This window comes from Microcaecilia unicolor, chromosome 11 (genome assembly GCF_901765095.1).
Source record: "Microcaecilia unicolor chromosome 11, aMicUni1.1, whole genome shotgun sequence".
Lineage (NCBI taxonomy): Eukaryota > Metazoa > Chordata > Amphibia > Gymnophiona > Siphonopidae > Microcaecilia > Microcaecilia unicolor.
Window position 1 is genome coordinate 124,169,105 of NC_044041.1, and position 144,179 is coordinate 124,313,283.

Consider the following 144,179-nt stretch of genomic DNA (forward strand, 5'->3'; position numbering starts at 1 on the left):
CTCTGTGTCAGCTCTATGGGAAGACAAAATCAACAGCAAGCGCAGTTGCAGGGGGTTCCCCACAGGATAGCACAGCGCATTCCTCTGACGTGCAAGAGCCAGCTTTAGCTGGAACCTCGGCGGTGATCCTGATTTTGGCAGGAACTGCCACCATCTTGGATCTGGGCTGAAGGGCCTCTGCAGCTGACGCTGGAGGGCTCCAGTTTTGCTATGGGGAAAGGAGGAACCCAGAGACCTTTGGTTTTCCTTCAGAGTTTGTGTGGACCCTCTACTGGGCCTGGCAGTCAGATGAGTCTCCAGGGAGGAGGGCTCCGGGGGAGGTGGCACCTTGGGTTCCTGCAAAGTGGTTCCAGTTGGCCTGGGAGGAAGACGCACTGGATATAGATTAGGATTTTATGGAGGAAGACTTTCTGGACATTGAAGAGGACGGTTTTCTTGTGGGGGAGTTTGAGGAGGATGGGGAACTCCCATCCGGAGAAGATCCCACGGTAGTCCATATCTTCCATAGGGAGGAATCGGCTGAGCTTATAGCTCAGGTGTCCACAGTCCTCCATTTTGAAGTGGAGGTAGCCGGTAAAAGTGCAGGCAAATTGATGGATGCTCTGGTGAAGGGCATTCAGAGACCTTCTTGGACATTCCCTAAGAACCAGGATCTCAGGGACATGATTCTGGACCTGACTTGCCTTGATAGGTTACTCGGTCCATAGGGAAGTTGTATCTCATTCCGTAAGGGGACAGGGATTCCCTTCGGTCACCTACAATGGATGCTTTGGTGACGCCACTCTTAAAGATCTGCAGGACAGAAGAATGGAGACCCTGTCGTGGCACAGTTTTGATCTTTCAGCACTAGCACTTCAGGCTTCTGTATGTGGCAGATTGGTTGCAAGAGTTTGTTTTCGCTCTTGGATTCTCTACCGGGGGATCAGAGGACCCTGGTTCAGGAAGTGGCTGAGCTGGAGATGGGCACTTCATTTTTGGCGGATGACTTGTATGATCTTTTGTGGGCATTGGTGAAGAATATGGCATTCTTGGTGGCTGCTCAATGGGCGTTGTGGCTTCATGGTTGGGCTGCCAATGTGACCTCCAAGGCTAAACACTGCAGATTCCCCCTTAAAGGATCCATGCTGTTTGGGAAGAAGCTGGACAAGCCAGTGCAGGGGCTTGGAAAGGACAAGGTTCTGTGTTTGCCAGAGGATAAGCCCAGGGGCATGGGTAGGGGTACCTCTACCTGTGGGAGGTTCCAGGAAGCATTCAAATATTGGCCTGGTAGATTCAGTACCCCTCAGTGGAGTCATTTCTTTCAGAGGTCTCGGTCCTATCGGGGTGGACATTGGGGTAGAGAGCCAGGGGTGGGGGCTCCTGGATCAGGTCATCCCTCCCAATTAACATGTTCAGACATAGCTTCTGGTGCCAATAGGTATGCAGTTATACAGTTTTTACCAAAGGTGGGTCTATATTATGTTGGGTACTCACTGGAGTTCGATCACTTTTTGCCTGATCTGTTTCTGCAGACTCCCTGCCGTTCTTGCTGGAAGGCAGGAGTGGTCAGGGACACCTTGCGCTGGTTGGTTGACTTACGCATATAAGTCCCCCTGCCAAATGGGGCAGGGGCTGTTACTGTTGGAATGTAATTGTATTTTACATGCATTGCCTGTCACCTATTATTTCTCTGTGATTACTCTGTGACCTCTGATGTGAATTACTTAGAGAGGTCACATAGCTATGCAACTTCCTGTGGGGGTAGACACAGTAGATGCAGCACATGCAGCACATGGAGCACATGGAGCTCATGATCTCTCCTAACCTGAGAGGATCTATGGTGGTGTGAGCATCCATTACCATCTAAGCACATGGAAGGAGCTGATAAGACAAATGTATAGTAATATGTATATATAAGCCTGTCTGATTATAATCTAACTACAAACTGTGAGTAAACAGATGTTTTGTTACTTCAACTTTAAAGTGACTCAGCAGTGAATTATTCAGGGGTGAATGAGAGAGAGATGAAGAAAGAAATTAACATTTCTAAAGCTGAAGCTGTGTGTACTAAAATCTGCTAATTATTTACTACAAATAATCCAACAAAAGGGTTATGGGCCCAGGGTCCAGGAATTGAAAAAGAAGAGAAATATTACCAGGCAGAAAAAAAGGCCACATTTTTCTCTTAAGTTTTAAAGGAAAGATTCAGTCTGTCTCTCTCTCCCCCCACACAGCAGACAGAAGGCTAAGAAAATGGCTGAGGGAAGAAATTCACCATTTTTCTATTCTCTCAAGGTGCCTAAATTAACTGAGTTTAATTATCGGCAGTGGGAACTAAGATTCATATGTCTCCTTCGAGCAAAAAGATTAAATATATGCTTAGACCAAGACAGAACAGCTGAAAATATGGCTGAATGGGACAATGCAAACTATTATGTGAAGTGCATGCTTTTGGAAGCTCTCTCAGAGAAACAAGCCATATTAGTGGAGGGAAAAGATACACCAAAGGACATTTTATATAAACTGAGAACTATGTATGCAACTACATATGCAAAGCAGCAACCAATTTGGCTGGCAGAGTTGAATGAAACCAAATTAAGGGATAAAAGTAAATGTAATGATCACATTATGCATCTTATGTCTTCATTTCAAAAGCTAGAACTTTCTGGAATTCCCATGTGTGATGCATTGAAAAGAGCATTTCTTTTTACCTCACTATCAAAGAAGTTTGATGTTTTTAGGTCTGTAAATGAGGCCATTGAAGGGCAATCTTTTGAACAGGCAACATCAAAACTAAGGCAGGAATGCATAATAAATGATTCTGAGGAGATGTGTTCTCAAAGCAAGTCAGAGAGAAATGAAACAAATTTCTTGGCAAAGAACAGAGGAAGGCGGAGCTATGGGAAAACTCCACCCAAGGGCAAGCTGATTTGCTACTCATGTGGAAAGGAGGGACATGTATCTAAATGGTGTAAGGAAACACAAAACACTCCCTCTAGCTCACCTAAGCCAATGGAACTAAAGAATTTTCAAACCAGGAAATGTATGAAGGACAAAGATAAACACAAGGGCTTTCTAATGGCAGAAAAATCTTTGACTATGGTAAATAATAATTCAAATGAAAGTACTTGGATTTTGGATTCAGGGAGCACATGCCATTTAACCAATTGTAAGGATTTCTTTCAGGAAATGTGTCCAGAGGAAGGTATTCTTAAAACTGCAAACGCAGGGACTGCTAAGATCCAAGCAAAAGGTATTGGATTCTTAAAATGCAAAGTGTCTAATGAAGTTAAAGAAATTCCTGTAAGTGATGTCTTGTATATTCCCCAAGCAGTTTGCAATATGCTTAGTGTATCTACATTAGATAAGAAGGGATTTGTGATTCATTTGAAAACAGTAAGTGCACAATCTCTAAAAATGATGAAGTGTATGCTGAAGCTTTTATGCATAATGATGTTTATAAACTGAGCATTTCAGGTGAAGCCTCACATATGGCGCAAGTAAGGAAGAATGATGGTAAATGTAGTCTGGAAATCTGGCATCGCCGCCTGGGACATTGTGATTCTAAGGTGATCCAGGATCTTTACAGTAAGCAACTGGCCACCGGCATTCAGATAAGTGCAGATGCTGGTAAAATGGAGAAATGCATAGACTGTGTTACTCAAAAAGGTGTGAGACCCTCATTTCCTGCATACACAGGAAATAGGAGTAATAAAGTGCTGGACTTAATACACAGTGACTTATGTGGACCGTTTAATATCCCATCATTGGGAAATAACAGATTTGTGCTAATATTCTTGGATGATTTCTCTAGATATTGTGTGGCCTATTTGCTGAAAGAGAAAAGTCAAGTCACAGACATGCTGAAGAAATACGTAGCCATGGTGAGCAATAAATTTGAAAGAAAACCAAAGGTTCTTCAGACCGACAATGGTGGTGAGTTCACTTCACAAAGCATGCGCACATTTCTAGAACAAGAAGGCATTCAACATATCACAACAGTAGCTTATACACCAGAGCAAAATTCTGTTGCAGAGAGAAAATTTAGGTCACTTGTGGAAATGACCAGATGTATGCTGTCAGATAGCAATCTCCCTAAAAGACTATGGGGGGAAGCCATTCTCACAGCAGTGTACCTACAAAACAGAATGCCAACTAAAGGCGCTGAGCGCACACCACATGAGACATGGCATGGTAGGAAGCCAAACCTGTCACACATAAGAACATTTGGAAGTACAGCATATGCTCACGTACCAAAGCAAAGAAGGCATAAGCTGGATTCCACAACAGAAAGGGGCATTTTAGTTGGCTATGCTCCAGGACACAAAGGATATAGAATTTTGAATCTGAAAACTGGCATTGTTGGCATAAGACATGTTACATATTTTGATGAAAACAAAAGGGTTGATAAAGGCTGGATTATCCCAGATGAGCCTTATCATCCAGAATATGAAACTAGAACCATAATAGACATGCCAGTGTATATAAATGCCATACCAAGGCAGATGTCTGAAAGCAACTCACCTGTATCTAACGAGGAACAGGCAGAGGAAGCAGACACAGAAAGGATCATTGAAGAAGACAGTACAGTTGGAGAAGGGGAATCAATTGGAGAAGAACTCTCAGATATAGAGGATGCGGAAAGGTCGGACCAACCTGTTGTCAGACGCTCATCCAGGGAAAACAAAGGTGTTCCACCCCCAAGACTGTCTTACTTAACAAAGTCAGCAGAAGCTCAAGAGCCCTTAACATGGGATGAGATTGAGAAAATGCCAGCAGAAGAAGCTGCTGAATGGCATAAAGCTGCACAAGAAGAAATTGATGCATTGGATAAAAATAATACTTGGATTCTTGCAAAATTACCTCCTGGCAAGAAAGCTATAGGATGCAAATGGGTATTCAAGTTAAAAAGGAATGCACAAGGAAAAGTGGAAAGGTATAAAGCCAGATTAGTGGCAAAGGGATATCTTCAAAAATATGGAGAAGATTTTGATGAAGTGTTTGCACCTGTAGTGAAACACACGACAATCAGAACACTTCTGAGCATTGCAGTCTCAAAAGGCATGCAAGTCAACCACATTGATGTGAAAACAGCGTTTCTTCATGGAGATATAACTGAAGACTTGTACATGGAACAACCAACAGGTTTCATAAATACAAAACAAAGACAGCTAGTGTGTAAATTGAACAAAGGTCTTTATGGATTAAAGCAAAGTGCAAAATGTTGGAATGATAAATTGCATGAAATATTGACAAATTTAGGATTTAAGCAAGGTGAAGCAGATAAATGCTTGTACACTAGGTGCACAAATGGACAATATGCATACATTTTAGCTTTTGTTGATGATCTGCTCATTGCAAGCAAAAGTGAGCAAGAGTACAAGGACATTGTAAAGTGTTTAAACCACAATGTTGAGATAAAAGAACTTGGAAATGTGTCATACTATCTTGGTATAGAAATTGAGAAACAAAATGATGGTTCTTATCTTCTAAGCCAGAAGCAGAAAATAAATGAGCTTATTGAAAGTTTAGGTATGCAAGATGCCCAAGTTGTAAGCACTCCCATGATCACTGATTTTCTGAAAGATGAAACAGTAAGAGAACCTTTACCAGATAACATCCAATATAGATCAGCCATAGGTAAGCTTTTATATCTAGCTACCACATACAGGGCTGATATAGCAAATGCAGTAGGAATTTTGAGCAGAAGGGTCAGCTCACCTACCAAATCAGATTGGACTGCAGTTAAAAGGATGGTAAGGTATTTAAAGGGTACCATTGATTGTAAATTAAAGATTTCAGCCAATAGTAATCCAAAACTAATATGTTACTGTGATTCAGATTGGGCAGGGGATCATTCTGATTATAAATCCACAAGTGGATATGTGTTTATGTATGGAAATGTACACATTTCATGGGCCAGTCATAAACAAAGTATTGTGAGTTTGTCTTCTACAGAAGCTGAATATGTGGCTGTATCGGAAGCGTGCAGAGAACTGATGTGGATTGAAAAACTTTTGCTGGATTTCGGAATAGCTGAAAAGAGACCAATCCAGATAATGGAAGATAATCAGAGCTGCATCCGACTGTCACAGAATGACAAGGTTCAGTCACGCACCAAGCACATCGCAACGAAATACCACAACGTGCGAGAGTTGGCGAAAGAAGGGGTCATCAGTCTACACTATTGTCACACAAGTGAGATGACAGCTGACATCATGACCAAACCGTTACCCAGAGAACATTTTGTGAATCTGCGTATAAAGCTTGGACTTTGTATGAATAAATAATTGCATGACAGTTATGCATGAGAAGGGGTTTGTTGGAATGTAATTGTATTTTACATGCATTGCCTGTCACCTATTATTTCTCTGTGATTACTCTGTGACCTCTGATGTGAATTACTTAGAGAGGTCACATAGCTATGCAACTTCCTGTGGGGGTAGACACAGTAGATGCAGCACATGCAGCACATGGAGCACATGGAGCTCATGATCTCTCCTAACCTGAGAGGATCTATGGTGGTGTGAGCATCCATTACCATCTAAGCACATGGAAGGAGCTGATAAGACAAATGTATAGTAATATGTATATATAAGCCTGTCTGATTATAATCTAACTACAAACTGTGAGTAAACAGATGTTTTGTTACTTCAACTTTAAAGTGACTCAGCAGTGAATTATTCAGGGGTGAATGAGAGAGAGATGAAGAAAGAAATTAACATTTCTAAAGCTGAAGCTGTGTGTACTAAAATCTGCTAATTATTTACTACAAATAATCCAACAGTTACTCCATCTATTTTGTGATCCCCCAAGAAGGAGGGTACTTTTTGTTTCATTTTGGATCTCAAGAGTGCCCAGGTTTCATAGGGAAACCCTGCAGTCGGTTATTGTAACTGTACGAAGTGGAGAGTTTCTTACCACGTTGGACTTTACAGTGGCATACCTACATATTCCTATCCAGCCAGCTCACTCAACATTGTCTGCGTTTTGCAATCCTGGGGCACCATTTTCAGTTCTGTGCTCTGCCTTTCGGTCTGGCGATGGTTCCTCAGACATTTTCCAAGGTCATAGTGGCTTCGGCCTTGTGCAAGGAGGGCATTCTGGTTCATCCCTACTTGAATGACTAGCTGATCTTGACAAAGTCCTTCAGCGAGAGCGAGAAGCACATCTTCCGGGTGGTGCAGCTTCTCGAGCACTTGAGCTGGATTGTCAATTGTGCCAAGAGTCACATGGTTCCTTCCCAAACACTTGAATATCTGAGGGCTCATTTCAACATTCTGCAGGGGCGAGTGTTTCTGCCACAGGAGAGGATTCACAAGTTACAGGTGCAAATTCGGAGGCTGATGTCCGAGGACTTTCCTCGGGATTTTCTGCACTTGTTGGGGTCCATGGCAGCAACACTGGAGGTGATTCTGTGAGCCCATGCACATATACGGCCGCTACAGTGAGCGCTTCTTGCCTGTTAGTCTCCGCAGTTCACAGTGGAGAAGCGAGTTCATCTGCAGGAGGAGGCTTATGCCAGTCTCCAGTGGTGGTTGAGGGCCACTCATTTGATGGTAGGTTTGCCTTTGGAAACCCTGGCTTGGACCCTCATGACAACAGATGCCAGAGTAGGTGGCTGGGGCATTGTCTGGGTCAAGTCACTGAGGGGTGGTAGTCATCTCAGGAGACACTGTGGTCTATCAATCTTCTGGAGACCAGAGCAGTTCATCTGGTTCTGGAGGCCTTTCAGCCTCTGCTCATGTTCAGAGCAGTGCGGGTGCTGTTTGATAATGCCATGGCCACCCTGCTTGTTCATTGGGCAGTGAATCATCTCTCAGCACTGTCCGCAGCCCAAGTGGCTCGGACAGTGTTGATACTCTGATACTTCCATAGCCATCTGGTTGCCTGCTGTATATGTTTCCTCCTTGCCCACTGATCAGTCGCACGGGTGATTCGATTGGCGCCAAATTGGCCTCGAAGGCTGTGGTTCGGGGACCTCATATGTCTGGCAATGGATGATCCCCTGCCTCTACGGGTATTCCCAGTCTTCTGTGTTAGGGTCCTGTGTTGATGCTGGATCCATCTCCATTCTCACAGCATGGTTCTTGAAAGGGCATGTTTGAGCAAAAGAGGTTACTCCCCTTAGGTGATATTTATGATGTTAGGTTCACACGAGCAGTCTATGTCCTTGGCATATATATGGGTTTGGCATGTGTTTGAGGCTTGGTGTGAGAAACGTGGTGTGTCGCCTTTCCAGGCTTCCATTCCAGACATCTTTGATTTTCTCCAGTCAGGCATTGAGAGGGTCCTGTCTCTGGCATCCTTGAAATTGCAGTTGGTGACATTGGTTGGCAAGTTTCCGCAGCTGAGTGCAGGGTAAGTCTATTGCCGCTCTTCCGGATGTAGCCTGTTTTTTTCTGGGGGGGGGGGGGGTAAAGCTGCTATAACCTCCTTGTCATCCAATAATGCCTCAGTGGGATTTGAATTTAGTCTTGGAGGTAGGTGTTGGTGTCCATGCCTTTTTAGCCTTTTGCCTCGGCTACCCTGAAGTATATGATATTAAAAAAGGTTTTTTTGGTCGCTGTCACCTCTGTGTAGAGGATTTTGGAGTTGTGGGCCTTGTCGTGCAGATTGCCTTTTTGAGAGTTTTCAGCTGAAAAGGTGACTTTGTGGGCGGTTCTGTCCTTTGTGCCTAAGGTAGTGTCTGTGTTTCATGGGAATCAGGTGATTTCCCTATCCGTTTTGGGTGATATTTCTGGGGACAGAGAACAGAGGTGTTTGGTTCATTTGAATGTTAAGCAGGTGCTGAAGCTCTACTTGGGCAGAATGGATGAGTTTCGTTGGTCAGATCATCTGTTGATGTTTGGTGGTCCTAAGAAAGGGGCAGCAGCTTTGAAGGCATCCATTGCAAGGTGGATAAAGGAAGCTTTTGCCTCTGCCTACATTCTGAGAGGGTAGAGTGTGCCACCAGTGCTGAAGGCTCATGCTACCAGAAACATGGCTGGGTGGAGTGTAGTTTGATTTTCCCTCAGGACTTTTGTCAGGCCATTGTGTGGTCATCGCTGCATTCCTTTGTGAAGCATTACAGGTTGGCTGTGGAGGCCTTGCAGGATACGGGGTTTGGAGCTCAGGGGTTGACGTCAGGGCTTCAGGGGTCCCACCCTTAGACCTGCTTTGGTACTTCCCCAATCATCTTGACCAGTCTGGATTGCTGCTATGGAACTAGAAATTAGGCCTTACCTGCTAATTTTCTTTTCTTTAGGCATCCAGATGAGTCAAGAGCCCACTTGCTGTCTGGTGCATCAGTGCATTTGTGGTTCAGATTTTCATCTTGTTCCTCTGTTGCTGTGGTTGTGGTTTATTTGGAAAAAAAAAGAGCTGTTCAAGTAGCAGTGCGGAATGGAGTGCTGTGTGAGCTGAGGCAAAGGGGATTTTCCGTTTTATGCTTTGTTAGTATAAATACTGGCTGGCTAGGAACTGCACAAGGGTTTATACAATTCTCACAGTCAGTGTTCTCAGTCTCCATCTACTGTAGGAGTGCATAGTCCAAGCGTCTTGGCCAGTCTGGATGCCTAATTGAAATAAAATTAGCAGGTAAGGCCTAATTTCTCCTTAAACTCAATTCTGGTGTCTTTGAGAGATTGAGTACAGTTGCTTTTGTGAGCATTCTTACAGGGGCACAGAGAACATTTTCTGGATAAGAGCTTTCAGGTATAAGTCCTTTCCATTCCTTTTCTCTGAGTTTTTTTCACTTCCTACAATACAGGTTTATGCTGTGGTCTAAAATACAATTTTGATGTACCTTGTCTCCTCCTGGTAGTCAGTTGGTATGCAGCTCATTGCACTGGCCATTAGGAGGAGGAGTAGCCTGATGATTAGTGCATTGAGCAGAGATACTGGGGAATTGGATTCAATTCCCATTGCATCTCCTTGTAACTCTGTGAAATTAAATCTCCATTGCCCCAGGTCTAAAAAAAACACACACACACCTTAGGTTGTGAGCCCACTAGGGACAGGAATATTACCTGCATATAATGTGGGCAGCACTGCATATGTCTAGTAGTACTATAGAAATGATTAGTAGTAATATTCCTACATTCACATAGTTCAGTTGCCACTTATTCTCCTGAGCTGCTCACATTCTCCTGTTCCACTGTTATTTACTTTTCATTTCTCATGGCTTTCATGGGCTCAAGAGAGTTTAGTCTCATATCTTCAGCTAGTTTTTCCAACTTCTCTGGCTCAGCTCATTTGGGCCGAATGTCTTCTCAGGATAATTTCAGATTTAATTTATCCAAGTTTAACAACTCAAATTCAGCAGAGCTTATAACCTTGAAAATTCATGACCTTCAAGCCCTGATTTTGGAGTCTGACTTGGACATAGTTGCAGTCACAGAGACATGGCTCAATGGTTCCCATGAATGGGATGTAAACATACCAGGCTATAATCTTTTTAGGAAGGATAGAGAGGGACGTATAGGTGGAGGAGTAGCTCTGTATGTGAGAAATGATATCCCAGCGACTGAAATGACAGGGAACTGGGGAAAGGAAGAAGCGATATGGATCACCTTAAAAAGAGAGGTTAGAACCTTGGTCCACGTGGGTGTTGTCTATAGACCCCCGACACAATTGGAAGAACTAGATAAAGATCTGATCGCTGATATTCAAAAGTTGGGGAAGAAAAGAGAGGTGCTGTTATTGGGAGATTTTAATCTGCCGGATGTAGATTGGAAGGTTCCGTCTGCAAAATCGGAAAGAAGTAGAGAGATTGTGGATGCTTTCCAAAGTGCTCTGCTCAGACAAATGGTGAACGAACCCACGAGGGAGGGAGCCACATTGGATCTGGTGCTCACGAATGGGGATAGTGTGTCAAATGTCCGAGTGGCTGCGCACCTGGGAAACAGTGACCATCAAACGGTTTGTTTTGATGTAACGGCTCATGTGGACGGCGGCCACTCTAAACTCAAAGTCCTGGATTTCAAGCGGGCTAACTTTAACAAAATAGGAGAATACCTGAGGAAGGAGCTGATGGGCTGGGAGGACATAAGAGAAGTGGAAGGACAGTGGTCCAGGCTAAAAGAAGTAATAAACAGGGCCACAGACCTTTATGTAAGGAGAGTAAATAAAAGCAAGAGAAAAAGGAAACCGATATGGTTCTCAAAGCAAGTGGCTGAGAAAATAAAGATTAAAGAGTTAGCGTTCCAGAAATATAGAAAATCTCAAGAGGAGGAACACAGGGAGGAATAACGGATGAAACTGAAAGAAGCCAAGAGAGAGGTACATCTGGCGAAGGCGCAAGCGGAAGAACAAATGGCTAGAAATGTAAGGAGGGGAGACAAAAACTTCTTCAGGTATATTAGTGAAAGGAGAAAGACTATAAAGGGAATTGTGAGACTAAAAGATACAACAAAATGCTATGTAGAAAATGATGAAGAAAAAGCCAATTTGCTAAATAGATACTTTTGTTCTGTTTTCACTGAAGAAAACCCTGGGGAAGGACCGAGAGGGACTGGCAAAAGTACACCTGAAAATGAGGTGGATAGAGCGCCGTTCACGGAAGAGAGTGTGTATCAACAACTTGGAAAGCTAAAGGTGGACAAAGCCATGGGGCTGGACGGGATCCACCCCAGAATACTGAGGGAGCTCAGAGAGGTTCTGGCGGGTCCTCTTAAAGACTTGTTTAATAAATCCTTGGAGATGGGAGAGGTTCCGAGGGATTGGAGAACGGCGGAGGTGGTCCCTCTTCACAAAAGTGGGGATAGGGAAGAAGCTGGAAACTACAGGCCGGTAAGCCTCACTTCGGTTATTGGAAAAGTAATGGAAGCCATGCTGAAGGAAAGGATAGTGAATTTCCTGGAAGCCAATAAGTTGCAAGATCCGAGACAACATGGTTTCACCAAAGGGAAATCGTGCCAAACGAATCTCATTGAATTCTTTGACTGGGTGACGGGAGAATTAAATCAAGGACGTGCTATGGACGTCATCTACTTAGATTTCAGCAAGGCTTTCGACACGGTTCCCCACAGGAGGCTCTTAAATAAACTAGACGGCCTGAAGATAGGACCCGAAGTGGTGAATTGGATTAGGAACTGGTTGATGGACAAACGCCAGAGGGTGGTGGTGAATGGAGTTCGCTCGGAGGAAGGAAAGGTGAGTAGTGGAGTGCCTCAGGGATCGGTGCTGGGGCCGATTCTGTTCAATATATTTGTGAGTGACATTGCCGAAGGGTTACAAGGTAAAGTTTGCCTTTTTGCGGATGACACCAAGATTTCCAACAGAGTGGACACCCCGGAGGGTGTGGAAAACATGAAAAAAGATCTGAAGAAGCTAGAAGAATGGTCTAACGTTTGGCAATTAAAATTCAATGCGAAGAAATGCAAAGTGATGCACTTAGGGAGTAGAAATCCAAGGGAGACGTATGTGTTAGGCGGGGAGAGTCTGATAGGCACGGACGGGGAGAGGGATCTTGGGGTGATAGTATCTGAGGACCTGAAGGCGACGAAACAGTGCGACAAGGCGGTGGCAGTAGCTAGAAGATTGCTAGGCTGTATAGAGAGAGGAATGACCAGCAGAAGAAAGGAGGTTTTAATGCCCCTGTATAAGACGTTGGTGAGGCCCCACCTGGAGTATTGTGTTCAGTTTTGGAGGCCATATCTTGCGAAGGATGTTAAAAAAATGGAAGCGGTGCAAAGAAAAGCTACGAGGATGGTATGGGATTTACGTTCCAAGACGTATGAAGAGAGGCTTGCTGACCTGAACATGTACACCCTGGAGGAAAGGAGGAACAGGGGTGATATGATACAGACGTTCAAATATTTGAAAGGTATTAATCCGCAAACGAATCTTTTCCGGAGATGGGAAGGCGGTAGAACGAGAGGACATGAAATGAGATTGAAGGGGGGCAGACTCAGGAAAGATGTCAGGAAGTATTTCTTCACGGAGAGGGTGGTGGACGCTTGGAATGCCCTCCCGCGGGAGGTGGTGGAGATGAAAACGGTAACGGAGTTCAAACATGCGTGGGATATGCATAGAGGAATCCTGTGCAGAAGGAATGGATCCTCAGAAGCTTAGCTGAAATTGGGTGGCGGAGCAGTTGGGGGGAAGAGGGGGTGGTGGTTGGGAGGCGAGGATAGGGGAGGGCAGACTTATACGGTCTGTATCAGAGCTGGTGATGGGAGGCGGGACTGGTGGTTGGGAGGCGGGAAATACTGCTGGGCAGACTTATATGGTCTGTGCCTTGAAAAGGACAGGTACAAATTCAAGGTAAGGTATACACATATGAGTTTGTCTTGGGCAGACTGGATGGACCATGCAGGACTTTTTCTGCCATCATCTACTATGTTACTATGTTACTAACCTTAGCCTCATACACTTGATCCACTTTAGCCTCACATGCTAGGTCCACCTTATTGAAACCACTGAAACTCTCCTAAATATTAGAATCTTTGGTAAATTCAACTAGATACTACACCAATCCAAAGAAAAAAGAACTAATCATGTGTGCAGCGTGCACCTGTGGGACTCGTTGTGTTTTTTCAAAAAATTGTTCTTTTAATAATAACAACGTAGATCCCAACTTCTAAAGATATATTCAATTGCATGAATGTGTTAACTGCAGATTCATAAATACATGCCACACTTAGTATGGGAACCCTCAGAAGACACCACTTACGGCACACTCATAAATGTTTTGTTGCCTGGTGGCATAGCGTCTCCTCATCGGGCAATCCCTTAATAAGCTATTTAATAGTGCTATTGCAAACACACATGCTTCTAAACGTGCTCCAAGCTACAAGTGCTAACCGCTACAAGTGCTATAAATGAAAAATTATTATTGGAAGGACTTATCTTAAGTTCCTCTCCATCATGTCTTATGCTGTTGGAGTCCACTTAGGCTTTCCCTAGATCACGCCCGACACCGCGGGTTTCATCGCTTTCGTCAGGGACTTGGGTTAAAACTTGCCCATCTGCTATTCACAACAGTCTGTACTTCCGGACATCAGTAATTCACCCGGGTGAATTACTGATGTCCGGAAGTACAGACTGTTGTGAATAGCAGATGGGCAAGTTTTAACCCAAGTCCCTGACGAAAGCGATGAAACCCGCGGTGTCGGGCGTGATCTAGGGAAAGCCTAAGTGGACTCCAACAGCATAAGACATGATGGAGAGGAACTTAAGATAAGTCCTTCCAATAATAATTTTTCATTTATAGCACTTGTAGCGGTTAGCACTTGTAGCTTGGAGCACGTTTAGAAGCATGTGTGTTTGCAATAGCACTATTAAATAGCTTATTAAGGGATTGCCCGATGAGGAGACGCTATGCCACCAGGCAACAAAACATTTATGAGTGTGCCGTAAGTGGTGTCTTCTGAGGGTTCCCATACTAAGTGTGGCATATATTTATGAATCTGCAGGTCCACCTTATTGGCATATACTAAGCAGGACTTATGTTTGTGGGCTGCATGGAACTTAGTCTCACAATTTTAGTGGAGCTTAACTTCTTCACTTCTCTGTGTGTTGCAGCTGGCGGAGTGCTAGGGTAATACACTACCCTGGGAACAGAAGATCCATCTGGAGGATCAAATTGAGTCCTTTCTGTACTTGACAGGCTTACTGTCACCCTTGTTTAGGGGTAGGGACAAGTCTGATTTGGGCAAATGGTAGCTTGGAGTCCCTCCATAGTCAAATAAAATGCCTTTTCTGATTTTTTTCTTTAAGAGAAGAAAATGTGAAACCAGCTGATCACTGTGGAGTAAGAAGCATCCATAGCTAGAGCCAGAAGAAGTAACGGTAGCAGTGGTAATAAGAACAGCAACTGTGTAGTCTTTGGCTCTGTAGCTCAGTGGTAAGAGCACTGGTTTCGTAAACCAGGGGTCATGAGTTTGACTCTCATCATGCCCTTTATACACTTTTCTACACATGGATGGTGGGGCTTCAGCATCAATGTATGAGCCAGTCTGTCAACAAATCTTTCACAATGAAAAAACTGATCAAAAGCATAAGATCATTGCTATGTGAAATGAACCTGTGTAATGCCTGCTGGAAACATGATGATTACATGCTCCCCTAATGAGGTGTCTTTCAAGTAGAAGTGATCCTTTCCTTTGTCTTGAGGTTATGTGTCAATAACCTATAGCAGAAACCATTGAGAGCTACATAGCAAAGCCACTCTAGAGAAATGCAATTCTTTCATGGATTGTTTTGCTGGACCTAGGTATCTGTAAACTTCTATTCTAAAATCTCTATAATCTAACTTTAATCTTTGACTTTTCTGCTTTATTTTTTCTGCTCCTCTTTTATATGTCTTTACCCTTGGCTCAAAGGAGGAAGTCTTCTCTCAAGAGAACTCTGATCGAATCTTGAACCTGCTCTTTTGTTTTATGTTTTCTGTTCCTCTTTTATCTGTCTTTACCCTAACTCTTGTGTTTTTGTAAGCAGACATTCAGTTGATAGTAGAAAATACTTTCTTTGTTAATGCTTGATTGAAATTAAATTCATTTTCTGCAGGGGCAATCTATTTATTTATTTACAGATTATTGAAGATGCAATTCTTTGAAGGAGTAAACAAACATGTGGACAAAGGGGAGCCGGTTGATATTGTGTATTTGGATTTTCAAAAGGCATTTGACAAGGTACCTCATGAAAGGCTACAGAGGAAATTGGAGGGTCATGGGATAGGAGGAAATGTCCTATTGTGGATTAAAAACTGGTTGAAGGATAGGAAACAGAGTGGGGTTAAATGGGCAGTATTCACAATGGAGAAGGGTAGTTAGCGGGGTTCCTCAGGGGTCTGTGCTAGGACCGCTACTTTTTAATATATTTATAAATGATTTAGAGATGGAAGTAACTAGCGAGGTAATTAAATTTGCTGATGACACAAAGTTATTCAAAGTCATTAACTCGCAACAGGATTGTGAAAAATTACAGGAGGACCTTTTGAGACTGGGTGACAGGGCGGCTAAATGGCAGATGACGTTTAATGTGAGCAAGTGCAAGGTGATGCATGTGGGAAAAAAGAACCCAAATTATAGCTACATCATGTAAGGTTCCACGTTAGGAGTTACGGACCAAGAAAGGGATCTGGGTGTCGTCGTCGATAATACACTGAAACCTTCTGCTCAGTGTGCTGTTGTGGCTAGGAAAGCGAATAGAATGTTGGGTATTATTAGGAAAGGTATGGAAAACAGGTGTGAGGATGTTATAATACCGTTGTATTGCTCCATGGTGTGACCGCACCTTGAGTATTGTGTTCAATTCTGGTCGCCGCATCTCAAGAAAGATATAGTAGAATTGGACAAGGTGCAGCGAAGGGCGACTAAAATGATAGCAGGGATGGGACGACTTCCCTATGAAGAAAGACTAAGGAGGCTAGGGCTTTTCAGTTTGGAGAAGAGACGGCTGAGGAGAGACATGATAAAGGCATATAAAATAATGAGTGGAGTGGAACAGGTGGATGGGAAGCATCTGTTCACGCTTTCCAAAAATACTAGGACTAGGGGGCATGCAATGAAACTACAGTGTAGTAAATTTAAAACAAATAGGAGAACATATTTCTTCACCCAACGCATAATTAAACTCTGGAATTCGCTACCGGAGAATGTGGTGAAGGTGGTTAGCTTGGCAGAGTTTAAAAAGGGGTTAGACGGTTTCCTAAAGGACAAGTCCATAAACCACTACTAAATGGACTTGGGAAAAATCTACAATTCCAGGAATAATATGGATAGAATGTTTGTACGTTTGCGAAGCTTGCCAGGTGTCCTTGGCCTGGATTGATCACTGAATGCTAGGGGTGGGATCGTGCAGCAAGGTATTGAGAATTGTTCGTTTCCTAGTTTAGGTGTTGTTTTTCATTTTTCGTTCTTTATGTTGGTTCTGTGAGGTATGCCTTTCTGAAAAGGTGGGTCTTTAGTTTTTTTTGGAAGTTTAGGAGATTGTTCATGGATTTCAGGTCTTTTAGTAAAGCGTTCCGGAGCTGTGTGCATATGTAGGAGAAACTAGACGCGTATGTTAATTTATATTTCAGTCCCTTGCATCTTGGGAAGTGAAGGAATCTTACTGATTCGGATGTGTTTCTAATTGGTAAGTCGAGCAGATCAGTCATGTAATCCAGGGCTAGGCCATGGATTATTTTATGTACCACAGTACAAATCTTGAAGGATATACGTTCTTTGATAGGTAGCCAGTGTAGTTTTCCACGAAGGGGTTTTGCGCTTTCAAATCATGTTTTACCATAAATGAGCCTGGCTGCTGTGTTCTGAGCAGTCTGAAGTTTCCTTAAATTTGTTCTTTACATCCTGCATATATTTCGTTGCAGTAATTGACGCAGGTAAGTACCATTGTTTGAATCATAGTACAAAATGTTTCCCTCAGGAAGAACTGTTTTGCTCGTTTGAGTTTCCACGTTGTGTGGAACATTTTCTTTGTAGTGGCTGTGGCTTGGTGCTCTAGAGTTAAGTTGCTATCTATGGTAATGCTGAGGATTTTCAGATTGTCTGAGATCAGGAGAGTGTAATCCAGAGTGTTTATGGTTGTGGGGTGGTTTGAGTTATGTTGGGATGAGAGGATGAGACACTGCGCTTTTTCTTTGTTGAGTTTAGTTTGAATGCCATTGTCCAGGAATCCATGATGCTCATGCTGTTCGTAATTACGTTGGCCATTTCTGATGGGTTTGATTTGAAAGGTTTAGGCCTTGATTGGATAGGTACTTGGCTAATGAGGTCATCATTAAGTTGAACAGAATGGGTGAGAGAGTTGATCCTTATGGAACTCCGCAGTCAGCTTTCCAAGGTGGTGAGATGTTAGAGTTTGACTTTACTTGATATGATCTTGTGGTTAGGAATCCCTTGATCCATTTGAGTATATTTCCTCTGATTCCTATCTTGTCGAGTATTCTTAGAAGTATGTTGTGGTGTACTATATCAAATGTGCTCGACATATCGAATTGGAGCAGGAGAATGTTTTTACCTTTTGCAATTTCCTGCTTGAATTTGGCCAGGATTGTAACCAGTACAGTTTCTGTACTATGGAGGGGCCTGAAGCCAGATTCTGATTCATGCAGAATTGAGAATTTATTCTGTGAGTTGTTTGGCTACCATGCCTTCCATCAATTTGGCTACTGGACGATAGTTGGTGATTTCATCTGTTTTTTTCTTGGTGTCTTTTGGTAATGGTGTAAGATGTTGCTTTTATCCTTGGGGAATAGGCCTTGCTGGAGCATGTAATTTAGGTGGGATGTAAAATCTGCAATGAATGGGTCGGGTGGCATTTTCATTAAGTAATTGGGGCATGTGTCCAGTAGACAGTAAGAAGTGGATAGCTTTCTGGTCACCTATGCAACTGTTTCAGCTGTAATCTGGGTGAAGTTTGACCAAATTCGGTGTGTAGGTATTCTCATGAATGAGGGTAAAGTTCATCGATGAAGGTTTCAAGGTTAGTGCTATTCTAGGGAATGGATTTGCGTAGGCTGATGATTTTTTCATTGACGTATTTTGCAAGTTCGTCTGCTGGTGGAATACCCATATTAGATGAGGTAACTGATCTGGTGTCTAGTAGCTTGTCCAGTAGGTTGTATAATTTCTTCATGTCTTTGAGATCTTTATCTACCTGTGCCCTATAATAATTCCGTTTATATTGTTTTATCTCATATTTGTATTTTTTTGTGATTTTTTTCATATTTTTAGAGTTTGTGCATTTTAGTTTTTTTCTCCACGCTCGTTTGAGTCTTCTGGCTATTGTTTTAGTTTTTTCAGTTCAGCGTTGTTTGTGTGAGGTTTTTATTTGAATAGAGGCTATTTTGTTTAGTACAGAGATGCATCTCTCTTCCCATTTCGTGAGGTAGTTTGTAGAATCGGTTGGTGCTGACCAATTGTTGTCGTATATTGATTGCCAGAATGTTTTCGTGTCCACTTGGCCTCTTGTACTGTGTGATGTGCATTCATTTACTTGGTGATGTCCCTTCTTCAGCCATTGTAGAGTCAGGTTTAGTTTAAAGTGATCAGAGGTGTTTCCAACCAATTATGTTCTGTTATTTTGAAGTTTTGGTCTGTTACGAATTTGTGTGCGAGTAAATCAGGTGTGTGACCATTCTTGTGTGTCGCCTTCAATAGTGACCATTTGAAACCTCATAGTTGGAGGAAATCTTTGCATTCTCATGCACCATTTGAGTTTGGGTCTTCTAAGTGAATGTTAATATCTCCTATGACCAATACATTTGAGTTAGTTGCACATGTGGCTGATATAAAGTCCATGAAGTTTGTTTGGGCTTCGTTCCAGTTGCCTGGTGGTCTGTAGAATATGACACAGTTCAGATGGTCAAGTAGGGTTTTGTGCTGTTTCCTGATTGAGGCAATTTCGAGTTGGAGTGTTATTGACTGAGCGATGGTTTCGGTGGTGAAGTGGGATCTGTGAATTAGAGTGATGCCTCCACCTCTCTTTCCACTTCTGGTCCAGTGTGTGATTTTGTATCCTGGAGGGCATAGGTCCAGGATTGTGGGATCCTTTTCATTGTGGAACTATGTCTCGTTGATGAAGAGTAAATTGAAGGCTTCTGTTGTGATCCAGTCTGTTAGTGTTTCTGTTTTGTTTACTGCAGATCTGTCATTAATGTAACCCACTCTTCAGATTGGTTGCTTTTTCTTAGCTCAAAGGAGGAATTTTTCCATTCCCATTGTGATCTTTCTCAAGAGAATCCTGCCCCAGTCTTGAACCTGCTCTCATGCTTACATAACTAGTTTCTCTTTCCACTGAACAACATCCTATTGAACTCATGATTCTACCAAGTTGTGCCTCTGGTCTCCATGCATTGCTTTCTCTGTTCTTTTTATCCTGTACGTTACTTAAGCCTTCACTTCATTGCACAGATCGATCAACTTGGCACAAAAGCATGAATCTAATGCTTACATGTCTTTCATTTCATGGCCTGCTTTACTAGCACTGTGGTATCTATACAATCCTTTCTAGAATTCATAGAATTGTAGAATTTAGATCCTGTGAAATCCATGCTTCTTTTACAGATGACACTGGTTGCATGTCTGGTCCCCTAATTTACTGCTGTCTAGAGAACATGCAGCTGCCAATTGTATAATGTCCTTCTTCTGTGATACTGAGTAGGAAGGACCTCTAGTCTTCATTTCAAGGAAGATTATTTCCCAAAGAGGCTGCAACTAGCATTTCACAAATTAATCTGGAAAAAAAATGAATTTCAGCCAAGGAAGTTTCACCTGTGACACCATTTCACTCATATTTCAAGTTGGTTTGGGGGAATGCCATCTTGTCTTGGCATCATACCAATATTAATATGACCTTGTTTTTCTGTTCTCTTATAATTTATCAAACCCTTTTATGCCTATTGCTTGGCCTCATTACTCTTCTTAATCGCTCTTCCTGGAGGGACTGTCCAATCTAAATGTTGTAGCAGAAAAGCCCTTCCAGAATCCTGCTTTATTTATCTCCCAAACTGAAATCACTTCCCCTCATTTACTTTTGCCAAGCTACTTCTGTCCCTTCTGCTTCATTGCTTTTAAGGTTCTCATTTTTCAGCTACATGTTTCTTATCCTAAAAATAATGAATGGACTGGCAGTATCTCCTTGGTCCTTTCCTTGTTTCCTCTTTCTCTATGGATATCTTAGAAAAATGTTGTGAAATCTTTTGAGCAACCTCTCTGCTCTTCCAAATACTTTTGGATGATTTCCAACATACAGGTTTATTTCACCTAACAAGCATGTATATGCTGAGATTTGTTCTAGTTTCTCTCTCTCTCTCTCTTTTTCTCCTCATTGTCCTTCTTTCTTGTTTTGCAAACTTCTCCAGCAAATTCAGTGAACATTCATTTTTTTTTCCAGTTCACTTCTGTTTTGTAGGGAAAAAGATCCCAAACTATCTCCCATTCTGGCTGACCTTTTTCCTAGGCAATGATTAAGATATATTGCAAGTTTGTAAGTTTTTCTAATTCATTTTTCCCTGTTCCAGCCATAAATAGTTGATTCTAGTCACCCTTTTTGAATATCTTGCCACTGTGTACTTACACTTTCTGTGTATGGTCCAATCACCAATCTTTGCTTGCTATCTTAATTGGTAATAAAGTGCAGAAAACACTAGTGTGTTTCCCTCCTGGTTCTTCCTGCCAGCTCCCACTCTGTCTCCAGGATTTCTTGACAAGGAATTCTTGCTGTAGCTCCTTGCCAATTCTCTGTACTGTCTGTACAATTAGGTAGGATAAAGGAGAACTTGGCTTAGGATGTTCTTCAAGGACCTGCATCTGCTTTTCCATGAAAATAGTAGCTCCACATTTCTCACTAGAGTAATGATGAAAAGAGAAAAGTGAAAGCCATATTTCGGCAAATGGTAGCATGGAGTCCCTCCACAGTCAAATAAAATGCCTTTTCTGATTTTTTCTTTAAGAGAAGAAAATGTGAAACCAGCTGATCACTGTGGAGTAAGAAGCATCCATAGCTAGAGCCAGAAGAAGTAACGGTAGCAGTGGTAATAAGAACAGCAACTATGTAGTCTTTGGCTCTGTAGCTCAGTGGTAAGAGCACTGGTTTCGTAAACCAGGGGTCATGAGTTCGACTCTCATCAGGGCCTTTATACACTTTTCTCCACATGGATGGTGGGGCTTCAGCATCAATGTATGAGCCAGTCTGTCAACAAATCTTTCACAATGAAAAAACTGATCAAAAGCATAAGATCATTGCTATGTGAAATGAACCTGTGTAATGCCTGCTGGAAACATGATGATTACATGCTCCCCTAATGAGGTGTCTTTCAAGTAGAAGTGATCCTTTCCTTTGTCTTGAGGTTATGTGTCAATAACCTATAGCAGAAACCATTGAGAGCTACATAGCAAAGCCACTCTAGAGAAATGCAATTCTTTCATGGATTGTTTTGCTGGACCTAGGTATCTGTAAACTTCTATTCTAAAATCTCTATAATCTAACTTTAATCTTTGACTTTTCTGCTTTATTTTTTCTGCTCCTCTTTTATATGTCTTTACCCTTGGCTCAAAGGAGGAAGTCTTCTCTCAAGAGAACTCTGATCGAATCTTGAACCTGCTCTTTTGTTTTATGTTTTCTGTTCCTCTTTTATCTGTCTTTACCCTAACTCTTGTGTTTTTGTAAGCAGACATTCAGTTGACAGTAGAAAATACTTTCTTTGTTAATGCTTGATTGAAATTAAATTCATTTTCTGCAGGGGCAATCTATTTATTTATTTACAGATTATTGAAGATGCAATTCTTTGAAGGAGTAAACAAACATGTGGACAAAGGGGAGCCGGTTGATATTGTGTATCTGGATTTCCAAAAGGCGTTTGACAAGGTACCTCATGAAAGGCTACAGAGGAAATTAGAGGGTCATGGGATAGGAGGAAATGTCCTATTGTGGATTAAAAACTGGTTGAAGGATAGGAAACAGAGAGTGGGGTTAAATGGGCAGTATTCACAATGGAGAAGGGTAGTTAGCGGGGTTCCTCAGGGGTCTATGCTAGGACCACTGCTTTTTAATATATTTATAAATGATTTAGAGATGGGAGTAACTAGCAAGGTAATTAAATTTGCTGATGACACAAAGTTATTCAAAGTCGTTAACTCACAACAGGATTGTGAAAAATTACAGGAGGACCTTACGAGACTGGGAGACTGGGCGGCTAAATGGCAGATGACATTTAATGTGAGCAAGTGCAAGGTGATGCATGTGGGAAAAAAGAACCCAAATTATAGCTACGTCATGCAAGGTTCCACGTTAGGAGTTACGGACCAGGAAAGGGATCTGGGTGTCGTCGTCGATAATACACTGAAACCTTCTGCTCAGTGTGCTGCTGCGGCTAGGAAAGCGAATAGAATGTTGGGTATTATTAGGAAAGGTATGGAAAACAGGTGTGCGGATGTTATAATGCCGTTGTATTGCTCCATGGTGTGACCGCACCTTGAGTATTGTGTTCAATTCTGGTCGCCGCATCTCAAGAAAGATATAGTAGAATTGGAAAAGGTGCAGCGAAGGGCGACTAAAATGATAACGGGGATGGGACGACTAAAATGATAGCGGGGATGGGACGACTTCCCTATGAAGAAAGACTAAGGAGGCTAGGGCTTTTAAGTTTGGAGAAGAGACGGCTGAGGGGAAACATGATAGAGGCATATAAAATAATGAGTGGAATATCTTGCCTCTGTGTACTTACACTTTCTGTGTATGGTCCAATCACCGAGTTTTGCTTCGCTATCTTAATTGGTAATAAAGTGCAGAAAACACTAGTGTGTTTCCCTCCTGGTTCTTCCTGCCAGCTCCCACTCTGTCTCCAGGGTTTCTTGACCAGGAGTTCTTGCTGTAGCTCCTTACCAATTCTCTGTACTATCTGTACAATTAGGTAGGATAAAGGAGAACTTGGCTTAGGAGGTTCTTCAAGGACCTGCATCTGCTTTTCCATGAAAATAGTAGCTCCACATTTCTCACTAGAGTAATGATGAAAAGAGAAAAGTGAAAGTCATATTTGGGCAAGTGGTAGCATGGATTCCCTCCATAGTCAAATAAAATACCTTTTCTGATTTGTTTTTTTTTTTTTTTTTTGAAGAGAAGAAAATCTGAAACCAGCTGATCATTGTGGAGTAAGAAACATCCATAGCCAGAGGATGAAGAAGTAATGGTAGCTGAGGTAACAAGGAAAGCAAGTGTGCAGTCTTTGGCTCTGTAGCTCAGTGGTAAGAGCTCTGGTTTCCTAAACCAGGGGTCATGAGTTCAACTCTCATTAGGGCCTTTATAGGCTTTTCTACACAGTAGGGGCATAGCCAGACACCCAAATTTGGGCAGGGCTGGGTCCAAGATGGGTGGGCAGAAGAACTCCACCTTGTCCCACAAGTGATTTGGTCTCTCCCTCTCTCACCTACATGACATATTGTCTCTCAAAAATCCCCCCTCCCCTGCATACCTTTTAAATATCAGATTTTCACCGGCAGCGAGCAGCAACTAATATACACTGCTCATGTTGGCCCCACAGCCTTCCCTCTGATGCAACTTCCTGTTTCCGCATAGGCGGGAATACATCAGAGGAAAGGCTGTGGGGCCGGTGCGAGCAGTATGTATCAGTCGCTGCTCACTGCAGGTGAAGATCTGCTATTTACAAGGTATGCAGGAGGGACAGTTGTTGGGAGTTTCCATCTGGTGGGGCTTGGAGATCCCTGCCAACTACATCATAGGTGTGCTGCTACTGGGTGGGCCTGGGCCCACCCTTGGCTACACCACTGCTACACAGGGATGGTGGGGCTTCAGCATCAAAGTATGGGCCAGTCTGTGAACAAATCTTTCACAAGGAAATAACTGATCAAAAGCATAAGATCATGCTATGTTTTAAAGTGTTCATTTTGACTTCTTTTGTGTTGTGGCGCGTGACTGTGGTTGTATTATTTCTTGTAGTGTCTTCAGTTATGGCCTAGAGGCAGATATTGCAGTGAGGTTAAGCAAAGATGTGGAATGCTGTCCAGCGCTGTAAACTGCTTCTGGAGGCAGCACTATTGGTATTGTTTGTAGTGTTGATTCTCCCAATCAGATGTGCTTTTTTTTTTTTTAGTATGGTTTATTGATGACAAATTGTACAATAAACAATAGTGCTAATACGACAATTCAATTTCTACCATGAACTTAATATTTTTAACAGAGTGTCAAAGCTCCAAAGATGCAGTTTTCCATCTTACTTTTTACTTTTCCCCCCCAACTCTCCCCCTTCCTTTTCAGTTCCCTCCCCCCTCCACCCCTCCACCCCCCCCCCCCCCCCCCGTTCAATTAATGATAACATCTCTAATGCCTAGTCAACTGTTAAGTACCCTGCTGCCAGCAAATAGAGTCAAGGTGTCACAAAAAGGAGACCAACACTGCAGAAATCTATCTCCCTTACGTTAGGCAAGGTCTGGGACCATCCTGCGCTCCATAGTGCTTAATGTAATCATATATGACCTCCAAAGTTGGATAGAGGGGCTGTCTGATTGCAACCATGTTTTGAGTATCGTTTTTTTCCCCATCATCACCGCATGCCTTAGAAAGTCTTTCAGGCCTGCTCTGGGTGGTCCCGGCATATTAAATACCGGTTAGCTTGGCAGAGTTTAAAAAGGGGTTGGACGGTTGGACAGTTTCCTAAAGGACAAGTCCATAGACCGCTACTAAATGGACTTGGGAAAAATCCACAATTTCAGGAATAACTTGTATAAAATGTTTGTAGGTTTGGGTAGCTTGCCAGGTGCTCTTGACCTGGATTGGCCGCTGTCGGGGACAGGATGCTGGGCTCGATGGACCTTTGGTCTTTTCCCAGTTTGGCATTACTTATGTAAACAACAGTGTGGGGGCACTCCTCCAAGGGACATTCCACATCCGAGAGACATGGGATCATACCAGGGACCAGAAAGTTAACACCGAGGGGCAGTGCCAAAATATATGCCCCAAATGAGGTCCCACCCTAGAGCACTTCGGACAATCGTCACTGGGCTGAATTGTAGCTTTAAATGCTCTATGTGGGGATATGTAAAGGTGCATAACAAATTTGTATTGCAATTCCTACACATCCACACTCCCGAAAATTGTATAGCTTCGCAGTAGACAAGTTTGCAAATGTGTATCTCGGACGTGGCACCCCAATTCTAAGGACCATCCCTGCGCCAGGGACCCATACGCCACTGCCAGCACATCTTCTCTTAGTTTAGTGTGGTAATATTTGAGGGGCACTGCCAACTGGGCCTCCAGATCATAAATCTCTACAAGCTTTTCCCATACACCTGATGTGAGAGAATTCCTTGGCAGAGACACCATGTGGAGGGGCATAATCGAAAGGGACGCCCAAGTTTTCCTGGGGACGTCCTCGCAGGACGGCTCCAGCAAGGGGCAGGGAAACCTGTATTATCGAAACAAGATGGGCGTCCACCTTTCGTTTTGATAATACGGTCGGGGACGCCCAAATCAGCAAATTTAGGTCGACCTTAGAGATGGTCGTCCGCAGGACTTGGTCGTTTCTGATTTTCAGTGATAATGGAAAACGAGGACGCCCATCTCAGAAACGACCATATCCAAGCCATTTGGTCATGGGAGGATCCAGCATTCGTAGTGCACTGGTCCCCCTGACATGCCAGAGCACCAACCGGGCACCCTAGGGGGCACTGCAGTGGACTTCACAAATTGCTCCCAGGTACATAGCTCCCTTACCTTCAGCTAGATGCACTAACTGAACTGAAAAAGCCCTTCCCTTACTGATCTCTTAGTGATTCGGAAAGGAACGGGCATGCATGAAGGAAATTGCATGCAAATGAGCTGCTCGCTGTTAGCTCATTTGTACACGATTTCCTTCCTAAGGAGGGAAAGCCAGTGCAGAGCAGCCAAGCATTATGGATGGCTACTCTGCGCATGCCAAAGACGGCTTCATACATGCAGATAAGCTGCGTGTATAATAGCCATCTACAACCTTAGAAAAACACAAGTCCAGAAAGGGGATGCTGGACTATGGAAGAATTAGGGAAGGGAAGAGGTGATACTGAACTACAGGGGGATTAGGACCATGAGCTGGCCCAGAGGAGGGCATAAAATATTCTTGGGCCAGTTCTCATCATAAGGCATTGAAGGACTGGCAGACAGTCAATTGCTAGTGTCTTCCTCTAACAGTACAAGCTCAGAACACCAGAAATGTCCCTGCACCAGCTTCTCTGTTAAAGAAGATCACATATCCAGAGCAAATGGACAGAGCCAGAATAGTCTCATTACATGTATATTTGTAAGAAATGTATATATATTATATACATGTGTGCATATGTCATGTGTACATTTTTCTACTATATATAATATTTTCAGCCTGCTCCTCCTAATCCACCACCCAAACATGTGCAGAGAGAAAACCACCAAGGACCCAGGAACTTGGTTAGGTTCAATTTGTTTTATATCAGTCACATGAAATATTTTGGTAGCCAAACAAAAATGTCCCACTGCTTAAATCACAAAAAAGAAAAGTGAGCATGGACATTAGTAAAGGTTTAGGGGTTGATATTCAAAGCGATTTAACCGGGTAGGAAAGGTTCCTGCCTGGTTAAATCATTTGTGTGGGGCTGTCCGCTGAGCAGCACTTAACCAGTTAGTGATGTTGCCTATCAATACTAACCGCTAAAGCCACAGCTGGTGATTTTGAGAGCAGTTTGGGGCAGGGGCTTAGCTACGTTGGGCCACGGGGGTATGGCCCCCCCAGATTTGGCCCTGGCCCCCCTGCCACCGATCCTTTCGACCCCTCTTCCCCCCGCCACCGCCACCACCGCCGCCGCCATCAGGTACCTGTGCTGCAGCTGATCTGGATGGATGGAAGGATTCTGTTTCTGTGTGAGTCCTGATGTCCTGCATGTTCCAGGATGGCTGGGGAGGGTTGACAGCGGCGGGAAGGGGGGATCAAAAGGGGAGGGGTGCCGGGGAAGGGTCAAAAGTGGCACGGGGGTTGGCGGCACCTGGGGGGGGAGCTAAAATGTGCCCCCTCACCTCGGGCTCTGGACCCCCATCCTGCCGAAGTCTGGCTACACCCCTGGTTTGGGGGACAGAGTTGGCACTTAGGTAGTTAAGTGCCAATAGCTTTGGTTTAACTTAGGAAGTTAATAACACACCACCAGATAAACAATAGCCGACCGCATATAACTGGATATTCAATGTCGGTGCTCAGACATGGCCCAGCATTGAATTTTCGGGCATAATGCTGATAGCTGACCCCCCCCACCCGCTGAATATTAACCCCTTAGGTCTTTTTTCACATTATAAGATGAAAATAGAGGAATTCTAACATAAAATATTTGACCCAATTTTTTTAAGTTGGTCAAAAAGTCATATCACTTTGTAACTGGCATCTGCTAGGATTTTTTAAAATAAAATTACTGCCGAGTGAAAACAGATGAGAATGTTCAGCCTGTCTCATCTTTGTTTATCACATGTTCTGATCTGTCTCCTGGTAGGCTCTCTCTATTCAGGAGATTAGCATGCAGTTAACCAGAGTATAGAACATAACTGTGAAGACTCAGGACCCTTGAACCAAATCTTCTTTAATGCAAATTCAAACAAAGGAAAATAATTTACAGTTTTGGAATGTTGAACAAGAGTCTCTGCCTTGCAGAACTGGGAGTCTGTTCCCACCAGCTCACCATGTCTCTCACTGCAGAGATAAGCTGCTGTGGCTTTCAATACTGATTGAAGAGTGGATGCTCGTAAATACTTTTAAACTGGTAAAAACCTGATCATTTACAGTAACTTGAAAGGGAAGTATGCAACAGGTATAGCAAAGTCAGCTTACAGTTCTCAGAAAACCATGCTGCAGACACACTCAACCCCAAAATGGAAAAAAGGGGGCGAACTACAGCTCACATACACAGGGACAAGAGGCCAGCCAATAGGAAAAGTCCCAGAAGGCCTAGGGAAGAGGGGCAAGTGGTCAGGAAGAGCCTATCACTACAGTTACATCACTTTGCAGTCCTATCCTACTTAAAGAGCACAAAACACATATAAACAACAAGCACCCTGCCTCCGTGATTATAGGGGCAGAACAACATCATTGATCTGGATGCCATAAGCAAAACTAGGGAAAAGGCCAAAGGACCCTTGGCCCACTGGGCTTTCTCTCACAGAATTCTGTGCTCTAGATGACGATCTCCAATGTGGCTGCAGCATTTCCAATGGCCTGGACAGCAATGGTCAAGTGTTTGCTCACATTGTCCCAGCCCAGTGAGCTATTGCTGATGGCCTTTGCATAGGCATCAGCAAGACCAGGGAAAGTGGCAATGCCAGAGCTCTTCGATGCCCAGATGACATGGCTGAGGGAGCAATGAGAGACAGTGTGAGAAAAAAACAGAAATTCTAAAAAGTGTGTGTGACAAAAGGGAATAGAAAACATAAGAAAGAAAGCGAAAATGTGTGATAACAGAGTGAGTGAGTGAGTGTGTGTAGTGGTGAGAATGAGTATGGCAGAAAGACGGAGCACATGTGTGTGACAGAAGGAGGCTGGGAGTCAGACATACAAACATAAAGACAGAAAAAGATTAAGAACTTTCTTGGACACAGACTTCCTGAGAAGTGGAAGGTATGGGGAGAGAAATCAGCACTAGGGGGCAATAGGGATGTGAGTACCTGTAGTAATACTTGTCTGGAAAGGCCCGTGGATCCAGGAAGGCTCTTTCTAACAGCATCAGCTGATCATTCAGCATCCGTACATGTAGAGGGCTATGAGGAGGCAGAGGGGACAGAGAGGGTAAATGAGTTCAGGAACGAGAGAGACACGGGGTCAGTGAAAATGAGTAAAATCAACAGATGGGGTATCCCGGTCCAGTGAAGACTTCTCCAAGAAGGCCAGGATGATGCTTGACATTCTCATAGGACACTCACCTTGGGTTGACCTCTTTCTTCAGTTGATCTATTTGCTGGTTCAGAGCCTTGGCAGCAGAATTAAATCGATCAATTGCAGTTTTCAGAGGCCCTGAGGGAAAAGATGTGCAGCATTATGGGGGTTCTACAGCGTCTCAGATCTGGTGGTAGGTGCTTGTGGGCCCATAACAGTAAGGAGCCCACTCTCCCCTAACTTCTATCTAGTTTAATCACTTTTGATAGGTACTCGGGGGGCCCAGATCACTGTCAGTCTGTCCCTGGTTTCTGGTGTTGAGCCCTGGTGGCAGACATCAGCGCACAGCCCTGCATTGCTGCGGGGTGGCTAATAGGCTCTTTAGCATGTATTTTAATGTGCTTTGCACTGATGTCTCCTGCAGGAGTAAACCTCAGCATAGAAACCCTTTTAACATGCAGCAGCTATTAACAAGCAGGTAAACTGCTCATTAACTTCATGCTGCAGCCCACAGTAGCTTTCTGCATTGACCCTTCAGTTACTTATCTGAATTTCTTCTTCCCAGGACTTTCTTGACATTGGGCGTTGGTTGGAGTTCTCTCAAGGGCATTTTTTAGGTAAGTAGGTGCTCTCTCTCTCTCTCTCTTTTCTTCTTTTACTCTATTCACTGCTTTTACCAAAAGAAATGAAGGAAAATCCTATCTCCCTACTATGTGCACCTTTTCAGTCTGTCCTTTTTCTTTTCACAATTCTATTTGTATTTTTAGCTACCCTTAAATCAAAGAATTATTGTTTTAGAACCTAGCTACCCCAACCCAGCTTATTCTCCCTTCTGGCGACAGGCATTTCAACCCATTCATATACACAAAGCACTTTCTCTTTTACCATTCAAATCAGGACTTTGAAGGGTTTTTTATAAAAATTATTAAGGAGCTTCTCACATAACATTATGGAGAATTAATTTATAGCTGATCCTTTTTTAATAGCATTTCAGAAGTTCTGAGCAGCTTCCACATTCAATACTTTAATTCTTACCTCACTAATACATAAACAGCATTGAATGGAACTGAAAGCATTCTTTCTTGAATTTCCAAGGTCACTATTAAACTTTAACTTCTATTCTTTATTCACTCAGAAATTCATCATGTACTTAAATCTCAATCTCTTTCACGTGTACTTCAAGCAGATGTCAGTCACTGCATCTTGTCAGTGTTCAGCTCAGGCTGACAGCTTAACAGTGTTAGAAGCTGTACATCATGGTCTGACAAGACATTAAATTCAATTTTTTTAATATATATAGGCTATTTTCTTTTATAGCAGGCATCCCAATGCTCAGTTCTTACAAGAGCTTTAAATTTCTGCATGGAATGTTGCTACTATTTAGGTTTCTGCCAGGATTGGCCACTGTTGGAAACAGAATACTGAGCTAGATGGACCACTGATCTGACCCAGTAAGGCTATATCTATGTGTCAGGTCTTCTCCGTACTTTATCTCTCCTATATGCAATCACCCATCTTTTTTTTAGCTCTGGTCCTGTCATTTTTTAACATTATGCTTCTTTTAAATTTCCTTATCACCGGTTCACCTCATATATTTAACTTCCTTTCTCTCAACTCCTGTTTCTAAGAGTTAATAAAACTATAAAAGTTTTCAGAAAAACTCATATTCAGAGTCTCACTTCCATCCCACACCTCTCACAACACAATTTATATAACTATTTACTCAATTTCTCTCAAAATCTACATTCAACTCACAGCACACTCATACACATCCATTCCCTGATAAATACCAACTCTAACTAATGATTTCTAACAGAAAAGAATCTTCAGGTACTTCCTGCAGCTAGGAACCATCATGAGCACATCTCATGCTAATTCATGTTGCACGCACTTGTCAATGTCTCCCAAATTCTTGGCTAGAGGTTCTTTCATGGAGCTGCGCTTACCTGATGCTCACGATAGCATTTCAGAACCCCAGCCCTTTTCAATACTTGCGAGGGTAGTGATCACATTCTTTTTTTTTTCTTTCCCAAGCAGGAGCACAGCTGCTGCTCCCTGCATAGCAGAGAATTTACTTCTAGGTTAAGCCCCATAGACACTTGAACCTTATCAGAGCACCTGATCACTTCAATAAGCTGTCCACTCCTGCTACAGGTACTCCAGAGCCTCTCTTTACCTTTTTGAGGGCCTCTGGTAGCATAGACTGCACTTCTATGTTGGTCACTGAGTAAATGCACATGCATGATTAAGCATGCATGCACTGCTGGCTCCTTAACCTGCAGCACTGATGAATGCCCTACCTTAACAACTCAGGGCCGCTTCTTCCAAAACAGCCAGGCATGACTGAGCCCTTCCTGTACCAGGAGTGCCACATCTCTTGCAACTGTGACCACTTCTAGGCATAGGAGCCAACTTTTCAAAATTATTGGGGGTGCTAAGCCCAATGGAAATGACCCCTCCCTTGACACATACAAGGAATTTTCTCAATGTTGGGGGTGCTCAAGCATCCACAGCACCCACAGAGTCGGCTCCAATGCTTCTAGGGCATTTCTCCTGCCTTTAGGTTCCTCTAGACCACCAGGGCCATCAAAGGTACGCCCGGGGAAGCCTACAGGTGTGGAAGGGGGTGAGGGCTTGGTCAGGGGCTCTTCTTGTCTCGAGGGAGAGTGGTTATTCGGAGGGGTCGAAGGCACATACCCATCCCTTATGTGGGTCCTCGCCAATATTCAGCCAGGGTCTGTTTTATGCAAGTCCCAACTGAATATTGGCTGGGATCTGGATAAGATTCAGCGGCCAGCACATGCCAGTGGATCTTGATGATGTATAGTCCCGCATCACACAGGAAGCTGAATGGCCACCAATAAGAAGAGGAGGAACCCAGGTCTGCCACCGCCTCCACCTCCTTTCCTTGCAGCCGGGCCCGCAAGGTGGGTGCTGTCTGCATAAAGAGGATTTACTTGCTGAAAAACTGTTCTTAAGCACATCATCTTCAACTCATTTTATGTGTTTTAATAATTCATTTCTCTTTACATTGAACAACAATTGGGTTATAGTCATTGAACCTTTTGAAGTATCAATCACAGCTGACCCCTGAAGTAGGAATTGCCAAAACATGGCCTGTTCGGAATCCTAATAAAGACTGCTCTTCACACTAATTTCTGAGGCCCATGTGCTTTTTGTTTTCTCTTTGTGTCTGAATATTCAATGCCAGTGCTCGGACATGGCCTGGCTTTGAATATCAGGGCCTAATTCTGCCCACTGAGGTCAGTGTTTAAAATAACGCTGACCGCCCCAGCAGAATATTGGCTGGTTAGATTGTAAGACCTCCAGTAACAGGAAAATACCTGCTCTACTGAAAAAGTCCAATTAACTTCCAATTTATTACGAATAAAGAACTGACTTCCCATGGCTATAGGGAATGGAAGCTGAATGATGCTTTTCTGGTCTCTTACCAAGAGAGATATTTTGCTGTGCCAGAATAGGTCCAAGCTCAGTCTCTGCTGAGTTGTAGAAGTGTTCAAGTGTCTCCCCATAGTCTACCAGATCCAGTGGGATTATCAGGCTGTCTGCCAATCGTAACAAGATATTTCCAGCTGTGCGAGCAACCGTCTGGTGGCTGGTGAACCCTGCAAGAGAAACCAGGGAACTGAGGATTATAAGGCCTTGACTGGCCTATAACCCTGACTTCCAGTAGCCATGTCAGCGCTAGCGAAAAGCAAACTATCTAAAAGCAGTGTCAAGGCCTCTTAAAGGGTCATTTTCTTAAGGCTTTATTATCCAAGAAGTGTAACCTCGGCACTTCAGCACACCCAGAAGTCTTTTTTCTTTTTCTGAAATGTACTTTATAGAATAAATGTAGATAGTTTACTCACAGTCAGTAGATGTTTAGAAGTTCATGCCCCAAGACAAGAGGCTTCATAGTTTTGAGAACTGCAAGGGTGGATGGAGGTAGAAATCTGAAGAAAGGAAGCTTGTTATAGAGATGGGAGGGTGATTAAATAGATGGAAGCAGTTCAGAGATGTGCTGGATTTGTGCAATATCTTATGAGAAAGAATGAACGAGGTGAAAAGATGAGTTTTCTTCAGGGGAACAGAAAGACGAGTGCTGTGGTAGCAAGATGAAGAATGTGCCTCGTGGAGATAGGGAGATCAGAAAAAGCCCCACACAAGCCTAGAGAGGGGGAGGTAAATGGACCATTAGAGACAGAACCTGCTATCAGGTAACAGAGGTGATCCCAGAGGGCAGTCCTTGATTGAAGAGAAAGGTCATACCCTAGTTGACCCAAAAGGACAGCGATAGTAAGAATAATCAGGAAATGATAGCAGGTACACAAAGGAGGCAAGCTTGGGTGAGAAAAGGAGGAGGTCTTTGCAGGAGAATAGACTACTAGTAACAAACTTTATACAAACAAGCAGGGGTGGCTGCTGTACATGTGAGACTACATTTCACACGATGCATTGTTCATATATCTTTGCAGTGAGGACTGCAGCAATAAAAATCCTTAGAAGTGAGAATAACAGTAAAGGCATTAAACACATTTAAGGGCCACACTATAAACTAGTGTAAGGCTGTTGGGGGATAGAACACTCCCTGCCTGGTATCGGTAGATACCACTGTGCTGGGCACACTTATACGGTCTGTGGCAGAGCCGGTGGTTGGGAAGCAGGGCTGGTGGTTGGGAGGCAGGGATAGTGCTGGGCAGACTTATACAGTCTGTGCCCTGAAGAGCACAGGTACAAATCAAAGTAGGGTATACGCAAAAAGTAGCACATATGAGTTATCTTGTTGGGCAGACTAGATAGACCGTGCAGGTCTTTTTCTGCCGTCATCTACTATGTTACTATGTTACTATGTTACTATGTTATTATTATTACAATTTATCTCATTAATAGCATGCAGAGTCCATTATGTGCATTTAGGCTGTCTATTGGCTATGGAGTCATCTTCTTCATCACGCAGAAGCTGAAATGAGAGACAGAACAACAATACTAGACAACACAAAAAGAGAGAGAGTCTCTGTGTCTCTGAACTTCACGGGTGATTTGCGGTTCGCAGTGCTTATGCTTCTTCATGTGGCACAAGGTGCACGATCTCAGTGATGGGTCTGAGGAAGTTTTTTGCTGTTCCTTGTTTCACAGTTCTGACTTTAACCTTTCGGACATTTCCTTCTTCACTGGGAATGGATTTGGTGACCAATGCCAGAGGTCAATCATTGCGTTGAGTCTGGTTATCCTTGAGTAAGACAAGGTCGCCTTCATGGATGTTAGCTTTACTGGTCTGCCACTTGTTGTGGGTCTGAAGGCTCAGAGTCTGGAGGTACTTTCGCTTCCAGTGGCTCCAGAAGGTGTTAGCAAGGATTTGGAGTCATCTCCATTGCTGTCTGCAGAGATCTTTCTTGTTAAAGTCTCCAGGTGGACTTGGAGGCCACACCTGTCTTTTATGTTAGGAGTGTGGCTGGAGTCAGGATCAAAGGTGACTCTGGGTCAGAGGACACTGGGATCAGAGGTCTCACATTGATGATGGCAGATGTTTCTGCCAGGAGTATGGTCTGAACCTCATAGGTGAGGTGGTTAGCCCCTGTTTATGATAGCATAGCATCAAGGATGCAGCGAGTGATTCCAATCATGCACTCTCAAACTCCTCTCATATGTGAAGCATGGGGCGGGTTAAATACCCAGGTGCAGTGCTGGTCGCTCAGGTGCTTTCAATGGTAGGACCACTGATCTTCTCAGGTTAATTTTCAGCTCCTTGCAGGTGCTCACAAAACTGGATCCAAAATCAGAGTGGATCTGCTTGGTTTGACCCTGTGTTTTCTCGTGTGCCAGGGCCCTTTTTACCGCAGCTGGTAAATTGTCCCCCCCCCCCAAAATTGCCACGTGGTAAGTTAACTCTTACCGTGTAGCCATCCAGCAGGGAGCTCTCACCACCACTCATTGAGGTGGTGGTAAAAACTCCCACAGTAACCCAGCGGTAACCAGACAGCACATGGTGATTCCCCATTACCGCTGGGTTAGCACCATGCTAGGGAAAAACATTTTCCCAGAGCTCCAAAAATGGTGTTGGGCCAGCGGTAGTTCCATTTTAGTGTGCAGTAAGCCCACGCTGGGCTTACTGCCGCTTTGTAAAATACCCCCTAATGCTGAATATTGGCACTTAACTGCGTAAGTGCCAACTCTGCTCCTGGACCGCCCACAAAATAACCACCTTTCAGTGTAGCAGTCTCTGGTGATATTCAGCAGCACTAAGTGCTAGATTCTATGTGGCGCCACAATAATTGGCACTGAAAAAAAGCACTATTCTATAAGCGATGCTTAAAGTTAGGCATGGTTTACAGAATACGCTTATGCTTGGGAATCATGCTTAACTTTAGGCACGACCATTTGCACCAATGGAAACATGGTGCAAATGTACAAGCCTACATTAGGTGTGTATCCCCGTTATTCGATAACAATGTGCATAAATGCTAGGAATGCCCCCATTCCACCCATGACCTTCTCATTTCCACGCCCCTTTTTTTGGTTCACACATAAAATTTAGGCGAGGATTCTGCACCTAAATTTACACATGTAAATTCTAATTAAATCTAATTAATGCCAATAATTGCTTGTTAAAAAGCCAATTATTGGTGCTAATTAGCTTGTAATTCAATTAAATTGTGCGCACAATTTTTGACAACTTTTATAGAATTAGGGGGTACATGTTTAAGTTCCGTTGAATATCAGCAGATAACCTTGCACAAGCAATTTAACCAGCCTGGATCCATTTCTGGACGGTTAAATTGCTTTGAATATTGATCCTGAAGTTTAATATTTAAAGTATTATTATTATTATGACATTTGTATCCCACATTATCCCGAACAAGCTCAGGTTCAATTACATTCAAGAGAAACATCAATAACATAATACAGTCTGATAATTAATTATATAACATTTTAACACATTAGGAATAATTTGTCATGAAGCTAGGCTAGAGTATTGGTTATGTTGAAACAAATAAGAGAGGCGGCAACATTAGTTTATTGTCTTTTGATAAGATATGTACTTAAAAGAAAAGCCTTTAGTATTTTACAGAATCTCAGATAATCTTTTAAGAACCTTAATTGTTTGGGTATGGAATTCTAAAGTTTGGTACGCTGACACGTGGAGCCTGCAACAAGGATTGATTTGTAAGAAAGAGATTTGCAGTTGCAGTGGAGGAGTGGTCTAGTGGTTAGGGTGGTGGACTTTGGTTCTGAGGAACTGAGTTCAATTCCCACTTCCGCCACAGGCAATTGCTTGTGACTCTGGGGAAGTCACTTAACCCTCCATTGCCCCATGTAAGCCACATTGAGCCTGCCATGAGTGGGAAAAGTGTGGGGTACAAATGTAATAAATAATGGAGAGTGAGGTATTCTCTAGATGTTTTCACTATATTATGTGAAAGTAAATCAATTGTTGCATGTATGAGGGTGATAAATCATATATGACTTTGGTAAACAGTCACGTATATTTTAAAGGTGATCCTGGCATTTATGGGAAGCCAGTGAAGTTTTAACAAGCGAGGGGAAGCCTTCTCAAAGCGAGGAGCACTGCATACAAGGTGGGCAGCGGTATTTTGTACTGTTTGTAATTTTTAAGGAGGGAGATTTTAATACCCACATATATGGCATTACAATAATTAAATTTAGATAGTACAAGAGATTGGGTGATAGTACGAAGGACGCAACCTTCTTAGCTTCCATAGTGTATGGAAGTTGCTCAAGACCACCTTTGAGACCGGAGCTTCGAATGATAAATGCTGGTCAATAGTGATGCCCAGGATTTTCATTGATTGATCTAAGGCATATGTTGTGTTGTCAATAATGATGTTTTTTTTATGAAATGGGTTGATAGGGGTTGGTAAGTATGAAGAATTTAGTCTTTTCCCGAATTTAATCTTTTCCTGATTTAATTTGAGTTTGAAACTGGATGCCCAAGATTCCATCAGATCTAACCTGGTTTTCATCTCATGTATAATTTCTAGTAATTCCCTTTTGGAGGGGGTATAAATGGTGACATCATCAGCATAGATGAAGGAATTAAATCTGTGAGCCTCCAGTAAGTAACCCAGTTGTGCCATCATGAAATGTATGATAAGTATGATGTCTATTGTGGGATAATCACAACTGTTCAGTTTATTAAAGAGTGCAATAAGTAAACATTTTTCTAAACAATTTGTCAGCATAAATCCAATCCAACAACCAGTCATATCGTATAATACAATTTTTATTTTAAGAGACTCCTTCCTCTCCCCTTCCCTACAATCAATTCCCTTTGCACCTTTTCCTCTCTCCCCTTCGAGAATTAGTCTCCCACTGAGGGTACTGGTTTTTATAGCCTCTCCCGCAAATAATGTGTTCAGGAATCTACATATGTTATTTTCTCCTTTATAAAGGTAACCCCCCTTCCCCTGCCCCCCTATAGAACTGCAAATGCTTTCACTGTCCCATAGAAGTGGTCACCAAAGTGTTGCCACTGAATGCACAGCTGACTTGGATCAAGCTTTTTCAGCTGGCAGGGCTTGGGGATCCCTGCCAGCTAAGGCATTTCTTAATTTTAATTTTGGTGGGAGGAGGGAGGGAAAAGACAAGGAAAAGCAGGGAGAGGCAGAGAAATGGGATGCCTAGTGTCCACCCATGTTAATCACCCCCCCCCCCAAAAAAAAAATTCATTTCTGGCTACACCACTGTTCTAATGCTGAGAGGGAGCTTCTGCTGTCACACTGAGCGCCCTACGTGGTGCCCTTGGTTACCTGGATCGATGAACCGGGCAGCATAATCAAAAGTGTCATAGGCTGTGTGATATGCAGGGTAGATCCGGGCCGAGGTCTTGCTCTGAGGGGGGACAAGCAGTACATTAAGAAGGGGTTAGAATACAGATAACATGGGGGAAATGGGTTTGCATCTGGTCACCTGACTGTAGGCTCATTCGAGGGCCGCTGTGCACAAAGTTAGAACCTAGTAGCCATGTGCTTTGTATGGGAGGAAGTGGTCAGAAATTTAAAAAATGCAATCTCTGTTCTTTAAGTGTACTTTGCTTCCCCCTAACCTGTCCACACTACATTATTTATTTATTTCATTTGTATCCCACATTTTGCAGGCTCAATGTGGCTTAGATAGTACCGTGAATGGCGTGTGATAAAGAGGGGCATTTTTGATATTACTTCTAAATCCAACTTTGGACAATTTGCTAAAAATGTCCAACATTCAAATGGAAAATATAGCGATTTTCTAAACAGAAAAACGTCAATCTTTTTGTTTCAAAAATGGCCATTTCCTAGACGTCATTGTGCTCAGTGCGTCTATCTTTTTGGACCATTTTCTAAAAAAAAAAAAAGTCCAAGTGAAAAATGCACAAAATCAAGCAATTGGGATGTAGGAGGAGCCAGCATTCTTAATATACTGACAGCAGAGACATCCCAGCAGAGCAGTGGGGCACCCTAAGGGGCACTGCAGAGAACTTCATTTAAAAGGTCCAAGGTACTCATCTCACTGTTATCCCCTCATATTGTATAGTGAGCCCTCCAAAATCCACCAAAAACCTACTGTACCCAAATACAATAGCCCTTAAGGCTGCAGATGTCACCTATATGTGGGTAAAGTAGGTTTTTGATGGTTCACATTTTACACTACAAGTGGAACAGTTAGAGTGCGATATGGGCCTGGTTTCCCTTCTCTACAATACACTGCACCGACCACTAGGCTATGCCAGGGACCTGCTTGCTGTTCAAATAGGACTGGCTATAACATCTGAGGCTGTCATAGAGGCTGGTATGTACTGTTTCTTTTACATCTTTGGGGGGGTGGGAGGGGGTCATGCCTTAATCCCTTCAGAGGTCATCTGGAGGGGCATAATCGAATGGTGTCGGCCATCTATATGGCCGGCCATCTTCGGGGCCGACTCCGCAAAGGGGCGGCGCCAACCCGCCAACCGTATTATCGAAAGAGATGGCCAGCCATCTTTTCTTTCGATAATAAAGCGCTGCGTACGACTGGTAGCGCTATAGAAGTGATTTATAGTAGTAGTAGGCAGTGGCGTAGCTACATGGGGCCTGAGGGGGCCTGGGCCCCCATGGATTCCAGCCTGGACCCCCCTTCTGGCAAACCCGCCCCCGCCGCTGCCTACCTTCACTTTTGCTGGCGGGGGACCCCACTCCCCGCCAGCCGACATCCTCTCCATCCTGCTCCTGCTGTTGCATGCATTGCTGACGTCCTGCACGTTGTACATGCGACGTCAGACTCAGAGAACAGAACTCTGTTCTCTGAGTCTGACATCCTGCAGGTACAACGTGCAGGACATCAGCAATGCATGCAACAAGAGCAGGAGCAGGACGGAGAGGACGTCGGCTGGCGGGGAGTGGGGTCCCCCGCCAGCAAAAGTGAAGGTAGGCGGCGGCAGGGGAGGATTCATGGCGGGAGGGGGGTCGGAAAAGATGTGGGGGGGCGGCAATGGCGGCGGGGGGGGGGCGATGCCGGGGGAGGGCTAAAATGTGCCCCCTCCCCTCGGGCTTTGGACCCCCCTCCCACAGAAGTCTGGCTATGCCCCTGGTAGTAGGGGCTAAATCTCAACATTTAGGTCAAATTTGTTTATTTTTTTTATTTGTTGCATTTGTATCCCATCTTACCCCACCTCTTTGCAGGCTCAAAGTGGCTTACAATACATCATGAGTAGTGGAAAAGTGTTAGTATCATAAACATTTTGTATTGCATGATAAAATGTTGAGATCGCCGAGTTTACAGATGGTCAGCTTCAAAAAAAGTGGAAAAAAATTGAAGTGTTTGTCAGGGATGCGCTGTGATTGGCTGAGAGAGACCCCTGTCTGTGATTGGCTGAGAGAGACCTGAAGGGGCATAATCAAAAGGGAGGGACACCCATGTAAGTGGAGCTGTGGCCAAGTGGTTAGAGCACCGGTCTTATAATCCAAAAGTGGCCAGTTCAAACTCCACTGGTACTACTGAAAAAGCCAAGCAAAAATACTTTTGATTTAGGGCGTCCCTGACAAGCACTTGGATTTTTTTTTTTGGGTGGGAGGGGATTGGTGACCACTAGGGGAGTAAGGGGAGGTCATCCCCGATTCCCTCCGGTGCTCATTTGGTCAGTTGGGGCTCCTTTTTGAAGTTTGGTCGTGAAAAAAAAGGGACCATGTAAAGCCGGTGAAATGCTCGTCGTCTGGCTTTTTTTTTTCCATTATCGGGCGAAGCCGGCCATCTCGTGAGCACGCCCCCATCCCGCCCCATCCCGCCTTCACTACCCTACCGACATGCCCCCTTGAAATTTCGCCAGCTCTGTGATGGAAAGCAGTTGAAGCCGGCCAAAATCGGCTTTCAATCATACCAATTTGGCCGGTTTCAGGAGATCGCCGGCGATGTCACGATTTGTGTCGGAAAATTGCCGGCGATCTCTTTGAAAATAAGCCTGCTGGTCATTTAGGGCACCCTTTTTTGACTTAGTCGTTATTGAAACAGGTCCAGACCAAAATGTCCAACTTTTAGCCCTGGATGTTTTTTGCTTTGTTCCATTATGACAGAAAAACGTCCAAATTGTGGGAACTCCCAAATCCTGCCTCTAAAATGTCTCTGGCATGCTCCCTTGTGTTTTGGACGTACTGCAGAAGAATTGCATAGAAAAACATCTTAAAAATGTGTTTAAAAAATAGCAATTTGGACATTTTTGCAAGAAAAATATCCATCTGCCAGCTTGTGCCGCTTTTTGGATGTTTTTCTGTTTTGAAAATAAGCCCAAAAGTGTACACACTGTATTTTTACCTGCAATGACAGAAAGCAATAATCAGAATGTAGTTTTATATGGATAAATATGCATTTATATCCAAAAACTACTTTGTTCAATGCTTCAATAGTGATTGGGGTAGAGTTTTAACCCCCACTGAATGAATGCCCCAATCCGACGTTAAGGGGCAGAGTGCTACTGAGGGTGTGATCTTTTGAATTCCACAAAGGTCCCTTCCCCCCCCCCCCCCCCCCCCATTTTATTTAATTTGTTTCTTATTCCTTTAGCCACTCTACATAAGTACATAAGTAGTGCCATACTGGGAAAGACCAAAGGTCCATCTAGCCCAGCATCCTGTCACCGACAGTGGCCAATCCAGGTCAAGGGCACCTGGCACGCTCCCCAAAAGTAAAAACATTCCAGACAAGTTATACCTAAAAATGCGGAATTTTTCCAAGTCCATTTAATAGCGGTCTATGGACTTGTCCTTTAGGAATCTATCTAACCCCTTTTTAAACTCCGTCAAGCTAACCGCCCGTACCATGTTCTCCGGCAACGAATTCCAGAGTCTAATTACACGTTGGGTGAAGAAAAATTTTCTCCGATTCGTTTTAAATTTACCACACTGTAGCTTCAACTCATGCCCTCTAGTCCTAGTATTTTTGGATAGCGTGAACAGTCGCTTCACATCCACCCGATCCATTCCACTCATTATTTTATACACTTCTATCATATCTCCCCTCAGCCGTCTCTTCTCCAAGCTGAAAAGCCCTAGCCTTCTCAGCCTCTCTTCATAGGAAAGTCGTCCCATCCCCACTATCATTTTCGTCGCCCTTCGCTGTACCTTTTCCAATTCTACTATATACTCTCAGTCAGTAATTTACTATCAAGGCTCATATTTATGCAGATGATATTTTTTTGGTATCAGAACAAGATCTGTACAATCTGGATATCACCAATCTTGGATTTGGTAGCTGATTGGCTAGCAACCAATTGTCTTGTTCAAAACCAAGAAAAAACTGTAGCTTTTGGATTACAGGCCATTCCTGCTCTCTGGTTAATGTTACTATTAGAGAATGATATGGGAACAAAATTTGTCCCCACCCTCATCCTGTCCCCACAACAGTACAAAATCTCATTCATAGAAAAAGCAAGCAATTCTATTTTATCGCAAGTGATGGAACTAGCACGGTGGAGTTTGAGTGTGCAGGGACAGTGTGGGGATGGGGACAAACTTTGTTCCCATGTCATTCTCTAGTTCTTATCCTCCATGTTTCACCCCTGACATAAGTCAATTCCCTGAAATATCTTGGCGTAACTCTTGACTCTTCCTTAATATTTGAAAGTCATATTTCTAAAGTCACCCAGTCTTGCTTTCACTCAGTTATTCATTCATTCCACCTTATTTAGAAGATAGCTCATGTGTCACCCTTTTATATTCTCTAGTAGTTTCAAAACTGGATTGTTGCAATATTGTCTATGCAGGTTTGCCACAAGTTTCTCTTTAAAAAATTCCAAATGGTCCAAAATACAGCAATTTGTGTCCTTTCCTATCTCTGAAAATTTGATCACATTACTCCGCTATTCAAGCAGTTACCCATCTTTCACCGCATTCAACATAAGATATTTATATAGGCAAACAAGGTTTTGTACACAGGTATTCCATTCTCTCTCTCCTCCCTTATTTTCCCCCATATTCCTTCCCACTCAATGCTCTCCCTATCTGCACATCGTCTAACCCCCCCCCCCCCCCCCCAGCTGTTCACTGATCATGAGTGGAATCAACCCGCCATTCAGCATTTTGCTCTATTGCCCCATCTCTCTGGAATTCCCTTCCCTCAGAGATTCATTCGAAACAATCTTAGCCCAGATTTAGATCTTTAGTAAAGAACCACCTCTTTACTCGAGCATTTCCTGGGAGGGCCGGGGCTTGACTTGACAGACCAGATGAGATTTGTGGGCGTTTTCTTCCTATTTCTGGAAATGTGTTTTTATTTTCCCTATCCCTTTCCTGTTAATTATTTTAGTTCTTTTCTTATTATCTTTTTTAAAAATAGTTTTTAATTGTGAACTGCTTTGATTTTTATTTGAAAGGTGATATTTTAAGTTTTATTAAACCATAAACATAAACTAAGGGCCTGGCTGCTTGTTGGACATTAAAGTCCCTAGGCACTTTTTCAGGCCTAAGAATATTCATCCCAATATCATTTAAGAATTTCAATCCAAACCTAATCAGGATTGGCCCAGGCACTCAATGACAGGGCCTGGGTTCTATTCTTGGGTCAAGCCTTATGCTCCTCAGGTTCACTATAGCTGAGGAGGCTGTGTATGCAGCAGATACAGGATGTGCCACTCAGTCTGCACAGATAGGGCCCATGATTCCAGAAGCCTTGGTGTATGGCCTCCAGTTAATGACCGGAAGAAGGGTGAGTAACTGTGAATGACAGCAAATGGTACCCCACAGCCAGAAAGTTTTTCCGCCTATTGACAATGAATATGAATGAGTCCAGTGCATGCAAATTAATCTCATACATATTCATTGTGAGGTACCCAGGACTCTCTCATTACCTCTCGCCTTGACTACTGCAACCTACTCCTCACTGGCCTCCCACTTAGCCATCTATCCCCCCTTCAGTCCATTCAGAACTCTGCTGCATGTCTTATCTTCTGCCTGGTCCGATATACTCATATCACCCCTCTCCTCAAGTCACTGCACTGGCTTCCAATTAGGTACCGCATACAGTTCAAGCTTCTCCTACTAACCTACAAATGCACTCGATCTGCAGCCCCTCCCTACCTCTCTACCCTCATCTCCCCCTACGTTCCTACCCGTAACCTCCGCTCTCAAGACGAATCCCTCCTTTCAGTACCCTTCTCCACCACCGCCAACTCCAGACTCCGCCCTTTCTGCCTCGCCTCACCCCATGCTTGGAATAAACTCCCTGAGCCCATTCACCAGGCCCCCTCCCTGCCCATCTTCAAATCCTTGCTCAAAGCCCACCTCTTCAATGTCGCTTTCAGCACCTAACCACCATACCTCTATTCAGGAAATCTAGACTGCCCCAACTTGACATTTTGTCCTTTAGATTGTAAGCTCCTTCGAGCAGGGACTGTCCTTCTTTGTTAAACTATACAGTGCTGCATAACCCTAGCAGCGCTCTAGAAATGTTAAGTAGTAGTAGTAGTAAGTAGTTTGGGAAGTTTTGCAGTAGCCCAGCAGAGGTTATTTGTCAAACAGTTTGAAACTGACTAACAGAGAGCAGTAGTGCTATGTCTCACCCGGTCATATGTGTAGGCGAGGTCCATGGAGGTGATGCCCAGGTAATGGATGAAAGCGGCATAGTCGCTGCCAGCCCCCAAGGTCCCTAAGCTGTCAAGGAGAGAAACAAGAACAAAGGACAGAGCAATAGATTGAATTTGTCACAGGTCAATCAGATACAGACTGCTGATATCATCCAATGTCATCTAATGACATCAGATACTGTGGAGTGTAGTGGGGAAAAACAACAAAAAAGACATCCAGAGCTTTGTGATCTGTTTGTGCTCTGCAGTAGACAAATAGGCAAGAAAAATAGATTAAGTTGAGCAGATATAGGCTGGGAATCACAGTGCAGACACACACAAGAAATCCAGAATGCCCCCATTATGTCTTATTGTCAAAGATGATGAAGTTGCTTTATAAGACTAGTCAGACTTCTAGAGCAGATCAGTACCAGTACCAGTATCATTGTAATGGTCACCATATTTTTTAAAGGGTTGCTGTGGCATCTTAAAAAAATCTATGTGTATTCAGCACCACAACACAGATAGGCAGTGGCTCCGAATACACATGGAGAATTGCTACCTGGATGTCTCACCGCCACCTGAAGCTCAATATGTCCAAAACTGAGCTCATTATCTTCCCACCTAAACCAACCTCTCCTCTTCCCCCATTCTCTATTTCTGTCGACAACACGCTCATTCTTCCTGTCTCATCTGCTCGTAACCTTAGGGTCATCTTCGACTCCTCCCTCTCCTTCTCTACACATATTCAACAGATTGCTAAAACCTGTCATTTCTTCCTTTATAATATCGCCAAAATTCGCCCTCTCCTTTCTGAACACTCTATCAGAACCCTCATCCACACTCTCATCACCTCTCGCTTAGATTACTGCAACTTGCTTCTCACAGGTCTTCCATTCAGCCACCTCTCTCCTCTTCAATCTGTTCAAAATTCTGCTGCATGACTAATATTTCACCAAAGTCATTATGCCCATATCAGCCCTCTCCTGAAGTCACTTCACTGGCTCTCTATCCTTTTCCGTATAAAATTCAAGCTCCTCTTAGTGACGTATAAGTGCATTCACTCTGCAGCCCTTCACTACCTCTCCACCTTCATCTCTCCCTACACTCCTTCCCAGGAACTCCGTTCACTAGGCAAATCTCTCCTAATTGCACCCTTCTCCTCCATCGCTAACTCCAGACTCCGATCCTTTTATCTCGCCGCACTTTATGCCTAAAATAGGCTTCCTGAGCCGTTACGTCTAGCTCCATTCCTGGCCGCCTTCAAATCCGGGCTAAAGGCCTACCTGTTTGATGCTGCTTTTAACTCCTAACTTGTCACTTGCTCGTAACCTTTATCTTGTCTTCCTCTCTTCAACAGTCCCTTTCCCTATGTGTCCTTCTGTCTGTCCTACCCTTATCCTTATTGGTCCTGTCTGTCTGTCCTGATTTAGATTGTAAGCTCTTTTGAGCAGGGACTGTCTTTTCTTCATGTTCAATTGTGAAGCGCTGCGCACGACTGGTAGCGCTATAGAAATGATTTATAGTAGTAGTAGTAGTAGAATGGTGGCCATCGGTAGCTATATGGAGACTTAAGTGTGGGCGTGAAATTCGCAAGCCTTTTTTTGGGTTGTGGATTTTAGCAGGTCTACAGTAAGCCACATAGTTACATATAGAAGAGCTAGATATTGTTGTTATGTGAATAGTTCAGCATTACTGCTCACATTCTGCCCCAACATCTTGGCCCAGGAACTATACAGATACAGATATGGCATTATCCATATACTTCCTGTTATTTAACTGCAGCAGCCAACACTTTTTAAACACTGGCTGCTGCAGTTAAAATGAAATTGGATATTCAGGGCCGGAACCCGCATATCAACCAGTGCTGAATATCTGGTTTCAGTACTGACCAGCAGCACTAGCAGATTGATGATGATATTCAAGCCACTAATCGGATAAAGTTAGGACAATCTTTTACCTGGATAGTTATCCATTTAGTGGGCTGAATATCCTTGCTAACCAGATAACTTTGGCTACACCCAGGACCATCAAGGCACTATCCGGATAGTACAAGAAAATACAAGCTCTAGCTCTAATACTTTCACAGTAGCTCATATATAATTATATTTTTTATTAAAGAGAAAAGCCCTCAGAAACCCATGACACTCAGTCTTAGGTTTAAAACAGTGTTTAGTTTCTATCATAGGGCAAAAACTCTTACTTGTGCTTTTGAAGCACTGGATTGGCAATGGCAAAGTACTGCTAGACTAAATGTGCTCGAATGAAACTTCATTTAAAGAAGCGCTTAACTTTTATGGTCAAGCAATCAGGACCCAGTCACCCAGCATGTAGTCTTTGAAGTTCGATGGGGGGCCTCCGTTTCACTCTCAAACGGCTTGATCAGGAACTGTGCGTTATGCTGGTTTTAATCTTGAAATCTCCGTTTTCAAAATGTCGAAGCGGCCGTGCCACTGAAAGCCCTGCCTGTCTGTAGCCTTCCCTTCGAGTTCGTTCCCTCAGAGTCCCGCCCTCGCGGAAAGAGGAAATGATGTCAGAAGGCGGGACTCTGAGGGAATGAACTCGAAGGCTGGAGATGGGCAGGGCTTTCAATGACGCAGCCGCTTCGACAGAGGTAATCAAGAGAGCGAGATGAATCACTGGGTGGCTGGAGGGGGGGCAGGGGAGCGTGGAGAATCGCTGGGTGGCTGGAGGGGGGCAGGGGACAGAGGAGAATCGCTGGGTGGCTGGAGGGGGGGCAGGGGATCAGGGCTGTTCGGGATGGAGTAATGTTTGTTTGCGGGTTGCTATGCAGCCTTCCCTTCCCTCCGAGGGCGGGGCAGTGAGAGCGAGTGCGATTGCCTGCGGTTGGTCCCTTCTCCTTCTGACGTCGCGAGGGCGGGGCGATTACGAACCCCAGGAACACTACACAGCTTCACTGCCACGCTGCCACGGAGTCAGCTTCAGAACGTTGGAGGTGCGAATTATTATATTAGATGTCTTAACCATTGTATATATCCTAATCATTGTAGAATTTAGCTCCTCTAATAAAGGTCTCATTTACTTGGATATAAATCCAAAAGAATCCACAGTAATTATTGGGTAGTCTGTGTCAGTGAGGCAGGCTGTAAATCCATAGCAGTTCAAGGGGAAACTATTCTAGCAGTTGGTAATGGAACCCATGCGGAATGGGGCATACTGGACTTAGTGCTTACTAATAGGGAAAGTGTTTCTGATGTTATAGTAGGTGATCGTCTAGCATCCAGTGTGGTTTAATATTAAGGTAGGTGTGGAGAGGGTTCATTCAAAAGTGATGGTTCTAGGCTTCAAACAAACTAACTTTATTCAGATGAGGAATTGCTATCTGGATGGGAACATCTGGAAGAAGTTGGAAAGCAGTGGGCAAAACTGAAAGGAGCTGTTGTAAGGGCCACAAAACCTTTTTTGTAAGGAGCGTAAATAAAAGTAAGAGGAAAAGGAGGCTGCTTTGGTTCTCATAAGTAGTAGCTGAAAAAGTATGGAAAAAGAGGTTAGCCTTTATAAACTACAAGAGATCGCAAAAAAGAGGAAGACAGGCAACAATATCTAGAGAAGCTGGTAGAGTAGTCAGGGAATCAAAGATGCATATGAAAGAAAAATAGGCAATATAGTAAAATGGGAGTGGGGGGGAAACATATTTTAGACATGTTAGTGATAGGAAGAAGTGCACAAGTGGCATTGTGAGACTCAAAGATGAAGGGAAAGACTATGTAGAAGTTGATATAGATAAGGCAGAATTGTTCAACAAATATTTCTGTTCTGTGTTTACAGCTGAAGGGCCACAAGCAGGAACTCAGAAGACAAACACAAATAGGAATGGAGGGGTGTTAGTCCCTGAATGATTTTCAGAAGACTATGTTCGTGAGGAGCTGGCTAAACTAAAGGTGGACAAAGCGATAGGACCAGATGGGTACTGAAGGAACTTAGGGAAGTTCTAGCAGCTCTGCTGGCTGACTTTTTCAATGTGTCTGTAGTTGGGAGTGGTCCTGGAGGACTGTAGAAGAGCAGATGTGTTCCCTCTCTATAAAAGCGGAAGTAAAGAAGAGGTTGGGAACTATTTTATTTATTTGTTACATTTGTATCCCACATTTCCCACCTATTTGCAGGCTCAATGTGGCTTACATAGTGCAGTAGAGGCGATCACCAATACTGGTAGGGACAATACAAAGTGAGGTTATGGTAGAGTAGTGAACAGTGTGATAGACACATTAGGGGTCATAAGAAGGAAGAGTTGGGTTATGTCCAGTACGAACTTTTATATTGTTGTGTTGCGGGGTTAAGGTATTTAGGTTGGATCGTTAGGGTATGCCTTTTCGAACAGGTTAGTCTTTAAGAGTTTCCGGAAGTTTAGGTGGTCATATGTTGTTTTCACGGCTATTGGTAGCGCGTTCCATAGTTGCGTGCTTATATAAGAGAAGCAGGATGCATAGGTTGATTTGTATCTGAGTCCTTTGCAGCTTAGGTGGTGGACATTTAGGTATGTTCGGGTTGATCTTGTTGTGTTTCTGGTTGGTAGGTCTATAGACCAGTAAATCTGGCTTCTGTGGTTACATTAAGGGAAGCGCTTTTAAAACAGAGAATAGTAAGGTTTTTGAAGACAACATGGTTTCACAAGAGGTAGGTCTTGTCAGGCAAATCTAATTAATTTCTTTGACTGGGTGACCAGATAGCGCTAGATGTGGTATATTTAGATTATAGCAAAGCCTTTGATTCTGTTCCGCATAGATGACAAATAAACTGAGTGCCCTCGGTATGGGCCCTAAAGTGACCAACTGGGTTAGGAACTAGTTGAGTAGACAGTGACAGGGTAGTGGTAAATGGAGTTCATTCTGAGGAAAAGGATGTTATCAGTGGTGTGCCAGCTCTTTTTAACATTTTTGTGAGCTGAAGGGCTGTCTGGTAAGGTTTGCCTTTTTGCAGATGATACCAAAACCTGCAATCCCCTTATGATGTGGATAACATGAAGAAGGACTTAGTGAAGCTAGAGGAATGGTCTGGAATTTGGCAGCTTAGATTTAATGCTAAAAATGCAGGTTCATGCATTTGGGCTGCAAAAACAGAGGGAGCGGTACAGTTTAGGGGGTGAAGAACTTTTGTGCACGAAAGAGGAGCAAAACGTGAGTGTGATCATATGTGATGATCTTAAAATGGCCAAACAGGTAGAAGAGTTGAAGGCGAAAGCTAGAAAGATGTTTATGTGCCTAGGGAGAGGAATGGCCAGTAGGAAAAAGTTGGTGATGATGCCCCTGTATAAGACTCTGGTGAAACCTCATTCAGAATAGTGTGTACAACTGTGAAATCTGGAGTTGATCCAGAGGGTGGCTATTAAACTAGTCAGTGGTCTTTGTCATAAAATGTATAGGGACTGACTTAAAGATCTCAAATGTATACTTTGGAAGAAAGGTGGGAGAGGGGAGATATGATAGAGACATGTAATACCCCATGATATGGGTATTACTAAAACTGCAGTGACAGATTTTTCCAGAGGCCCTGGGGGGAGGGAAGTCCCTGCCAGTGGTGCGTGAGTTTGGGAGGCTTGCCAAAGTTGGCAGAGAAGCTGCAGAGACAAAATGGTTCCCCTGTAGTGAGTGACAGCAGGGGTGGAGTTTGAAAAATAATAAAAAGGATTGAGGTGAGGTACATGAGGTCTTTGGTTGCATGTACCCCTGCCAGGGCCCTTGGGAGTATTGGGGGATCCTGGAGTGAAAGAAATAAATTTAGGCTGAGCAAAAGAGTAGCTGCGGCCACTTAAAAGTGGCAACTGAGAGAAAGACACAGCTTCAGGTGGAGAAGGGGAATCTAGCCTGTAAGCCGGATCCAGAGCAGGGGAAGCCTGTTCAAGGCCAGAGTGCAGCCCTGCAAGGTGCACTACTGGAAGAAGGACAGCCTAAAGATTCTGTGCCTGAAGGAGTTGGATTGATATCAGGAGTAAGAGGAGCAGCCTTGGGGTTATTACGGACACAACAGGATAGGTAAAGGACAGGAGATGGTGTAAATACGTGCAGCTGGGAACTACCCTAAGAGTGAAGAAGAGTAGCTAAGATCACCACAAATGGTCTTGAATGGAATTGTGCATATAAAGAGTTCTGAAGTGTTTACCCGCCAGCTGCAGTAGTTTTCAGTAAAGTTATTTTGCATTCTATAAAACTCCTGGAGTGCAGCGTGATTCTTGGTAATAAAGTAAAAACATTTGCTCCCAAACTGAGAAAAGAGGACCATTCATAAAACTCTGCTAAACTCTCAATGCCCTGGATCTCTATTCTGGACCATTGACCCACTCCCAAGCTTGACTGCTGGCGAACTGGAACTGTGAGTGCGGTGTGTGTGTGTGGTCCCCTGTGACACAGTGAAGAAATTTGGCCTGGGTTTGTCTCTGAGTTGGAAAGGGAGCCCAGCTAGCAGAGTATGAGAATCAAGTTACAGACATTTAAATATCTATGCAGCATAAATGCACAGGAGGCGAGTCTTTATCAATTGAAAGGAAACTCTGGAGTGAGGGGGCATAGGATGAAGATGAAAGGGGATAGACTTTAAACCCTGGCACTTCCTGCAGCTAGGGTGTTGTATTTGTGGCAGGATATCCAAGGAAGGACTCACCCTCACTACCTCTCCACCCTCATCTCTCCCTACACTCCTTCCCTAAAACTCCGTTCACTGGGCAAATCTTTCCTAATTACACCCTTCTCCTCCATCGCTAACTCTAGACTCCGCTCCTTCTATCGTGCCGCACCTTATTTCTGGAATACGCTTCCTGAGCGTCTAGCACCATCCGTTGCAGCCTTCAAATCCGGGCTAAAGGCTTACCTGTTTGATGCTGCTTTCGACTCCTGACTTATAACTTTTATCTTATCCTTATGTGTCCTTCTGTCTGTCCTTCCCTTATCCTTTTTTGTCCTGTCTGTTTGTCCTGATTTAGATTGTAAGCTCTTTTGAGCAGGGACTGTCTTTCTTCTTCATGTTCAATTGTAAAGCGCTGCTTACGACTGGTAGTGCTATAAAAGTGATTTATAGTAGTAGTAGTAGTAGTAGTACCTTGGTACCAGTCCATGGAGTGAGCTGGTCCTGTTGAAATAACGTATCCAGTTGTCATACACTGTAGTGGACAAGTCCGTAGGAACCTTGACCTGAAAGAAAGAATGTTTCTCTAGTTTATTGCCAGTTCTTGTCATATTACATGTACTGTGCCAGTGAGAGCTTCCTTCTGGAGTTCATGGAGTGAAAGTTATTTATTTATTTATTGAGATTAATATGTACAAACAACATATGCAATGACCTATTGGTGCTGTACCAGATGGCTGTTTAATGATCTCTGAGTATAAGGCAAGTATTTACCGATCTCTGCAGTATAAAATGGATAATTACTGATCTCTGGGAGCAATTTCTCCAAATGGGTTAGTTTTGCGCATACCATGACAGGAATGAACCTCACTCCTAAGCGAGGGTGTGTGGAGTATGATTTCAGTCTCTCAAATTTACTGCTAACGCTCGTCGTAGTACTTATATAGTACCAAAAAGAGCTTCTTTCTGGTGTTCATAAAATGTAACATGTATAGGCAGCTTATGCAGCTGTGCTTGGAGGGTTTTTTTGATCAAGCTTGTGGCACCCAAAATGATGGGAAATATGTCTGTATCTTTATGCCATATCTCAGTTGTACAAGGCAAGTGTTTACCAATCTCTGCTGCATGGGGCAGGTGTTCACTGATCTCTGCTAAGAGACGGGGATCTACACTGTATGAGGTGGATGATCTCTACAGTATGAGGTGGGTGTTTACAGATCTTTGCCATATGAGCTGGGTATTTATTGATCTCTACTGTCTCTAATTATGTCTGCTGTACAAGACGGGTATTTACTGGTCTCTGTTCTATGAGTTGGGTTTTTACCTGTTTGGCTGCAGTGAATATTACGTTCTGTACAGAGGGTGTCCCCTGAGCTCTCAGAGTCGCATTGGCTGAAAGCAGAAAAGGAATGTATCTGTTAGAAGTGGCAGCTGGCAGAGAGGTCCCTCTCAGTGACAGCACAGAACAATATGGCTTGGATGCCACAGTCACCCTCACTCTCTCTCCCCTACTTATGGATTCACTCCCATTCTGCTTCTCTTTTCCCTCTCTTGTTTTCTTTCTGCAGTCTCACCATTCTTCCCCTTCTACTCCCCCTAACCCAAGTCTTCTGAGAGAGCGCATGAGAGAGATATGGTGTGGGAAAGAGGAGAGAGAGGAGGACAGAGAAAAGAGAGAAGAAGGAAATACATCACACTCACCAAAGACAGAGATGTCCACGTTGATGTAGGCAACTGTTCTATCTCGAAGTTTACTGTAATATTCCTGGAAGGGGTGGAAGAGGTTTGTTTAGCAGACTGTCTGGGAATGGCTTAATGGTTTTCTCAGAGAGGTGCCTGTTTTTCGTTCTTTTTGGGGGGAAAGGAAAGAGGACCAATAGTCATGTAGCTGCAAGGAACACTTTCCCCTCAACTCTGAGCTCTGCAGTCTGATGCAAGTGGACTGAACAACTTATGGGGGAGCTGAGGCAGAGGCTTGTAGCACTGGCTTGCACCCCATGAGCTGTGGTACACCCCTGATTGCAAGTGTATGAAACCTTCAGTGCAAAGCAAGTACCTGAAAGTCAAGATGGGACTTAATTTGCTGGACTTGCATCAGCTGGAAAACTTCTATGAAGGCCAAAGAAATGCTAAGCATGCCACGGTCTGTTTCCTAACTGTGTAAAGGTACAGAGCAATCGTGATGGCAGGTCATCCATGCAGAGGCATAGCCAGACTTGATATTCTGGATGGACCCAGACATACATTGAATGGGCCCTCCCTGCCACGTGCACGTGCACGTGCTGCCCCCCCACACACACACACATACACACACCGCACCATACCGCACCACACCACACCACACCACACCATAAATATCTTCCGGGAGCTATTTTTTAAGAACACAGATTATTTTTTTCACCTAGCCCTCATCTTCTCCCTCTCCTCCGCAGCATCCCAGCATCTGCAATCCTGTCTCTGAACCCTGTCCCTCCTCGGTGTCAGTACAGGCATTCTCGGCGCCCGCAGCGATTCATTCCCGCTGCTTGTGCCGTCCCTGCAGGCTTCCATCTGCCATGTCCCACCCTTGCTGAGGTCATTGCCTGTTTCCTGTCTGGTAGAAAAAGAAGTTGCTTACCTGTAACGGTAGTTCTCCTTGGACAGTTGATCATCTAGCCACACAGCTGGAGTGACTCCCTGGTGACATCACTGACTCGGCATTCCAACAGCACAAAAAAAAAGTAAAGAGCTCTCTGCGCATGCCCTAACCTTCCCATCACTAGTTTACAGTATAAATACCGTACACACCTCCTGTCAACTCAGTTAATACTCAAGCTGGCAACAACTCAGAGTGGGAGGGTGAGTCTGTGTGGCTAGATAATCAACTATCCAAGGAGAACTACTGTTATAGGTAAGCAACTTATAGCTCCCAAGCTAAAGAAATAAACATAGTAACAGTTAAGTACAAACACATATGTAAGGTATTTAACTATTACCTGAGTTAGTGGAGGTGGTGAGTTGGTGCCTCACAAAGATGAAAATAGGACCAATTATCCAAACAACGAGTCAGCTGCTGTGCATCATCTATGCAATAATGCTTCATAAAAGTGTGCATCGATGACCACATAGCAGCTCGACAGATATCCAAAGGGTTGCACATTGAAGAAGTGCTGTAGAAGTGGCCGTGACATGTGGAATGGTATCAGTTTGTGATCTAAACGTCTGCTGGTAGCAATAAGTAATGCAGTTTGCTATCCATTGAGATAATGTGGTTTTTGATTATTGATTTTGGCTGATGAACTGATTGTAACAAGAGGAAAATCTGTGAAGGACTATCAGGAAATTTTGTCTTTTGCAAATATTTCTCAGAGCTCTAGCACAGTCAAGTGTGTGAAATCTCTTGTCTTGGTCAGAGCAGTGAGGGGGAGGATACAATACGGGTAGCACAATAGTTTGATTGAGATGGAAAGGTGACACCACCTTCAGCAGAAACTTAGGGTGTGTTCGGAGCTGTACTTTATCATGAAGGATCTGTAAGAATGGAGAGTTATGCACCAGGGCTTGTATCTCCCCTATTCTACGTGCAGAAGTAATTGTGATTAAAAACAAAGTCTTCCATGAAAGATGCTTAAAAGTAGCTGACTCCAGAGGTTCAAATGGAGGATTCATAAGAACTTCTAAAACAAGGTTGAGATCCCAAGCTGTTATCGGAGGTTGTATTGGTGGTCTACATTGTTGCAAACCTTTTATAACTCTCTTTGATATGGGTTATCTAATAAGTGTAAAATCCTCCACTGAATCAAGTAGTACATTCAATGCTGCCAAATGAGCTTTGATGGAAGAATATGATAAGCTTGTATCTGAAAGATGTAGGAGATAGTCAAGAATTCAAGATATGGAACATGTATTTGGTTGATAAAACTTCTTTGTACACCATAAAACAAAAACAGTGCCATTTAGAAGCATATGACTGTCATGTGGAGTCCTTACAAGCTGCCATAAGTACTTGAAGAAAATAGATTAGAGCTGTCTACTTTTTCCAGATAAGCCATGCAGATTGGGATGACAAAGGCTGCTGTTGTTTTGAGTAATGAGATGTGGTACTAATGGTAAACAGATTGGGGGACTTTGGACGAGAGACAGAAGTATCAGGAACCATGGTTGTCTCGGCCAGTGATGAGCAATAAGAATCATCCGAGCTGAGTTGGCATCACTTTTTGTAAAGTTCTTGCAATGAGAGGAATTGAAGGATAAGAGTAAAGGAGTTCCTGATCCCATCTGATGAGGAACGCATCTGACGCTAGTCTGTTACGACTGGGCCACTTCAATATCTTTGACACTTCTTGCTCTGAGGGGACACTAAGAGGTCTATTGCAGGAAAATCCCATTTACTGAAAAGGTCTCGCGTAATTGTGATCTTCAGCGACCATTCATGTGGCTGTAACATGCGGCTGAGTGAATCTGCCAGCAAATTTAGATGACCTGGCAGATAAGTCAGATGCCAGAGCTAGATCACTTCTTGGCACAAGAGATGAGATCCCACTCCTCCTTGCTTGTTGACATAGTACATAGCTACTTGGTTGTCTGTTTGGACATGAATGATCTGATTGGTGAGAAGATGCTGGAAAGCTATTTTTGCCAGATGGATGGCTCTGAGTTCTAGGAGATTGATGCTGTGATTCTTCTCTGCCAGAGACCACACTCCTTGAGTCAATTGGTTCTGTCAGTGTGCACCCCATCCCATCTTGGAAGCATCCATTGTCAAAACTACTGTTGGTTTTGGAAACTGAAAAGGAGCTCCTTCGGTAAGGTGATGTTGACAAGTCCACCATATCAGATATGGTTTGATGTAAGCAGTCACTGCTATTTTTGTGGAGAGTGATTGGTGATATTATCACCAATGAGCTCTCAAATACCACTGGAAGGGACGCATTCTTAACCTTGCTTGGGGAAGGGCATGCACCATTGCAGCCATGTGACCCAATAAAACCAGCATTGTTCTAGCTGTTGTTGATTGAACTCTCATCAATCCTGAGCCACCTGTATGAGAGTATGCACTCTGGGTAGGGGTAAGCATGCCAGAGCTATTGGTATGATCAGTAACACCCTTATAAACTCCAATTGTTGTGTGGGTTGCAAAAGTGACTTTCCTGTGTTGATGAGGAAACCCAGTGAATTGAGAAGGTTGATTGTCATCTGCAGTGCTTGGAGGACAATTTGTGGAGTGCAACCGATGATAAGCCAGTAGTCTGGATAAAGAAAAATTATGTTACCTTGCTGATGACGGTGGGCTATCACTGCAATTACACATTTGGTGAAGACTCTGGGTGCGACAGTGAGACTGAATGGGAGAACTTTGTACAGATAATGAACATTTTGCACTGTGAAACAAAGGTACTGGTGTGAATCTGGATGTATTGGGATATGCAGATAAGCATCTTTGAAGTCTAAAGACACTATCCAAGCTCCTTGGCAGAATGTTCATGAGAGTACACATGCAGAATTTCTCTTTCATGATGAATCTGTTGATTAGCCTGAGGTCTAGGATGGTTTGAAATCCCTCCAACTTTTTTTGGTATGAGGAAGTGCCTGGAATAGAATCCGCTTCCTTTCTGGTCTGGGGGTACCAATTTGATTGCTTGAGCTTGCAACAACCTGTTCACTTTCAGTTGCAGAAGAAGTGAATGAGCATCTAGCTTTCCTCATTTTGCTGGACCATTGGTTGGTGGGCAATGATGAAAATACTACTACTACTACTACTTAACATTTCTAGAGCGCTACTAGGGTTACGCAGTGCTGTACAAATTAACGAATAAGGACGGTCTCTGCTCAGAAGAGCTTACAATCTAAAGGACAAAATGTCAAGTTGGGGTAGTTGAGATTTCCTGAGAAGAGGTGTAGTGATTAGGTGCCGAAGGTGACATTGAAGAGGTGGGCTTTGAGCAATGATTTGAAGATGGGTAGGGAGGGGGCCCGGCGTATGGGCTCAGGGAGTTTGTTCCAAGCATGGGGTGAGGCGAGGCAGAAAGGGCGAAGCCTAGAGTTGGCGGTGGTGGAGAAGGGTACTGAAAGGAGGGATTTGTCTTGAGAGTGGAGGTTACGGGTAGGGACGTAGGGGAGATGAGGGTAGAGAGGTAAGGAGGGGCTGCAGATCGAGTGCATTTGTAGGTGAGTAGGAGAAGCTTGAACTGTAAGCTGTATCTGATCGGAAGCCAGTGAAGTGACTTGAGGAGAGGGGTGATATGAGTGTATCGATTAAGGCGGAAGATAAGACGTGCGGCAGAGTTCTGAATGGACTGAAGGAGGGATAGATGGCTAAGTGGGAGGCCGGTGAGGAGTAGGTTGCAGTAGTCAAGGCGAGAGGTAATGAGAGAGTAGATGAGAGTTTGGGTGGTGTGCTCGGAAAGGAAGGGGCGAATTTTGCTAATGTTATAGAGGAAGAAGCGACAGGTCTTGGCTATCTGCTGGATATGCGTAGAGAAGGAGAGGGAGGAGTCGAAGATGACCGAGGTTGCGGGCAGATGAGACGGGGACGATGAGGGTGTTATCAACTGAGATAGAGAGTGAAGGGAGAGGAGAAGTTGGTTTGGGTGGGAAAACAATAAGTTCAGTCTTGGCCATGTTCAGTTTCAGGTGGCGGTTGGACATCCAGGCAACAATGTCGGATAAGCAGGCCGATACCTTGGCCTGGGTTTCCACAGTGATTTCTGGTGTGGAGAGATAAAGCTGGGTGTCGTCAGCATAAAGATGATAGTGGAAACCATGAGAAGAGATCAGGGAGCCTAAGGAAGAGGTGTAGATTGAAAAAAGAAGGGGCCCAAGGACAGATCCCTGAGGAACTCCAACAGAAAGCGGGATAGGGGAGGAGGACGAACCATGAGAGTATACTCTGAAGGTACGATGGGAGAGATAAGAGGAGAAGCAGGAGAGGACAGAGCCCTGGAACCCAAAGGAGGACAATGTGTCAAGAAGTAGGTTGTGATTGACAGTGTCAAAAGCGGCGGATAGGTCGAGGAGGATGAGGATGGAGTAGTGACCTTTGGATTTGGCGAGGAACAGGTCATTGCAGACCTTAGATAGTGCCGTTTCTGTCGAGTGTAGGGGGCAAAAGCCGGATTGAAGCGGATCGAGGATGTCATGAGTGGAGAGAAAATTGATGCAGCGGCTGTGAATGGCGCGTTCAAGTATCTTGGAGAGGAAGGGTAGGAGGGAAATTGGGCGGTAGTTGGAGGGACAGGTAGGGTCAAGTGATGGTTTTTTGAGGAGTGGTGTGACCACAGCATGCTTGAAGGTGTCCGGGACAGTTGCAGTGGAGAGAGAGAGGTTGAGGATATGACAGATGGTGGGGGTGATAGTAGGAGTGATGGTGTTAAGTAAGTTGGTGGGGATGGGGTCTGAGGAACAGGTGATGGATTTCAAGGAGGAGAGGAGATGGGCGGTTTCCTCTTTGGTGATAGCAGGAAAAGAGGAGAAGGAGGCCTGGGTAGGTTGGTTGAGAGAGTGGGTTATAGGATGAAGAGGAGGAGAAGGTTTGGTGATGAATTCGAGGTTGATCTTCTGGACCTTGTCACGGAAGTAGTTGGCCAGAGATTGAGGAGAGAGTGAGGGGGGGGGGGGGTTGGAGCGGAGGGCACTTTCAGGAGGGAGTTGAGGGTGGCGAAGAGACGACATGGGTTAGAGCTGAGGGAATTAGTCAGTTGGGTGTAATAGTCCTGTTTAGTGAGGAATAGGGAGGATTGGAAGGAGGATAGCATGAATTTGAAGTGAATGAAGTCAGTATGGGCGCGAGATTTCCTCCAGAGACGTTCAACCGAATGGGTGCAGGAGCGAAGGTATCGGGTGCAAGGGGTCAGCCAGGGCTGGGGATTGGTACGCCTTGTGGGACGTGAGATGGATGGTGCAAGGGTGTCTAGAGCAGAGGAGAGAGTGGCATTGTAAGTGGAGACAGCTTTGTCAACAGATTTGGAGGACATGATGGAAGGGAGGAGGTCAGAGATACGAGAGGATAAGGTGGGGGGGGTCAACAGCCTGGAGATTTCTGGACGTAGTAGTTAGTGTTGGGCGAGATTGAGGGGGAGGGTGCTGAAGTGTGAATGTGATTAGGTGATGGTCAGAGATAGGAAGAGCTGAAACGCAGAAATTGGAGGGTGAGCAAGTAGAGGAGAGGACGAGATCAAGACAGTGGCCAGATTTGTGAGTAGGGGTGGTGGGGCTCAGTTGGAGGTTGAAGGAGGAAAAGTGAGGAAATGAGAAACATATGAGTCGGATGGGTTATCAGTGTGAATGTTGAAGTCACCAAGAATGAGGGATGGGGATGAGGGCTCAAGAAAAACGGAGAGCCAGGCATCGAAGTCGGTAAGGAAGGAAGGGAGAGATTTATCAGGGGGGCGGTAAATGACTGCAACTCTGAGTGGCAGTGGGTGGAATAGACGGATGGAGTGAACTTCAAAGGATGAGAAGCAGTGAGACTGAGGTAGGTGGAGAGGTTGAAAACTGCAGGAGGGCGAAAGTAGTAGCCCGACAACGCCACCGCAGCCAACTGGGCGGGGCGAATGGGAATGTAACCAATAACCATGTTCTATCACTTGTAGCACTCATGGGTCAGTTGTTATAATCCTCCAAGCATTGCAGAAAAGTGACAAACGACCTCCGACTGGAAGATCATTGTTGAAAGGGATGTCAAAAACTAGGATTTGACTTTTGTTCGTGAAGATTAACAACTTTAAGTTGTTTTCTATCCCAAAATTTAGTCGAGAGATAATGCTTATGTCTAGACTGCTTATTGTGGTAGTTAGGTTTCTGATATGGATAAGAGCATTTATTAGAAAACCTTGATTTAGACTGATAATAAGGTAGACGTTTATAAGCAGTTTTAGAACTTTTGGACTGATCTTCCTCCAAGGTGTCTAGTGTTGTGCATTCTTCTTTAACATTGTCAATCATCTCTGCTACCTTGGGACCAAAAAGAAAGTCTTCTAAACAGGGAAGATCCACCACTTTATCAAACGGGTCTTCAGCAAAAACAGAAGAACATAGCCAAGCCATGCAGCATGTAGCTATGGAAATAGCCGCACGCCCGCACCACACACTGCCATTTCATAACTATCAAATGCCCATATCATAAACTGAGAACACAGCTCTAGACCCTGCAGGATGGTAGGCAGCAAGGTGATAGCTGTTGGGCTTGAAGTATCTTACATAAGTACATAAGTACATAAGTAATGCCATACTGGGAAAAGACCAAAGGCCCATCAGGCCCAGCATCCTGTCCCCGACAGTGGCCAATCCAGGTCAAGGGCACCTGGCAGCTTCCCAAACGTACAAACATTCTATACATGTTATTCCCGAAATTGTGGATTTTTCCCAAGTTCATTTAGTAGTGGTCTAACTTCCATGCAGCTTGCTGACATAGTGCTCCTTAGTCAAAATGGCAGGCTGCATGGAAGTTAATGTCAGGGGACCTCCTTGAGGAAGCTAACGCGAAACACGTGCCGTGTCGGAGCACGTTTCCCCTATGGCCGACTAATATAAGATGAGTATTTGTTAAACAGCATTTAGCATTTGGAAAAAATAAAATTACTTAAGTAATGTACAAATCACTAAATAAGAAGTTAGTAGGGTGGAGGTGGCCAACCGATGACGAGATTGGTGTGTAGGTCTCAGCGCAAAAACATAGTTGCTGAGCGGCATCACTAAGGTTATCGCCTTACACATAAATACTATGTTGACAGCTGGATGCATTGGTATTCAGGAGAATGGTGAATACCAAATTTGTAGGGTTTGAAAAATTGAGCCATTAATTGGAAACAATTGGCAGACACAGCTTCAATGGTTGGATCTGATGGCAAAAGAACTTGCTAAACTGGAGGAGGCAGTTTCTGCAAAGTAGCAGCAGAAGAACTATTAATAATATAGCTGAGTGGGTAGATTTTCTCGATTAGGAATGTCTACTATGAGAAGAACAGCATCTACGTCATCCACCACACATGGAGCGGTGTGTATGCCTATGTCTTCTGTGTGAGCAGAGACGTTTGCATTTCCTATAAGAAGAGGGAGATCGGCTCTAAGAAGTGGATGAGGAGGTCAACTACATCGACGAACTGCCAGTGCTTTGGTCGATGCGGCGGAGTGGGTGTTAAGCTGTCCCAACACTACCACTGATCTGAGCGTGACTGTGCCCGAATCAGCTGCCAGCTCATCTCTTGTCTGATGAGCAGCCTGCATGGTCCTGGCAGTACCAATGACGCCATGAGATTCGTCCAATGTCGAGGGATACCCTGATCCTGTTCCCTGGGCATAGAAGCGGGAGGGGGGAAACAGAATAAGCAGTATAAAATGTTTTGTACTTTTTTGAGATCTTGCCAGGTATTTGTGACCTGGATTGGCCACTGTTGGAAACAGGATGCTGGGCTTGATGGACCTTTGGTCTTTCCCAGTATGGCAATACTTATGTACTTATGAATCTGCAGGTGCAGCATATTGTGGAATAGATGATATTTTCATTTGTTTAACTATATGTCTAGTTTTTGCCTTTTTCTTTACCGATGTGGCGGTTCCTTAAAAAGGCTGAGATTCACAATCCTTGAACCCCGGTTTTTGAGAAATAACTCAAAATAAAAAAAAAATCTTTTTTTTTTAAATAATACAAACTAAAAGAAGACGAAAAAATAAAATTAACTAAGATCTATTCAATTATTTGTGAGAAGAGCTAGAAGCGCAGCTGGTCATAATGAAACTGCAGACAAAATAAAACTGAGTTGACAGGGGGTGTGTACGGTGTTTATACTGTATATCAGTGGCGGGAAGGTTAGGGCATGCGCAGAGACCTCTTTAGAGTTTTCTGTGCTATTGGAAGGCCAGGTCAGTGACATCATCAGGGAGCCACTTCAGCTGTGTAGCTAGATGATCACGCAGCAGATGGAAGCCTGTGGGGTTGGTGAAAGTGCAAATGAATCGAAGCAGGTGCCGAGCATGCCTGTACTGACACTGGGGAGGGAAGGAGTTCAGAAACAGGAGCGCAGATGCTGGGGCGCTGCGGAGGAGAGGGGGAAGAGAGCAGTGTGGCGTTGCAGCTGGGTGGGCCTGAGCCAAGAATGGGTGGGCCTGTGCTCACCCGTAGCTAGGCCACCGCATCCATGTTTGCCTCATACGGTGCCTTGTACTCTGCAGATACTGCCCTGTGTTGCACATACTAACATTAGATTTCCAGAACTCACCTCGGTGAACTCCGTGGAGCCAATCAGACCAAACTCCTCCGCCCCCCAGCTGCCAAATATGATTGATCGCCTGGGTCTCCATCTGTCTGGGGGAGAATCAGTGTTCCATTAATTACAGCAATTAGCAACATTTATTATTTGGAAATACATATAAGAAATGTTGTTGGGGGAGCAGTTCATTTCAAGACCCTTTCTACTTAACAAAGGGATACCTTCCAAACCACCTCTGTGACATTTCACAGTTTCATACTGCAGGAATGTGTATACAGTACTGAACAGGAGCTTCCCAACAGGGAAAGGAGAGAATAAATGTTATAGTTATTGTTCTATGTTTACAGTTCAGTAAACTGAGACATAGAGAGAAAAGGTGATTCATCCTACAGTAGCTCACTGAGAGTCAGTGACAGAGCCAGGGATTAGACCTGTGGCACAAGGAGATAAAGTGGTACATAAAGAGTCAACGACAGAGCCTGGGATTAGAACTGAGGCACAAGGAGATAAAGTAACCCCTCTAAAGTTATCCACAGAAAGTGACAGAAACGGAGATTAGACATGGAGCACAGGGAGATAGAGTAACTCACCCAGAATCACCTATACAGAGTCAGTGACAGAGTCAGAGATTAGAACTAAGGGACAGGGAGATAAAACCTTTGTCACAGAACCAGTGACAAAGCAGGGATTAAACCTCAGGCACAAGGAGATAAAGTGATACACAGATTCAATGACAGAGCCAGGAATTAGGCCTGAGGCACAGGGAGATAAAGTGGCACACAGAATCAATGACAAAGCAGGGATTAATCTGAGGATCATAGAGATAAAGTGATACACAGAGAGTCAGTGACAGGGATTAGACCTATGGCACAAGGAGATAAAGTGGTACACAGAATGAATGACAGAGCCGGGGATTAGACCAGTGGCACAGGGAGATATAGTGGTACACAGATAGAGAGAGTCAATGACAAAACAGGGTTTAGACATGAGGATCATAGATAAAATGATATACAGAGAGTCAATGACAGAGCCAGGTGATTAGACCTGAGGATCATAGAGATAGTGAAACACAGTCAGTGACAGAGTTGGGGACTAGACCTGTATCAGAGAGATAAAGTGGTAAACAGAATCAATGACAGAGCTGGGGATTAGACCTGAGGCATAGGGAGATAAAGTGGTACACAGAGAGTCAATGACAGAGCCGGGGATTAGACCTGAGGATCAGAGAGATAAAGTGATACACAGACAGTCAATGATAACGGTCCATCCAGTCTTTATCTGCCGTCATTTACTATGTTACTATGACAAAGCGGGGATTAGACCTGAGGATCAGAGAGATAAAGTGATACACAGTCCATGACAGAGCAGGGGACTAGAGCTGAGGATCAGAGAGATAAAGTGGTAAACAGAATGAATGACAGAGCTGGGGATTAGACCTGAGGCACAGGGAGATAACATTATACACAGAATCAATGACAAAGCCGGGGCTTAGACTTGAAGCCCAGAGAGAGAAAAAAGTTAAATGTCCCACAGTATTTTATATTTTATACTTTTCATTTGATATTTTATATTTCATTCGTTTTATGTTTTTTGCATTTATGTTGTTATGTTTTTATGATTTTTAGACCCCTGAAGAAGGCTTGCATGCCGAAACATGGACTGTGTTGGGTCTCAATAAACTTATTTTGATGCTCTTACTCTTTGGCTGGCTGGTTTCTTGGAATCTGTTTGCTTCCACCCTTGTGTGTTGACTTTTGATTTTTGTGGAAGGTGTGGACCCCCTTGACTTGCCAATATGTAAAAACCACCAGGACAAAGCAGTTGCAACAGGGAGCCCTAAGAGACTTCATGTGTTCTGGGAAGCTTGGAGTCCTTTAGAAAATCATTTCTTTAAAGGCACTTAGTATGTTACTTTTGCTTTTCGTTAAGGGGGTCAATTCTGAAGAAATGCTCAGGGTCCCATTTAGGATCCTATGTTTCAGCCACCTACATTTAGGGAAATTTGCAGTTGAATGTAAGAGCCTAAAGCTTCAGCTGAAAATTGCTTTGCATTTATGAACCTAAAATTAGAATCCTAATTGTAGGACTGCAAGTCATTTTTCTCAATTTAGGGAGTTACGTTGGAACAACCCCGGATCTAATAATTGAGTTGAGTAAGTCTTTACATACCCAGATAGATTCGTTTCAAGACCAACCTCAAAGTTATTCAGCCCTAACGTTAAGCACAGAGAGACAGTAGCAGAGCTGGAAATTAGGAATTAAGCATAGGATAATAAAGGGAACAATTTCCAAATCCATTTAAATGAGTAGATAGTGATTTACCCTCCTTCAGTATAGCTAAAAGAATGTGTATTATTCCATAGAAGGTCACGAGCATCCTGCAGCAGAGTGGAATTTGAACTTACATCCTGCTGTAACCCCAACTTATCCCCTAGAACAGAAACCACTTACTTTCCTTCAACATCTTTCCTAGGATTCTTGTGATTTCCAGCATCACAGCAGTCCCGCTACTGGGGTCTATAGCACCATGGACCCAGCTGTCCCTGTGGTTGCCATATATAACATACCTGTCTGAAAAAAGGCACTCCATGATGTTAAGCTGTAATTAGCTTTTTCACTTTTGGACTTGGTCTTATTTAATCAGTTCTCGCTGGGCTAGTCCCAGTTTTCTTTGAGAAGCAGAACTACAAGTCTCAACATGCATTAGGATGAAAGATTAAAAACAATGTATGGTCAGTAAGGTTACCAACTTTCTCCAGATTTGCCCAACAGGGTTGATCCAGCCTGGGTTTACACCATTGAATGCAAGGAATTGTAGTTTTACTTTTCTAAGGGAATCCAGTTTAGAAATCAGAATTACAAGTCCCTTCATGCAATGGGGTAAAACCTGGACTGAATCAACCCTGGCCAGGGAATATCAGTCCAGTTAGCAACACTAATGATCAGGGATGTCCCTAATGAGCAGCAAAATTTTGGTATCCTAGTATTCAAGATTCTTACTGATATAGACCCGAATGGGAGCATTTGATACCCATTGAAGTCCACTGTACTTCAAGAAAATGCATTTTTTACTAAGTACGATGCGAAAAAGGTCTTTGTGGCTAGCTCTGATGAATCAAAATTTCTTCAAATGAAGAAAGGCAATTGATGTAGTTTAGTAGAACTTACCAGGCTCAGTGCTACCTCGTATCATGCCCATGACATTGGCAGAAGAATTTATAATTCTTTGGTTGTGTACGTTCACCTGAACATCGCTGAAAAAGAAGAGACAGTAGGTTCCTCCCCATATAATACGTCAACAAAATATTGATTCTGTTCTATAACACCCATTGATTAATCTGATCATCTACAAACTCATTGCTCCGTTATTCACAAATCTATCCATTCAATGCTACATTTAGGCATTTGTAATGTCATCTATCTTCCAATTTATCCACGGAATCAGCAGGACTCAAACAATCAGGGAGCCTGATGGAGAGTTGCAAAGTGTCGACATCAAGAAACTTTTACAGAGCTAGAGATGTCATGCAAAATAAATACATATTTAAATTCTGGTGTCACCTCAGTAACAACACCACAAAATTCCTCTACTGCCAGATACTGTAAAGTAACAAATCTCTGAAAATATGCTATCCAGAACCTATGAACAGCAAATCTACAATATTTCTAGTTAAGGCTGGTGACAGCAGTTATCATTGAACGTAGAAGTAGAAAAAGGGATCACTTAATGGGGGTTTCGAGCACCTGATTCTCCAAGTCTCTGCTCTCCCTAGCTTGCAGGCACAGGTAGTTGTTATGTAAAGCACAGGCTTGCATTCTAATTAGTCATATTTTTGGTGACACACTGGTTGAGAATCATTGTTCTTCAGGGCTTTTTTGAGGGGGTACTGAGTACCAGCACCTTTTCCATTATCTGCTAAATTTGACCCATGGTCCCCAAGTTTTAATGAAAGAGCTCAGGCTCCTCACACAAATTCTGCCTTGTCATGGATTCTGTGACTGGTTGCAGGAGGCCTGGCTATTGTGGGGTGGGTCCCTCGGTGATCACCCCACCCCTGAAGGGTGGCCTGGCATTTGAGTACCGACACCTTTTTTGCTAGAAAAAATGCACTGGTTCTAGTGAAATGCAGACTCTGGCACACCTATCAGTTTCAGACCTTTTACCAGGGCATATCATGTGCCAGATCATGGAAATCCCTAGGACTGTGGCTACCATCACTCATCAGTGCATTTATTCATTCGTTCAGCCATCCATCCATCCCTAATCCAACCAATGTATCCAACCACTTATTAACCTATTTATCATACAATGCAATACAATATATAAAGTATGTACTATCAAACACCAAAAGCTCAGGACAGTTTACAATAAAATGTGATCTAAAGACCATATTAATAAAAACCATTAAAAACACAAATAAAAAATGACACTGCATAAACTAGCAGGCTGTTACATACTACATAAATGCTTTTGAAATAACCAAGTTTTCAGCTGTTTGCAGAAAGATAAATAGCTTGATACAAGTCTCAATTCCGCAAGGAGAAAATCCCATCAATTGGGAGCAACAGCTAGAAATAACTTTATATAAGATGATAATAGACAAAAATGTGATGTTAGAGAAAGACCCAATTTGTTAGAATGAAATCACCTGCCAGATTTATGTTGGACTTGTATGCAAATGAAGTGGTCCTTTTCCAATGCCGTGGTACAGCTATCACGGGGTTGTCGTGTGCCAAATCGGGATACCGCCGGGCAGTAGCTCCCACCCCCAGCGCGACAAAAATATTTTTTATATTTGTAGCATTGGGGCTTACCCGGCAGAAATCACGCAGTGGTTACCACCGGGTTAGCGAAGAAGCCCTTACCGTCTTTAAAATAGGTGGTGGTGGGGGGTCACGTGATGCTCTGAACGGAGAGGACGTGATTCTGTGCTCTCTGAGGCCCCTGCTCATTCAAAGCAATTATTAATCCGTAAACTTGCAAGAAGACGATCTAAAACCACCTTACCTGAAAGAGAAGATTACATGGAAAAATATCTGGGCACGCCAGCTACAAATATGGCTAGCAGAAGCGCTAAAAAAGAAAAAGAAAAAGCGAAGGCGGTGAGCGCTGTGGGAGAAGGCCCGGCGCAAAATGGCAGCGTGCAGTTCACAGAAGAACAACTAAGGCAGCTAACAGAGGCGGTCGGAGCAGCGCTGGCGCCGAAGTTCGAAAAACTAAGCGAATGGAGCGTGGAATTTGAAGCGCTGCTCACAGATACAGTCAGAAGAACAACTGAACTAGAGGCAAGAGTATCTGCAGCGGAAGATGAGATCGGCCCCGCCACGCGGCAAGTAAGCGTGCTCGAAGCTAAAGTAGAGGCGCTAACGGCAAAGCTAGATGATATCGAAAACAGATCGCGGCGTGGCAATCTCAGGTTGGTGGGACTGCCCGAATCTGTCAGTGATCGGGTGCTTGCCTCTGTGTTGGAAACTTGGCTGGCAGCTGAATTTGCGCTATCGGATCATGCGGGGAAAGTTTGTCTAGAGAGAGCGCACCGAATAGGACGATTTCAAGATGGAAGACGGACACCCCGCACAGTAATTATTAAGGTGCATAATTACGTGCACAAAACAGAAATTCTGCGAGGATACAGATTAAAACGAAATGAGGTACGCTATGATGGACATCAGATCAGAATATTCCAAGACTACTCAGCCGCATTGCAGGAGAAGAGGAAAAAATTTACACCTACAGCAACTCCATGACCACCATGTTCCATTCATGCTATTGTACCCGGCACTACTGAAGATTAAAATGGATGGAGCATGGAAGCAGTTTGACAATGTTTCTACAGCACAACAATGTGTACAAGAAATAAAGGGGAACAGACAAAATATTGAGCAAGAAGAAGGAGGCGTCTGATATCTTTATAAAAGAGCAGAACAGTTGGTTTAAAAAGCTTATGGTAAGATGTTGTTAACATGTTCAATGTGAAATTGCAAGGGAAACTGTTACTTGTAAGAGCGGGGGCCTGGAAGCACTGAAAACCCCTAGAGCCTATCCTTTTGTGATGGGCGGGGCACCAGGGGAGCCACAGGGCAAGGAAGAAGGGAGGGTAGAAGGGAGGGGGGAAGGGAGTAGCTGGGGGGGGGGGGAAGGGGTAGAGGGAGGTTAGAGCCCCAGGATTTGAGGGGAATTAGAAGACAGAGCTATAGAAAAAGAGACCATGCTGCTCGATACAATATGAGAAGACACCAGGTGGTAATAGAAGCCCGAGGGGGGAGGCTGGGCTCCCTGAGGGATGTCAGAACAGATTTAGCTGAAAGGAAGGCTACAGACGATGAATATGGTTAAAGGGACCAATACGGGGATACGAATAGCCTCCTGGAACGTGGGAGGGATCACGTCCCCGATAAAAAGAACAAAGATATTAGATACCTTGAAGAGACAGGGGGTGGATATAGCCTGTATCCAGGAAACGCGCTTGCCACAGGAGGAGCAGGATAAACTTAAACGGCACTGGGTGGGAGAAATTTTTGGGTCTCCATCTAGCGGCAGAAGGGGAGGAGAGGTAATCTTGCTGCACAAAAGCTTGGCGGCCAAAGCTAAAATGTTGTTCGCAGACGCCGAGGGCCACTATGTGGGAATTAGCCTGAACCTGCAAGGACAGCTGCGTACGCTGGTGGCAGTGTATGCACCACAAACAGGTGGGAAAAAATTTTATGCCCAATTGATGGCGGAATGCCAGAGACATGGGAGGGACCCTTTAATAATTGCGGGTGACATGAATCAGGTACTGGACATCCAGCTGGATAGGTCAAACCCTAGAGGCGTGAGAGGAACTGATGAGGTCACATTGCTGGCGGAGTTCTGTGATTCGCTGGGCTTGGTGGACCCGTGGAGGCTTTTGCATGAGGAAGAGCATGATTACACGCACACGTCGCGGGCCCACCGAACCCAGTCACGAATAGATTATATCTTGATGACGCAGGACTTACTCCCCCAGACTTTCAAAGCGGAGATAGGCACAGAAGGGGCATCCGATCATGCGTTAATATGGGTGGACCTGGAGATGCAGCCGTACTATCAAGAACCCAGGGGGTGGCGCTTCCCGGCCTACTTATTCTCTTCACCCGAGTTCAAATCTTTCCTAATAGGCAAATGGGAGGATTTTGCAGTAAATAACAACCAGCATGCAGATAATCCTGGCCTGTTCTGGTCGACCGCAAAGGTGGTGATCAGGGGGGACTTGATAGCATACACCAGCCTTAGGAACCGGAAAATAGCGCAGAAAATCATAGAATTAGAACGGCGGGTTAGGATGATGAGAAGGCGGTACACCAGGGACCCCACACAGGTGTCTTTTGAAAATTTTATAAACGCAAGGACAGAGTTAAACAGCTTACTCCATGAACGAACCATGAGATCCATGGTGATGCGGAAATATGCTCTAAAGAGGTTTGGAGACAGACCTGGGGGGATGTTGGCGCGCTTGGTAAAAGGAGCCCGTAAGTCACATTTCATAACACGGCTCCGTGGGAGAACGGGGGGGATTGCCACCCACCCAGCAGATATTGCGGAAATATTCAGGAAGCATTTTGAAGAGTTATATAAAGGGGAGCCCGAGGGGGATTTTAAAGAGAAAATTCGGGAGTACTTGCTAAGATCCAACATGCCAAGACTCACTGATGCACAGATAAAAGAACTAGATTTACCTTTGACAACTAAAGAGGTGGGGGTAGCGATCCAGAAATTAAAATTACACTCGGCGCCCGGTCCGGACGGCTTTTCCAGTGAGTTTTATAAACTCTTAAGAGCTCAAATAGTGGGGCCCCTAGTTAATCTCTATGAAGAGGCCGCGGAGGATGGCAGATTCCCTAAATATGCAAACGAGGCCATGATAAGCTTAATACCAAAGCCGGGACGAGACTTATTGGATCCAGCCTCGTACAGGCCCATATCGTTGATTAACGTAGATGTTAAGATACTGTCGCGGGTCCTGGCGGAGCGTTTGGCGCCGGTATTGCCATTTATTGTGGGAGCTGAACAGGTAGGATTTGTCCGTGGGCGGCAATCTGTGATGAATGTGGGTTGGTTGATTGCGGCCTTAATAGAAGCCCCTGCCAGGGCACCCTCGAGTTTGGTAATAAGCTTAGATGCGGAACGCGCCTTTGACAGGGTGCTTTGGCCTTTTATGTGGGAGACATTAAACTGGATGGGCCTGCAGGGATGGTATTTCCACGCAGTGCAGATGCTTTATGTGGACCCGACGGCATGCTTGTTGGTAAATGGGGTGAAAACACAAGGATTTAAGATAGAAAGAGGCACGAGGCAGGGTTGCCCGTTATCCCCCTTACTGTTTGTGATCACCCTGGAACCCCTGATAAATGTAATAAGAGAACATCCGGATATAGTGGGCATTGAGGTGGGAAATGAGATTTTGAAAATCTTAGCATATGCAGATGATTTGTTACTGGTAGTGGATAAGCCGCAAGTATCAGTAAGCCACCTGATGATGGAACTGCAGAGCTACGGGGTACTATCGGGATTTAGATTAAATTATAGTAAGTCTCTGGCACTACCAATATCAGAGTCCACAAAAACGCAGTGGAAGGGATCATTTCCATTTCAGTGGGTCGCAGGGCAAATAAAATACCTGGGAGTTATAATACCCATTCAGCTGGACACGGTATATGATAAAAATGTGGCCCCCCTGTTGGCAGAAACTGCGCAGTTACTGGGATTGTGGGGGTCTTGCCCCCTGTCTCTTGCGGGGCGAATAGCATTGTATAATATGGTGGTGGTGCCCAAATGGCTTTATAAATTTCAAATGTTGCCATTATACCTGGGGGGACGGGAAGAGAGGAAATTGCAGGCTGTGCTAAGGCGATTCTTTTGGAAAAATAGGCGTCCCAGGCTTGCTTTAAACATCATTTATAAGCCAAAAACACATGGGGGAATGGGACTGCTCAATATAAGATATCTTACTGTAGCGTGTGCCATGCGCCACGCAAGAGACTGGCTAGTGGGCAGCCAGCAGTTCACAAATGTACGGTTAGAGGCCTCCATGCATCCCAACATACATCTTAGCTGGCTATTACATACGACCGGAACAGGATCCGGCAGTCGTCCACGGAGGAATCTGTTTGTTAACTCACTGAGGGCAATGTGGCGGTGGCTGTGCCGTAGGCACGGATTCTCAGCGAAGGCCACTCCATTTCTGTCCTTAAACCTGAACCCGGATTTTCCAGCGGGAACTTTGCAGCAGACCTTTGTAAGGTGGAGGCAACAGGAGATACACTATCTTTATCAACTCTTAAATGAAGACGGACAGATAAAGCCGTTTGAGGAGCTGCAAAAAGAATACAGGTGGCCACAGACTGATTATTTCGCCTATTTGCAGGTACGACATTACACAGCATCCCTGGGGGCAGTAAATCTCAGTGAAGATGTGCAGGAGGTCCTGGCCACGGCACTAACATTGGGGTCACAAAATGTGGTGCCTTTGCGTTATCACCATAGATATCTACTTGACTCCACAGAGGATATAGACTATTGTGGACTAGCTAGTAGCTGGCAAAAAGACATTGGAGGAGAGATTACGGCGGACGCGCTACAGGGATACCTTAACTCAGTACTACAAAGATCAACCTTTACCCGAGACTGGGAACAACAATACAAATTTGCGGTGCGATTTTATATAGCACCGGCCCGTGCAAAGAAAGCTGGATTTGGCACTGGTGAGTGTTTGAAATGTGGCGCTGCCCAAGCCTCGCTGGGTCATATGTTTTGGGCTTGTCCCCACATTCGCCAATTTTGGACCTTAATTTTTGTGGAAATTACACGGTGCTGGAGTAGACAGACATTGGCTGATCCTCTGATTTTGTTTGACATTTTCAATATCAAAAGACCTGCCCCAGCGGGATTAATAGGGTTTCTGCAGAGAGCCTCAATGATCGGGAAGAAAGTAATATTACTTTTGTGGAGAGAGGAAAAACCACCATCCAAAGATTTGTGGCGATCTAAGATGATAGAACTCTTACACACTGAACTTTGTGGGATGATGGAGGCTACAGCACAAGACATCAGTTCCTTTAGGAAAGTCTGGAGAAGATTTTTATATACTTTACATCCAAGCGCCCAGCGGTGGATCCACCAACGACTGCGAACCAGACTTGGGCAGTTGGAAAACTATAGATCTTGGACAAAATAGCCTGTTTTGGACATTAGTATGAACCTGGTAGCTGGGGGGGGGGGGGGGGCGGAAAAAGAGAATGTTCAAAATTGCACAGTTAACAAGTGTTTATTGCATTTGTATGATAAAAGAAATGTTTTAAGAGACGTTTATGCTATGTATTTGTTAATAAAAATGATTTAAACATAAAATAGGTGGTGGTAAGGGCTCCCCTTGAAAATGGCTGCACGCCAATCCCTGAGATTAGTGCAGGTCCATTTCTCTTTTTTGGGCCCAAAACAACCTTTTACCTGCTATGGTAAAAGGGTGCCTCGGCGTGTGGCAAATCCACATGCCGATACCACCACAGGCCCCCTTTTACCACAGCTTGTTAAAAGGGGCCCTAAACCGGCTAGTAAGCAGGACACACCTCATTTAAAATGTTAAAAACAATACATAGTAACATAGTAGATGACGGCAGAAAAAGACCTGCACGGTCCATCCAGTCTGCCCAACAAGATAATTTTACGTGTGCTACTTTTTGTGTATACCTTACCTTGATTTGTATCTGTCATTGTCAGGGCACAGACCGTATAAGTCTGCCCAGCACTAGCCCCGCCTCCCAACCACCAGCCCCGCCTCCGCCTCCCAATCTCGGCTAGGCTTCTGGGGATCCCTTCCTTCTGAGCAGGATTCCTTTATGTTTATCCCACGCATGTTTGAATTCCGTTACTGTTTTCATCTCCACCACCTCCCGCGGGAGGGCATTCCAAGAATCCACCACTCTCTCTGTGAAAAAATACTTCCTGACATTTTTCTTGAGTCTGCCCCCCTTCAATCTCATTTCATGTCCTCTAGTTCTAAAGCCTTCCCATCTCCGGAAAATGTTAGTTTGCGGATTAATACCTTTCAAATATTTGAACGTCTGTATCATATCACCCCTGTTTCTCCTTTCCTCCAGGGTATACATGTTCAGGTCAACATGTCTCTCCTCATATGTCTTGTAACGCAAATCCCATACCATTCTCGTAGCTTTTCTTTGCACCGTTTCCATTTTTTTAACATCCTTTGCAAGATACGGCCTCCAAAACTGAACACAATACTCCAGGTGGGGCCTCACCAACGTCTTACAAATTTAAACTAAATACATACATACAAATTTAAACTAAATACGGGCCTTAATAGGCAACCAATATAGTGATTTCAGCAAAGGGGTCATCCTATCATATTTTGCTTTATGTAAAATAAGTCTGGCTACTGTATTCTGAATCAACTGTAGTCAAGACAAAGAATTCTTTGTAATTCCTATATACGGGACACTACAATAATCCAAAGAGTAGAAGACCAAAGCATGAACTAATTTCTGTAAATCATCGGTAGAAAAATAGGGATGAATCTGGCGAATGAGAATTAGCTTAGCAAAAGTCGTGGAAGTAACATGATGAATTTGCGACTCACCATTCAGTGCAGAATCCAGCATTACTCCTGATTGTATTATCCATTTATGTATCTACCAATCTGTCCGTTTTATGATCTCTGCTATTGGATCACATTTGCACAGAAGCATCCCACATCAAAAATGCTTTCTGAGTGACACGCCCCCTAGTGCTCCCACCCACTCACTGTGTCACAGCCAAGCACAATTTTAATGCTCCCACCTCCCTTGCATCCTCTGCAGTTGCACTTTCCCCGCGCGTAGCTCTCTATGGCCCTGCATTTCCACTTAACCATCACTAATGGAGCCCCTTTAAAGTGATTTTTTTTTTAAATTTGGATTTTGCTCACACCTTTTCCAGAGACGGGAAGTCGGTAGAACTAGAGAACATGAATTGAGGTTGAAGGGGGGCAGACTCAGGAAAAATGTCAGGAAGTACTTTTTCACGGAGAGAGTGGTGGATACTTGGAATGCCCTCCCACGGGAGGTGGTGGATATGAAAACAGTAACAGAATTAAAAAATGTGTGGGATAAACATAAAGGAATCCTGTTCAGAAGGAATGGATCCACAGAAGCATAGCAGAGACTGGGTGGCAACACCGGTAATTAGGAAGCAAAGCTAGTGCTGGGCAGACTTCTAAGGTCTGTGCCCTGAAAATGACAAGGACAAATCAGTATAAAGTAGCACATATGAGTTTATCTTGTTAGGCAGACTGGATGGACCATACAGGTCTTTATCTGCTGTCATCTACTAGATTACTGTTTTACCTTTTTCAGTAGTAGCTCAAGGTGAGTTACATTCTGGTACACTGGGTATTACTCTGTCCCTGTCGCAGTGGCGTACCAAGGGGGGGGGGGGCGGTGGGGGCGGTCCGCCCCGGGTGCACGCCGCTGGGGGGTGCCACGGCGCGAGCCTGCTGCGAGAGTTCGCTAACTTCTCTCGTTCGCTGCAGCTCCCTCTGCCCCGGAACAGGTTATTTCCTGTTCCGGGGCAGAGGGAGCTGCAGCGAACGAGCAAAGTTAGTAAACTCACAGCAGGCGCGCGCTGCGGCACCCCCCCCCCCCCAGCGGCATGCACCCGGGGGGGGGCTCTTTTGCGGGGGGGGTCTTTCGCTGGAGGGGGGGGTTCGCGCTGCATCGGGGGGGCGGGGCGCCGCCCCGGGTGTCCGCCCCCCTAGGAACACCACTGCCCTGTCGCCCTCCAGGGACATAGTAATACCCAGTGTAATCTAATTTTATACCTGAGGCAATGGAGGGTTAAGTGACTTGCCCAAGATCACAAGGAGCAGCAGTGGGATTTGAACTGGCCACCTCTGGATGTCAAGATTGGTAGGCTACTCTTCACACAGTGAGCAGTGGAGCGTTTCTGAACCAGTTCTTAGTTCTGTGTCTGACTTTACTGGCAGGAATAAATATCAGGTGAAATGTGGCCACTACCTAATCCATGATGAAGAGAAGTGGCAGGAAGTAATGGGCAGAAAGACTGCACATTTTGTCCTTTAGATTGTAAGCTCCTTTGAGCAGGGACTGTCCTTCTTTGTTAAACTGTACACCGCTGCGTAACCCTAGTAGCGCTTTAGAAGTGTTAAGTAGTAAGTAGTAGTAGTAGAAAGGCTAAATTATTAGGCCAAGAGCTAGCACCAACAAGATGGCAAAATCGGCATATTTACTTACCTATCATTGGGGAACCTGCCTTCCTTCCGGAAACCTGGTCCAAGGCGGTAGGCACAGCCAAGTGAACCTTGCCAAGCACTGGGTGCAACTGGACCATCTAACTCACTAAAAGACATAATGCAAAAAAAAGAGTGAATTGGTCATCATTTTGGTAACTGTATTTTCAGAACTTCAACATGGCAACCAGCGTAGCAGCAGCCATAGCGTACGAGGTGAGCTCCCTGTGGCCTGAGACCCTGCCGATGTGGAAACTGAAAATGTTCAGCCATTGGTTCAAAAGCAGAGGGAAGTGGGAATGTAAACCAGGATTACTAAAGACCAGACCACAGAAGTAGTAAAAACGAAGAAAAGTTTATTAAACAATAAAATGACTCGACACAACAAGTCTGTATGCTTCATATGTTATAAAAGTATGCCTGAATCGTAGGCAAGGCAAAGGTGCCAGTAAGAATTTGCATATGCACGTATGTGCCAGTTCCATCTTCACTCCACTTGTTCTATGCCAGTGCTTCCCAAGTCCAGTCCTGGAGTATCCCTTGCCAGTCAGGCTTTCAATGAATACGCATGAACTTGATTTGCATACACTGCCTTCATTATATGCAAATCGCTTTCATGCATATTCATTGTGGATATCCTGAAAACCTGACTGGCAAGGGGTACTCCAGGACTGGACTTGGAAAACACTGTTCTATGCCACCAGGAATGCCTGCTCTGATTTCCTGCACCTACCCTGGGCAATTTTAGAAGAATCTATTTGAGTTCTTGAAATGCTGTTTTACACACTCGAGTCCCTTATAACATTATCTCCAGAACAGAAAAAGCGCTCTACCTACCAGGGTTGGTCCAACCATTACAGAAGACTAGGCAGTTGCCTAGGGCAGCAGGTTCGGGGGGGGGGGGGAGCAAAGAGTAGCTGTGGTCAAAGCAAAACAATAGATCCTGACAATTACACAAAGTCAAAGAAATGTCAGTACGGACTTTGACCTTCAGGGAGGATAGACAATTTTCAAATTCAAGGTAGGCGGAAGGACTACAGTCATGTCGAGAAATTGGTTCCATGTAGGGCTAAAGAGACTGCGTCTTGGATAATGGAGAAAACAGAATAAATGAGGAACCCTCCTTTCCCCAGTCTCACCCCTAAGTACATATACACAGCTATGCACACAGCATCACCAACCAGATAAGAGTCTTGGCATCTTCAAATCCAATTGGCTGAGTTGGAATAGGTGGGATGCCTTTGATTTCTGATTCTTTGATACGGTATGTGAAATCTAAAAGAGAGCAGAACACAGTACACCATGACTGCAAGTACTGTAAAAACTAGAAACTCCATATGCAAGGGACCTGGTAAGCTCACTAATAATGATATCACAGTCTAAGGATAGAGTTACCATATGTCCAGTTTTTCCCAGACAAGTCCTCTTTTTTAGGACAACACGAGGTGTCTGGGCAGGTTTTGCCATCCTGCCCGTTTGTCCAGGTTTGCTGGCAGGCTGCAAGGTGTCCTGTCCTCCCCTCCCTTCTTATACCTTATTGTCGTGCCCTGGTGGTCTAATGGCCTCTTTGTGGCAGGAAAGAGCCCCCTCTTTCCTGCCCGGTGCTGCCGCAGATCATTATCATCTCTTGCTCTTGCCGCCTTTTCAAAATGGCTGCTGAGAGTTCAAGTGGCAGCCTGTGAGACTTCCACAGAAGTCTTGCGAGGTCACTGCTTGAACTCTCGGCAGCCATTTTGAAGCAGTGCCGGGAGTGAAAGGTCTGAAGCAGTCCCGGGCAGGTAAGAGGGGGCTCTTTCCTGCCCCGAAGAGTCCATTAGACCACCATGGCATGATGATAAGATACAGGAGGGGAGGGGATCTGAATGGAGTCATGTGGGAGGGAGGGAGCTGTAAAAAAAAGGTGGGTGGGTGGAGGGAGGGAGGCTGGAAAAAAGATTGGGGAGGGGACATACAAGGGGGAGAGTGAGGGAGTCTGGCTTTCTTGGGGGGTCAAGGTGACACTGAGGTGCAGGGGTGTGGGGTGGGGGTGTGCTGGGAGCGGGGCAGGGGTGTGCAAGGGGGCGGGCTGAAATATATTTTGTGTCCTCTTTTTTGTCACGGTAAATATGAGAACCCCACAGCTCCAGGATACCCCCATGGGATAGCATGTGTTCCCCTTCTCTTCATCTCTGTCCGATGTCTCTCTCACCATCCAATCTCCTTTTAAACTGCATTTTTCTTCATAGGGGGTCACCAGCGTGGCAGCGATTCTGATGTACTGCCTGCAGCCCTCAGCACTGACCTTCTGCTGTGATCTGCCCAGGGGGAAACAGGAACTGTGTATGGCAAAAGAAAAGCACCGAGAAGGCTGCAGGCAGCACATCAGAATTGCTGCTGCACCGGTGACTCCCTGCAAAGAAAAATGCAGTTAGACCGAGAGGTGAGTGATACATCGGACAGGGGTGGAGAGAAGGAGAAAACATGCCGTCCCAAGGGGAGCCCCCCCTGGAGCAGCTGTTTTTAAAGTAGATGGGGGAGGGGGTTCAAGAGAGGGGAAAATGTCAGACCAGAGGTGGGAGGAGGTGAAGGGGAAGAAATGATGGGCCCAGAAACATAGGAGAGAGAGAGAGAAATAGTGGACAATGGAATGTTGCTACTATTTGGGTTTCTGCCAGGTACTTGTGACCTGGATTGGCCACTGGTGGAAGCAGGACACTGAGCTAGATGGACTATTGGTATGACCCAGTATGGCTATTATGTTGATCACTGTCTACTCCTTGATACACTGTACTCAATTAGGTTTTGGGACTCTGCCCTATTGGTTTTCTTTTTACCTCTCCCATCTTACTTTCAGGGTATTTTTGGGTGATTATTTCTCCATGGCTATTCTGCTATCAGCCGGTGTATCTCAAGACTAAGTCCTAGGCCTTCTTCTTTTTCCTTTTATACTCATTTCCTCTGTGCTCTGATCTCCTTTCTTAGCTTTCATTATTATTTTTATGCTGATTACTCCTATATCTACTTCTTTATTCCAGCAATTTCATCAAGAATTTAGTTCCATCTCAGCCTGTTCATCTGATATGTCTGCCTGGATGTCCCTGTTCTGTTCCCACAATTGTGTTTGCATGCTTACATCTTGTTTCATGTTGTATTTGCAACATGTAAGCCCAAGCAAGCAGCAACTTCCTACTAGAGCTTATAATCTCTGTTCTTATAGGTCAAATGTTACATGTGACTCATTACGTCCAGTCTCTTTGACACCTACCTGGTTTTATGCCTCAGCCTAAGATGCAGCCTCCAACTCTATTGGTCATCTCCAGGGACCTGGTTCTTATCGATATTTATTTGCACTCCCTCCTCTAGTGCAAAATTCTTCATCTTAAGCTTAGAAAGCAAGCCTTTCATAACCTCTCTCTCCACCCATGGAACATGCATCCTCCTTTTACCACCAAAGCTCAACATCCATCCATTCAGTCAAACAGACAGGCATCCAGACAGACAAGAAGTTTAAGATCCATCTCTGCAGTAATTCAGAATCTGTCTTTTTAGTCATTCAACATCCATCCTTGCAGTCTGATCATCTGATCATCATTCCAGGGCAGAACTCTTGTTTCAACTACCTGCAGTAAGTTATTTCTATGATAATTTGTAATAAACAGTTGAAAATCAAGAAAAGTGAATCTCCTTTTCAGATGCTGTGCTGGTTTAGCTAACCATTTAATAATGCATGGAATTTATGTTATTAGAATAGTATAGTCCCACTGTCGTCTTAAATTTAACACAGCCAAGACAGGACTCCTTATCTTCCCCCCCCCCCCCCCCCCCCCAAAACCACTTCTCCTCTTCCCTCCTCAGATCTGCTGAGAGACAAAGCCAGGCCCAAGCAGGGCTGCCATGGTCGCGCCCCCCCCCCCCCCATACTTGGGCTGTCGCCACCCCCCTACTCGTGCCACCACCCCCACTCCTTCCCCACTTGGGCAGCCGCCACCACCCCTGCCCCCTTACCTTCCTGCATCTGCTCCTCCCTTGTTCTGTCATTCTCCTGCTCCTGTTGTGCCAGGACCCGAGTTATCACATTAATACAATCCCCCAGGTCCGGACACACAGGAGTAGGAGAGAGACAGACCCCGGCACTGGGCCCCCCATGGATGCCAGGCTCATGGAATTTTGCCCCCCCCCCCCCCCTCGGCGACCCTATCTCTCCTTCTCTAAGAGTGACATTCTCATCCTTCCACTTCCCTCAGCTCATAACCGTGGGTTCATATTGCACATCTCTCTCCTTCCCTACATACATCCAAAACACTGCTAAAGCATGTCATCTCTTCTTCTTCAACATTAGTAAAAGCATTTCTGAGCATGCTACCAAAACACTCATCCACTCTTTCAGTCTGTTCAAAATGCAGCTGTATGACTTACGTTCCTTCAGCGTTGCTATGATCATGTAACCCCTCTCCTCAAGTCATTAGATTGGTTTCCTATCCACTTCTGTTCCCCACCTACAGCATATACTCTGAGCTCCATTCTTCCCTTCTCTCTTCTTACACCTTCCTTTGAAGTCCATACATCTGGCAAGTCGTTCTTATCTGTGCCCTTCTGCTCTGCTACATCAACACCCTGCTCATGAAACCTTGCTGTGCCATTTGCCTGGAACAGACTTCCTGAGTCAGTATATAATGTTCCCTCTATGGCAGTATTCAAATCGAGACTAAAATCTTAGGCCCTAATATTTGGTGTCACTTATCTGTTAGGAGCAACTCCTGCCTGGTAAGGGATGCTCATAGGGGCTATACTTGCATTTTCAGCAGCATTATCCATATAATGGCACAAAAATCTTTACAGACTGTCCTGGCACTAGCATGGACGACCTGGGGGCACAGACAAAAGTTATCCAGGTACCACTAATACTCAGAGCCATTGCCCACGTAATTAACCAGGCAAGTTGGGATAGCAAAATAGGTGCCCTAATTTGCCTGGTTAGTTATCCAGGGACTGTCACTGAACATCGGTGGACTCCACAATTCTTCCAGCAATCATTCTATACCACGATATTGTGCACCAGTATTCAGGTACTGGCTGGCACTGAATATTCCAGTATAACATTAAACAGCGTGGTGGTGTTTTAAATATCAGGGGTTTGCCATGATTAGATTGTTTCTCTCTTACATATGTGTACAGCACTGTGTATGCCTAGTAACGCTTCATAAATGATAAGTAGTAGTATTAACACCATATTCCAAACATGGTATCTTCCAAAGTGAGAACTTGTTAAAGCACAGGTTATCACAGTAGGCCCTGGTAGAGGTGAACTTAGAAATAACACAGGAAAAGTGGAAGGCCCGGTTTTTGTTTCCACAGCTTTACCTTTTGCAGGGTAGTAAGGTGTCAGTGGGTCCCCAAAATATCCATTGTAAGAGCCTCGTTCCACTCCTGAGGGGGGCAAGTACCAAGAGTAGGGGTAGGTCTCATTCTCCAGTGCTTTCCCATCATTGATATCCTTGGGATCGGTGTAAACGATAACCCCAATCACACCAAATTTGGCACCATTGATGGCCTTTCAAGAGAGAGGAAGAGATTTTATATACAGTTCTCTTCTGCAGGGACAAGGATGTCACATTTTGCCACTCATGGATCTTCAGAAAAGCGCTTAACATAGTAAGGTAGACGAGGACTAGAGAAAATAAGACCCTTTGACCCACCTAATCTACCAGTTAACATATCCATGCTCATCTCCCTCCCCTTTCCATACTTTTCTTTCATTCCTGTGCCCTTGTCTTGGTTTGTGTATCTAAAACCTAATGCCAATGCATCATTTCTTATAAAGAGTTTTAGAGCATAGTTGGGCCGCTATTCAAAACAAGTTATACATTTACTGGTGTCCTAGAACAGTGTTTCCCAAGACCAGTCCTGGTGTCCCCTTGTCAGTCAGGTTTTCAGGATATCCACAATGAATATGCATGAACTTGATTTGCATACACGGCCTCCATGATATGCAAATCTCTTTCATGCATATTCATTGTGGATATCCTGAAGACCTGACTGGCAAGGGGTACTCCAGGACCAGACTTGAGAAACGCTGTCCTAGAGTACCTAATACCCTTGTTCAGGCCTGGCTGCAACTGTGGAAATAGAGACTGGAAACCCTGGTGCATCTTTTTGTCTGTTTGTGAAGTACTTCAGGGTAGATAGTATGAAATGCTCCACACCTATCCTTTCATTTCCTCACCTTGCCGGCTCTCCCCTCTCCTCCATAGCGTGTGATAGCAATAGTGCCAGTCAGATTCACTTGTTGTTTCACCAGCTCCTCGTAGTCTATCATCCTGCCTTGATTTGCATAGACCAGTTTCCCCTGCAGGACAGAACATTAGATATTTAAAAAAAAGCAAACAAACCCTCAGGGCCTAATTTGAGCATAGGCAGCTGCCTAGGGCTCTGGCATTCCCTTCAAGTCCTCAAAGGCTGCTAACAGGTCAGGTTTTCCAGATATCCTTAAGCAATGTGCATGAGAGAGATTTGCATACAATGGAGGTAGTAGGCATGCAAATTTTTCTTATGCATATTAATTAAGGATATCTGGAAAAGCTTGCCTGTTAGCAGCCCTCGAGGACTGGGAATGAAGACCAAAGCCGTAGGGAAACAAATTTAGAGATGTGAAATACATGAGCCAAAGATGAGTCTATACAGTTTACTTTAGAGCAGGGGTTCTCAATCCAATCCTTGGAACACACCCAGTCAGTCAGGTGTTCAGGATACCCACAATGAATATGCATGAGATACATTTGCATGCATTGCAGATACCGTATGCAAATGTATCTCATGTATATTCATTGTGGATATCCTGAAAACCTGATTGGCTGGCTCTTTCCTGCCCAACGAGGTCACTGGACCACCAGGGTACCACACTAAGGTAAAGGAGGGGAGGATAGGACGCCTGCCTGCCCATCCACCCACCAGCCTGCCCGTTCATCCGCAAATCTGAAGCTAGAGCCTGTTGGCTGAGGGCATAAAGGGCACCTTTTATCTTACATGTCTTCCCCATGCTCAGACCCTGCCATACTGCCATACCTTGGGTGTGCCAGGAGGTGCATAGGCTGCGTATGGTTTCACCACATCAGGGTCCACTTGGTCTTCAGTGTAATTCTTTTCTGTGAGGCGGGAGGTGAAATTCAGCATGCCATTTCCAGTCACTGGGGAAATAGAAGAGGGAGAAAGCTCAGGAGATTATGGTGTGCGGCCCTGGCCATTCACCCCAAAAGACCTGCATCCATGACAGAGCTGTCAAGTTACCTAGTTCAAGAAAGAAGATTTTAGGCCACTTCTGGATTTATGACAGCCCCATCCTGATGCATTATGGGACCTGCAGCACTGATTTCAATGGGTAGAATCAGGGACTACAAATAATATACTACTTTGGGATGTGAGTTCAAAACCAGGACAGGTCTAAAAGTGTTCCTCCTGGAACTGGGTAACTTGGCAGCTTTGTTATGAAGAAAGCTTGGCCTGTTCCAGCAGTACGCAGGGAACCATGGGCAAGTGAAGGATAGAATAGGTGTCATCAGTGAATGGATCACTGAACATTTAAAGGGTCATAGCCAAGATTAAGGCAACCTGACTCAGATCAACAGGATAATCCAGTCTTGGCTCCCCACCCCCACCCGTTTTTTATGTGTGCTGAGGCCTCCTTTTACCGCAGCGGGTAAAAGGCTGTCTTTTTAAAAAAAAAAGAAATAGCCATGGGCAAATGAACAACTTGCTGCGCAGCCATTTCGGGGGGAGCACTCACCGCTACCCATTGAGGTGGCGGAAAGGGCTCCTGCATTAACCCGGAAGTAACTGGTCAGCACATGGCACTGCCCAATTACCGCCGGGTAAACACCGACGCTACAAAAATTTAAATATTTTTGTAGCGCCGGAAGTGGTGCATGCTGGGGATGAGAACTACCGCCAGGCTTTCCAGATTAGCGAGCGGTAAGCCCATGTTAGTCATACCACCGCTTCATAAAGATCTCCCCAGTGAATAGAGGAATTTGTAGTTTCCACGTCTTAAGAAAAGCAGGAACTAGAAGTCCCAGCATGCACTTTGGAAAGACACAAATCTAGGACTGGCTAAACTTCTTGCTGCACTGGAGCCATCTGGTGACCCCAGTTCTACAGAGCAGTCAAAGGAGTAGTGCAGAAGTAAGACACTTCCAAAGACACAAGGGAGTCAAAATAGTAAGGTTAAACATTCATAGAATTTCTCTAAACAAGTATATAAAGTAGATGACTAGACATATGTGTGAGAGTACCCTTCTGCTGTGCATATCTTATTATAAGAAAGGTCTATAATCTATGTCTAGGTTTAAACCTGATGGGACCGGTGTTTGGAAGAAAAAAAATTAGTCTTTGTTCTTGAAGCAGAATGTGGTCTATATTATTTCTGCATAGACAAAAAGAGGCACTAGGAGCCTTCAAAATCGGGACACAGATCTTTTAATCGTATAAATTGAACACCAATCTTTCTTTAATGACCCAACACGACCAGAGTGTGAAAGACCGTCTCGTTCCGATTGTGTAAAGCGAGGAAGTGCGTTCAGGCTGCACTGTGCGGGGACAGATTTCTGTTGTTGTGCATCAAGCTTTTTAGCTGTTTTTTCTACAATTGTATAAGAAAAACCCAATTGACCCCTGTAGCAGGCGCTGTGCACCAAAACACAGCCTGTGTTGGGTCATTAAGGAAAGATTGGTGTTCAAATTATACGATTAAAGGATCTGTGTCCCGATTTTGAAGGCTTCTAGTGCTTCTTTTTGGCTAGTTGGACTTTGTTCTGTACTTTGGACCCTCTCTGTGGTGTCCTTTTACTAAGGTGCACTGAAAAATGTCCTGTGCTGGTGTAGATGCGTGTATTGGACGCATGCAGGTACATTTTTCAGTGCACCTGTAAAAAGGTTCTTTTTTTTTGGCCGAAAATGGACTTGCGGCAAAATAAGAATTGGTGCTCGTCCATTTTGGGCCTGAGACCTTACCACCAGCCATTGACCTAGTGGTAAAGTCTCACACGGTAACCGGGTGGTAATGACCTACACGCGTCAAATGCCACTTGGCATGCGGCTGATATGTGCTGACAAAAATAAAAACATATTTCAGATGCGCATATCGGATGCGTGCCAAAAATGAAATTACCACAAGAGCCACGCGGTAGTTGAGTGGTAACTCCATTTTGGCGTGTGTTGGGCGTGTGTAGACGCTTACGTGGCTTAATAAAAGGACCCCTGTGTTGGCAATATTATTTCTACTTCACACTCACTGTGTAACGAAATGGGTACAGGAAACAGCTACCCAGCCAGCCGGAAGTTAACCGACTATTAGGCTTGAGCTCAGCGTACCATCATCATGCCAAAAAAAAAACTCCACACCATAACCATATATTCACAGATCTCTAGTAAGCAATCTCATGTATCCATACAAGACAGGATTAACGTGTGTATACACTGCTTTAAAGTTCAATAATCAGTGACTTTGGCCAATTATGTATCTTAATTCCCATGCACTTGGCTCCGTCACATCAGATGTTAATCCTGTCTCGTATGGATACATGAGATTGCTTACTAGAGATCTGTGAATATATGGTTATGGTGTGGAGTTTTTTTTTTGGCATGATGATGGTACGCTGAGCTCAAGCCCAATAGTCGGTTAACTTCCAGCTGGCTGGGTGGCGATACTGAAGCCTTTTTTCTCCACTTAAAACTATATAAATGGTAGCAATTGATCTCTATTAGAAGTGAGCTGTTTCCTGTACCCATTTCGTTACACAGTGAGTGTGAAGCTGTGTTTTGGAGTTTCTATTTAATAACAATATATGAGCTTGAGTGAATTAATATTATTTCTATGCCAGTTTCCTTTGAATTCCTTAAAGATAAAAAATCTGAGATCATCTGCAGTGTGGCCTACAGATTTCCGATTCGTTATTTCTGTTAATGTTCCTTTGGTATTCAGTGATCTTGGTTTTAACAGCAAATTGATTCTATGAGTTAAATAAATTCTCTAAATTACTATTTTGGCGCCTTCATGTCTTTGAAAGTGTCATTCTTTTGCGCTACTCTTTTGACTGTTCCCTACTACACTCATAGTGCTTTTTGTTCCTCCACGTCAGTGACTGATCTTCACAACTTCAATTCTAGGCCATACCCACTGTCACATTGTTGGGATTGGCAGGATCAGGGATAGAAAGAAACACATCATAACGATCCACTGTGGCATTGTCCAAGCCTGTACTGGCATTTTTCCAGCGGTTCAAGATCAGTTGCACCAGGTCTTCATCTCCTGGAGTGGCAGCCATATGTGGCTTCTTCGTCAGTTCTCTAAAACAAGGGACAAATATTTTGAACAGGCAGTCATCCATGCCTCAGATCAATTGATCACAATACAGCATTCTACTTCTCAGAGATGTCAAGTTACCCACTTCCAGGCTGGAGAATTTGGAGCAGTCCTGAGTTTCTGATCACCCATCCTGGTGCATTATGGGACTTGCAGCAATGATTTCAAGGCACTACGAGCCAGATGCACTAACTCCACGGAAAGAGCCCTTCCCTTACCGATCCCTTAGCAAATCAGTAAAAAAACGGGCATGCATGAAGGAATCGTATGCAAATGAGCTGCTCGCTGTTAGCTCATTTGCACGCGATTTCCTTCCTAAGGAGGGGAAGCCAGTCATCCAGCTGAGCATGCACAGAGCAGCCACGCGTTATGCTGGCTGCTCTGCACATGCCAAAGACGGTTTCATACATGCAGACAAGTTGCATGTATATTAGCCGTCAATAAATTGCCGGGCATTTTGTGCAGCAGAGGGAGAGAGCGGGACCCTAAAAAGAGAGAATCGGGGATTGGGACATGCGAGGACGCCCAAATCAAAACTATTTGGACATCCCTTTTGATTATGCCCCTCCAGGTCTCTCTCAGCCAATCACAGTGCGTTTAGCTGACACCAGTGCATGTCTTGTTTTACTACTTGCTCGCTAGACTGGCTAGAACTGGTTTTAAAACCACATTGCTGGCTCATTAAGTTTACTGCATCTGGCCCTACAAATCCCACATGCTTTAGAATGTAAGTTCAAAACCAGGACTGGACAAAAAGTCTCCAGCCTGGAACTGGGAAAATGGCATATCTGACTTTCTCTATAGCATGCAGAACCCTGAAGACACCCAAATACCCAGTTCCAGGATGGAGATTTTATGCCAGCCCTGAATTTCTGACAATCCCATACATTATTGGTCCTGTAGCACTGATTCTGCAAATCCCATGCTGCTTTCGGATGTAAATTTCTTTGAATTCAAACTTTTAAAATTTTTTTTAGTAGTACAAATAAATATACAATTAACAGTGGAACATGGCACACAGTAAGACAATAAAACAGTAATAACATAACTTTTATGTAAAAAAAAAAGGGGGGAGGTGGGGAAAAAGTAAAATGTATAAATATATATCTCAAGTAAAGGGATGGAAAAGAATATTGATATAGTATGATATGAGTTAGCCATGTAAGGTGTAAGATTGCTAAAAGTATTGCAAAATGGGAACGTGCATAATGTTTTAAGGATGTTAAAGAGTAGATAAAGCAATAAAAATACTCCATATGTCAACTAGATATGGTAACACAAGGAGCCTTCAAGAAAAGGGCATCAACTCAAATTTTTTGAACACTGTGTTTCATTTGTAAGGTATGCATTCAAATACATCTCCCATTTGTTTTAGTCCTCTGAAAATGTCAATAACTCTATATTACCCCTAGCTATTTTGTCTTTTTGCGTATAATTTAATATGTTTCAACTATTATGTTTTAATTAATTATTATTTCACCTTTTTAATTGTTTTTACTTATTCTTTTTAAGATTCATTGTATTTATGTTTTTTGACCTCTTTGAACCCTATGTATATTGGAAAATGTACAATGGTTTAAGTGTATTTATGTTTTTTATTGTTTAGACCCCTGACGCAGACAATTTTGCCGAAACATGGACTGTGTCGGGTCTGCTAAATAAAATTTGAGCTGATACCCCTTTTCTTGAAGGCTCCTTGTGCTTTTGTTTTTGTGCTGTTATATGAGTGTACTTTGGTTTCCCTCTCCGGTGTTTCTTCTTTTTCAACTAGATATGGTAAGAAATCTTTCTAGAGCAAGGGTGTCCAACCTCAGCTCTTGCCAAGTCAGGTTTTTAGGATTTCCCCAATGAATATGCTTGAGATCTATTTGCATACAATGGAGGTAGTACATGCAAATAGAATGATGTATATTCATTAGGGAAATCCTGAATACCTGACTGGAATGTGGCCCTTGAGGACCAAGGTTGGACAACTCTGTTCTAGAGGTTGCCAAATTTGTTAAATTTTGTAGTGTTTATTGGGTCTTTGTGCTGATTTACATTCATACTTGTAATTAAGCATATAGGGGCCCTTTTAGTAAGCCACATAAGTATCTACGCACACCCAACGCTTGCCAAAATGTACTTACCGCCCAACTACCATGTGGCTCTTGGGGTAATTTCATTTTTGGCGTGTGTCCAATACTCATGGCTGAAAAATAATTTTTATTTTCGGGTGCGCATATCGGACGCGCGCCAAGTGGCATTTGACACAATTAGGTCATAACTGCCGGTTACCAGATGAGACTTTACCACTAGGTCAATGGCTGGTGGTAAGGTCGCAGACCCAAAATGGACATGCAGCAATTTTGATTTTGCCGCACGTCCATTTTCGGCAAAAAGTTTTAAAAAGATCTTTTTTACAGGTGCACTGAAAAATGGATCGGCAAGCACCCAAAACCCACGCCTACACTACTGCAAGCCATTTTTCAGTGCACCTTAGTAAAAGGACCCCATAGAGTTCCACTAGAAGATAACATTTAGCAAATCAGCACTTTTCCAAGAATTTAGAATGCTTTGACGTGCAATTGAAATAACAATATAAAGAGACACGATTCATGTTGTGAAAGAGAAACTGTTGGAGGCTGATCTGAGAAATATTATGCCAATACTAATATTTATTTTGAGATCACATACATCTTGTATATATTTCCAGACCTCCAACCAAACTTTTCGAATAAAAGGACTATGATAAATCATGTGTATCAACGTACCTTGTTGGCATGACAATGCCAAAATGTATTGGATAGCGAAAGATTTGCTTTAGATTTTTTTAGAGGAGTTCTGATGATTCTATGCATAAGAAAGTCTAATGATTGTGTCAGACTAGTGAAAAAGTAGATTTATTGACTTCCCCAAAAGTATATCTAATCAATATCAGTGGAGGAACAATTGAGGTCTTTAGCCTATACATCGTGTAAGCCGACAATGACAGTAGTGGTTTTTGTTCAGATTAAACTGAGGTTCTAAATCTCAAAAGGAAATAAATTGTTTTTGGAATGAGATCTGCCAAATTGACCAAACATTTAAGGTTTGCCAGGATTTCCAAGAAATAACGGGTCCTTTTACAAAGGCGTGATGAAAAATGGCCTGCAGTAGTGTAGGCGTGGGTTTTGGGCATGCGCAGAATCATTTTGCAGCGCACCTGTAAAAAAGGCCCCCTTTTTTGCTGAAAATGGACATGCAGCAAAATCAAAATTGCCGCCAGCTATAGACCTAGCAGTAAAGAATTTGGGTGGTAATGACCTATGCACTTCAGATGCCACTTGGCGCATGTCCGCTATGTGTGACAGATAATTAAAAATATTTTACAGACGTGCATAGTGGACACGCGCCCAAAATGAAATTACTGCAAGAGCCACATGGTAGTTGGGCGGTAAGTCCATTTTGGCGCGTATTGGGCACACGTAGGCGACTACGCAGCTTAGTAAAAGGGGCCATTAGTTTTTCATTTTCTTATAAAAGAATGAGGTAGTATGACCAAATATAATGACCAAACTACAATCTTTTTCTAGACTGGAAATCGGTTTAAAGTGTGATATATTGGGGAGATCTTTTTTAATACTATGTAGTAATTGTATCCAATTACAAAATTGTGTGGTGGAAAGGTTTTATTTCTCAAATTAAAAATTGAAAAGATACAAATGAATTTTCAATAATAATTTGATCTAAGGACTATATTCCAAGTTGACATAAGTGTAATTTTTATAGTGATCCTACCCACCAAGACAGTGTTAATGGGGTCCACCTTTGAAGTAAAGTATCTATTTTCTTTTAGGATAATACCTATATTTAATACTTTAGACAAGAGGCCTCATCAGCCAAGGGTACCAACTCAGTGGACAAGCCTATAGAGGCTACAATCATGGGCCAGCCACCGCCTCGAAAAACCTACAGAGTGGAGTAACTAAACCACTATGTAGTAAAAAACAGAGTGGGACTAAATATCCCGCTCATTCTGCCTCGCCTCACCCTATGCTTGGAATAAACTTCCTGAGCCCTTACACCAAGCCCCCTCCCTACCCATCTTCAAATCCTTGCTCAAAGCCCACCTCTTCAATGTTGCTTTCGGCACCTAACCTTTATACCTTTCAGGAAATCTAGACTGCCCCTATTTGACTGACTGTACATTTGTCCTTTAGATTGTAAGCTCCTTTGAGCAGGGACTGTCCTTCTATGTTAAATTGTACAGCGCTGCGTAACCCTAGTAGCGCTTTAGAAATGTCAAGTAGTAGTAGTAGTATCAATAATTCAATGAAATACAGACACAGGTAATATCCAATATACCTAATAATCATGGTATCTTATGTTGGAAACATGAAAAAAAAAAAATATATATATATATATATAATTCAACAGGGAAAAAGAACCCAAAAGGCAAAAACGTAAAATACCATATGGCAAAAAGATTACTTAGCTTAAAACCCGGGAAGGAAAAAGTCCACATCCGAGAAGCACCTTCATCTATAAAATGGCATAATTGTAATGCGTATTTTCTCATGCTTCCGACATAAGATACCATGATTATTAGATATATTTGATATTACCTGTGTCTGTATTTCATTGAATTATTGATATTTAGCCCCACTCTGTTTTTTACTACATAGTGGTTTAGTTACTTCACTCTGTAGGTTTTTCGGAGGTGGTGGCTGGCTCATGATTGTAGCCTCTATAGGTGTGTCCACTGAGTTGGTACCCTTGGCTGATGAGGCCTCTTGTCTAAAGTAGTTGATTTAGTTTCTTGTAATACAGCACGGATAATTTATAACCTATTAGAGCAAGTTGCTTTATAGTTTCTTATCTTTATTGCTCTAAGCAGATTGATTAATTTTTCTATATACCCATATTTAATTCCATCATTTTTCTCCGTCTCTATGGAAAAGCATGTCCAGATATTTAATATATAAAGGAGACCAGTGAAAGTTAGCAGATCCTAAATCTGTCTGTGTTGTGTGGTCATTCAAAAGCATGGCCTCATTTGTCCCAGTTGATTCGATATCCAGAAAATGAAGAAAAATGATTAACTAGTTTAAGAAGAACTGGAACTGATGTCACTGGATCTGTCAAAAAGATCATGAGGTATTCTGCATATACCAATAATTTGAATTAATGACCATCAATAACCACACCAGATATATTAATGTTATTTCTAATGACAATCAATAGGGGTTCCAAAGATAAATTGAATAAGAGAGGGGATAGTGGGCATCCCTGACTGGTACCCCTTGCTAGATTATGGTGCTCAATAAAGACTGTTCCTCTATTCCACTGGCTGCAGGGTTCATTTGGTCCACCTGTACGGCGTACTGCTTTGTTTTGTTGCTGTTTGTTTATAATTAGGGGCTTTTTCCTTTTTGTTTTGTACACCCCTAGCAAGGTTTACTTTTCAGAAAGATCACCATTTATTTGAATTCAGGAATATAGTTTAGTATACAATACTTGCACCCAATTTAACAACATCAGAACCACATCCAAACCATTCAAGAATTGTAAATAAATACGGCCATTTGACCATGTCGAAGGCCTTTTCTGCATCCAAAGAGATAGCCAAGGTAGATGAGATTTTGGTGTTTGTAAAAGTTAATAGGTCTTGAAATGTTCTAGCATTGTCTCCAATGAATCTTCCAGGCATGAATCCAACTTGATTAGTGTGGATTAGAGAACCAAATATAGACTCTAGTCTTGTAGCTAAAACTTTAGCCATAATTTTACAGTCTAAATTAAGTAGAGATATGGGATGAAAATTTTGAACTTTGGTTGTGTCACATCCTAGTCTGGGTAAAATAACAACTTGTGCTTCACCAAATTGACCTTGTGATGTGGGATATTGCCATAAGAAGTGATATAAAGAGCTCAAAATGGGAGATAGATTGCCATGAACGATACGGTAAAATTCAGCTGTGTACCTGTCTGGTCCAGGTTTCTTGTTTCCAGCCAGAGATTTAATAGCCAAGGTTATTTTTTCAACTTTAATTGGTGCACCAATCCTTTTATACATGGGAAAGAACTAGGACTAGCTGGTAATGGCTCCCATACTAAACAGCAGCATGTGACGATTTGTCAGTTAGCACAGGGCACGCCTACTCTCTGCCCCTCAAAACATGCTGATCCCAGAACTAATGTGAAACACCTGAGCGTGTCCCATGGTAGTGCCTTTTAGCGTGCTGTAAGCACACGTTAGTGCTGCTCCTTAGTAAAAGGGCCCCTAAGCTAGTGCAGCTAAATATAGTGTTACAATTAAGGAACAGAAAGTTATTACCGTTATTGGTATAAGCAACAACCTGTTATAAAAGCATAGGGAATATTATGATTGAAATTTGAAATAAAGAGCTAGAAGTAGGTCTTCGGACTAGTACAATTATTATGCATTATGATGAAGAAAAAAAACAAAAACCATTATTGAATCCAATCTTGAATAATACTGATTATGCTACAAGTTGCTCTCAACATAAACGTAATTGGCATAACATCTGCAAGGAAATAAGATCCAATAAAAAGTGTGTGGAAAGAGCACGAAATGATAAACTGTAGTACTACTACTACTACTATTTAGCATTTCTATAGCGCTACAAGGCATACGCAGCGCTGCACAAACATAGAAGAAAGACAGTCCCTGCTCAAAGAGCTTACAATCTAATAGACAAAAAATAAATAAAGTAAGCAAATCAAATCAATTAATGTGAACGGGAAGGAAGAGAGGAGGGTAGGTGGAGGCGAGTGGTTACAAGTGGTTACGAGTCAAAAGCAATGTTAAAGAGGTGGGCTTTCAGTCTAGATTTAAAGGTGGCCAAGGATGGGGCAAGACATAGGGGCTCAGGAAGTTTATTCCAGGCGTAGGGTGCAGCGAGACAGAAGGCGCGAAGTCTGGAGTTGGCAGTAGTGGAGAAGGGAACAGATAAGAAGGATTTATCCATGGAGCGGAGTGCACGGGAAGGGCAACCAGAAAGTAGTATACATTGTTCGGAGATGAAGTCCTTATCAACCAACAAGAGGACCGCAAAATGCTGGTTTTCACTCACAGGCACAAAGCAGACAAAAAATGAAGAAGCACGAAATTGTGCAATGGCTGCTTCCTTTGGTGAAAAGCCCAACAAAAAGTACAATCCAAGAATATTAAAAATACTAATAGATACAGTAGAACGCCAATTATCTGGATTTCCAATTATCTGGACCCATTATCCACCAAAACCTTCCCAACCAATCCTCGAGGTCCACACAGAGAAAAGCCCTGCCCTTTCCTTTTCCAACCCTTTCCTGACTCATACGCAACAGAAAAAATGCCCTTTCTGCCTAGCTCTTGCGGGGACGTGGCAGAGGAAACAGCCTTGCTATCACTGCTTGGAAATGGAAAAAAAGCAAAAAAGGAACATCAACAATATCTGACATAAAAAGATGTGGAGGGGCATAATCGAAAGAGGCGCCAAGGCAAAGGGGTGGGGAAACCTGTATTATTGAAACAAGATGGGTGTCCATCTTTCATTTTGATAATACGGTCAGGGATGCCCAAATCGCAAAATTAAGGTCAACCTTAGAGATGGTCGTCCCCGATTTTTGGTGATAATGGAAACCGAGGACGCCTATCTCAGAAACGACCAAATCCAAGGCATTTGGTCATGGGAGGAGCCAGCATTCGTAGTGCACTGGTCCCCCTGACATGCCAAGACACCAACCGGACACCCTAGGGGGCACTGCAGTGGACTTCAGAAATTGCTCCCAGGTGCATAGCTCCCTTACCTCGTGTGCTGAGCCCCCAAAACCCACTTCCCACAAGTGTACACCACTACCATAGCCCTTAGGGGTGAAGGGGGGCACCTACATGTGGGTACAGTGGGCTTCTGGTGGGTTTTGAAGGGCTCACATTTATCACCACAAGTGTAACAGGTGGGGGGGGGGATGGACCTGGGTCCGCCTGCCTGAAGTGGACTGCACCCACTTAAACTGCTCCAGGGACCTGCATACTGCTGCGATGAACCTGAGTATGATATTTGAAGCTGGCATAGAGGCCGGCAAAAAATATTTTAAAAACTTTTTATGAGGGTGGGAGGGGTTAGTGACCACTGGGGGAGTAAGGGGAGGTCATCCCCGATTCCCTCCAGCGGTCATCTGGTCATTTAGGGCACATTTTTGTGGCTTGGTCGTAAGAAAAAAAGGACCAGGTAAAGTTGAGGACTCCCATTCGCCCCAGTCCTGCCTTCGCTACGCCTCCGACACGCCCCTGTGAACTTCGGTCATCCCCGCGATGGAAAGCAGTTGAGGACACCCAAAATTGGCTTTCGATTATGCCAATTTGGGCGACCCTGTGAGAAGAACGCCCATCTTGTGATTTGTGTTGAAAGATGGGCGTCCTTCTTTTTCGAAAATAAGCCTGAAAGTGATACTATTGTAAACTACATTTCAGTTTTTGAAAAATATGAAGGGAGTTGTTCCAGAAAAACCATGAATAGGTCACCTATTGAAAAGGTAGATAAAGCTCCATATCTTTGGTTCCTGCAAAACAGATCCTTTGGCCACCCAATTTCTGAGCCACTATTAGCCAAAAAGGCTATGTTTTTCAATAAGCAGCTTCAGGGGGGTTCAGACTTCAAAGCCTGCACTGGATGGCTTCAAAATTTCAAGCTCCACCACAGAATAAGGCAAATTTAAATCCATGGTGAGAAACTCTCTGCAAATTTGCCAACAGCTAATGTCTTTCTACTTCAATTTAATGACCTTATCAAGAACTATGACCCTGATTGTGTTTATAATGCAGATGAAACAGGTCTAAATTGGAAATCATTCCACATTAAATCACTGGTTAGTCACAAGGAGCAATCTGTTCCTGGTTTCGAGTCATCTAAAGAACGTGTCACACTGTTGGTTGGGGGAAATACAACTGGTAGTCATAAGTTGGAGTTATTGCTGATTGGTAAATCTAAACATTTTCGTGCATTCAAAAGAAAACATAACCTTCCGTTGTTGTACAGAAGCCAAAAAAAGCATGGATGAGTTGCGAGGTTTTCCATGACTGGTACATCATTTGCTTCATACCAGAGGTGTAAAGATTTCAGCTTCATACAGGAAAACAAGGAGATGTCATTTTATTGTTGGACAATGCACCTTCACATCCTACAGCTGAAAGCCTAGAGCGAGAGGAAGGTAGATTCAAAGTGCTTTTTTTGCCACCAAATGTGACATCTTTAATGCAGCCAATGGATCAAGGAGTATTGTTCAATTGAAATGACTTTACAGGAAACAACTGCTAAAAAAAATTATTTTGGCTGAGATAGGTTGATGCTGATGCAAGAACGACACATGCAGAAGCCTTTGAATGTTTAAATACAGTGATGGCTTGGCTGGAAAAGCAGGAAGAAAGCAGTGCAATCCAGCTCCCTGTTCTGAAAAGACCAGGTGATCTTGCAGCAAAGAAATTAAAATTGGCCTTGAAGCAATTAAGAATTACTTCCTGTTTTAGTGTACAGTATAAGTAGAGGAGTGTGGTAGCCGTGTTAGTCCACTCTTAAGGTTATCAATAGAAATCAAACAAAATAAAACATGGAAAAGAAAATAAGATGATACCTTTTTTATTGGACATAACTTAATACATTTCTTGATTAGCTTTCGAAGGTCGCCCTTCTTCCTCAGATCGGAAATAAGCAAATGTGCTAGCTGACAGTGTATATAAGTGAAAACATTCAAGCATTACTATGACAGTCTGACAGGGTGGGAGGATGGGGGTGGGTAGGAGGTATGCATGGGGACATCAAAGCATATCATTGATATTCTAACAGGATGGGTGTGGATAGGTGAGGGGTGGGGTGATCAACTTTTCTGTTGGGTGTTAAAATATTCAATCATTCTGACTTCAAAGGTCTTACGTTCTTGTATGGTTGATCAACAGAAAGGACTTAACAAGGATCTGGGGTTCCTAGCCCATTATAAACCATAAAGCTGTATGTCTCTGTTGATCACCCCACCCCTCACCTATCCACACCCATCCTGTTAGAATATCAATGATATGCTTTGATGTCCCCATGCATACCTCCTACCCACCCCCATCCTCCCACCCTGTCAGACTGTCATAGTAATGCTTGAATGTTTTCACTTATATACACTGTCAGCTAGCACATTTGCTTATTTCCGATCTGAGGAAGAAGGGCGACCTTCGAAAGCTAATCAAGAAATGTATTAAGTTATGTCCAATAAAAAAGGTATCATCGTATTTTCTTTTCCAAGTTTTATTTTGTTTGATTTCTAGTGAACTGTATAGAAATAGAGCACTGCACTGTACTTTACTTATAAAAACAGTACTTTTTGATTAGTACTACTGTATTTTATTCTTTTTTATGCAAATATATTGATGAAAATAAAGCTAATGTTCAATATGCAATGCTGTAATCTTGTTTTCTTTACAGAAATTTGATAAGTCCAATAATCCGGATTTATGATTATCTGGGCCAGCCTCTGCAGAGGATAGTCCAGATAATCGGCGTTCTACTGTAGTTGCAAATGAAGTCAACTCCATAAAGTGAGTTGCTTGCCAGTTACTTGTGACCTGGCTTGGCCACTATTGGAAATGGGATACTGGGCTAGATGGACCATTGGTCTGACCCAGTATGGCTGTTATTACGTTCTTATGAGTTGGCTGACACAAAAGCTCTCATAATAGTTTACATTTTTCAGTAACCAGTACACAAATAAAGACTAGTGGGCTTGTAATCAATGAAGACCTTTAATAATCAGTCATATAGAATCATATTACATTAGCTGACCCAACAAAGTTATTATAACTATAGAACTTTGTCGTCAAGTAGGAGTAGCATTGAAGCGTTCTTCAGTTGGATGACAAAGATCAGTGCATTTTATAGTTTTCAATAAAATCACAAAGTTTCGCCAGGTCAGTGTAGCTGGTGATTTTGTTGGCCAAAGTCACTTGCTTGTGTGCTGTGTAAAAGAGACCGTATCTTGATCGAAGTCTTTTAAGGCCAGGCACATGGATAGGAAAGATTTCCTTTTTTGGGCAGTTGCAGGAGAAAGGTCAAGTACTATGAAAACCTTCTGACCTTGATAAAGTATCTGAGTCCTTTAGCTTTCATTATAAGCTTTAATGCGTACTGATAACGGAGGATTTTGGCAACGATAGGCCTTGGTTGAGTGGCGTTAGAGAGAGGCCTAGATGGGACTCTTTGGGCCCTCTTGATTTTTAATGTTCGTGGAATGAAACATTGAATATTTGAGGTAAGGGTGTAGTTAAGAAGGAGGTAGTATCATTATCTTCTAGGCCCTCAGAGATGCCCAAAATCCTCATATTTCAGTTAGAAAGATGCTCAGTTTGAGAATGGAGGCTGAGTTCAAAGCTAGCTGCGAAGTTAAGAATTCCAGTTGCACAGTTCTCGCTTCTAGCTCAAGTATCTTTTCCTGTGAGGATTCAGCTTGGAACTGATGTTCTCAATATCCCGTTGTACATCTCTGGTGATTTCAAGCTGGGTCTTAAGCATATCTTTAATCATTTTGATTTCAGATAGTATGGACTCTCCAGGTGGTTCCTGATCCTTCGCCACCATTTTATCCAATGTTGGTGGATCCATCTTATGTTGTTTAGAAGTTGAACAGACTGCAAATTGCTGATTGGTTTTCACTGATTTGTTAGCAGACATATTTGCTTGACATTGTTATAGATCAAATATACAGTTGTTAAAGTAGACATTAAAAAAAAATAGAGTTTATTCTTCAAAAAGTGTCTAAAATCAGAGTCATTTTCACTCTATGGTCCATATACCTTGCACTCCACAGTACACCGGGGGATGTAAGTTAAAAACCAAAACTGGCCACTAGGTAACTTGGTGGCTCTGAACCTTGTCTTCTGCCAAGGTTATAAACTGGGTTCAGGTCATCAGGGACCAGCTGAGGCCATCCCCTTTCCACTTGTGCTCCATTATATGTATGGATATATTTAGGTCCCTGATTCTACCACTTAAAATCAATGCTGCATGGTCCATAATGTATCAGATAGGATTGACTGAAATCCAGGACTGGCCTGAAATCTTGGAACTGGGTAACTTCACAGGTCTGTTGCTTTGGGGGAGGGGGGCAAGGGAAAGTCCAGTTTTTATGTGACACATATGGACAGAGTTTTATAAAGGTGGGTGCCACAGATGTCAAATTACCAAGTTCCAGACTGGAGATTTTGAGCAGCCCTGGCTTTGAACTTACATCCCAAATCAGTGTGGTATTTGTAGTGCCTGATCCTGCCCATTGAAATCAGTGCTGTAAATCCCATAATACACCAGGATGTGGTGGTCAGAAATCCAGGTCTGTCTCAAAATCTCCAGTCTGGAACTGGGTAACTTGGTATCTGTGAAGTGCAGATAATGTTGTATGGTCCTATTACCTTTTCTGCTATCTTTCATTCTGTTCTTTCTCATCCAACTCTCTTTCCCTGTTCTTTCTCATCCAGCTCTCTCTCCTTGTTCATATCCCTTCCATCTTCCCATCCATTGATTCCTGTCATTTCTTGATAGAGAATTCCCAAACTCCTCTTCTTTCCCCAAACAAGGTTGTGGTTGTCACAAGAAGCATGAACCACAGGCACTGGACAATGGCAAAGGTATACTCCCAACCTATGTAGTCATTTTCAGAAAGTTCCTCTCCATATCCCCTTGCCATGCCAATGTCTTTTTTTCAAAGATGCCAAGTTATATCATGTTCCCAGGATTCCATAATATTAGTAGGTGCTTTGAATTTTGCTTGTTGAAATATTTTGTACCATTTGGAGGCAGCTCGACGAACTATGGAATAAATTTTGCTTTAGAACTACACATACTACTAGATCTGCATCTACATCACAATCCATGTTTTACTTGGCACATAGAGCTTTCTGGACTCCAAGTAAAATTGCCAAACTAAAAACATTAGTTCCCAAAAATAACACGGAAAAATGCTGGTCATGTAATAAAGATAAAGGAACTCTTAAACATATTATTTACTCCTGTACTTTTATACAAGAATATTGGAGATCAATATGGAACACCATCCGCCTTATTTTCGAAAGTTAAAGACGCCCATATTTCGACCCAAATCGGGAGATGGGCGTCCGTTTCCCGTGGGCGCCCAAATCGGTATAATCGAAACCCGATTTTTGGCGTCCTCAACTGCAGTCCGTCAAGGAGATGAACAAAGATCATGGGGTCGTGTCAGAGGCGTGGTGAAGGCGGGACTGGGGCGTGGTTATCGGCCGAGGAGAGATGGGCATCTTTAGCTGATAATCGAAACAAGAAGGGCGTTTTTGACGAGAATTTGGTCCGCTTTATTTGGACCCTTTTTTTTCAGGTCCAAGTCCCAAAAAAGTGCCCCAACTGACCAGCTGACCACCAGAGGGAATCGGGGATGACCTCCCCTGACTCCTCCAGTGGTCACTAACCCCCTCCCACCAAAAAACCCCCCCACTTTACAAACTTTTTTTCCCAGCCTGTATGCCAGCCTCAAATGCCGTACCCACCTCCATGACAGCAGAATGTGTTCTATCCTCTGACAGCCTTTCCCTGGTTCTGATGTGGGTCTCGGGTGACTGTGACACCTTTTCTGTTAAGGGCACTGCAGAGTCACATCAGCAATGAATTGTGGTGGGTGTAGGGTATTGGCCTCCATGATTCCAAGGTTGTGTTAAATGCTCACGATGTTGGTAGTTGGTAGGCTCTACTCCCATGGTGCTTTTCCCTCTGCTTACTGGGTCAGAGTGTGCCCTGTTTTGTTTCCGGTAGTCCATGAGGTAGTGGCCATTTGTGTAAGACACTTTTAGATCCCTTTCATGTGTTAGCCACGTTACAGCACTTAGTTCTTACCTTGAATGTTGCTGAAAGAGGGCATTGTACACCATTCTGCCAGCTCGGACCTACTACTAATCTCAGTACCTGCGAGACTCGTTGCCAGTGGGGCATAACCTCTGATCTGCAGTTAACTGTGAGTAAACGTGCTTATTCAAATAAAGGACGTTTTCAGCGAGATTAGTCTTCACGTGTGAACTGCTGTGCCAAGGTTATACAGCAGCAACAAGTCCTGTCCCTGAAGCACTTTTAGTGGGTACTGCAGTGCACTTCAGGCAGGCAGACCCAGGCCCACCCCCCCCCCCTCCACCTGTAACACTTGTGGTGGTAAATGGGAGGCCACTAAAACCCACTGTACCCACAAGTAGTTGCCCCCTTCACCCCTAAGAGCTATGGTAGTGTTGTACATTTGTCCCTCCCACGACCAAATGGCTTGGATTAGGACGTTTCTGAGCTGGGCGTTTTTAGTTTTCATTATCGCTAAAAAAACAAAAACGCCCATCTCAGAAAGGACCAAATCCATGGCATTTGGTCCGTCCAAACCATATTTTCGAAACGAAAGATGGACGCCCATCTTTTTTGAAAATACGGTCTGTCCCTCCTCTTCACATACCCCTTTTCGGACATAGACGCCCATGGAGATGGGCGTTCGTGTTCGATTATGCCCCTCCATATCATCCACATTGAAAGATACCAGTGTCCTTCTCATATAAAATAGCCATATTAGGATCATTAACTATACATTGCCCACTGGATAAATATCAATCACAGCTTTTGGATATACTTCTCTAAACAGTATTAAGAATACTTTTCTTCTGCTGGAAAGATTTATCCAAGGCAACCTACTTAACGTGGTGGAATTCAGTATGAATACTTGCCAAATATGAATACGCAGCGGCTGAAAAGTATAATTCAATTACCAAATACAGGAAAATATAGTCTCCCCTTCAAGATCAAATATGTAGTACTCTTGTGTAGATACCGTATGTTCTCTTAACTATCTGTTCTCACGATATGTCTACCTAACCATCGTTACAAATCTGTAACCATAATAATTGATATCTTTATCTTGAATCAGATATGTATATTGCTTGATGCTCAGTTTATTGTTCATATTTGTATACTGGCTAACATTTTAGCCATTTGTGTTGTTTCATTGATAAAATTAAATAAAAATATTGGAATTAAAAAAAAAAAAAAGATGTCAAGTTACTCAGTTCCAGGCTGAAGACTTTTTGGTCAGGCTTGGTTTTGAACTTACATTCCAAAGCATGTGGGATTTGAAGTGCCTGATTCTGCCTATTGAAATCAGTGCTGCAAGTCCCATAATGCACCAGGATGGATGGTCAGAAATCCAGGACTATCCATAAATCTCCTGCCTGGAACTGGCTAACTTGGCATCTCTGTTCTTTATCTCCTCTTGCCCTTGGGTTCTTCTTTATATATTTCCTAATTTTAATCAGGTTGTTCTTCACCATTCTCCTTCCCCATTGCTACTGGTTGGTTCCTCTCCATTGTACTCTTCCTCTGTTTCCTCCATATCACTCCCCTCCCAGGGTCCCCTCACTCTCTGCCCCCTCTCCTTCAGATTTCTTGCAGTTTCTTGGGGCACAGTATCATCAGAAGAGCAGATGCAAGCCAGCAGGGTAGGGGTACAGTTTTGCTCCCTGTCCTCTTGGTTGGTCTTCCATGGTATGCTTCTCCATGAAGGGGGGGGGGAGAAGGGGAGCCGAGCACAGCTTCCAGTCTCCCCACAATACTGGCCTGTGCTCACTGCCAGAGAGGTGAGGGGTGAAGGAAGGTCAACCTTTTAAATGTGATAATGCTTCATACAGCCTTTATGAAGGTGATGTGTCCTGTACTCTGGGGGTGCATCAGTGGCCACCATATCTATAGCATAATTTATCTATCAAACACAGGAGTTCCATGTCCTATCCCTGCAACAGGGAAGAAACAGAGAGAAATCAGTGAAACAAGAACTGTTCAGACTGTTTCTGATGATGTGCTGTTATCTGGTGACCCTTATCAAAAGCCAAAGTTTATGGGCTCAATTGCAGGGCAAGTATACCTATGACTTTCAGGCCAAGATGCACAAAAGTCCTCGTTAGAGCCGTTCCGTACTGAATTCCATAATGAATCGGTAAGGAACGGCTATGCATGAAGGAAAGGGAATGCAAATGAGCTGCTCGTTGCAGCTCACTTGCATTCACTAACCCTTCGTTAAAAACGTCGGTAATCGGCCCGTAAAGCATGCGCAGAGCAGCCAAGCATTATGCTGGCTGCTCTGCGCATGCCACAAACGTAAAAACAAAAACACCCCCCCCCCCAAAAAAAAAACACGTCCTTTATGGACGGCCTTGCCCCCCCCCCCCCCCGCCCCACCCGAGGTCACTGCTGCTCCCCGCTTCCCCCTGCATAAAAATCAAAACATTAGCAGCCCCGGCCCCCCTCCCTCCCTTTCTCTCTTTCTCCCCAGCTCCGCCTCCCGCCATCCTCCGCCCCCGTGCCCCGCCACTCTCCCCCTCCACCGGGACCCCCTCTGTGAAACCGGGCCCGTGCAGCGCCTCTCACCTCTGTATGAAGGCGCAGCACGGGCAAGAACAGCTGATCGCGCCTCCTCCAATGGCCCTCCGTTCCTCCTGGGCCCACCCTCGTCTGATGTAGGTAACCTACGTAGGTTACTTACGTCAGACGAGGGCGGGTCCAGGAGGAAAGGAGAGACGTCCAAAGACTCGGCGAAGAGGTGGTCAGCTGTTCTTCTTGCCCGTGCAGCGCCTTCACACAGAGGTGAGAGGTGCTGCGCGGGCCCGGTAAGACGGAGGGGGGCCTGGTGGAGGGGGAGAGCAGCGGCGACAACCTCAGGGGGGTGGCGGGGGCAGGGCACAGGGGCGGAGGATGGCGGGAGGCAGAGCTGGGGAGAAAGAGAGAAAGGAAGAGAGGAAGGGAGGGGGGCCAGGGCTGCTAAAGTTTTGATTTTTATGCAAGGGGAAGCGGGAAGCAGCAGCAACCTCGGGCGGGGCGGGGGGGGGGGGGCAAGGCCATCCATAAAGGAAGCTCCTGACGAGCGCCTTTGCCCCCTCCTGATCCTTTTTTTTCTTTTTTTTTAATGCAGGGGAAGCGGGGAGCAGTGGTGACCTCGGGCGTCAATAAAGGACGCTCCTGACTAGCGTTTTTGCCCCCTTCGCGATTTTTTTTTTGTTGTTTTGACATTTAAGTTTTTTGACATTTAAGCTAACGAGTGGTACAGACCTCTCATTAGCTTTCCGGTAGTTTTCCAGCGTTAGGGCAAGTGGAAAACTTTACTGCATCTCATTTCAATAGGGTTTCTACACAATTTGCTCATCTGCATTCCGTTTTCGTTTGCTGCTACCGTCGTCGGAAATTGGGCTTTAATGCATGCCAGGGTAGGAAAACTGTTCGTTAAAGGCTCATTAAAGCCTTGTTTAGTTTAGTGCATCTTGCCCTCAGTCAAAGAGATGCCAAGTTTCACTCATTAGGATTGTGTCACACTCCGTTGAAGGCTCTCACACTCTGAGGCTCTTCTCTCACTTTATTATTAGTGTGTCACACTCATTTCAAGGCTCTCATTCTCACAATCTTTGGGACTCTTACTCATAAGGAGCTAATCACACTTATTTAAAGATTGTCTCACTCTCACACTCTTTTTTTTACTCATTAAAGAGCTCTCTCACACCCTTTGAGCTCTCTCACACCCTTTGAGCTCTCTCACTCATTATGAGTGTGCCACATTCATTTGGAGGCTCTTACACTCTGTGCCCCTTCTCTCATCCATTAGAGGTGTGTCACTTTCATTTCAGAGCTATCTCACATTCACTCTCTTACTCTCTCACTTATTAGAGCCTCAGTGCCAGTGCATGGGTCCTGATCATTAGTATCTCAAGAGGTGAGTACATAAGTATTGCCATACTGGGAAAGACCAAAGGTCCATCAAGCCCAGCATCATGTTTCCAACAGTGGCCAATCCAGGTCACAGATACCCGGCAAGATCTCAAAAAGTACAAAACATTTTAAACTGCTTATCCCAGAAATAGTGGATTTTCCCCAAGTCCATTTAATAACGGTCTATGGACTTTTCCTTTAGGAAGCCGTCCAAACCTTTTTTAAACTCTGCTAAGCTAACCACCTTTACCACATTCTCTGGCAACGAATTCCAGAGTTTAATTACACATTGAGTGAAGAAAAATTTTCTCCGATTCATTTTAAATTTACTACATTGTAGCTTCATCGCATGCCCCCTAGTCCTAGTATTTTTGGAAAGCGTGAACAGACGCTTCACATCTACCCGTTCAACTCCACTCATTATTTTATAGACTTCTATCATAGTTAGAGGAGTAAGAGGAGAAAAATACAAGTGGCTCAACCAGTAGGAAGAAATATGAGCATGCTTTCCTGTGTACTGCCTCCTCTCCCCCTCCCCTCCATTTTCCTTGCCCCTAAAAGTATAGGTGCTGTGAAACCTATGCACAAACTCTTAGCCACTGAATACAAGAAAATTTTCAGCCCATATTGCCTCCATGCTCCATATCCTTTCAGAGGCTCCTAACAAATGCATAGATCATTTACGGTGCCTTTTTAAAAAAAATTTGGAAAGCAAGACTACACTTAAATCTTTCTGGATTTATACCTTGGACATACCATCTGGACACTTTCATACTCTTCTCAGGGCCAGATGCACAAAGCTTACCATGCTATTAATGTTTGCTTTAGACTGGTTCTAGCCAGTCTAAAGCAAACATTTATGTAGTTAGTAATGCACAAAGGGGTTTTCCATGGCTCTAACGTGTGCCGTTTAGCAGCCACTGAGAACCCCATGCAAATGTACTATAATGAGCTCATATTGCGTTTACCACAAATTGTATATTTATTTATTTATTACATTTGTATCCCGCGCTTTCCCACTCAAAGCAGGCTCAAAGCGGCTTACATAGTAATAGGAATACAGAATATTGTTAGAAAGGGTAAAAATTAAGTATACCAGAATAATAGGAGAGATGAGTAGGTAGGGATAGGCAATGGAGGGACTTACGACTTTATAATTGTTTATGTAAGCCGCATTGAGCCTGCCATGTGTGGGAAAGCGCGGGATACAAATGTAATAAATAATAATAATAATTAGCATTCTAATGTGTATTCCGGGGGATTCACAGCTCCACAGCAGCCGTCATTTAATGAACAAATTTTACAGCTACTCTGGAGCTGTTGGAGAGGAGGGAAGCACTAGCAGGCAGCTGCAAAAGCTGTCTGCTGATGCTTCCTACCTCTTCACCTCCCTGTGCCACCCCCCCCCCCCCCAGTTGAATATATTTTTTTTAATTTCCCTGGTGGTCCAATGGACACTGCCCCCTCCCCCCAAGTCATTTAAAAAACTTTCCATGGTGGTTCAGTAAATCGGACCCCTTCCCTGCACCCACACCCTTCTCTAGATCCCCCCGCACCCCTCCCTGTACTTTTACAAGAGGTGGAGGCAGGATGGCAGGAGCAACATCTCCTCCCTCCTGCCTTGGACCTGTCCGGAACAAAATGGTGATGCCCGGGCTCTGTCCAGTGCATTCTGGGATGTACTGGGCAGAGCTAAGCACCATATAAGGAAGAAAACTCCATATATGGTGTTTAGTGCCACCCAGTGCATCCCAGAATGCACTGGGCAGGGCCTGGGCGCTACCATTTTGCTCCAGGCAGGCCTGTGGCAGGAGGGAGGACTAGGGGAGGGGGTTCAGGGTCAACTGGACCACCAGGGAAATTAAAAAAAGGATTGAAGACGGTCACGGAGGGGGGGGGGGGTCGAGAAGCAGGTGTGTTGTGGATGGGTTGGAAGGCAAGTCGGGGGGGGGGGGGGATCCGGCAAGGAAGTCGTCGGGAGGCGCAGGGGTTTGGTGCATCAGAGCTGTCAAATGCATTTGACAGCTCGAACTTGCAAACAGCGAGTGACGCAGAAAGTGGGATCCGTGCAGTTCATTTACATGAGATCCTCTTTGTGCATCCCTCATTGTTAGCAAGTTGCTAATTTTTAGCATTGGTATCTCTGCTTTCAGCAGCACTCTTAAAGTAAAGAAAGAACTTGTGTACCTCTCCTGTCCCCACCAAGGAGCAGGGTTATAGTGCAGAAAACTGGGTTAACAAATTTTAATTCAAACTAAACTAGATCCCATCCAAGAGGCTCAAATACAATCCGGTCCAGCTATCCCCTTCTCAGACTACTGGAGGCTCAAACACAATCCAACCCACCTAGCCCATCCCCAAACTACTAGAGACACAAGTATAATCCAGACCATCTCTAGAAAGGACTGGTAAGGCCATCCCACAATTGCCCAGGATGACCCAAAATTATTTGTAGTTGGAATACCTACCTGAGACTTTTCTCAATCTCTTTGTTATCAATCTCTGCCATAACCTGCTCAATGAAGGACACATCCACATCCTTGGACAGGTCATCCCTGGATGGGTCGGGCCCAGAGTCCTTGGGGATGGCAAAGTGGCCCACCAACAATCCAATGGTCATTATAAGTGCCCCACCCAGCACAGCACCTAGAATTACAAACCAGCGCATCTTGCTGTCACTGTCACACAGAAGCAGTGTCAGGCAGCCTGGAAAGTAGCTTTCTTATAAAGATGCCTATAGAAACAGTCCTTGTACTAACAATAAAACCCCAACTAGATAAGAGCTAGTAAAATCATCCTGAGATAACCGTAAGTTACTTATTAGCCAGGAGAACACAGAATCGGCAGAAGATGGACTTGACCTTTGCATCCTGTAATACAGGCTTCATTATTAAGTGCATACTGTTCTTAGATTTAGAGGGGTGTGAAGGGTGAAGAAACAGTGAGGGGTTGGAAAGGGTCACTAGGCTCCCTGGGCGTATCTGATGGAGATGATGCTCAAGAGGGAGGAGGGGAGCAGCTGAGCCAGATCAGAGGTGTGCTATAAGCTGTGGAGGAGGGACTGAAAGAGGCAAACATGAAAGTCCAAAAGCAAAATAATTAGGGGGTCTGGTGCCCTCTGGCATTGGTTGTAGTCTAGCACTGGCTCTTTGGGTCACTGTTTCAAGTAGGTTAGGCCTAAACTAAAATGAAGAAGCCTGGCTGTGTGGGAAGCCAGGAAGGGAGGAGAAAGCCAGCCCATCTCAAGCAGTCCTATATGGTAACTCTAGTTGGCAGCCATTTTTAAAGGGAAAGAGTCACAGATAACATCACAGGCTCTAAAAACCAACTAGTTCCTGCCATGGAAGCAGTATGATGTCATTTTGTGACAATATGGCCAATACAGACCAATGAGATGTTTATGTGGATGTGGTTATTAGCCATTTCTACAACTATATCCATCCATCCTGACTGGCTCTATTCACTATAGTCCAGATCTAGTTTTACTCTAGTATATGCATGAACATGTAGTTCTCCCAGCAATGGGAACAATACCAAATAATGATCTGCTTTGTAGGTAAAACATGGAACCAGTTGATTACCCTACCCCCATCCACAGGCTGCAGCAGAACTCTGTAAACACACTTTCTGATTGAAAGCTTGGGTGGCGGGGTCAATATTCAGCAGATGATGGTGAGCATTTTGCTGATTGCTGCTAGAGTTATTCCCAGATGGTTAATGCCAGGCCATGTCCAGGCTTCTGCACTGAATATTTGGTTTATGTGGCACCAAATAACACTTAGAGGTAGATGCACTAAACGTTTTTCATCGTTAAATGAGCCCTCAGGGAAGAATTTCCTATCCTTTCCATGCACTTAAGCCTATTTTCCGACGACAGTAGCAGCTAACGAAAACGGAATGGAGATGAGCAATTAGTGTGAAAACCCCATTGAAACGACATGCACTAACCTTTTCCGATTGCCTTTACGCAGGAAAAAGGCAGGAAAACTAACGAGAGGTCTGGACCTCTCGTTAGGACAGCTCTGTGCCAGGAAAAAGTGTTAAGTGAAAAAATAAACAAACTTTGAGCCAATCCCAGCGCATTAGCAGAGCTAAAAGCGCTGTGATTGGTCCAAAGGACCTCAGAAAACACATAAAAAAATAAAAATAAAAAAGGATCGGGAGGGGGCAAGGGCGCTCATCAGGAGCGTCCTGTACGGACGGCCTTGCCCCCCCCCCCCCGCTGCTCCCCACTTTCCGCCGCTCCCCCCACCCCGAAAAAGCAAACTTCTAGAAGCCCCTGCCCCCCTCCCTTCCTCACTACTCTCTCACCTCAGCTCCGCCTCCCGACATCCTCCGTCCGTGCCCCGCCCCCTTTTGGGGTCGTCGCCGCCATTCCCCTCCTCCATCGGGCCCCCCTTCCTCTTACCGGGCCCGTGCAGCGCCTCTCTCCTCTGTCCGAAGGCGCTGCACGGGCAAGAAGAAAGCTGAATCAGCTGATGCCTGCCTTCGCGATGGCGCGTCTTTCTCCTGCTGCGCCCGCCCCTGTCTGACGTCAGTAACCTACGTAGGTTACCGACGTCAGAAAGGGGTGGGCCCAGCAGGAGAAAGACGCGCCATCGAAGCTGGGCAAAGGCAGGCATCAGGCTTTCTTCTTGCCCGTGCAGCGCCTTCGGACAGAGGAGAGAGGCGCTGCACGGGCCCGGTAAGAGGGAGGGGGGCCCGATGGAGGAGGGGAATGGCGGCGACGACCCCAAAAGGGGGCGGGGCACAGGACGGAGGATGTCGGGAGGCGGAGCTGAGGTGAGAGTAGTGAGGAAGGGAGGGGGGCAGGGGCTGCTTGAATTTTGCTTTTTCGGGGTGGGGGGAGCGGCGGAAAGTGGGGAGCAGCGGGGGGGGGGGGGCAAGGCCGTCCGTACAGGACGCTCCTGATGAGCGCCCTTGCCCCCTCCCGATCCTTTTTTATTTTTATTTTGATTTGGGAGCCATGTGCTTGTGATTTGACTGTGTTTTGACTGTTTGTGGCATGCGCAGAGCAGCTAACATAACGCTTGGCTGCTCTGCGCATGATTTGGGGGCCGATTAACGATGTGTATTGTGATTCTTTGATACATTGTACGTTTCAATACCGATCTCAGCATGTGTGACTTTTTTTTTTGGTGCATTTTTCGTTATTTTAAAATCGTTAGGGACTTTAACGATTTAGATTTTTTTACGTTTGGTTGCTGCATCTGCCTCATAGTCGGTTAAGTCAATATTCAGATCTTAACTAGCCATGGGTTGCCGCATAAAGATAGGACTGTGATTTATTTATTTGTTTGTTTGTTACATTTCTACCCCACATTTTCCCACCTATTTGCAGGCTCAATGTGGCTTACATAGTACCGTCAAGGCATTCGCCAGGTCGATTGATAACAAATACAAGGTTATATAGTGATTGAATGAGGTAGCTATAAAGGGTCGAAAGGAATGAAGATTGTATATTGTCTGGTACGATCATTGGTCATGCTGTGTTGCTGGGTGAAGGGCTTATGTTGGATCATTGGGGTAGGCCTTTTTGAAGAGGTTGTTTTTTAGTGCTTTCCTGAAGTTCAGGTGGTCATGGATTGTTTTCACAGCTTTAGGGAGTCCGTTCCATAGTTGTGCGCTTATGTAGGAGAAGCCGGATGCTTAAGTTGTTTCGTATTTAAGGCCTTTGCCGTTTGGGTAATGTAGGTTTAGGTAGGATTGTGATGATCCGATACTGTTTCTTAATGGTAAATCTATAAGGTCTATCATGTATCCTGGGACTACGCCATATATAATTTTGTGGACCAAAGTGCAGATTTTGAAGATGATCCGTTCTTTGATTGGGAGTCTATGCAGCTTTTCTCGGAGGGGTTTGGCACTTTTGAATTGGGTTTTACTATATATCAGTCTGGCTGCTGGAGTTTTTTTGTGATTTGTTCTCTGCATCCCGCATAGATTCCGTTGCAATAGTCTGCATGACTTAGGACCATTGATTGTATTAGATTTTGAAAAGTTTCCCTTGGGAAGAAAGGTTTTACTCGTTTGAGTTTCCACATTGAATAGAACATTTTCTTTATTACAGAGTTTACTTGGCTCTCTAGAGTAAGGTTGCGGTCGAGTGTGACGCCAAGTATTTTTAGGCTGTCTGAGATAGGGAGGGTGTGTCCTGGGGTGTTTATTGTTGTGGGTTTATACTTGTTATGTTGAGAGGAGAGAATAAGGCAGTGTGTTTTCTCAGTGTTCAGTTTCAGTTGGAATGAATTTGCCCAGGAGTCCATGATGTTCAGGCCGTCATTGATTTCATTGGTTATTTCTGTCATGTTTGAAGGGAATGTAGATTGTAACATCATCTGCGTAGATGAACGGGTTGAGGCCTCGATAGGATAAGGACTTAGCCAGTGGGATCATCATCATGTTGAAGAGTACTTGTGATAGTGGTGATCCTTGAGGTACTCCGCAGGTTGCTTTCCACGGAGGTGATATGTTTGAATTTGATTTTACTTGATATGTGCTGGTGGTGAGAAAACCTTTAATCCAATTAAGTACATTTCCATCAATTCCAAAGTGGCCAAGGAGTCTTAGTAGTATATTGTGGTTTACCATGTCGAATGCACTTAACGTGTCAAACTGGAGGAGTATGCTTTTACCTGTGGCTATTTCCTGCTTGAATTTGGCCAGGAGGGTGACTAGGACGGTTTCGGTACTATGGTGGGATCGGAATCCTGATTGTGAGTTGTGTAATATTGAGAACTTGTCCAAGTATTCCGTAAGCTGTTTGGTCACCAGACTGTCCATCAGTTTTACTACTAGTGGGATAGACACAACTGGGCAGTAGTTGGTAAGATCGTTTGTGCTTTTTTTTGGCATTTTTTGGTATTGGGGTGAGTAGGATGTTGCCATATTCCTCGGGGAAGAGACATTGTTGTAGCATGAAGTTTAGGTGGGATGTGAGGTCTGCTATGAAGCGATCAGGTGCGGATTTAAGTAGATGACTGGGACATGTATCCAGGTTGCAGTGGGTGTTGGCGAACCTACGAGTCGCTTGTGTAACTGATTCAGTGTTGAGGGTATTAAATGGTGTCCAAATGCGGTCGGCTGGGTATCCAGCAGGGGTTAGGTCCAGATCATTGAAGAAGTTTTCGATGTCTGTGTTGTGATGAGGGAGAGTGCTGTGTAATTTTATTATTTTTTCATTAAAGTAATTAGAAAGTTTGTCTGCGGGTGGGATAGCTGTGTTGGTTGTGGTGATAGGGGTGGTGTCTAGTAACTTGTTTATAAGTTGAAAGAGTTTCTTCATATCTTTGTAATCTGGTCCTAGTTTGGTTTTGTAGTAGGACCTTTTGGTTTGTCTTATTGCATATTTGTATTTTATAGGTATTTATTTCCATGCATTAAATGTATGTTCATCTTTTATTTTTTTTTCCATGCTCGTTCAAGTTTCCTGGATTGTGTTTTGATTTTTTTTTTTAGTTTTATGCGATCCCATTTATGCAATCAACCTGACTGGTTAGGTTCTAAATATCATAACTTAAGAAGCCTAGTGCTAACTCCGCCCCCAACATAGCCGGTTTTCACTTAGGCACTAACTGGTCATTTTCAGAGAAGATAACCGGTTAAGTGCCACTGTACATGACCTGATAGCCGTGATCAGCCAGTTGGTGTATGTAACAAAGCATTTTCCCCCACTCTTAAGCAGCAGGCAGGGTTCCCAAAGTACTGCCCACCAAAAAGGAAAAAGGAGGCCAGGGATGATACAAAAAGAGCCTGGTAGAGAACATGAGGAGTGTAGGGTATGGGATTAAGGCTATGAAGGGATAGAGGTGATTAAGGACAGAGGGGGGTGTCATGAAATGTCTAGCCACCTGCCTGGGGTTACCCCGCGACCACTTAGAGGGTTATCCCCAGCACAGCTCAGGTCCGCCTGCACCTGCCGCTCGTGCTCTACACTAGTGTAACCCCGCCCCTCTCCTGAGTGAACTCCAAAAATCTAAATAACTTTCTAAAATTCTTTTCTTAAACAGTCAGGGCCGAGTACCATAAATGCCTGACTCAGGAGAAAGGGAAGGATACAAAAAAAAAATATTAATTCAGATGGAATGAATTTTTCAGAAAAAAACAAATTTATTGTATTAAAGTTTTAACTTCAGTGAACACAAGTTTTGCAACTCCTACTGCAATCACTCGGTTGCTATTCACATCAACTTAGTAACATTCAGCATACAGTTACAACTTAACATCATGGACTTTTACAAATTTGGATAACCTTTACCTCTATCATTTGATTCTATGTTTAATTCTGTTTCTTTCCCCAGCTTCTCTCCCAGACACCACCTCCAGCAATTAAACAGTATCAGATAAGTATCTATTTATATGTGCACATATAACAACTCTAAACTGCCTATGTCAAATATTAAGAACTGATCCTTTGTTTTTTTTCTCTCTCCTCTCTCCTGCAGGTTCTCCAAACTACACAAGGTAAGTATAAAAGTTTATTATTTTACTCTCTTGACTTTACTGGTTTTGTTTTGATGATTCCAGTCCAGCGGATCACAGATGTGAAAGGATACTTCAATTCCCGCCTTCTTCTTCTTTCCTTTCCTCTTTTACACGTTGGGTACCATATGACTCACTGCAGTGATGATCTCTGGCCAGAGCGCAGGTTTCAGGAACTGACGCACCTACTAACCTAAGCTTCTAAAAATCAACAATTAAAAACCCTAAACTTAACTAAACCACTTAACATGTTTTCTGTAGGCACACTTAAATGTTTTCCCTAACTAGCTAGCCCAATTAAAAAAAACAGATAATTATTTTTCCCTATTCTGTTCCCTCCCACAGTTATCCCATCAGAAATCAATTCAATAACCCCTATCCTCTTCCAGTATTAACATATTCCATCACCAGAATTAATAAGATACTCAGTTCTTAAAATCAACAGGGCTCACTGCATACTTAGCCCAACTAGGTGATCCCTAATCAAACACTTAAAAGAAGTGTTTTTTTTTTATTCCCTCTTATCTGCCAGGACTCTAAATAACAGCTTTTACAGCAGTTTCAGATTTATTCTAAATCCAGATTTTCCCCATGGCAGAATTAGTCAGGAGCTGTGCTACTTACTGCCCAGCCTGGTCACACACAGCTCTCAGTATCATCAGTCACCACACTTTCATCATATTACAAATGTGACAGACTGCTGAAACACTGTAGTTACCAGCAATCACCTCTTTCCTAAATCAGTCACCTACACAGAACATATTTTCTTTAAAAATAAACTTTCTGTAACACACAGCTGTACTCAGTTAACAATCCTACTAGCTTCAACCTTACCTCCCAACTGCCCAGCAAGCCGTTTCCCAGACAACCAATTGCTCAGCTGAGTGATGTCTGAGAATGATGTCACTGAATAGAACCTTTATTCAGCCCAGTTGAGATTATTTAACCCCTTGGGTTACATTCGGCCTAGCCAAACAAAAAAAATGTATGCAATAAACATTTTTTTTTTTTCATTTCACCCACCTCATATCCTCCCATCTTGATATTAAAACATTCTCCCTTTACATCAAACTTTTATGTTATTTGAACTCTACTGTACTACAAGATAAAATGCTCTTGCAAGAATTTAGAAACTTTTCCCTTTGTGGTTCTCTCAGATATTCGTTTACCCAGCTCCACCCCGGTAACAGAATCACAGACTTTGTTTTGTTCCAACTCATAAGGAGCCCGATTAGTAATAATAAGCCAAGATGTCTCAGGCTGTTCCATCTTGGTCTTATCCAGCTCCTTAGACAATTGTTCACTTTCTAAGGATTCAACATCCTCTGGTATTGTCATATCAATATTTGTACAAGGGATACTTTCATCAACAACCCAATCAATTCGTTTTAATTGATTTCTATGTAATACTTTCTCTTTCCCACAACATGTCTGAACTCTATATACGTTATTGCCAACTCCCAATCTTTCCACCACTTTATATGGTTCCTTCTCCCAAATATTTTGCAGCTTATGGCGTCCCCCGAAATTTTGCTTTCTGATTAGAACCCACGCTCCAGGTTCCAGTATCTGTCCGCAGGCATGCTGATCGTATGCTCTTTTTACTTTCAAACCGCTTTGCTCTGAAAACTCTTTAGCCAGGTCATGAGCAACTTGTAATTTCCCCTCATCTTCTTTAATGTTTTCTTCCACTGTAGCTGGTTCCGTGGTGGTTTCTTCCACCTCTGTCCCGGCCCCTGGGGTCTCTAGCTTCACTTTATCCCCTGCTGCTGCAGCTGTTCCTGGACTGCCTTCTGTGCTCCCTTCTGAGTTTTCAGCCCCCTTTTCATCAGCTTTTACTTCGTCTTCCTCCTCACCGCTGCTGAATTCGCCTTCACTGCTCTCGCGGCTTGACTCCTTCTCTTTTTCTTTCTCCTTTACTTCTTTTTCTTCAGTTTTTACCCCAGATTCCCCTTCCTTATAGGCACTAGGTGCCCTTTCTTCTGTCCCCTTTTCACCATCCTTCCCAACACTGTTTGGGGTCCTCCCCCCACCATGCTCAGTGCTGAGGTGTCCTTCTTCCTTGTTCTTACTACTGGGGGTCTCTGCCCCATCCTTCTCATTGCCAGCAGTCACCATCATAATGCATGTGGTCCTTCCCTTCACACTATGGCATTTACCCTTGAAAATTTTCTCGGATAATGGTGGTATGGTATGTTTTTTGTTCCCCGTCATCTTTATAAAATCTGATTGTTTAGTTGAATCATGTTCTTTAAACTTTCTTCTCTGTATTATGTCGTGCCAGATTCGTGTAACTCCAGCATTTTTCGAGCCTGGAGACAGCAGTGACAAATCTTTGAATAGCCCCTCCAGTGACTGCAGCACATTCATTCCCAAAATTCCAGGGATACCATTCTCTTCTGACTTGTTAACATTTAAATTATCTCTCACAATGAAGATGCAACAGGATGGAGCTCTCTGACCTAAACACTCTACATCTGCTTCAATGCATCCCAAAACTGGCAAGTCAGTACCATTAGCTGCTGTTAAAGTCACCCAGCTGGCATCTTGCAATTTGCTGACATCATTAAAATATTTGTAAAAGTAACTTGCCACTATCGTGGTTACATCTGACCCAGTATCTATTATGCATTGGGTATCAATCCCTCCAAGAGACACTGTCACCACTGGGCTGGTCCCAATTGCTTTCTCCTTGAAACTCTCCCAGTGTGATTCAGGGTTCCCCTGTGCATTCTGTGTTCTTACAGTCATTTTCTGTTTTTCTTCTGGAGTAGCAGATTTCACCAGAGCCTTTCCTATTCTCTCAAGATTGGTAGCGCTTGTACTCGTAGATGGCTGGTCATCTTCCCCTATGCTTCTAGCTTGTGATATCCCTGAAGTCACCCTTCGCTCACTTTGACAGAACCTGGCTATGTGCCCCGGTTCCTGGCATCTGTAACAAATTAGCATCCCTCTATCATTACGCACAGGGACTCTCTGTCTTGTATTCCTGTATGCCTCTGCACTTTCTTTTCTCCCATCCTCCGACCGGTATAGGGTCTCTTTTCGTTGGTGTTCCAGTAGCTCATCTTGCTTCTTCCCCATCTGACCCAATAATCTGGTTATTTCTGTCAGTGCTGAAACCAATACCCCCGACTCTGATGGGGTCGACTGTGTTTCACCACGTCCCCTCTGTAAAATTCTCACGCCTGTAGATCCCATTTCCGGCATTCTCTCCTCTTCTGACCACCTGATGGCAGCCTGCATTAAGTCTGTGAATCTAATTTCAGGGTTCTCCTCCCAGCGTCTGGTCATCTCCCTTCGCAGGGTATCATCCCTCAGGCCTAGCAAAAATTGCTCCCTCAAGGCACTTTCTGGACACCCTACTCGGGTGACATCTCTTGCACGAATGGCATCTAACTTCTCCTGGAGCTGGTATGCAAAAGCTCGGATAGTCTCCCTGTCCTGTTGCCTCCTTTCGTAAAATTCCCGAATCCTCAACCCCAATGGGACTTTGTCCCCATAAACTTGCAGCAGTAACTCGAACACTGCATCTACTGTGCGTCCTCTTTCCCGCGCCATATACTTCACCGTGTCCTTCGCTTGTCCCTTGATATGATCCTTCAGGATCTCTAACTGATCTTCTAAAGGAACACGGAGAATCTTCAGGGCGGATCTGGCCGTCTCCACCCACTCCTCCACTGTCAAGTCACCGGGACGGGTAGGAAACCCGTAGAAATCAGGGATATTCTTCTCCTTTTGGATCACTACAGTAGTGGGTTGCTGACTTGGCCCACTCTGTCTCCAGCCTTCCATGGAATTCCTCAGCTCGGTGATTTGCCTCTGCAACTCCTCCATCTTCCTCTGTTGCCTGTTGAGAGAGGACCAATCAGAAAGCAAAACCTCCCCTCCCCTTTTTAAGGTCAATTCCCTGCTCAAAACTGTATTAATGCCAACTGAACAATTATCTTTACAATAGTAAATACACACCACAAGATTTTCAGAACAGATATTTTCACAAAATTATATAAAAGGGATCCGCGTTCACCCTATTGTGATGAATAAGGTGAGGTCGGATCCTGTCCGTGACGCCATTTTGTAACCCCGCCCCTCTCCTGAGTGAACTCCAAAAATCTAAATAACTTTCTAAAATTCTTTTCTTAAACAGTCAGGGCCGAGTACCATAAATGCCTGACTCAGGAGAAAGGGAAGGATACAAAAAAAAATATTAATTCAGATGGAATGAATTTCTCAGAAAAAAACAAATTTATTGTATTAAAGTTTTAACTTCAGTGAACACAAGTTTTGCAACTCCTACTGCAATCACTCGGTTGCTATTCACATCAACTTAGTAACATTCAGCATACAGTTACAACTTAACATCATGGACTTTTACAAATTTGGATAACCTTTACCTCTATCATTTGATTCTATGTTTAATTCTGTTTCTTTCCCCAGCTTCTCTCCCAGACACCACCTCCAGCAATTAAACAGTATCAGATAAGTATCTATTTATATGTGCACATATAACAACTCTAAACTGCCTATGTCAAATATTAAGAACTGATCCTTTGTTTTTTTCTCTCTCCTCTCTCCTGCAGGTTCTCCAAACTACACAAGGTAAGTATAAAAGTTTATTATTTTACTCTCTTGACTTTACTGGTTTTGTTTTGATGATTCCAGTCCAGCGGATCACAGATGTGAAAGGATACTTCAATTCCCGCCTTCTTCTTCTTTCCTTTCCTCATTTACACGTTGGGTACCATATGACTCACTGCAGTGATGATCTCTGGCCAGAGCGCAGGTTTCAGGAACTGACGCACCTACTAACCTAAGCTTCTAAAAATCAACAATTAAAAACCCTAAACTTAACTAAACCACTTAACATGTTTTCTGTAGGCACACTTAAATGTTTTCCCTAACTAGCTAGCCCAATTAAAAAAAACAGATAATTATTTTTCCCTATTCTGTTCCCTCCCACAGTTATCCCATCAGAAATCAATTCAATAACCCCTATCCTCTTCCAGTATTAACATATTCCATCACCAGAATTAATAAGATACTCAGTTCTTAAAATCAACAGGGCTCACTGCATACTTAGCCCAACTAGGTGATCCCTAATCAAACACTTAAAAGAAGTGTTTTTTTTTTATTCCCTCTTATCTGCCAGGACTCTAAATAACAGCTTTTACAGCAGTTTCAGATTTATTCTAAATCCAGATTTTCCCCATGGCAGAATTAGTCAGGAGCTGTGCTACTTACTGCCCAGCCTGGTCACACACAGCTCTCAGTATCATCAGTCACCACACTTTCATCATATTACAAATGTGACAGACTGCTGAAACACTGTAGTTACCAGCAATCACCTCTTTCCTAAATCAGTCACCTACACAGAACATATTTTCTTTAAAAATAAACTTTCTGTAACACACAGCTGTACTCAGTTAACAATCCTACTAGCTTCAACCTTACCTCCCAACTGCCCAGCAAGCCGTTTCCCAGACAACCAATTGCTCAGCTGAGTGATGTCTGAGAATGATGTCACTGAATAGAACCTTTATTCAGCCCAGTTGAGATTATTTAACCCCTTGGGTTACACTAGTACCCTCCTTCCACTGACTGGGTCACAACTTTCACTGGGCGAGTCTCCTGCTCTCAAATTATCCCCAGTGATTTCTAGGTTACTGGAGCCACACTCCCAGTGGTCTCACAGTTCACACAAACCACCAGGATTCATTATCAGTGCAGACAGGCAGAACGAACAAACAATTGTGTTTATTCTCAGAACTTGGAACAGTGGACAAAAAAATGTGCAAATAGCAAACAGTAACAAGTAACTGAAAAATGGACCAATTAGAAAACTAACTAAACATTTGCATATTTCCTAGAAAGTACCTGGGGAGATCATGGCATATATCTGTTCACAGAGCTTCAGCAAAGAGAGCTCTCTCTCCTTCTCCCAGGCTGAAACTGAACTCAAAACCAGTGAAGTACAAATGAGATGAGCTCCTGGGCCAATCAGAGCCCAGGCAACAAGATTTCAAATATATACTGCTTCTTGCTTCCTGTTTGTGTCAAACTAAAGAAAAAACACTCAGTTCTCTGTAACAGATTTACAGCACAGAAACACCACCTGCTGGCCAAATAGGAGAAATACACTTCAGAACATAATCAGTGCAGGAAAATTTCCAATACATTTTACAGATTTAAAACACAGTTTCTTCATAGGGGGACATTTACAGAGGGTAGGGTAGGGGGTGATGAGGCCAGAAAGGAGAGGCTTGCTAGGAGGTGGGGTAGTAATTGGGGGAGGGGGGAAGTTACTGCTAGGGTTGCTAACTGGATCTGCAATTCACCTGACAGGGTCGATCCAGTCCTGGGTTTATCCCATTGCATGCAGGGACTTGTAGTTCTGATTTCCCCATTGCATTCCCTAAGAAATGCAAGACTGCAGGTTTCTGCATGCAATAGGGTAAACCCAGGACTGGACCAACTTTGTTGGGCAAATCCGGATCCAGTTGGGCAACCTTGGTTACTGCAGACTTTTTTGACCAGTCCTGCTTTGAACTGACATCCCAAAAGCAGTGTGGTAGTCTTCGATTCTACCCCTTGAAATCAGTGCTGCATGGCCCATAATGCATCAATAAGGTTGCCTGAAATCCATGACTGGCCTGAAATCTCCCTCTTGGAACTGAGTGACTTGACCGCTCTGTTGTAATACTGTGTGAAACTCCTCTATAATCAAAAAAAAGTACTATCATGTCATGCCTCTCCTCATTACTGAATATATGCTCCCTGTTGTTCACAGGATTTCTTTTAAGATTAATGTTCTAGCCCATCAGATCCATTACTACTGCTTATCATTTCTATAGCGCAACTAGACGTACACAGCGCTGTACACTTGAACATGAAGAGACAGTCCCTGCTCGAAAGAGCTTACAATCTAATCAGGACAAATAAGAGATAAGGGAATTACTAAGGTTGGAATGATAAAACATACATGGGTATTGTACAAGTGCAGGGCCGGCCCTAGGGTTTCTAGCGCAGGGGCGTATCTGCGTGGGGCCACAGGGGCCTGGGCCCCCGCAGATTTTGCTCCGGACCCCCCTACCGCCGTTAACCCTCCCTCCCTCCCCCGCCTACCGCCGTCACCTACCCCGAGGTCCGTTTCCTCCAGCTTTTTAAAATATTGCTTCAGCTGGCGGGGGACCCCAACCCCCCGCCAGCCCAGCCGCGATCTTTAACTTTTTCATCCTCGTCGTGCAGCGCGCTGTGAAAGCTGCATGCATCTTTAGATCCAGTTGGATGGAGTCTGACGTCGCAGCACGGACGTCAGACTCCATCCAACTGGATCTAAAGATGCATGCAGCTTTCACAGCGCGCTGCACGACGAGGATGAAAAAGTTAAAGATCGCGGCTGGGCTGGCGGGGGGGTTGGGGTCCCCCGCCAGCTGAAGCAATATTTTAAAAAGCCGGAGGAAGCGGACCTCGGGGTAGGTGACGGCAGTGGGCGGGGGAGGGAGGGAGGGTTAACGGCGGTAGGGGGGGTTGACGGCGGTGGGGGGGTTGACAGTGGTAGGGGGGGGCTATATTGTGCCCCCTCACTCTAGCCCCTGCCCCCCCTACCGCCGAACCTCAGATACGCCCCTGTTCTAGCGCCCTCCTGCAGTCCATTAGTCGGCGCCCCTACCCATCCAGGGGCGGGATCACTATGGCTCCACCCCCACAGTAGACACACCCCTTTTACCAGCCATGGCATCATTGAAAATATTACACCAGTATAGAAGAAAAATAACTTAGCACACAGACCAGGAATTAGGAGAACAGACAGTCTTGCCAACTCTGAAAAAACAATGTGTTATCAAAATTTCAGAATCTAACAAACAGATCCCTATTCAGACACTTGGCCTTGCAGTCACACATGTAGAACAGAGATAGCCCCTCTTCAAATTCTTCAAAGATTAACCTGAAATCCTAAGAAGTTAGACTCTGCATGCAGCACAATAGTCTTCCCATCCAGCACAGCTTAGGATCTAGCTAGGGCAGACTTAATCAGCATAAACTAATGGTGATGGTTAGGAATTGAAAGCAGCCATCTAGCCCTCCTGTCCTGTGAGTTGCTGTGTTGGGGTGGGGGTGGGTCAGGTGCAGCACTAAACAGCAGTCTCTGACAAAACAAGGGTCCAGGCTGTGCTGTGCTGTCTTTGAGCCCTCTCTAGGCTGGAATCCAGCTCCTGGTTTCACTCTCAATCCCAGTGTGTTTGGAGCAGTGAGGTCCTCTGACAAACACAACAGGAAAATATTTCTCTGCTTGGGAGGGGGGAGGGGACTGGACAGAGAGCTGACAGCTCCTGCTTTGGAGCCAGACTGAGATGAGCAGGAGATATTAGATAAACAAAAGCCTCAGCAGGCGCCCTTGAAGGCAAACGCCCTCCTGCAATGCATAGCCTGCTTACCGTGTTTGACTGGCCCTGTACAAGTGAGTAGGGTCAGAGTTAAAAGCAGCATCAAAAAGGTGGGCTTTTGGCCTAGATTTGAAGATGGCAAGAGATGGAGTTTGACATACTGGCTCAGGAAATCTAATCCAGACATATGGTACAGCAAGATAAAAGGAACGGAGTCTGGAGTTACCAATGGTGGGGAAGGGTATAGATAAGAGAGATTTACCCAATGAACAGAATTCCTGGGGATGAGTGTATGGAGAGATAAAAGTGGAGAGGTACTGAGGAGCTGCAGTGAATGCACTTGTAAGTCAAGAGGAGTTTGAATTGTATGTGGAAACAGATAGGGAGCCAATGAAGTGACGAGGAGAGGGCTAATATGACCATAGTGACACCAGCAAAATATAAGTCATGCAGCAAAATTTTGAACAGATTGAATGGGTGACAGTGATTTTCAAAAAGCAAAGTAGATTGAATTGTAGAGCAATAAAATTATTGGGATAAAAATGTTAACAATAGTTGCATTCACTGTAGTTATGGTACTTTTATTTTTACTCAAAATATTAAATTAAATAGTAACTATTTTTTTTCTAAGAGGAATTTTTGTTTTCCCACCTGTGTAGAAAAAGCGAGGTTTGTGCTTTTGAATTGAGCTGAACTTAAGAACATGGTCTTTTATTGCTCCCCCCTCCCCCGTAATGGCTCAGTGGCTTCTACCTCCTAGTATCATCCATTATCCTTTCCTATAATGTTTTTTGGTCTCATACATTACACCCTTGATGGCGAAGCTATGACACGCATGTCAGCACTGACACACATAGCCATTTTCGATGACACGCGGCGTTCCCAGGCTTGCTGACACCCGGGGCGGATCACCGATGCACCCCCCCCCCCCCGGGTGCAAAGCGACGTCCCCCCCCCCCCGGCGAAATCACACACCCCCTGGTGCATGTTTACCTGCTGGGGGGGGGGGAGTGCCATGCGCGCTTCTATTGGCTCCCTCCGAGTCCTCCGCTCGTTCCCTCCCTGCTGCTCCCTCTGCCCCGGCTCCTGCACGGCCATTAGGGGATCTTTGACCTCACTTCCGGCCGGCGGAGCAGAGAGCAGCGGAATGCCGTGGGGGACGCATCTCTGGGGGCCCTGTGATCGCCATTACCAGCAACCACATAACCACAGCAACCATCATCCAATCTACTGTTCTGGGGTGTCGTGGATTTCTAATTGACCATCATTACTGAGATAGGTGAGGGGGAGGCTGGGAGAGGCGAGGGCATGTGCTATGGGTGCCGTTTCCCGCCATTAGAAATAGCGGCAGCCATCTTAATTTACATAAGGTGGTCAGTTAGGCTAGTTAACCCCTAATTGCTAACAGGCTATCTATAATTCTATCTTCTGTCACTGCCCCCCTGATGGAGAACCCAAAAAATAAAAGACCAAGGTTAAGTAAAGGAAGTGGTAGTAGCAGTAGCTGACCCTTTCAAGAGACATGGACCGAGATGTATGGCATTATAGAAAAAAATGGCAGATCATTTTGCGTTCTATGTACTGAAACGGCTACCACACTCCTCTACTTAAAATAGACATTTTGAAACTAATCATTCCCAGCTCTTGAAAAATAGTGAGGATGAAAGGAAGGAATACATTTCCAGGCAGCTACACTTTTATAAGCGCCAATCTAATTCCATCCTTAAATTTGTAAAAGGTTCTACAAATTTAACATCTGCAAGTTTGAGCATTGCTCACTCCATAGCTCAGCATGGAAAAGCACTCAGTGAATTTATTAAAGAAACTCTCCTAAGATGTGCACCAGTTCTATTTCACGATATGCAGAATAAAGATGCAATTATTAAGAGAATATCTGAGTTACCACTCAGAAGAAATTCACTGACTTAAACAACTTAATGTCAGTTGTTACAAAAATAGTTAATTTAATAGCTGCTCGCCCCCTTCACAAGCGAGAATTTTCTGCACTTTTACTGGAGGTTTATTCCACCTACAGTGGACTGCTGATGTACAATAATGTAAGATGGCTGAGCCGAGGCAAAGCGCTTTGTGGAGTGCTTTGAAGAAATTAAGGTATTTCTTCAAAGCGCTTTGTGGAGTGCTTTGAAGAAATTAAGGTATTTCTTGAGGATAAGGAACTGGGAAACTTTCCTCAGATCAATGATGATAAGTGGGTCAACACCCTGATGTTTTTTACAGATCTCTCTGTTCATATTAATGAACTGAACTTAAAGTTACAAGGTTTTGGCAAAAGTATTGATGTTATGTTTGGATACATAAAAGCTTTTGAAAGTAAACTTAAAATTTTCAAGCGAGATGTAGAAACTAAAACTTATAAGTATTTTCCTCGAGTAACAAAGTATTTTGTGAAGGCCAGTGCAGCTATACAAAATGAAATGGAACCCTTGCATATAAAGTACCAGCATGTTTTAGACTTGTTACTTGACCAGTTCAGTGATAGATTTAATCAATTTAGAAGCCTAGAACAGACCATGAAAATAATTAAGTATCCTGATGTAGTAGTCTACAGTAGTTTGGAATTAAATGGTTTCCAATGGATGCAAATTGATGATTTGGAGATGCAACTTGTAGAATTTCAAGACAGCATCTGGGCTCAGGTGTTTGTTGACTTGAGGTCAAAGCTTGAGAATCTGGAAAGGTGCCGCTTGGAGAATCAAGAGGAGTGTCACTACGAACAGGAAATTTGGAGTGCCTGGAACCGATTACCAGACACTTTTAGCACCCTGAAAAATATAGCAGTGGCTTTACTCACAATTTTTCCCTCTACGTACTTTTCTGAAACCTTATTCTCAGCGTTAAATAATATCAAAACCAACAAAAGAAACAGATTGACAGATGAAGTTAGTAGCGCTTGCTTGGGCTTGAAGTGTACAAAATACCAACCTTCAATTGAAGATTTAGCCAATGAAATTCAGCAACAAAAAAGTCACTAATAGGCAGGTTAGTTAAAGAATTCCCCCTCCCCCTCACTTATCTTAGTTCACGGCACCCCACACAAGTTAAATAATATCAAGACCAACAAAAGAAACCGGCTGACAGATGAACAAAGAAGTCACTAAGCAGGTAAGTTAAATAATTAGTTTTTGGTTTATTAAATACAGTTATATATTACAATTATACATTTTTGTTATTTAAACTATAAATATCGCAAAATTATGGTTTTTTTTCTCAAAGTGACACACCACCCGAATTATGCTCGTTTTTTTGGCGAATTTTGACACACCAAGCTCAAAAGGTTGCCCATCACTGCATTACACCAATAGTCTCTAATTGTTCTCATACCTCACACTAACATTATCGGCTTTTGGCTCACCAGAATGTAAACCGCATTGAACCCTGGAAAGGAGATATTAGTGGTATACAAGAATTGATTTGATTTTGAATAAGCTGGCTCTTTGGCAACCAATACAGCAAGTTACAATGATTTAGCTGATTAGAAGCCATTGAGTGCATCAAACTAGTTAGATCATCTCATTCTAATTACATGCAATAGGTGAATTTGAGAAACAGGAATATAACACTCTGACCCCATCCAAAACCATGGTTAGCTGGGAATCCATCCTCACCCCTAAGTTCCTTTACTGGCTCCCTATCCGTTTTCGCATCCTGTTCAAACTTCTTCTACTAACCTATAAATGTACTCACTCTGCTGCTCCCCAGTATCTCTCCACACTCGTCCTTCCCTACACCCCTTCCCGTGCACTCCGCTCCATGGATAAATCCTTCTTATCTGTTCCCTTCTCCACTACTGCCAACTCCAGACTTCGCGCCTTCTATCTCGCTGCAACCTACGCCTGGAATAAACTTCCTGAGCCCCTACGTCTTGCGCCATCCTTGGCCACCTTTAAATCTAGACTGAAAGCCCACCTCTTTAACATTGCTTTTGACTCGTAACCACTTGTAACCACTCGCCTCCACCTACCCTCCTCTCTTCCTTCCCGTTCACATTAATTGATTTGATTACTTTATTTATTTTTTGTCTATTAGATTGTAAGCTCTTTGAGCAGGGACTGTCTTTCTTCTATGTTTGAGCAGCGCTGCTTACGCCTTGTAGCGCTATAGAAATGCTAAATAGTAGTAGTAGTAGTAGTAGTAGTAGTAGTAATTCCAGAGGTTCAATAACCATTCCAGAATCCAGACTCATCCTATATAATAAAACACACCTCCAACATTCTGAAGCTGACTGCATGGCTGAGGCATTCCTGCTCTCTGTATCCATCTCCTGAATTGACATCACGAACTTCCGGGTTTGTCACAAGCAGAAGTGACCAACCACATGAGGTTTCTCGCCTTCAGAATGTTGGAGGTGCATTCTATTAAATAGGATTGGTCAGTTCCTTGAAGCACAGCCAGAGCTCAGCGTCCTGCACAGTAACGCTCAGAGACCAGAGAGGGGGGGGGGGGGGCTGACACCAGAGAGGGGGGGGAGGTATCTCTGTCACACACACACACTCTCTCTCTCACAGTCAATGTCTTTCTTTCTCTCTCTCACTCTCACACACTCTCTATGTGTCACACAGTCACTCACACACTCAGTCTCACAAAGAGTCTGTGTCTCACACACACTCTCTCTCTCGCACACACTGTATGTGTGAAACACACTCTCACACTGTGTCTCACATACGCACTTGCACACACTCTCTCTCACAGACACACTCGCACACAGACTCAGTCTCTCTCTCTCTCTCACACACAGTCACTCTCACATACACTCTCTCAAACATACACGCTCCAAGGAAAACCTTTCTAGCGCCCATTTCATTTGTGTCAGAAATGGGCCTTTTTTACTAGTACTCAATGAATCACTATAGCTCACTGCTGAGTCCCTGCTTGCACAGGCTGATTAGTAGCACTAAAAAGAGACAATTCCAGAAATGAACAGGAAATGCCAACATTCAGGGACTGACCTTTTCAGAGGTCTGGGTTAGATAAAAATTATTCATAGGTACCAGACGCATGAAAGCAGAAAAGGATATTCCTAAAGATTATTCTGCATTATTCTCATAGGGGACCACAGCATAGCCCAACCTAGGAGACAGCTGAGCAAACAATATCTTCCAGGATATCACAGGAGCTCCCAATGTGAGAGAACTCCTGGGCTCCTTCCTGCTGTGAGAGAGAAAACTTGATCCCTGCACTTCTTCACAATCTTTTAGTTACTGACATAGGCGGTCGGTGGCCCAACTGTTTGGGGAGGCTAAAGGAGGTGGGGCGGGGGTTAGAGGCAGGGTCAGGGTGGGGTTGTGGGCGGGGCTTACATCCAGAATTGTCTGACAACACACGCGCTCCCGGGGGGGGGGGGTGGGGGGGGGTGCTGTAACAACCTTCAAAGTCAGTCAGCACCTTTCTGCCTAAGCCTAATAGTTGAGATCACAGTCTAAGTCATCATCAACATCATCACAAACAATATAGGAAAAACCAAAAGCATTAGGGGCTTGGCTTATAGCCCATTTAGTTATGTTTTAAACAAAAGAGATCTGCATGAAACAAAATATTTATTTTTATTTTGACTTTACTTGTTTACTTGTTGTTTTAAAACCTGCTTCAGAGTTAGTCAGCACCTATCTCAGTGTCTCCTGAACTCCAACGTACGTGCACTGCCCCTACGTGCCAATTTCAGGAAGGAAGTGGGAGGGAACATGAGACAGTCTCTTTTCTTCTTCTTAACCAATAACCAGCCTTCCCTACGTATGGCCCCGCCCCTCCCGCCTATGGAGAACAGGAGTACATGATGAATGACGGGACGGGAGCGAGCGCTCGTAGCGAAGGCTGACTGGCTGACTGAGGGAGAGGGCGGCAAAGAAAGAAGAAGCACTGCAGAGAGGCACAGCAGGACCGCGCAGCGTGCCGGTGTGAGAGCGGAGCCCGAGCGGCGAGCCCCCGGCGGCCAGAACCTAACTGGGCTGGCTGAATGGGATGGTGTGTCTGTCGGGCGTCGTGGTCGCGTCGGTCCAAAACAGATTATCATGATCTAGGCCGAGCGGCGAGCCCCAGGTGGGTGGAACTGGGCTGATGGCTGGCGGTGTCGCGTGAAACTACAGCTGACCTGATCCTGCGGCTGGGGAGGCTTAGCCTCCCCAAGCCTCTTATACCGGGCGCCTATGGTTACTGATCATCTAGACTTTTTCGGTCTGACAGAAACCTGGCTCCTTCCTGGAGAGGAAGCCTATTTACTTCAATGCCTGCTAGCTAGGCACTGAGTCGTCTACTCCTTCCAGGTAGGTAGACATGGGGGAGGCCTGGCAATTATTTTTTCACCATTATTTACAGTTAAAGGAAATTTCTAGTCACTCACTCTGAACTCCTTCTGATAGAAGTTACTGCAACTACCCGCTTTCACATTCTCCTTTTATATTGTGATCCTTCTTTGAAAAGTGAGGATTGGGAACGAGTCTATCAGTCGCTAGCTGATGCTGTGACGAAATATCCTAACCTTCTTGTCCTAGAAGATTGCAACACTCATATTGATGTAGCAGCTCATTCTTGTTCTATTCATCTCTCCTTCTTTCTAACTGACATAGGCCTCACACAACACATATCAGTTTCCACACATTCAGCTGGATACACTCTTGATTAAGTCATGACCAGTTCATCTTCTTCTCTGAACTTTTCTGCATGCCAAACTATACCAGTTTCCTGGTCTCATCACTATCTCTTACTATTTCAGATTGCGGTAATTTAATCCCAGGTGACCACTACATCTTCAATTCACTGGTCTCAGCATCTCAGTCATATTGATCTTCTCTCTCTCCCATCATTTATTTTCCCTCTAACTTCCAAAATCTTCCTCTAGAGGATCAGATCTCTTCCTGGAACTCTTCACTCCAAGCTACACTAGATATTATCACACCTCTTAGATTTGCTCAGATGCAGCCCTTAAAACATCAGCCTTGGTTTCACCCCAGCTTGCATCTATGTAGACGGCAAACTCACAGAGCCAGCACTTATGGTGCAAACTGAAAACAGACTCTCAGGAGCTGTAGACAGGCTGTAGAAATATGAGCACAAGTTATGTACTATGGAATGGGTTAAAAGGCCAGAGATTGAAGAGCCTGCATGACCCTGGAATTTATGATACCCTCACAGGCAAGGGAGGCCTTGGGAAAACAGCAGAAGAATGTTGCCCAAGCAGCCTAAGAGAACCAGACACTGGGAACCAGATAATAATCTGTGAGAAGAACAGTTGGCAGAAAAAGAGTTATGTAAATCATTGTCTGAAACAAACCATATAAGCTGCTGTTTCAGAAGAGTATTTCAGAGATGCAGACAGTGAACATCTCGCTATGTTACTGTGTTCATGAAAAACTATTATTGTATTTGTTTTGAAAAATATATAAAATACTAGTATAAAAGGCCCATTTCTGTAGGCAATGAAACGGGTGCTAGCAAGGTAATCCCCCCCCCTGCAGCGTCCTTCCTGTCTCCCCTGCCCCCCTTGCAGCCACCCATCTGGTCTCAGGACCCCCTCCCCACCAACCCTCCTCTGCCACTGCAGCCACGCATGTGCAGCGGCCCTCCTCTCTCCCCTGCTCCCCCTGCAGCCACCCATGTCCAACGACCCTCCTCTCCTTTCCCCTTGCCCCCCCTGTAGCCACCCATGTCCAACGACCCTCCTCTCCTTTCCCCTTGCCCCCCCTGTAGCCACCCATGTCCAGTGACCCTCCTCTCCCCCTGCCCCCCCTGCAGCCACCCATGTCCAGCAACCCTCCTCTCCCCCTGCAGCCACCCATGTCCAACGACCCCCCTCTCCTTTCCCTTTGCCCCCCCTGTAGACACCCATGTCCAGTGACCCGCCCTCTCTCCCCTGTCCCCCTGCAGCCACCCATGTCCCCCTGCCCCCCTGCAGCGTTCTGTCTCCCCTGCCCTCCCCTGCAGCCACCCATCTGGTCTCAGGACCCCCTCCCCACCTCCCTGCCCCCCCTACAGCCATCCATGTCCAGCGACCCTCCCCTCCCCCCTCGGCGTATCACCCAAGCCCCTTCCCCCCCCCCCCTCGGGCACATCAACCCCCTCGCCACCCACAGCCGCCAATACTAACGCTGTCCGGCTGCTGCTGCATCTCCTGTTGAGCAGCAGCGGCCGGTACAAAAAGAAAAAAAGCTAAAAAAAGATTTTAAACCTGAAACACGGCTCCGTAGACAGCCATCTGGCATTGGCTGTCATCTCTGCAGCCGCTCCTCCTCTCCCCTCTGATGTCGCTGCGCTCCTCCGGGGTCTTCCTGCAGGAGCAGTGACATGGAGGGGAGAGGAGGAGCGGCTGCAGTGACGACAGCCAATGCCAGATGGCTGTCTACGGAGCCGCGTTTCAGGTTAAACATCTTTTTTTGGCTTTTTTCTTTTGTACCGGCCGCTGCTGCTCCACAGGAGAAGCAGCAGCGGCCGGACAGCGTTAGTATTGGCGGCTGCGGGTGGCGAGGGAGTTGATGTGCCCGAGGGGGGGGGGGTAGGGGCTTTGGTGATGCGTCAAGGGGGGGGTAGGGGCTTGGGTGCTGCACCGAGGGGGGCGGCACTGAGAGCTGATTGGTAGGCAGGGGGAGGAGTAGGGAAACTCCCCCTGCCTGGCTCGCGGTTTTGCAGGGCAGGGGCTTGGGTGTTGCGCCGAGGGGGGGGGGGCACTGACAGCTGTTTCCCAGGCAGCTTACTGCCAAATAACTACTGCCCAGTTTCCAACTTCCCATTCCTTTCAAACGTTTTGGAGACAGTAGTTGTCCATCAACTCCAGTCTCACACTGAGGCTGTCAATGCCCTACACCCACGACAATTGGGCTTCCAATCAGGTTTCATCACTGAAATTGTCATCATAGCACTCCTGAGTAAGCTGCACACCCACTTGGAACAAGGTAAGATTACATTGATAGTGTCACTAGATCTGTCCACTGCATTTGACTTGATCAATCACAATCTTCTTCTACAATGCCTGCACTCTCTTGGTATTACTGGAACAGTTCATAAATGGTTTGCCTCATTTTTAGGTTATCAATAGAAATCAAACAAAATAAAACACGGAAAAGAAAATACGATGATACCTTTTTTATTGGACATAACTTAATACATTTCTTGATTAGCTTTCGAAGGTTGCCCTTCTTCGTCAGATCGGAAATAAGCAAATGTGCTAGCTGACAGTGTATATAAGTGAAAACATTCAAGCATTACTATGACAGTCTGACAGGGTGAGAGGATGGGGGTGGGTAGGAGGTATGCATGGGGACATCAAAGCATATCATTGATATTCTAACAGGATGGGTGTGGATAGGTGAGGGGTGGGATGATCAACAGAGAAATACAGCTTTATGGTTTATAATGGGCTAGGAACCCCAGATCCTTGTTAAGTCCTTTCTGTTGGGTGTTAAAATATTCAATCATTCTGACTTCAAAGGTCTTACGTTCTTGTATGATTTTAAAGTTACCTTTCAGGATTCTCACTGTGAAGTCAGTGGTAAAGTGTCCTGGTCCTGTAAAATGCTGACCAACAGGGGTGGGAGCCCTACTGGCACCAGTATTGTTCATGTGATGTCTATGTAAATTAAATCTTGTCTTAAGCATCTGGCCTGTTTCTCCAATATAGCATCCTTCGTTACATTTTTTACACTGAATGATATATACCACATTGGAAGATGAGCAAGTGAAAGATTCCTTTATGTTGAATATCTTTCCTTTGTGGATGACTGTGGGGTCCTCTGAAATATTTTGGCATAGTTTGCAACTGGATAAATTACAGGGAAGTGTGCCCTTCTGTTCCTTTTCAGTCTGTGATGGAAGTTTACTTCTGATTAGCTTGTGTTTTTGTGAACGAAACGCCGTGAAATCTAACGAGAGGTCTGGACCTCTCGTTGTGGCTGTGCGGGCTTGGAAAAACAAAAAACAAACAAACCTTATAGGATGGCAAGCTCGGGAAGGGGCAAAGGCGCTTGTCAGGAGCGTCCTTCATGGACGGCCTTGCCCCCCCACCCCGCCCGAGTTTGCCGCTGCTCCCTGCTTCCCCCTGCATCAAAACAAAAATCAAAACTTAAGGCTGCCCTGGCCCCCCTCCCTTCCTCTCTTTCCCAGCTCCGCCATCCTCCGCCCCCGTGCCCTGCCCCCGCTGCTCCCCCCCTCCATCAGGCCCACGCAGCTCCTCTCACCTCTGTGTGAAGGCGCTGCATGGGCAGAAAGAACAACTGATGCCTCTTCGCCCAGTCCTCGCGTCTCTCCTTTCCTCCTGGGCCCGCCCCTGTCTGATGTAGGTTACTTACGTCAGACAAGGGCGGGCCCAAGAGGAAAGGAGAGACGCGAAGAGGCATCAGCTGTTCTTTCTGCTCGTGCAGCGCCTTCACACAGAGGTGAGAGGCACTGCGCGGGCCCGGTAAGAAGGAGGGGGGCCCAGTGGCGATGACCTCAGGGGGGCGGTGGGGGCGGGGCTGGGAAAGAGAGGAAGAGAGGAAAGGAGGAGGGCCGGGGCAGCCTTAAGTTTTGATTTTTGTTTTGATGCAGGGGGATGCGGGGGGGGGGGGGAAGCGGGGAGCAGCGGCGAACTCGGGCGGGGGGGGGGGGGCAAGGCCGTCCGTGAAGGACGCACCTGACGAGCGCCTTTGCCCCTTCCCGATCCATGCAACGTGTTTGTGTTTTGGTTTTCTTTTTTTGGTTGTTTTGACGTTTGTGGCATGCGCAGAGCAGCCAGCATAACGCTTGGCTGCTCTGCGCATGCTTTAGGGGCCGATTACCGATGGGGATTACACCAGTTTGATGCATTCTACTTTACAGTACCGCACCGAACATGTGCGACTTGTTTTTTTGGTGCATTCTTAGTTTTTTAAAGTTCGTTAAGGACTTTAACGTTTTAGATTTTTTAACGTTTGGTTGATACATCTGGCCCTTAGTCTAAAGAGACAGGAGCTAAGACAGGAAGTGGGGGGGGGGGGGGGGGGTGTAAAAAGCCCAAACTGCTGAGACACAGGAAAGATTCAAGGACAGACAGGCCTTAGAACTAACAGCCAGGCATGAAACCATGTTTGAACATCTGCAAACTATAAACAAAGGTAGCAGAAGGAAGGGAGTGGGAGGGGGAGGAGGTGAAACATTCCATGTGCCAGACTGCTAAAGCAGAGCTTTCACATGGAAGTCTGCAGATAAGAAAATGCAACCCAAGCAGAAGAACTAACAATGGACAGAGGCTCAGGCTTGGTCGAAGGAAAGGGGACTGTTATATGATAATTAGCAATGATGCAGTGAGGGGGTAAATGTGATCAATATCCAACGAGAAACTTAGGGGCAGACACTTAAATGTAACTAAGAAAGACTATATAACCTGTGAACTTTAGGGATTATGTGTGCCTGCTTGCTTTCAGAGACACCCATACTTGCAAGAGTGTATTTTTTGAAATAATAAATTAAGACTTGCTTCACCAATATGATTTTGTAAGTCCTTTTTGGTATAGATTTTCAGGTTATCTGAGGGCTATTTATAATACCATCCACTTCCTTCTTACATTTCCTCTCATTTGGTGTTCCCCAGGGTTCTGTTCTGTCCCTGTTTGCTCTGACCTATTCTCATCAGTCCTTTGGCCCTGCTCTTTCAGACTTTTGGAATCAGTTCCTACTCCAATGCGGATGATTTCCTTTTAGTGTACTACACTGACCCTAATCTTAAACTTCTTCAAAACTGTTTCCATGAGATGGCCTGTGAGGGGGTTATATAACACTGCCCCTCACCCATAAGAATAGTCCCTCAGATAGCCTGAGCCACCTTAAGAGAGGGAGAGGTGGAGTCAGAACTTACAGGCTGTGTTTGGGGTGTGGCAGCCCCCCCCCCCCGACTGCGTTTTAGGCCTGCCAGTCAATGGTCTGTTTAAAACTGTATTTACTGAACTACAGAGGCATGTCACCTTGTGTTCCTGGCCCTGTGATGTAACAGGCCTCAGGATTCAGTTAATAAAACATTTGTTTCTGTTTATATACCTTTGTCTGGCTATGTTATTCCGCAGGCCCACCCTCAACCCTCTCTCAGGATATCACATGGCCTTATGGCTCAAGAATCAGCACCTCATTTTGAATCCTGACAAAACCGTAGCTAGCTGGATCATAAGTGCCCTGCCTCCACCTTCAGTGAGTCATGTGTTATTTGACAGACAAATAACATCAGTTTCTTCATTCGGATACCTAGGGATTATCATCAACTCAGCACTATCCTTCACCCATCAAATGTCCTATGTCCTCAAGACTGGGTTCTTCTTCCTCCATCGCTTCAGATCAATTTGAAACACAGTTGATAGCAATTCACTTTACTCCCTGTTCTATGCCTATATAAATGCTCAATATGACCATTGTACCATCATCTACACAGGAATTACCAAAACAAATTTAAAAGGTCTTCAGATGCTTCAAAATACTGCCACTCGCATAATCTGTCGAGCCTCCCGATATGCCAGAGTCACACTGCTCCTGCAGCACCTTCACTGGCTACCGATGGAATATAAAATTAAATTCAAGATCCTCACCTTGATGCATAAGGCTCTTCACACCTCCACTCCTTCCTATTTGGCTACATTGATTATTCCATACTCACTATCCCATACTCTGCGGTCTTTAGCTGATAACAGGCTAGTCCTTCTAAAGCAAGTTAGGAATCCAATCACTCTTCCGCTTTCTATTTCTTAGCACCAGCAGAGGAAGCTAGTTACTAATAAGATACACTAACATGGTAATGCACATTAGTAATTCGGGCTGATGGTAAGTTGGAACTGGTTATCTTACCTTTTGCATTGACTTATTAAAAATCTGCATACATTCTGTTAAATAACAAGTTTATTCCCTAGAAAGTTATGAAGGAAGGCATGTGGCATCATGACTCCAGTAGAGGCTGATTCAGCCAATTGCCCTCAGCAGCAGGAAACTGAGGGGAAAAAGGTGACAGTTCTATGTCTTATGTTAGGAATCTCTTGGTAATGTTTTTTTACTGCAGACATTGTGTGTCTTGTTTTACATTACATTGATAATTAAGACAGACCAATTCCTGTGCTAACTAAAAGATCCATCAAGCCTAGCATCCTGGTGGCCAGTCTAGGTCACTGAGAACTACCCAGCAAATCCCAATGAGTAAATCCAGTTTTAGTTGCTCATTCTCAGGGATAAGTGTTGGCTGTTAACACCCAGTAAAATTCACTGCAGAAACCTACTCAATCCGCTTAGCAACTGCTAAGTCACTTCTCCCTAATGTGACCCTATTATCTCTGGCCTGAACCCAAATACGAACCTAGGTCACACTCTCTTTCTGTCAAACCTATGCTCCCCCCTTCTCCTGCAGTCATTCTCTCTCAAATGTATTCATTTATTCAGCTATTTGTTAGATCCACCATTCAAGTCACAGCCATCATTGGCAGTTCACAATACCAGCAGATGCTGAATAGCATCACACATATTAAAAACAAACAACCAAAAATAAGGTGGGGGGGGGGGGGGGAGAAGAGATGAGTAGAACAGAAGCATCCAGCAATCAACTTTGTCCTAGTTAGCTGTGTCTCTACAGCCTTTATGTCTCCACTTGTCTTCTGTCCTATGCTTGAATGACACGCCTTTCTTTTTTTTAATGATTTAATATAAATCAGCTTGGTTTGGCTTGCCTGAAAGGTGATATATTAAGCTAGAATAGACATAAATATAACTACTTCTAGGGAGGGACATAGAGGAAGGCAGGAGAGGAAGGGCAACCTACCAATTAACAGAGACCAGGCAAGGCTTAGATAAAACCCCATTTCTTCAGTGCTAATCTGAACTTCAGAAAAGAGCTTCTAAAATGGAGGTCAACAGGTAGTGAATCCCAAAAAGGTAGGACTAAGCAACCAAAGACAGAACTGTGAGGTAAAGCCTATTTGAGCATAACCATATAGCTGGGATTAACCAGATTGTCAGCCTGGCAGGATCTGAGCAAAACATTTCAAAGAAAAAGGAATGAGAAAGGAGATCAAATAAACATGGGTACAAGTCTAATAGACACATTGTGCTAGTATTAAGATTTTGAACTGGATCATACCACAAACAGAAAGCTGATGTTGCTAAAAGAGTAAAAGGGACACACGGTCAGATCACTTGGCACTGCATAGAAGTTTTACTGCTGTATTCTGCATAAACTGTAGACGTTTCTACTGATAAAGCGGGACAACTACAAATACTGAATTGCAGTAATCCAGATGATTAATAACAAAGGCATGCAGTAAAGTTTTCAGTCCTGGTTTCATGTTACCAGTGGTGCTATCTTAACTATATATGCAGGTAACGGGCCAGACAGGCTCATGCCGTTTCCTGTTAATCCAACCTCCTTGGTATTTGCATTAGCCATGGATATTATAGATGTGTGTGTGTGTTTGTTTGTATGTATGTATCTATCTATGTATATATATACACACGCACATGTGTCTGTCAGTATAGGTATATACTGCATATTTATATAGAGAGACATTTTCTCATACTACAAAAAAAAAAATGGAGATGTAAGAATAAAGAAAGAGGAATGTCTCCTGCCTTAAAATCACTGCAGTTCAATGGATATTAGGAAAAGTGTTTGATTTCATCAGAGAGATGTCATTACACCCTAAACAAAAATTAGATGATACTGAGTTGATTACAATTTACAAAGTATTAAATAAGAAAAAAAAATCAAAACAGTCACTTGAGAATACAAATTAAAAAATTCAAAATTTAAATTAAATTACAGAATATTCTTGAAAATAATGATTTCAGCATCTCCTAAAAAAATATCAAGAATTATCAACAAACCTAAACACATTCAAAAAGACATCAAGAACAGTTGTAAAAAGTGATGTTTTTAACATCTTCCTAAAGAGTGCATTGAGGATTGTTAATAAAACAACAGACATACTCACACCAAAATTTTGGAGCTGATAATCAAGAAGTCTATCACAGATCTTAAATCGCTTAATGCCCCTAACTGAACGGAAAGCAAAGCAAAGAAAGAGTTAGTTACCAACCTTCTACTCCTAGGAGCTAAAAATTCAAAATGGGACAACAGATATTCAGGACAATTCCCATTAAGAACTCGATATAAAACGCAAGAAAATTTAAACATAATCCTAGCCTCAATCAGGAGCCAATGAAGCTCTATATAGAATTTAGAAATGTTATCATGTTTATACAAAGAGAAAATCAATCTGACTGCAATATTTTGGATTGTCTGCAATTGTTAGAGAATATATCTAGGAGCACCAAGATATATCACATTACAGTAATCTACCTTTGACAAGATCAGACTGAACAAGCAATCTGAACTGCTCAACCTCAAAGAGCTTTCTAATTCTTCTTAGTTTTCTCAACAGAAAAATGAGCTTTTAACCAAAAAAAATTAACCTGTGGTTCCAGCGAGACTCCCCAGATTTTAATTACAGGAGAGAGATAACTTGTGTATTGAGATACACACGTCAGTCTGAGTGTATAGATAAAATCTTGCGAAGCATTGGCTACTGATTCAATTACATGAATGTTTTTCCACTATGCAAATAAGGGGGTCCTTTTACTAAGGTGCGCTGAAAAATGGCCTGCGGCAGTGTGGACACGTGTTTTAGGTGCGCAGAATCATTTTTCAGCGCATCTGTAACAAAGGGTTTTTTAATTTTTGTGCTGAAAATGAACGTGTGGCAAAATTAAAATTGTCGCACATCCATTTTGGGTCTGAGTCTTTACCACCAGCCATTATTGACCTAGCGATAGCCGGGCGGTAATGACCTACGTGCTTCAAATACCACTTGGTGCATGCCCAATAAGCACGACAGAAAATAAGACACACATATTGGATGTGCGCCAAAAATGAAATTGCCACAAGAGCCACGTGGAAGCCAGGCGGTAACTCCATTTTGGCACACGTAGACGCTTACGCAGCTGGAATTTGAATGATGTATTTTGCAAATCTGGTGTATAGTCCACATGAGTTTGGATCAGGTGTCATTTCAAATGCAGGCAATGCTCAGTGTGTTCTGTGACTCTTGAGTTGACCCAATTTGTGTACCTGGAATCCAACAATAGCTATACTCTCAGACACCTTATATCTTGGAGGGGAGAAGTAGCCTAGCGGTTAGAGTAGCAGTGTTGATATCCAGTTCAAATCCCACTGCAGTGCTGTGTGATCATGGGCAAGTCACTTAACCTTCTTTTGTCTCTGGTACAAAATTAGATTATGAGCCCAACAGGGAAATACCCAATGTAACTCACCTTGAGCTACTACTGAAAAAGGTGGGAACAAACTTGTATTACAACTCCTGCGACTTTGAGGGAAGGTGGTAGAACTAGAGGACATGAATTGAGGTTGAAGGGGGGCAGACTTAGGAGTAATGACAGGAAGTATTTTTTCATGGAGAGAGTGGTGGATACTGGAGTGCCCTCCCGCGGGAGGTGGTGGAGATGAAAACGGTAACAGAATTCAAAAATGCGTGGGATAAACATAAAGGAATCCTGTTCAGAAGGAATGGACCTCAGAAGCTTAGCTGAGATTGGGTGGCAGCACCGGTGATTGGGAGGCAGGGCAGACTTCTACGGTCTGTGCCCTGAAAATGGTAGATACAAATCAAGGTCAGGTATACATATAAAGTAGCACATATGAGTTTATCTTGTTGGGCAGGCTGGATGGACCGTACAGGTCTTTTTCTGCCGTCACCTACTATGTTACTATCAGGCTTATTTTCGAAAGTGATCACCGTCCATTTCCCGACATAAATCGGGAGATGGCCGGCGATTTCTTAAAAGCGGCGAAAACGGTATAATCAAAAGCTGCTTTTTTGACAGCATCACCGCTTTCTCGTCGCCTCACCAGCGAAAGTTCAAGGGGGCGTGTCGGCGGCTTAGCGAAGGCAGGACATGGGCGGGCATGGGCGTGGCTACCAGATGGCCGGCTTTCGCGGATAATGGAACAAAAAAAGCGGCGTTCAGCAGTATTTCGCCGGGTTTACTTGGTCCTTTTATTTTCACGACCAAGCCTCAAAAAGGTGCCCCAACTCACCACCGGAAGGAATCGGGGATGACCTCCCTGTACTCCCCCAGTGGTCACCAACCCCCTCCAACACTAAAAAACACAATTATAAACATATTTTGCCAGCCTCAAATGCCGTACCCACCTCCATGACAGCAGAATGTGTTCTATCCTCTGACAGCCTTTCCCTGGTTGTGATGTGGCTCTCGGGTGAGTGTGACACCTTTTCTGTTAGGTGCACTACAGAGTCACATCAGCAATGCATTGTGGTGGGTGTAGGGTAGTGGGCTCTACTCCCATGGTGCTTTTCCCCCTGCTAACTGGGTCAGAGTGTGTCCAGTTTTGTTTCCGGTAGTCCATGAGGTAGTGGTCATTTTTGTAAGCCAGTTTTAGATCCCTTTCATGTGTTACCCACGTTAGAGAACTTAGTTATTACCTTGAATGTGGCTGAAAGAGGGCATTGTACACCATTCTGCCAGCTCTGACCTACTGCTCATCTCAGTACCAGGGAGACTCTTTGCCAGTGGGGCACAACCTGTGATCTGCAGTTAACTGTGAGTAAACGTACTTATTCAAATAAAGGACTTTTTCAAAGAGATTAGTCTTCAGGTGACAACTGGTGTGCCAAGGTTATACAGCAGCAACAAGTCCTAGAGGCCTGCGTGTATGCAGGTCCCTGGAGCACTTTTAGTGGGTACCGCAGTGCACTTAAGGCAGGCGGACCCAGGCCCATCCCCCCCTACCTATAACACTTGTGCTGGTAAATGGGAGCCCTCCACAACCCACTGTACCCACATGTAGTTGCCCCCTTCACCCCTAAGAGCTACAGTAGTGTTGTACATTTGTGGGTAGTGGGTTTTTTTTTGGGGGGGGGGATTGGGGGACTCAGCACCCAAAGTAAGGGAGCTATGCATGTGGGAGCTTTTTCTGAAGTCCACCGCACTGACCCCTAGGGTGCCCAGTTGGTGTCCTGGCATGTCAGGGGGGCCAGAGCGCTATGAATGCTGGCTCCTCCCATGACCAAATGCCTTGCATTTCGCCAGGGTTGAGATGGCCGGCAGTTTTTTCCATTATCGCTGAAAAACAAAACCGGCAAACTCTGGCATTTGGCTGGGCTAAACCGTATTATCGGGAAAAAAAAGATGTCCGGCCATGTTTTTCGAAAATACGGTTCCAGCCAGCTGTTGCTCTGCCGCCAAAATAGATCGCCGGCGATCTATTGAGCTGGCAACGTTCGATTATGCCCCTCCACGTATGTTACTGATATGCAGAAAACACTATCTAAGAGACAACCAGCAACTTTACAGACACTGTTCCTAGCACTGAATCAGGAGGTTGACCAGAAGAACAAATTAGGACTAAACATCTTTTTCCACCAAACACGTTAAATTTCCAACTTGCTCCTCCCATTCACCTCCCAATTAGGAATAAAGGGATAGACAAAAACTAAACAGTTGAGTCAATCTTTAACATCTGGCTATTCCTTCACACTATTGATTAAGACACAGGTTCTCAACCCAGTCCTTGGGACACACCTAGCCAGTCAGGTTTTCAGGATACCCACAATGAATATGCATGAGATAGATTTACACGTCCTACCTCCCTTGTAGGAAAATTTATCTCATGCATATTTATTTATTGAAATTTATATCCCGTGGAGGGGCATAATCGAACGAAAACGTCTATCTCCATGGGCGTTTATCTCCGAGAACGGGTCCGTGAAGGGGCGGACCGAACCTTATTTTCGAAAAAAATAGACGTCCATGTTTTATTCGACAATTTGTGAGCTGGGCGTTTTTGTTTTTCAGTGATAATGGAAAATGAAAGCGCCCAGCTCAAAAACGAATAAATCCAAGGCATTTGTTCGTGGGAGGGGCCAGGATTCGTAGTGCACTAGTCCCCCCTCACATGCCAGGACACCAACCGGGCACCCTAGGGGGCACTTTTACAAAAACAAAAAAAAGGTAAAAGAGCTCCCAAGTGCATAGCACCCTTCCATTGTGTGTTGAGCCCCCCAAATCCCCCTCAAAACCCACTGCCCACAAGTCTACACCATTACTATAGCCCTAAGGGGTGAAGGGGGGCACCTACATGTGGGTACAGTGGGTTTGGGGGGGTTGGACGACTAAGCATTAAGCAGCACAATTGTAACAGGTAGGGGGGGGATGGGCCTGGGTCCACCTGCCTGAAGTCCACTGCACCCCCTAACAACTGCTCCAGGGACCTGCATACTGTTGCCAGGGAGGTGGGTATGACATTTGAGGGTGAAACTAAAAAGTTGTGAAACATCAGTTTTTGTGGTGGGAGGGGGTTAGTGACCACTGGGGGAGTCAGGGGAAGTCATCCCTGATTCCCTCTGGTGGTAATCTGGTCATTTAGGGCACTTTTTGGGGCCTTATTCGTGAAAAAACAGGGTCCAGGAAAAGTGCCCTAAATTCTAGCTACAAACGCATACCTTTTTGCCATTATTGGCGAAAGGCGCCCATCTCTCCTCGGCCGATAACCACGCCCCAGTTCCACCTTCGCCACGCCTCCGACACGCCCCCGTCAACTTTGTACGCTTCCGCGATGGAGTGCAGTTGAAAACGTCCAAGTTCGGCTTTCGATTATACCACGTTATTCGTTTTTGGGAGATAAACGCCTATCTCCCGATTTAGGTCGCAATATTGGCGTTTTTGTCTTTCAATTATAAGCTGGACAGTATCCCAAATTTGAGTTCAATGTGGCTTACAATAAACAGTATAGGATACATAAAGAATAATGCATAAAAAAGTAATTTGTTGTAAGAATCCAATTTTACAATCCTATATAATAAAACGCACCTCCAACATTCTGAAGCTGACTGCATGGCTGAGGCATTCCTGCTCTCTGTATCCATTTCCTGAATTGACATCACGTACTTCCGGGTTCGTCACAAGCAGAAGTGACCAACCACACGAGGTTTCTCGGCTCCAGAATGTTGGAGGTGCAATCTATTAAATAGGATTGGTCAGTTCCTTGAAGCACAGCCAGAGCTCAGCGTCCTGCACAGTAATGCTCAGACACCAGAGAGAGAGGGGGGGCCTGACACCAGAGGGGGGGGGAGGTATCTCTGTCACACACACACTCTCTCTCACAGTCAATGTCTTTCTTTCTCTCACTCTCACACACTCTATGTCTCACACTGTATCACATTCACTCTCTATGTGTCACACAGTCACTCACACACTCTCTTGGTCTCATACACTCAGTCTCACAGAGAGTCTGTGTCTCACACACACTTTCTCTCTCACACACACTGCATCTGTGTGAAACAAACTCTCTCTCTCCCACATACATACTTGCACACACTCTCTCACAGACACACTCGCACCCAGAATCACTCTCTCTCTCACACACTCGCACATTCACTTTCTCACACACAGTCATTCTCACATACACTCTCTCAAACATACACACTCCGAGGAAAACCTTGCTAGCGCCCATTGCATTTGTGTCAGAAACGGGTCTTTTTTACTAGTAGTTTCATAAACATACTGGAATAACTATGGATGTTTAACATTTAGAAAATCTATTATGAATGAGAAATTGTACATGAAGCAAAGAGAAAGTTAATGGTAAATAAAGTACATAAGTAATGCCACACTGGGAAAAGACCAAGGGTCTATCAAACCCAGCATCCTGTCCACGACAGCGGCCAATCCAGGTCAAGGGCACCTGGCAAGCTTCCCAAACGTACAAACATTCTATACATGTTATTCCTGGAATTGTGGATTTTTCCCAAGTCCATTTAGTAGCGGTTTATGGACTTGTCCTTTAGGAAACCATCTAACCCCTTTTTAAACTCTGCCAAGCTAACTGCCTTCATCATGTTCTCCGGCAACGAATTCCAGAGTTTAATTATGCGTTGGGTGAAGAAAAATTTCTCCGATTTGTTTTAAATTTACTACACTGTAGTTTCATTGCATGCCCCCTCGTCCTAGTATTTTTGGAAAGCGTGAACAGACGCTTCACATCCACCTGTTCCACTCCACTCATTATTTTATATACCTCTATCGTGTCTCCCCTCAGCCGTCTCTTCTCCAAGCTGAAAAGCCCTAGCCTCCTTAGTCTTTCATACGGAAGTCGTCCCATCCCCGCTATCATTTTAGTCGCCCTTCGCTGCACCTTTTCCAATTCCACTATATCTTTCTTGAGATGCGGCGACCAGAATTGAACATAATACTCAAGGTGCGGTTGCACCATGGAGCGATATAACGGCATTATAACATCCTCACACCTGTTTTCCATACCTTTCCTAATAGTACCCAACATTCTATTCGCTTTCCGAGTCGCAGCAGCACACTGAGCAGGTTTCAGTGTATTATCAACGACGACACCCAGATCCCTTTCTTGGTCCGTAGCTCCTAACGTGGAACCTTGCATGACGTAGCTATAATTCGAGTTCTTTTTTCCCACATGCATCACCTTGCACTTGCTCACATTAAACATCATCTGCCATTTAGCCGCCCAGTCTCCCAAGGTCCTTCTGTAATTTTTCACAATCCTGTCGCGAGTTAACAACTTTGAATAACTTTGTCATCAGTAAATTTAATTACCTCGCTAGTTACTACCATCTCTAAATCATTTATAAATATATTAAAAAGCAGCAGTCCGAGCACAGACTCCTGAGGAACCCCAATAACTAATCTTCTCCATTGTGAATACTGCCCATTTAACCCCACTCTCTGTTTCCTATCCTTCAACCAGTTTTTAATCCACAATAGGACTTTTCCTCCTATCCCATGACCCTCCAATTTCCTCTGTAGCCTTTCATGAGGTACCTTGTCAAACGCCTTTTGAAAATCCAGATACACAATATCAACCGGCTCCCCTTTGTCCACATGTTTGTTTACTCCTTCAAAGAATTGAAGTAAATTGGTCAGGCAAGATTTCCCCACACAAAAGCCGTGCTGACTCGGTCTCAGTAATCCATGTCCTTGGATGTGCTCTGAAATTTTGTTTTTAATAATAGCCTCTACCATTTTCCCTGGCACCGACGTCAGACTCACCGGTCTATAATTTCCCGGATTTCCCCTGGAACCTTTTTTAAAAATGGGCGTTACATTGACCACCCTCCAATCTTCCAGTACCATGCTCGATTTTAAGGATAAATTGCATATCACTAGCAGTAGCTCTGCAAGCTAATTTTTCAGTTCTATCAGTACTCTAGGATGAATATCATCTGGTGCAGGAGATTTGCTACTCTTCAGTTTGCTGAACTGCCCCATTACGTCCTCTAGGTTTACCGTGAAGTCAGTAAGTTTCCCTGACTCGTCCGCTTGAAATATAATTTCCGTAATAACCAATTCAGTATTAATTAGTTGTTTGAGATATGGTTCTTTGTGAGGGTTTGTTTGAATAAAAATGAGTTGAGGATTTTGCGGAATCTAGTATATTCCTGTATATTTCTTATTTTGGGTGGTAAGGCATTCTACCATTTGATTCCTAGGTAAGTGAAGTCTGCAGAGTAGACAGTTTTGTAGATCACTTTTTTGCAATTTGGGAGGCGTAGTCTGAGATAGTTTTGTGCCTCATATTTAGTGTTTCTTTGAGGTAAGTTTAATAATGGTACCATATAGTCTGGAGCTGTGCCATTTAGGATTTGAAGGTGATTCTCGCTTTGATGGGAAGCCAGTGTGATTTGATTAATAAAGGGGAGGCACTTTTAAAAATAAGAGATTTTGTATATAAACCTGGCTGCAGTGTTTTGAGCTGATTGAAATTTTTTCAACAGGTACTCCTTACAGCCAGCATATACGGCATTACAATAATTGAATTGGGATAATGATTGTACCAATAGTCCAAATGTTTCTGATGAGAAATAGGGTCTGATCCTTTTTAGTTTCCATAGAGACCTGAAAGATTCTGTGATTACTGAGGAAACTTGAGTATCAAATGTTAAATGTTTATCTGTAATTATACCTAGAATTTTCAGATTATTGTCAATGGCGAATGAAGAGTTGTCAATTGTCATTGTAGGTATCCTGAAAACCTAATAGGTGTGTCCCAAGGACTGGGTTGAGAACCCCAAGACCAGTAAGACTCATTGTACTATTTGTTTGTTTGTTACATTTGTAGGCTCAATGTGGCTTACATAATTCCAGAGAGTGCTTGCGGACTCCGGTGTAAACAAATACAAAGTGATGTTGCAGTAAAATAAAACTCATGTGGCACAGCCACATTAGGGAATCGTGCAACGGAAGAATTGTGTTATGTCCATACCGTACTTTAGTTTTGTTGCAGAGATCGGGTGTTTATGTTGGATCGGTAGGGTATGCCTTTTTAAACAGGTTAGTTTTTAGTGTTTTCCGGAAGTTTAGGTGGATGTGAAGCGACTGTTCACGCTATCCAAAAATACTAGGACTAGAGGGCATGAGTTGAAGCTACAGTGTGGTAAATTTAAAACGAATCGGAGAAAATTTTTCTTCACCCGTGTAATTAGACTCTGGAATTCGTTGCCGGAGAACGTGGTACGGGCGGTTAGCTTGACGGAGTTTAAAAAGGGGTTAGATAGATTCCTAAAGGACAAGTCCATAGACCGCTATTAAATGGACTTGGAAAAATTCCGCATTTTTAGGTATAACTTGTCTGGAATGTTTTTACGTTTGGGGAGCGTGCCAGGTGCCCTTGACCTGGATTGGCCACTGTCGGTGACAGGATGCTGGGCTAGATGGACCTTTGGTCTTTCCCAGTATGGCACTACTTATGTACTTATGTACTTATGTTTGTATTTTTCAAGGCTTTTGGTAGTAAATTCCACACTATATGATGATATGTGTCATTTGGAGGGGTTGGCTATAGGAATGCCATGTATTCATGCAGAGATGTTTTCACCTTATAAAGGGCCTCAAAACAGACATGTTATGAGAATCAGGTAC

The 144,179-nt window shown here is 44.1% G+C and overlaps 1 protein-coding gene and 2 non-coding genes across 3 annotated transcripts; 2 read left to right on the top strand and 1 right to left on the bottom strand.

The window, feature by feature from the left end:
• Positions 1-21,474: 21,474 nt before the first annotated feature.
• TRNAT-CGU lies at positions 21,475-21,547 on the top strand. Its single transcript has one exon. It is a non-coding gene; the product is annotated as a tRNA-Thr (tRNA).
• A 2,090-nt stretch (positions 21,548-23,637) lies between these two features.
• TRNAR-CCU lies at positions 23,638-23,710 on the top strand. Its single transcript has one exon. It is a non-coding gene; the product is annotated as a tRNA-Arg (tRNA).
• Positions 23,711-28,064: 4,354 nt separating this feature from the next.
• Positions 28,065-106,079, bottom strand: NAALADL1 (N-acetylated alpha-linked acidic dipeptidase like 1). Its single transcript, XM_030218922.1, has 19 exons — positions 105,876-106,079; positions 85,481-85,653; positions 82,378-82,499; positions 81,539-81,661; positions 80,677-80,866; positions 76,518-76,611; positions 75,341-75,445; positions 65,243-65,328; positions 64,526-64,645; positions 62,084-62,169; positions 52,590-52,653; positions 52,213-52,280; positions 51,363-51,454; positions 44,310-44,400; positions 38,056-38,137; positions 32,737-32,910; positions 29,332-29,422; positions 29,077-29,169; positions 28,065-28,763 (listed from the first exon to the last, which is right to left on the bottom strand). Exons 1-19 carry the CDS (start codon positions 106,073-106,075, stop codon positions 28,589-28,591), a joined length of 2,229 nt encoding a protein of 742 aa, XP_030074782.1. The 5' UTR covers positions 106,076-106,079; the 3' UTR covers positions 28,065-28,588.
• Between the last annotated feature and the right edge of the window lie 38,100 nt (positions 106,080-144,179).

Bases quoted from the DNA above. Each gene is read 5' to 3' on its own strand.
- NAALADL1 (XM_030218922.1), bottom strand. From the start codon at position 106,075: ATGCGCTGGTTTGTAATTCTAGGTGCTGTGCTGGGTGGGGCACTTATA. The intron at 52,281-52,589 runs GTGAGTGTGATG...TTCTGCTTTCAG, and splicing joins CGTGGACATCTCTGTCTTTG to CCAATGCGACTCTGAGAGCT. The intron at 38,138-44,309 runs GTGAGACATAGC...GTCCCCCCTCAG, and splicing joins TCGCCTACACATATGACCGG to AGCAAGACCTCGGCCCGGAT.